Source organism: Chelonia mydas, chromosome 6 (genome assembly GCF_015237465.2).
Source record: "Chelonia mydas isolate rCheMyd1 chromosome 6, rCheMyd1.pri.v2, whole genome shotgun sequence".
NCBI lineage: Eukaryota > Metazoa > Chordata > Testudines > Cheloniidae > Chelonia > Chelonia mydas.
In genome coordinates this window covers 67,196,288-67,322,540 of record NC_051246.2, presented here as the reverse complement: position 1 = coordinate 67,322,540, position 126,253 = coordinate 67,196,288, and the positions used below count along the sequence as shown (strand labels likewise).

The 126,253-nt window shown below is 43.7% G+C and overlaps 1 protein-coding gene and 1 long non-coding RNA gene across 7 annotated transcripts; one reads left to right on the top strand and one right to left on the bottom strand.

The window, feature by feature from the left end:
- Positions 1 to 10,411: 10,411 nt before the first annotated feature.
- Positions 10,412 to 34,562, bottom strand: LOC119566430. Of its 3 annotated transcripts, none has more exons than XR_005225494.2 (5): positions 34,497 to 34,562; positions 23,969 to 24,184; positions 18,160 to 18,353; positions 14,455 to 15,286; positions 10,412 to 12,215 (listed from the first exon to the last, which is right to left on the bottom strand). It is a non-coding gene; the product is annotated as an uncharacterized LOC119566430 (long non-coding RNA). The 3 variants fall into 3 exon arrangements; XR_005225492.1 differs by lacking the exon at positions 34,497 to 34,562 and adding an exon at positions 17,106 to 17,142 and having other exon boundaries at positions 23,969 to 26,673; XR_005225491.1 differs by lacking the exon at positions 34,497 to 34,562 and having other exon boundaries at positions 23,969 to 26,673.
- A 174-nt stretch (positions 34,563 to 34,736) lies between these two features.
- Positions 34,737 to 123,291, top strand: MAP3K9 (mitogen-activated protein kinase kinase kinase 9). 4 transcript variants are annotated; one of them, XM_043548033.1, is made up of 12 exons: positions 34,737 to 34,816; positions 42,217 to 42,630; positions 71,836 to 72,016; positions 72,499 to 72,597; positions 82,030 to 82,178; positions 92,179 to 92,354; positions 100,048 to 100,288; positions 101,568 to 101,690; positions 102,717 to 102,870; positions 110,307 to 110,419; positions 111,511 to 112,308; positions 114,021 to 123,291. In XM_043548033.1, exons 2-12 carry the CDS (start codon positions 42,399 to 42,401, stop codon positions 114,500 to 114,502), a joined length of 2,748 nt encoding a protein of 915 aa, XP_043403968.1. In that variant the 5' UTR covers positions 34,737 to 34,816; positions 42,217 to 42,398; the 3' UTR covers positions 114,503 to 123,291. The 4 variants fall into 4 exon arrangements, with proteins under 4 accessions (XP_043403968.1, XP_043403965.1, XP_043403967.1 ...); XM_043548030.1 differs by lacking the exon at positions 34,737 to 34,816 and adding an exon at positions 34,959 to 35,571; XM_043548032.1 differs by lacking the exon at positions 34,737 to 34,816 and adding an exon at positions 34,971 to 35,399.
- Positions 123,292 to 126,253: the final 2,962 nt, after the last annotated feature.

Genomic DNA, 126,253 nt, shown 5'->3' with positions numbered 1-126,253 from the left:
ATCTTAGGGGTACACAAGACAAATCAGACTCCTGAAAGGGGTACAGTAGTCTGGAAGGGTTGTGAGTCACTGGACTAGATGACCTCTCAAGGTCCCTTCCAGTCATACGCTTCAATGATCATACAAAAATACTAATCAATATGGGTTTTACTGTAGAAAAAAATCCCTACAGCCTTCTAATAACACTTGTAAAGAGTTTTCAGCTGTTTAGCTTGAGTTTTAAGTGGCCTCTATAGCCTTGTAGTGGTCCCTCGCTCTCAAGTAGGGAGGGAGGCCAGTCCACCTCACTGCGTCAGGCAGCAGCACTCAGGCTCCGTCACTCTGGCAGGGCTAAGTGGAAAGCAGCCTATAGCTCGTAGCCTCCTAGCAGAGGCAAATAACCATTAACAGTCTGGAGTTCTAGCCCAGAGTCTCATGGTCTGGGGCTACTGCCAATCAAGAGTCTAGGCCTCTGGCCCTCTGGGCGTGGCAGAGAAAGGAGCAGTTCTCAGCCTAAGCCTCCAGGCTAAAGCAGACAGCACCCAACAATCTACAGGGGAAGCTCTGTCCCTCCGGGCAGGGCAGAGCAGAGCAGGCTTTCGCCTAAGCCTCCTGGCTGAGGCATCCAGCAAGCACACAGACTGGGACTCTGGCCCTCTGGGTGGGGCAGAGCAGGGAGCAAGCAGGCTTTTGCCTAAGCCTCCTGGCTAAGTCAGTGAGCAAATACACTATCTGATCCCACAGCCTCCTGAATGGGGCAAGACACAAACAACACACAGGCCTGCTGGCCTAGTGGTGAATAGGCTGCCACGCTAGGGTTGGGGTTGGCAGCAGGGGGTCCTGGGCCCACCCCACTCCACTGGGCCCCAGCCCAGGGCCCTAACAATGGCAAATGGTTCTGCCACTAGGTCAGCAGGGATCCCACCGAAACATGCTGATCCCTCTCCAACAACAAAACTGGACTGAAGTCTGGTTTCCCTGGGCTACTTCCTGCCATAGTCTGGATGGTGGAATTCTGTAGTCCAAGGGTCCTCTGTCTCCTTGAGATATGCTGCGGATGGCAGTCCTGGCAACTCTGCTCCAGGGTCGATCTCCTCCGAGGGCACAGTACTTCACAGCACAGGCTCAGCTCCAACGCAAGCTTTTCCTGGGGTCGCTTTCATTGACGTCATGTCTCCACTGCTATTGTTACCTGCACTAGCTAGTCAATGGTGCATGATTCCACTTCTATTAAAAAGTAGCAATACTAGATTTCTCTTTTTTAAAGAAACTACTACAAATTAAAAAGACTACTACGATAGGCCAAAAATACTGAAGTAAATGTAAGGTGTGGCATTTTGGACAACTATGGTAGTGCAACAACAGCTGCTCAATCAAGCCTGCTATATTTAGAACAGTCAGGAATTTCACGTTGCTTTGAATTTCTGAAAAGTTTTCATTTTGGGATGAAACTGCCCATGCTTTTTTTCAATCCAAAAATATGGTATTTAGGAAAGTTTGAGCAAGATCCCTTGATTTAAGTTTGATGGCAGGGGAAAGGAGGCTATAAAACGGTTTCCTACCTTTTGTAACTGTTGTTCTTTGAGATGTGTTGCTCATGTCCATTCCATTCTAGGTGTGTGCACACCCACGTGCACAGTTGTCGGAGACTTTTGCCTTAGCAGTATCCGGAGGGCTGTCTGTGGTGCCCTCTGGAGTGCCGCGCTCATACCACAGTATATCAGGCGCCGCAGGCCCTATGCCTTCTCAGTTCCTTCTTGCCAATTACTCCAACAGAGGAGCAGGAGGGTGGGTAATGGAATGGACATGAGCAAAACATCTCAAAGAACAACAGTTACGAAAGGTAGGTAACCTGTTTTTAATTTGAGTGCTTGCGCATATATCTTTTCAATTCTAGGTGACTCACAAGCAGTATCTATGGAGGTGGGCTTGGAGTTCAGCGCTTGGTGGCTTGCAGTTCTGCTCTACCAAAGCCAGCATCGTCCTGGGCCTGCTAGGTAAGTGCACAGTGAGACGTAAAGGTATGGACCAACAACCAGGTGGGCCTCTTACAGATGTCCTAGGTAGGCACTTGGGCCAAAAAGGCCGCTGAAGAGGCCTGCGCCCTGGTAGAGCAGGTGGTGATGACTGCCGGGGGCGGCACCTTTGCTTGATCATAGCAAAAGCAAATGCAGGCAGTGATCCAGGAGGAAATTCTGAGCAGAAGCAGGTTGACCTTTCATCCTGTCAGCCACAGCGACGAATAATTGCGTCCACTTATGGAACGGCTTGGTCCTTTCAGTGTAGAAGGCCAGAGCCTTCCTGACATCCAGGGCATGTAGCCTGCACTCCTCCTCTGACTTATGTGGCTTCAGAAAGAAGACTGGTACGTAAATGTCTTGGCTTGAATGAAACTGAGAGACCACCTTAGGAAGGAAGGCCGGGTACGGTCTTAGCTGGACCTTGTCCTTGTAAAAGGCCGTGTAAGTCGGCTCTGAGGTGAGCACTCGAATCTCGGATACCCAGCGGGCCGATGTGACTGTGACCAGGAACGCAACCTTCCAGGAGAGGAGAAGGAGACAGCAGGAAGCCAAAGGCTCGAAGGGGATCCCATGAGCTGTGACAGCATCAGATTCAAGTCCCGATGGAGGAAAAGGGTCCCTGACATGCAGGCAGAGGTGCTCCAGGCCGTTGAGGAATCTGGCTGTGATATTCTGAGAGAAAAACAGACCTGCCTTCAAGCGGTGGGTGGAAGGCCACTAGATGGACCTTGATGGATGAAAGTGACAAGCCCTGAAGCTTGAGGTGCAGGAGGTAGTTTAGAATGATCTGCAATGGGGCTCACTCAGGTCAGAACCCCTTATTTGCCATACAGCAGGTGAATCACTTCCATTTGGCAGGTAGGTGGCCCTGGTGGAGGGCCTTCTACTGCCAAACAGGACTTGCTGGACTTCGGATGAGCACTGCTGTTCTTGCAGCATTTAGCCACACAGCAGCCAAGCTGTCAGAACGCCACCAGGTTCAGCTGCAGGAGACTGCCGTGGTTCTGGGACAACAGGTCCGCCCTGAGTGGCATCTGGAACGGGGTCGCCACCGAGGGGTCCAGCAGCGTGCTGAACCAGTGTTGGCATGGCCACGCCGACGCTATGAGGATGACCTTCGCCCTGTCCTGCTTGATCTTCAGGACGACTCTGGGCAGCAATGGAACAGGAGGGAAAGCATACAACAGAGCCTCTGACCATTGGAGCAGGAAGACATCCAACAGGGATCCTGTCCCTGCCCTGGAACGAGCAGAAGACATGGCATTTTCTTGATAGGCACTTAGGCGAACAGGTCCACCTGGGGAGTTCCCCATCTGCAGAAGATAGAACCGACCACCTCCGGGTGAAGGGACCACTCATAACAACACGAGAATGTCTTGCTGAGGCGTTCCGCCCAAGCGTTCCCTGCCCCTGGGAGGTGAGCGTCCACAAGATGGATGTCGTGGTGCAGGCAGAAATCCCAGAGACAGAGCACTTCCTGACATAGGGCAGACAACCTGGCTGCCCCCTGCTTGTTGATATAAAGACCATGGCCGTGTTGTCCATTAGGACCTGAACCGCCTTGCCTTGTACGTGAGGCTGAAAGGCTTGGCAGGCTAGGCGAACCGTCCCGAGCTCCCTGATGTTAATGTGCAGGGACCAATCGCGATTGGACCAACAGCCTTGAGTACTGAAATCGCCCAGGTGGGCTTCCCCAATCCAGGTGGGAAGTGTTGGAGACAAGAGTCACCGACAAGACTGGGTCTGCGAAGGGACTCCCTCCAGCACTGACGCAGGATCTTGCCATCAAGTAAGAGACGACAGTATGCTGTCTGGAATCCTGATCACCCGGTCCATACTGTGCTGGTTGAGGATAGACTGACGCCAGCCATGCCTGTAGGGGCCTGAGGCTGTCGCATTTGCTGGACCACGTAAGTACATGATGCCATGTGACCCAATGGTTTAGGCACATGTGGGAGGTGGTGAGTGGTTGGGCACACAGAGATGAGATGAGGTCCACCATGGCTTGGAACAGAGTCTAGGGGAGGAAGGCACTGGCTAGAGTGGAGTCGCATTCTATACATTGCACTGGGGTGAGGGTTGACTTTTTGTCGTTTATTATTAGGCCCAGGTAGCAGCAGGTGGAACAGACCAGCATAGGTGCCAACTTTTCCCAGTGCCAGTGCGTGCTCGCCCCAACCCCGACTCCAACCCCTTCCCCAAAGTCCTCGCCCCAACTCTGCCCCCTCCATGCCCCTATTGGACCCCTTTCCAAAATCCCCACCCCAGCCCCGCCTCTTCCCCAAGCATGCCACGTTCTCCCTCCTCCTCCTCCCCCCAGCGTTTGCAGCCATGAAACAGCTGTTTTGCGGTGGGAAGCGCTGGGAGCTAGGGGGAGAAGCGGGGACATGGCGTGCTCGGGGAGGAGGCGAAGGCACAAGTGAGCTGGGGCATGGGGGGTGGGGAGCTGCCAGTGGATGCAGAGCACCCACCAAATTTTTCCCTCTGCGTGCTTCAGCCTCGGAGCACCCACAGAGTCGGCGCCTATGCAGACCGGATTGAGATGCTTCCGCACCTGATCCAAGAACTGGCCCCTTATAAACCAGTCATCAAGGTAGGGGTAGATTTGGACTCCCCAATGCCACAGGTAAGCGGCCACTGGCGCTATACACTTTGTGAACACTCTTGGGGCCGACGAGAGACTAAAGGGCATCGCCATGAACTGGAAATGGCGCTGGCCCAACATGAAACGCCGGTGCCCCGGGAATATGGAAGTATGTGTCCTTTAAATCGAGGGCAGCATACCAGTCTCCTGGATCCAGGGAGGGAATGATGGATGCCAGGGAGACCATATGAAACTTCAGCTTTTTGAGAGACTTGTTGGAGCGGCGCTGGTCTAGGATAGGTCTGAGGCCCCCTTTTGCCTTTGGAATGAGGAAGTAACGGAAGAAAAATCCTCTTCTCTCCATGTCGTCCGGAACCTCTTCCTCTGCCCGTAGGCTCAGGAGCTTTTCAACCTCCTGAACAAGGAGTTGCTTGTGAGAAGCGTCCCTGAAGGAGGACAGGGAAGGGGGACGGAAGGGTTCGTCAGCTACAAACTGCAGGGTATAGCCCAATGAGACAGTGTTGAGCACCCAGCGGTCCGAGGTGATATGGGACCAGGCTGACAGGAAAAGGTGGAGGCGGTTGAGGAAGATGGGGAATGGATCCGGTGCAGTGACTGGGCCATTGTCCTTGGATGCACCCTCAGAATGACTGCTTCTGGCTGCCTTGATTCCTGGAAGGACCAGGCTGGGCAGGTGGACAAGATGACGACTGGTTGCATCACTTAAAACCCTGGTCTTTGTCCTTCTTTTTGTAGGAGCTGGAATGAGGGGAACCCCTAGACCTCAATGATGGTGGAGGGCAGAATGGCTTTCTGGCCTGCTGAGGAGTAAGTACGCCTAAGGAGCGGAAGGTAGCCCAGGAGTCTTTAAGACCATGGAGCCTAGCATCAGTCAGCTCCAAGAAGAGCCCCGTTCCCTCAAATGGGAGGTCCTGGAGGGTGGATTTCATCTCCTGGGATAGCCTGGAGGTCTGTAACCAGGAGCTATGCCTCATGGCTATTGCAGAGGCAACCACTCTGGATGCCAAGCCCATGGCATTACAGGCTATCTGGAGGACACCCCTGGTTACCGCCCTACCCTCTTCTATGAGAGTGGCGAACTCCTGCGCCATTGGTCCTGGGGGAGGCTCTCTTTGAACTTGCCAACGGAGTCCCACAGGTTGAAATTGTATCTGCCAAGTAGGGCCTGATGGTTAGAGACCCTAAATTGGAGGCTTGCTGTGGAATAAATTTTTCTGCCAAATAAATCTAGCCTCTTGGTATCTTTATTTTTGGGGGTGCCACTTGCCTAGCCCTTTTGTTGATGGCAGACACGACCAAGGACCCTGCAGGAGGGTGCGTGTATAGGTATTCAAACCCCTTTGCAGGGACATAGTACTTCTTTTCCGCCTTCTTGGATGTGAGCAGAATGGAAAATGGGGTCTGCCACACCGACTTGGCAATCTCTAGGACCCCTGCATGAACAGGCAATACAACCTGGGATGGGGCAGAGGAGGGAATGACATTGAAGAGGTCATTGGGCTCCTCAGCTAGCTCCTTGACCTCCAAGTTGAGGTTGGCCACCACCCTTCTAAGTAGGGCTTGGTGCTCCCTGAACTCATCGGGGGGGCGGGGGGTGGCGGCTACCAGTTTGCGAGGGCCTCGCCACCACCTCATCCGGGGCGATGAGGATGACTGCACTGTCGGAGTTTGGGGGGTGTCCTCTTGCTGCGTCGGGGACCACTCCATGGTCGCCGGGACCTCCCTCGGGGTCACTGCTTCAGATTGGACCCCTTGCTCTGACACCAGTGCCAGCTGTGCTGCAAGTAGCTTGTCTGATGCTGTCTGGGAGGAGAGGTCGGAGTATGGTGCCGGCATCATAGGTACTTCCCACGGGTTCCAGCACTGCCACTGGGCGGGCCATTGCTCTTGATCTCATGCCGGTGCCGCATGTGGGCTCCTGGCTGGGAGACGATTTGCCCCATACAGGGGAAGGGCTAAACTGTACCTCTGACCCGGACCACTGTCCTTCTGGTGACCAGGGTGGGGCCATGGAAACCTGAGTCTGTCAACTGACTCTTGTCAGCGATCGGTACAGGGAAGGTGAGGGCCGGTGCCTGCCCAAAGAACAGTACCAGGGCCCTGGCAATTGGTACCGCGACCAGGAATGGTCTCATATTGGAGGGGACCGACACCTAGGAGACCTGCAAGGTGATGGTGACCGGCGCCTTGGCGATCTCTGGTGGGAGGATTGTTGGTACCAAGAATACAGGCATTGGCATCATGATTCCAAAGTTCTGTGTCTTGTAAGCAGAGACCGTGGTGTTGGAGATCTGGGCCTCCTGGCTGGAGACTGGGGTTGCAGTACCGGAGTCCTTGGCTGTGGCGAAGGGGAAGGATAGCTGCGGTCCAGGGATGTTCCACTGCCTTTAGGATGGTCCCATCACCAGCTTGGTCATCTGAGCTGGTGGTTTGGTGGGATCTGCCTTGCAGCCAGGCACCTGCAGTGCTGGTTGGCCTAACTGTTCTTTGGCTGCCAGGCCCATCTCAGGTACAGATGGCCCTGCGATGGGCTGGGACCCCCTACCACTCCCCACAGTTGGAGGTGGGTCCCTGGCTGGGTTAGGGGGTCCGACCACAGTGGTATCCCTGAGAGCCTCCATTGCAGACCTGAGGCCTAGCTCAGGTTTTTTGCCCTTGTGAGGTGCCTGTGGATCAGATGACTTAGACCGATTCTTTGGTACTGGCAAGGGGGAACAGTGCCAGGTGGATCCCAGCTCCGGTAGTGCACTGCCTGCTGATGCCGAAGTACCAGGCGTGGAGTCCGAGGGCTCTGATGCTGGGCGCTGAGCAGCCCCCATGAGGAGGGCCCTTAATTGAATGTCCCACTCTTTTTGAGTTCGGGGACAAACATTTTTGCAGATCCGGCACTTGTCTTTTCAATGGGAAACCCCCAGGCACTTCAGATAACTCTCGTGAGGGTTACTGATGGGCATTGGCCGGCTGCACTCAGAACACGTCTTAAAGCCTGGGGAGCGGACAAAGTCCCAACCTGGACTCTAACTACTAAACTACTACTAAAACACTTAACAGGTAACTAATCACTGACTAAATAATAAAGGAGAATGATCTGAACATTGAAGAACTGCTCATGCTCTTGCTAAGCAAGACCAGGTGCTCCAAACAACTGTCACGGGCAGTAAGAAGGAACAGAGAGGGTGTAGGCCCGGCAGCACCTGATATACTGCCGCCTGAGCACAGCACTCCAGAAAGCCCCACAGCCAGCCTTATGGATACCATAAGGCAAAAGTCTCTGACAACTGTGCATGTGGGCACGCACACACCTAAAATGGAATCGACATGAGCAAGCATTCGAAGAAGAACAAGCACCTTCTTGACTTGTTTTTTTTCTCCTTTTTTTTGCTGAAATTAATATATGGTATCAGATTCTCACTATATATAGCAGGACTTTGATGTTATGAACATAGGCCCCAATTCTGCAATCAGATCCAGTGGGCAGAGCCTTGCATCTGTATGGAGCCCCACTGAAGTTAGCGTGGCTCAGATATTTAACTGATAAGAACAGATATAACTTAGATAATTTTTTCACTTCAAGGTCCAAGAGACACAGACAAGGTTTTCATCTCGAGGCCAAAAGACCAAAAACATCAAGACACTTGATCACAGCCTTGGATAGACCAAGACACTACTTACACTTGATCTTAGCCAAACTGGATCTTAGCCAAAAGGCCGAGAAGCATAGGCAAAGGTGGCTGCCTACAAACATCCAATTGCAGGACTGGATTCAGAGGAAATAGAAAACAAGAAATAGTCTATTTCATGTCACTGAACCTAGCCAAGGATTCCAGATCTTTTGCAAAGCTTTATTATTTCTCCATCAAATAATCTGGTTCTTTACTGATGGGAGACTAAGTTTTCTGAAATTAATTTAATGGCCTTTTCTTATTTCCACTGCCTAGTACTCCTAACCAGTAGAAGAAAAATCACTATGAAGAAAGGAAAACTTAAGAGAACAAATGGAGGTATACATTTAAAAATTGCGAAGTTCAATAAACAAAAAAGGTAAGGCTCTCCTAATTACAAAAATCTAGTTACATTTTGTATGCCATAGATTCTACTTTTAACCACAAAAAATACAAGATGTGATAGGCAGTTAGGTTCACATTATTATGAAAATCTTACCGTTTTTGTTTTCTGACTTTGCAGTTTAAGTGTCCCTTAATGCTACATTAAAAAACAAAAAACTGTTGTAAAAGGATGGAGTCTCACCATTTGATCCAACGGTAGTGACAAAACAGGTGGAGTAGCTCATGCAGTTCATTAGAGGGGATTTGCAAAGGAAGAAAAGGCCTGAAAGTTTTTTTTCAATTGGAGTTCTTTTCCTGCTTCCATGTCTCCTACTCTTGCCCCAGACATTAGAGATTCAGGTCTTGTCTACCCATTTTTTCCCCCTTGGAAGTCTCTATGGCTCATTAAAGCACTAATAAATTTGGGCCCTTAGAAAAACCAAGCAAGGGAGATTTCATTAATTAATTGAGAGGGAAAGTAATTTTTATTTAGGGTGTTCCTTTGGGGATTTTTATTAATACCTATTTAATTCAAACACTTGGAAGAACAGATCTGTGTTACAGACTGAATCACTCCTCTGGCCATTCAGTTAAAGTCTAGGACCCTGATCCTGCAGTCAAATCTATGCAAGCATGAACTTCGTGCCTATACAGAACTTCTTTGAATACACATTGGAATCATCTAGTTAAAACCAGGAATGTCAAGTTTTCTCCTTTTTTCTCTTTTAAGCCTTTATAAATCATAGGGGGAGGAAGAAAGGAGAGAACGCAGGTGGCAGATCACCTTCAAATTCCACTGAAGGTTCATTAACCGCACTGGGGCACACAGACAAAGCAAGATATTCCATTTCATAATAGACAAGTTAACTGGAATTTACACATTTATTCCTTTTAATTGTAAGGTCTTCTCGGAAAAGACCTCATTATTTTGTTTATTTCCTATCATCTATGTTTCTCCTTCTATAGAGCCACATAGTACTTCAAAGTGCTACTCCAGCGATCTTTCAATTAAGTTAGCATAAGATGGTGATTACTCAAACTCATTATACCTATGACCTGCACAAACAGCTTGTCAACGAAACACACTCATGTTACTCTTACCTTGCCTTCCCTTTCTCCATTAGTTTGTTACAGCCAGCAGTTGCATCACATTTAACTTCCAGAAAGCTCTAAATGAAGACATTTCAAATGACAAACATTTTTACACAGAAAAGAGTCACCAGTAGGCTAAAAAATAATCTTTCCAATCAGATGTTGGAAAGACTCCCAAATTAAATGTTAGCTGGGTCCCCTCTATTACCTAGTAAGAATTGGTTCCATCAAGCTTCTTGAGGTAAACCCTTAGCACCTCGCTGAACCCTCAGTCTTATTACCCAAACCTTTCCCAGTTGTTTGGGTATGGCAGCAGGCAACTTTAGCAGGGAGTTAATTCTCTCACTACCAGTGCTACAGTAGAGCCTCTGTAGCCCATTATAGGAATTTTTACAGTGAACTTCCTTCCCTCTTACACCTCAGACCATTAGTAGAGGATTTTTTCACAGGAAACTTCTCACGCTGTATTTTTAACCAGTCATTTTCACATCTTAGGACCGAGTTCTGCAATTGCCTCCATACGGGCAGACTCTTGCACCCACGAAAAGACCCAATAACCAATGAAACTCCAGGCAATCAACAGGCATCTGCTTGCATGCAGCAAGTGTCAGGATTGGGGTTTGGGTATCCACTGATGGCATGAGAATTTCTTAAAAAGACCACAGAGATAAAACATCACAAACAGGTTTAATATCATAATATATAAACACTGAGCTGAAAGTATTTTAACAGCATTTACATAACGTGCTTTAAACTAAGGCACATTAGTGTCTCAATACATGCACATTTCTACCAAAAATGATTAATGATCCTATTAGGAAAAATTCTTCATTAAAACTACCATTCAACATCATAGTTTCATACGTGCAAAGCAATAGGATGAGCTATTTTAGTGAATCTATAAAACCTCATCCCACATTTTCAAGGGTTTTATCTCAAATATCTCTGTCTTATGCGTGGTTAGGTTTTGAGTTTTTTGTAAGTGTTTCAGTTCCATTCAGCCTCCAGCCCCTGTCATTTCAATTAGCTCTCTTTACCACAGCCCTGTAAACTGATCCAGGTGAGCATATGTTGGATTCAAGTGAGGGTTTGTGCAAGCACAAGCACCTGCCCAGGCAGATCAGCCTGCAGGATTGGCACCTGATTTTAGGTCTTGCTCAGACTTCTGAAAGAATTCTGAGAGAACAGTAACCTTACATTTCCATGGTGCCTTTCTTCTTATTGAAAACACTTTATTAATTGTGTATATAGGGCCCATCCAGGGGCATGTGCAGGAAAGTAAATTTGACTGCTTTTGGAGGGGCATGTTAAACACACGCTATGTTAAACACACATGTTATGAGAAAATACAGTACACCCTTTCTATAATGAACCCCTGGGGATCCAAGCCATTTGGCCATTATAGCCAGGGATTCATTATACCAAAAGAGAGGGGGAAGGACAGCTCCTCCAGCCCTGGGGCCATGGAAGGGGCAGAGAGATCCCCTGGCCCTGAGGCTGCATCGGAGGTGCAGAACTCCTCTGGCTCGGAGGCCACAGCAGGGAGAGTGAGTTTCTCTGGCCCCAGAGCTGCAGCGCGAAGAGCTTTCAATAGCATAGGGCCAAGAACCGATCCCTGTGGACTCCATTAGAAACATACCGGTTCAATGATTATTCCCCATTTACAATTACATTTTGAGAACTATCAGTTAGCCAGCTTTTAATTAATTTAATGTGTACCATGTATTGTTCTAGTTTTTTAATCAAAATATCATGCAGCACTAAGTCAAATGCCTTACAAAAGTCTAAGTATGTTATATAAACACTATGCAGTTATCAGCCAAACTTGTAATCTCATAAAGAAGATATCAAGATAGTTTGACAGGATCTCTTTTCCATAAGCCAATGTCAATAGGCATTAATTATATTAACCTCATTTAATTTTTTATTGAGTCCCATATCAGATGCTCCATTATCTTGCCCAGGATTGATGTCAGACAGGCAGGCCAAAAATTACCTGGGTTGTCCTGTTTACTTTTTTAAATGTTGCCAGGACATTAGCTTTTTTTCAGTCTTCTGGAACATCCCTAGTGTTTCACGACTTATTGAAAATCAACATTAATGGTCCAATGAGCTTCCCAGACAGCTCTTTTAAAATTCTTGGATGCCAGTTATCTGGATCTGCTGATTTAAAATGGCTAGCTTTAGTAGCTGCTGCTTAACATCTTCCTGAGATATTAGTGGAACAGAAAGAATGTTATCATCTGATAGGACTACAACCTTTCTGTGGCCAGGAGCACATTCATGCCTTTAGAAGAGTGTGACGGGCAGTGACACTTCTCGGCGGCATTTCAGTGGCAACGCTTCTCCGCTGGAAGCGCTCCTCTCCTCTTCGTTCCTTGGCGCCAGCCCTGATGGCGGGTGCACATAAATACCCTGGCGGGCATCATGGCACCCACGGGCACCACATTGGTGACCACTGGACTACACCATCTGTTTTTTCCCCAAATACACAACAGAAATTTTTATGAGGATGAGGCGTAAAGAAGGATTTCTGCATTTGAAACTATTGAGGGAATATAGGGAGTCAGAATGTAATTTGTTCCCTTGAGATGGAAAGTGTTTATGGCACCAAGGTTAATAAATCTGCACTTGAGAAAAGACTACAAGATTTTTCATGAACTCAGTTTCATGTTTTTCTGAGAGACAGCACCTCCAGTCACACAATGATCCAGCTGATTTAGTTTTGACTCTGAGGGAAGAGTTCCACCTGCTACACCACTCAGGGCCAGATCAAGCAATATACTATCTCTTTCAACTCATATGTGCAAGAAGTACCCACCAGCTCACAAGATCTGACCCTACTGTACCTTTCTATATCACTTCTGTCTGTTCCCTGGAGCTAAGCGCTGACGAGTCCAAAATAGCTTTGCTTGGAAAATCTTATGAAATCAAACCCCAAGGTGTCTGGCTACTATTTTTATATTTGCTTGAATTGGCAATGCCTGGAAGTGCAGTTGACAGATTTCATAAAGTAAAAATTAACACATGATTAACCCAGGGGAAGTGCCCTGAGAACACTTTATGTTACAGTAACTTGGATTCCAGTAGCCAGTTTTAAGTATTTTTAAAAATTCCATAAAAATTACAATATGAAAGCAATATTCGATTGATCATAACAGCAATCCAAACTGTTCTGCACAACCTTTCCTTTTTCTCTTTGTAATGGAGAAGTGCTTACTTAAATAAATCATAGTCCTACATCTGTACCACTGCCTGGACTAAATGAAATCAAGAATAAATACACGGCAGCTTGGGGGAGGCATGAAGTCTGCTTTATTAGGTAGAACATATGGATCTTAAAGAAAGGGTCTTTGATGTTCAATTGGAAGTGGCACAGTTAGTCTTTAGGAAAAGAATGGCAACTGCATAGCTCTTCTGTCACCCTTACTGGTTGAATATGGGGGAATTTTGTGCCATAGTGCAATGCAGAATTTTGCAGAAATTAATATTGCGTGCACAGAATTTCCTTTCCCAAACAGAAATGGGCTGCAGTGCTTCTGGCTGCCACTGGACCCAGCAGAGCCCAGCTCACACATAGAAGACACTGCCGGTGGAAGGGGATGGAGCTAGAGGGTTCCCGGCAGCTGCAGCTCCCTGCATGCCCTGAGGGAAGGAGACAGTGGCATGCAGGAAACTCCACACTAGACCAAGCATCTGGCTGTTTCTCCCTCTGGATCCTTGGGCTCTGAGGGGTAGGGAGCGGGTGTCTGGCCTGGGGGCAGGGGGCATAGCTGGGCTCAGTGTGGTAGAGGGGCGTGGGTATCTGGGCAAGGTGGGGCATGCAGCTGGACTCTGGGGGGAAAGGTGGGGTGGGTATCTGGGCTGGGAGACCCCATGGCTGGGCTCTGGGGGGAGGGGGTGCAGTTATCTAGGTTCTGGTGGGGAGGGGATACGGTTATCTGGGCTAGGGGGATCCTGCAGCTGGGCTCGGGGGGGGGGGAAGGGGTTTGGGTGTATTGGCTGGGGGGGCCATGGCTGGGTTCTGGGGGGTCGGGTTGTGGGTGTCTGGCCCCCTGGTTGGGATCTGGGTGGGGAAAAGGGCAGAGAAACAGGAACTGGGTTGTCATATGGGTTACTTTAACTCTCTACTCCTGGGGGAATTTTTGTGTGTGTCTGTATTGTTACAGACATACTTGCTGACAGGTATTTTGAAATAAATTACCAAAATAATTGTTGTTTTGACCAATAAAATTTGCAGAATTTTTAATTTTTTGGTGCAGAATGCCTCCAGGAGTAATATGTTTGACATTATCTTTCAAGGGGCATCTTCTTGGTAATAATTTTGGTATATCTTACCTCTAGTCATCATGTTGGTGGGTGTACTACACGTAGATGAATCAAGATATACTCACAGAGAGTACTACAGTGAGACAACAAAAATAATCTTCCCGGAGTATCAGCATGTGGCTAGTTAACTTGTTCACTGAACCAAATTCTGTTTTGCCCTATACTTACACCCATGCACACATGCTACCTGCCATCACAACTCTTTTCCTTCATCTGGGATAGTGAGATGTGATGTTCTTCACTAAACTCTGGTGTACTGTGAATCAGCACACAGGCCTGAAAAACTCTGGGCATTGAACAAAAATTAAACTAATAACAGATTTGAAAACTCAAAGGCAATGCAGCCTAGTAAATGACACTAATAATAAACAGTAATACCTACCTCTGATACAGTAGTTTTTATCCACAGATCTCAAAGAACTTCATGATCCCCATTTTACCCAATTGGGGAAACCGAGGCACAGGAAGGCGAAGTGATTTGCCCAAGGTCACCCAGCAAACCAGTGGCAGGGCTGGGACTAGAATGGAGCCCAGGTCTCTTGAGTGCCAGTCCAGTGCTCTAGCCACTAGGACATACTGCCTTCAACACTAGAACGTATCTGCATACTGCCACAATTTCTGAGGGGTCAGAACATATATGGACTCTAGGAGCGGGGTTTTCTTCATTTGAGAGAGAAGTCAGTGGACCCAGGATCAGATTATTCCTTCCTACTCTATATTTATTTACAATATGACATAGTTCGTGGTATTGTTTGACCAGGAACAGATATTGAATAAAACAGTAGCAAAGCTCATAGAACGGCAGAAAACAGCTGCATTTCAACCTTCAGCGAACCAGCAGGCTCTCCCATAATGACTGTCTGGGCTGTAGGATCATCCCAATGTATGGAAAAACTCCATCAACATCTTCTGGCAGATTTCCTCCCTGATCATTTTGTTTTGAGTTAGGGTTTGCCCCTCATGGAATTGGCTGCAAACCCTGCCTTCAAACTTAGCAGATCCTCAGAGATCTGTAAGGATCCTGGGGAATCTGCAGGAGTTCAGGGCCATATATATATGGAGGCCTTGTGCCTTTGCAGCTGCTTTGCTTTCACCCTTGATGTGTCCCCCTCCCCATATTAAAAATATGAATGTATTTATTTTGTAAGTGCGTGCTTTAGTATTTGTCAGAATGCTGAGATTTAGCCAGTTCCTTGGGAAATCCTTGATGGAATCTGCAATACAAATGAACAAGCAAAACATTGTTCCACAACAATGACATTGGATAAATGAATCTGACAGTGATGTGAGCTGCATATATTTGTGGTTATATCTGAATGTGAAATGTAAGACCTTTTTCATTGTTATTGTGGGAAGGTCTGTCCAATGACTGCAGATTGGTCTGGAAACACCTTCCTGGAGATAAACAATGGAAATGATCTAACATTTAAAATATAACTCCAAAAGCACAAAACACAAATGGCATCAAAACAAAGAAGAAGTGGTGTAGGCAGCCCCTTCGGAGAAAATTATGCTTCACTTCATTATGTTTATAGACCCCAGCCTTTCCAGTGATGGTTGCATCAGAAATTCATTGACAGACTATAAATATAAAATGTATTGCAAGTCTTTGTAGAAATCCTAAATCTAGATATCACAAATCAATTTACCTGTCCTAATGTTTATGGCAGCTAAAAAGTTAGATTCTGAGTGCTTTTATTTTATTGGCCAATATTTGGGCAAGTGACATGACAAGAATAGTTTTTTGTTACAAGCAACCTTGAAACACACAAAGCTGTTTTGCAATAGAAAATGTACTTCCAAGATTTAATTTGATACTGTATGCTATACAAATTATGTGAAAAACAATCTTTATGTGGCAACAGCACGGCATGTCCTAAATATTTTGTCACTTGGACTTATTTTTGGACCTGGCACATGCTGCCACTTCATCTTTTTGTCAATGTCAACACAGCTAAATATTGGCTCTTAAATCTTCCTTAAATGGTCATGTCACATAATGCCAAACAAGACATTTTAAATAAAAGACCCAAGGTTGGGGCCCAATCTTGCAAGCCTTCCACACAAGGGTATCTTTCTGCATGGCCATATTCCTACTGGCATTAGGGGAACTACTCACATGAATAAAGTTACTCTATTGAAAGGGTTTGTAGGATCTGGGTCTTAGCTGGTAACATTTCAAACCTTTCCATAATTTAACCTTCCCTTCTGAACCCAGAGGTTAAAGTAGTATCCTGGGATTTTAGAGGTTCAATTCCTAGCTCTCCTACAGACTAGTTATGTCTTATGCAACTCAGTCTCTCAGTTCCCAATCTGTAAAATGGGATAGTATCATTGCCATCACTTAGCGGCATTGTGTGAAGATAAATACATATCCTCCCTTCTGCCTGACTTCCTGCTACAGATTTAAACAAACAGCATACATGTTCTCAGAGACTACTTTGTGATCTGCAGATCAATTAGGGGCATAATGACACTATTCTCACTGGCTAATTGCATCCTGATTTTACAAAGATGCTTTTTTAACTCACAGACCCATAAACTCTGAAATAGGTAGTCAGCACTGTCAGATTTAGCTCATGGATATGATAAGTAAATCCCCTCCCACCACAGAATGGTTTTAATAATAAAATAACAAGAAGTCACGTTTTACCCTTTTGGGGGAAGAGCAAGTCAAGGGTGAAAGAGATTAACTAATGGGAATGGGACAGAAGCCCCAGGAATCTCCATTAAATTAATTTAGCAGAGCTTCTGACTGATGCTAATTGGAGGGGAATTTTGATGGTGGCAGTGTTGGTAGGTTGTGTGGTGTATAAACCCCACAGAAAAAGGAGGCAGAGCTGTATTGAAGGATTATCTTTCCATGGTGATGTTTGGCTTCCCCTTCCTCACTGGCAATACAGCATGCTCAGAAGCCACGCATCTATTTGCTTCTCCACTTCCACAATAACCTCCTTCCTGAGAAAGGAATACAATCATAGAGCAGGAATTATTGCTACTGGCTATGGTATTATTTCCGGTGTGGATATATACCTTGTCATCTGGAATCCACTGTGAGTCAGTGGCAGAGCTGTAAATAGAACCCAAGAGTCCTAATCGTACACCATGTCCAAATAAGATTAATTCAGATTTCAGGCAAAAGTACAACATGAACTAAAAACCTCTCCCATCCCAACATTTTGGCTTTAGAAAATAAGAAACAAACTAACATTCCAGAAACATATGTATTGTCATTCACCAGCACTCTTTCCGCCCCATTCTTTCAGCATTATGTAATTTATTTTTCTCTGCAACTAAGGTTTTACTACAGATTCTCTCTATTGTTTCTTTCCTTCAGTAACAGTGCCTGCTTTGGCCATGCTTTCATCAGATACATGCAGGAAATTAAATAATGTAACATGGCAGAGTTTCAAAGGTCCTTTTTCTTAAGGGGAAACCTGAAAGGGTACTAATGGTTTGAGGAACTGGGAAAAAAATAAGTCTTATGTAGACTGCAGCTATTTCATGTAACTGACAAAAAACAATAAGCCTGGAGCCCTAAGGAAACAACGCGTACTCCAGCAGGTTCAAAAATAGCCGGTGAAAGAATTTCTTCATAGTTACGACACAATGGAAAAACAAACTACATATGTAAAAGGCAATATCTAAGTAATGGGAATGAATACCTGATCTGATGCAGACATAAAGTAATGTGCAGCCCACTCCATGAATGCATGGTGTTATGAGTCACAGAGGCGGAACTCAAGACCTTTCACTCATAAAATCGTGGCCCCTACAATCTGAACTAAAGGAGAATCTATATTAGCTGAAGTAGCCTTAGTGTTTGTAGAATTTGAGGGCCAGTGGTATATAACACACCAACAAAATTATCACACACACAGTCACATAGATGAAGCTCTTTCTAAGTGCCCAGGATTCATGGGAGTCAAAATCACACAGTTGTGCTAATTTTAAGACATCTGTGGTCACGAGGACTTCCTGGCTTTCATTTTCTAAATCCCAAACCCCTGTTACATGAGTTAAAGAAGCATCCCCATTACAGGTAATAGCAGCCACCAGTATCTGCCATGATCACACAGGGACACACCTGAACAGGCCTGATATTCCATCCAGGAGCTTCCAGTGGTTCTGGCCAAGATTTAGGGAGACTTCATGTGGTGACTGTAGGCACTGCAGGCTATTTCAGCAAATCAGGGAAATAAGGAAGAACCAGTGTCCAGAAGACTGAATAAAGTTTCCCTTTGGATTCACTGCATCAGAGTCATGTCCCCTCTCTCCACCCTACATGGGCATTAGAACAGATTTTAGTAAAACAAATAGAAACAGAGGACAATCTGGGCCTGGAAGAAAAGAACATTGTATGTGTATTCAGGAAGTTTCCCATACAACTCTTGATGAGTCCTGATCATGCTTAGTTTCTGAGAACTGACCCCATCATAGCCTAAGGTGGTATGGCTGAAGATTAATTGAAATGCAGCAGTAGAAAATGGATGCCTACCACAAGGCTTGGATCCCAATGTTGCACTTAAGTTTGTTATAATTAAATAAATGTAAGACCTCTAGCAGGATCTATTGAATAATGTTTCTATAAAGATACACATTTGCTTTAATTTTTAAAAAGTTTTACATACAATAGTATAATTTAGAATTTCTGTGATGTCCTCCATCTGAGAATCTCATTGTGTTTAAGGCAAGCTAATTAAATAAGTCTTAAAACACTCCTGGGAGGCGACAGATCATATTGTTATCCCCCTTTTTACAGACAAGTTAACTGAGTCCCAAAGAGGTTAAGTGTCTCTCACAAAGTCACACAAGAAATCTGTGGCAGAGCTGAAATAAAACTCAGGGCTCCTGAGTTCCAGTATTGTCCTTTTCCTCTTCCTTCAAACAAGGTAATAGAAAAAAAATCTTCCAGAAAGAGAAATTACAGCATAAGAAAATATAGCATGAGGGGAAGGTGCCACTGGTAACACACCAGCTACCTGAACATCAGGGCAAGACCTAAAGGGATTTGTTTATAAGTTATTAGAAATGTCATATTATATGTGATCATAACACTCACTGAGTGAACTTCACTGCAAGATTTACATACTGTGCAGCTGCCATTGTAACAATACAAAGCAGTAGGTTTAGATGATATTCCCCAGTTCACTGAGTCCAGAGTTCTGAATCATTTTGTCCTACCATCTGAACAAAGGAAATATGTATTCAGCTGATTTGCACAAGGAAAATAAGGCAAACTGGCCAAACTCACTGCAAGGTTGGGCAAATCCACTCATAAATGCCTGGTGTTAGGCTGGACATGAGGTAAAGAACTAGCTCTTTCCTCAGCTTCTTGTCAGTGACTTTCTTCCCCTCATCAAGCAAAAGGCTTCAGTCTTTTGCTGTGTTAATTAGGACTTGTGAGAATACCAATGCCAATTAGTTAAAACTCCTGCTGGTTAGGCGATCTGAAATTCTGCTTCACTAATAACAATGACCAAAATAAGCGCTAGAAGGTTACTGTAAATGTCATGCTGTGTATTGTATTTCCAGAGCTGACTTGACGCAAAGGCTACATGTCCAAAGACAGACACTGCAGCTCCTCAGTGTGTGTGACATTAATGAGTCCTACCTGATTACAGATCCTCCACCCAAGGGACAGCTCAAACATTTTTTTAAAACTTTCTATAACTTTTTATTACCTATTCTTGAAAACAAAGTACAATTTGTCCACTGCCTTGACAATACGATGACATACGCCCTCTGCTGGGAATACTACAGACAATAATATTCTACAAATAGGAGATGCATTTATTACCAGTTTACTTCAGTTCTCGCGTGGCTCCACTATAAAGTATGAGAGATCAGGTGCCCCTCATAATGCAGGGAAATAACAACACAAAAAGCCTTGAAAAATAGATGAAATGGTCTTATCTATAACATTTTTACACATTTATTCAACACAGCATAGTCCAGCATCAGGATTTTAACAATATCAATATAGTCTAGGTTTTCCCAAATTTTGTTAAAAAGCTATGAATTGAATGCGGTGTTTTAGCCCCATAGGTGACCTGCCTACAGTACCAGTTAGCTGCTCACTTCTGATCAAGACTTTGATCCTGCACCACTGAAATCAGTGGAAGTTTTGCCATTGTCCTCATGGGAGCAGGATGAAGTCTATAGTGAGTATATGCTGGTGTGAAGGTTTTATTGGCATGAGGTTGAGATGAGTGCATTACTTATGGGCATTGAGGCCAGGAGTGAATTATACAGGTCATCCAAAATGAGTGGTGATAAAACCTTTACACCACCAGCACAAACTGTATTTGCCACACAAGTTACAAATGTTTTAAAAAGTTTCAAAAGTATGTATTGTGGTTATTTTTCAGATCCCTCCTCCTGTAAAGCTACATGCCTTAGTTACCATGACTCCAATTGTGCAGGGCTCAGAGGGAGCAATAAAAACCTCTACAGATTACCTAAAATAGCTTTTTGAAACATAAAAGTGCCACAGTTTTAAACTCTATTATCAGAGAACTTCCATGTAGATGCTGGGAATCTCCTCTTCCCCAGTGAATAAAACTCAAATTTCTAGCACTAATGGACAAGGAGAATCAGACTTTAAATCTCAGACATTTATATATAGAAAATCTGTCACTGGCACATCACTGAAACTTGCACATCTGGGGCCTCTGGTCAGTGTAATCTGGCAGCAACATTCCTTATGTTGGGAAAGAAAGAGAAACATTTCTTTGATAGGTTGATTTTTTAAAATGATAGCTTTTTGAAGCTGTTCAGGGGATTGGAATGTAAGAAATCTTGGGGAGATGGATTAATGGGTATAGAACAGGTCAAAATTGCCTGATTAGTTCATGTATATGTTTGTATGACCCCATCACACACGCACATATATGTAAAGGGTCAAATTTCCTTACTTACTTCCATGCTACTTTAAACCACAGGAAATAATAGGGATGCATAGATGTAAATGTAAGAATTGGGCCTATGGTTCTTCGTCCCTTACCATAAAATATCATCACACTAGCACATTGTACTGAATGTGTGATGCATGAGTTTGTCCCATCAGACAATCACATGCAGCAAAACATGCAATGCAACATGGTGGTGGCAGTGACCCTGGTGTAAAAATTAAGAAAGTTATCTTCATTTTAAAAAGAATATATTTCTTTTCATAAAACCTGCACAACAGTATACATGAGAATAAAAAACAGTGCAAGTTCTCCTGCTGTGTATTCACCAAAGAATGCAAATAAAGTAATCTGTCATTTTAAAGCCTTCATTCTTATTGTCTGTTGCCTTTATTTTGACATCCAGCCTAGGTCAAAAGTAATGACCACAGTGAACATACTTGACAGACATTCCATCAGGACATGACATATGCCCCTCCAGGGCCTTTGATTTCCTTTCATTTGCTTGGTCTGTCCCCACTTTATTCTGTGAGGGCTAAATCCTGATAGGTGTTAAAATACCTGCTACTCCCACTGCAATGTTGCACTCCCTATGTTTATGGCAATATGCTTATGAGTGTAAATATAATGTAACTGGAATATGCTTTATGCAAAAGGTCTCTTGAAAGGTATCATTACATAGTTTATAATCCACTGAGTGTTTTCATCCTATTTGTATGAATGTATCATTCTTGTATCTGAAGCTAAAATATGAAGTATTACTCTGAAGTCCTATTGTAACTATGCAAAGTGTGGGCCATTAATGGTGTCTTGGAATCTTGATGGCTCTGATTAACTCGACAATTGGTTGTGAATGGCTCTGTTTACTCGAAAACCTTCCTGAGTACATGCAGGCCAGCCCTGAAAGAATGGAGAATGAGGTCTTACAGTGACATGTGATCATGTCACCTGGTACTGGAATCCATCTTAAACCTGGTGCTTTTCCATTTACTATGGTGGGTGGGGACCCAGAGAGACAAAAGAATCTCCACCTTGTGCCAAAGCTATAAAAGGGAGTGGAAGAGAACAAAGGGGGTTGCCAGTCATGAAAAATCCCCTAGTTACCTCCTGAGCTGGAACTAACAAGAACTGTACCAGGGGAAAGGATTGGGCCCAGACTAGGAAGGAGTCTAGTCTGTGAAAGAAGCTTATTGGAACATCTCAGAGGGTGAGATTTACCTGTATTCAGTTTCTTAATCTATTAGGCTTAGACTTGCGTGTTTTGTTTTATTTTGCTTGGTAACTTACTTTGTTCTGTCTGTTATTACTTGAAACCACTTGAATCCTACTTTTTATACTTAATAAAAGCACTTTTGTTTATTAACAAACCCAGAGTAAGTGATTAACACCTGGGGGAGCAAACAGCTGTGCATATCTCTCTATCAGTGTTATAGAGGGCGGACAATTGATGAGTTTACCCTGTATACGCTTTATACAGAGTAAAACAGATTTATTTGGGGTTTGGCTCCCACTGGGAACTGGGTACTGGAGATAAGTAACGTGCTGAGTGGTTTTCAGTTAAAGCCTGAAAATTTGGGGGCATGGTTCAGACCTGGGTCTGTGTTGCAGCAGGCTAGTGTGTCTGGCTCAACAAGGCAGGGTCCTGTAGTCCCAAGCTGGCAAAGAAAACGGGCTCAGAGGTAATTTCAGCACATCAGGTGACAATCCCAAGGGGGTCTCTGTGACTGAACCCGTCACAGACCTAATCCTGAAAGAGGTGCTAAACATCCTCATTTCTGGAGGTCAGATCTTCAGCAGGTGAAAACTGTTATAGCTCAGAAGATCTGCCTCTGGGAATTTTGCCACTGACTGAAATGGGAACAGGACTGGATTCAGTTAGAGTTGAGGGCACTCAGCACTTTGCAAGATTGGGCCCCATCTATGCAGACTAAGCGCAGGTGTCATACTTGTTTCAGAGCTCATAAAAGCTTTAACAATATAGCTCACTGTATACTCCAGTATATATGGGGGGATTCTGTGCCAAAAATTAAAAATTCTGTGCACAATACTTTAAAATGCTGCAAAATTCGGCATATTTTATTTGTCAAAACAACACAATATAACCACACCAGTTTCAATTATTTTTGGTCATTTATTTCAAAATAAATAAATAAAATAAAATTTCAGCAAGTATGTCTGTACCAATACAGACAACAAAAAAGATTCAGGAAATGTTTTTTGACAAATAGATTCCTTACTAGGCATACTAATACAGAATTCTGAGTAATAATTCATTTAAACTACAATACAGAACCGTATTTCCCACACCCCTCAGAAGCAGTGCAAAGGCTTGGGGGAGTCAGGGGTAACTGAGTAGCTGAGGGACAGGGAAGTAAATAGTTGGGAAGGAGCCTGGATGTGAACTTGGAGGGTTGTTGGGTATGGGTGGGAAAGTATGGAATAGGTTTTTTGGGGGGTGGGGAAGGATTGTTAGGGAGCTTCCCCCGTGCAGACCCTGTCTAACCCTAGCCTCTCCCATTCGGTCAGGTGCATCTGCCCCGTCCCCATGTGTTCCTGCATCCCCATGTGTCCCTGTACCCTCTGTCCACATGTCCCTCCACCCCAACTCAGACATCCACTCAGCCCATCCCATGTGGCCCTACACCCCTCCCCATGTTCCCATGTGGCTCTGTATCCCCTCCCCATCCCCATGTGTCTCAGTGCCCCCACCCAGGCACTCCCTTGTCCCTATGTGTCCCTGTACCCTCTCCCCCATCCCCATGTGTCTCTGTGCCCCCACCCACCCACTCCCCTGTCCGTGTGTAGCTCTGCACCCCCTCCCCCATCACAATGTGGCCCTGCACCTCCTTCCCCCCATGGCCCTGTGCCTCAATTACCATTCAGCCCCTGTCCCAGTTTGTCCTCCCCCACTACCCCTTTTGAGCCCCTGTCTGACCCCCCAGCAGCCCCACCCTGTTTATCTCCCCATATCCCCTATTTCCTGACCTGGCCTGACAGACGCTGGGAAGAAGGCAAGCTCTTTTTCTTCCCTCGCTGGCCAGGAGCTGCTGCTGTGTTCTATTGCCACAGCACCCTCTGCTGGGCAAAAGGCAGAACTGCAGAAGTTATTTTCTGCTGGGAGCTGCTGCTGTTCTTGCGCCACAGTGCTCTCTGGTGGACAAAAGGTGGAACTACAACAACATATTGGCAGAAGTTTTTTTTCTGCACAAAAAAATAAAAATATGTGCGTCTCATTAATTATGCATGCGCACAGTAACAGAGAATTCCCCCAGGAGTTCAGACTGTAGTACCAGATATACAGAACCATAGTTCACCTGCAAACCACTTAGGGAAACAAAGTAGGGAAAACCAAGCAGCAAATATGAAACTTCTGGAATGTAAAGGGCAAACTCCTCAAATCACATTTGCATGTTGCTTAATGGATTGATGCCTCTTGATGTCTATGATAGTGGGGCTGCCACTGCTAACAACTGCCACCACAACAAGGACATTACATCATTTTCTGCCCATGAACACTGAGAGTTTTGCTGTGTCCTGCCAAAGGTGAAACCAGGCAAGACAAAACAGATGCTAGTGAAGCATAAGGGGTTTGGCCTATTATTATTAACAATAAATATTAGACTGCAGGCACAAAAGGCAACCTCTCCTCCGATATATAAGTTCATAGCAGTTAGAAACAGAAAAGACAGAAATATAATTGATTCCATCTCCCTGCAGATGTAGAACAGAGTCCCCTGACAGAGGTTGTATCAAATAGTAAATGGATACAGTACCATATTTGATTTCAGTCGTCAGGCAAAGATAAAGCATCCCTACATAGGAATATCAGGTTTTAAAATTTTCCAGTAAAGATTTATACATTTTTTTCAGACTCCTCTAATTAATGTTGCTATGGATTTCAACTGTGATTGCAAATAAAAGAAGACAGCAGGCAAATGCTGCCTGTTCCCTCAAGACAGCTGGAAAAAATAATTAGAACTGCACTGACTTATTTGATTTTATTTTTGCTTGAGGTTTTACTGTATAGTAAGTTAACCCATCGGGGACATTTTAGAAAAAAAAGACTATCAGAATCAATCATCAAAAAGTGTCTGGTTCCAAAGGAGAAACTACTTCTATTCTTTTCATAACTTTGTCTGTATTTCTGATAAGAGATTAGCCTGAACGTTGATTTCGATCCAAACTTTTTCAGAGTACAACACTGGCAGGTTCTGGTGTTCCAGTTAGACACCATCTTATGGGTACTAAGTACAGCTCTGAACTGCCCCTAACTTCAAGGGGCTTTGCAGTCAGGGTTACAGTTTGGATCAACTTTATAAAAGTGGTTCTGAGATAAAATTTTGGGTTCAGATCCAGTGTTCTTCTGGTCTGTGCTGATCTGTGTTTCTGAGGTAGGTAGGTAACAGGGATGTGTAAACAGGTTTGAGCAAGCTGAATACTGTCCCAAACATTTTTCCAAATCACAAATCAAATTGCTTGACAAACTTTAAAACAAAATAAAATCAAGCAGTTTTTCACTTCATGCCTTCAGATGGGCCAAGATCTCATCAGCTCTCACGAGCAAATCATGGTTGGGCTTGATTAGTACTTGGATATGAGACCTCCAAGGAAAACCCAGGTGGCGCTAGATGCTATGTTTTACTCTGAGATGGTGCTGAATCAAGGCCTCAGCATTCTGTTAAAGGATATGTGCTGCTGGACGAAACATAAAAGTGAGATGATACTGACCACTTATAGACATTAAAGATCCTAGGGCTCTTTTCCCAAGAGTAGCTCCAGTGTCTGAGGCAAATTCCAGTGGGGGTGATTGTATTCTGCTGCCCTAAGTTCCTCTTTCTGTTTTAACTATTCTGTTGTTCTTCACATCCTATGCTAAACTGCTATGTAGTGTTGATTGTGTTTCTGTATTCCTCTCCAAAGGTGGCTACACTCCAGTACCAGGTGAAACAATACCTATAAATATGGTCTGTATTGCACTTTGGAGAATAGAGTGCGTATGTAAATGGAAGTTATTACAATTACCCACAGAACACAGGACAAAGCAACACTTCTGCTAGATGCATCACAGCTAGTCTATAAAAAAATTGTGTTTAAAAGTCCTGTTTCATTTTATTTTTTTAATGGATCCTGCTACATTTATCAGACCTTTGTGTTATGTGGCCCATGTGAAACTGTATTGAGACCTGTAATAATGCTCTTAAAATCATTGCTATGTTTTATTATCAAAACAAATACAAACTAAATTTAAAAGTAAAGTCCCTCTGTGAAATCTGCTTAAGGCTCCCAGATTCTACTAGTTCCAGGATTCCTACTATCCAGAGGGTTTACAATCTTGTTGTGTTTTCCAGATCCTCTGTTTTGTGAAGAAAGAGGATTTATTTTCCTTAAGAACATAAGAATGGCTGCACTGGGTCAGACCAATGGTCCGTCTAGCCCAATATCCTGTCTTCCGACAGCGGCCAATGCCAGATGCTTCAAAGGGAATAAACAGAACAGGGGCAATTATCAAGTGATCCATCTCCTGTGATCGAGTCCCAGCATCTAGCAATCAGAGGCTTACAGACATCCAAAGCATGGGATTACGTCCCTGACATCCTGGCTAATAGCCATTGATGGATCTGTCCTCCATGAACTTATCTAATTCTTTTTTGAACCCAATTATAGTTTTGGCCTTCACCATATACCCAGGCAATGAGTTCCACAGGTTGACTGAGGGTTCTGTGAAGAAGTACTTCCTTATGTTTGTTTTAAACCTGCTACCTATTAATTTCATTGGGCGACCCCTGGTTCTTGTGTTATGTGAAAGCTTCCTTATTATTTTCTCCACACCGTTCATGACTTTATAGACCTCTATCATACCACTCCCTCTTAGTCATCTCTTTTCCAAGCTGAACTGTCCCAGTATTTGTAATATCTCCTCAGGTGGAAGCTGTTCCATACCCTTAACCATTTTTGTTGTCCTTCTCTGTACCTTTTCCATTCCTAATATAACTTTTTTGAGATGGGGTGACCAGAACGGCACACAGTATTCAAGGTGTAGGAGTACCATGAATTTATATAGTGGCATTATGATATTTACTGCCTTATCCATCTCTTTCTTAATGGTTTCTAACATTGTTAGCTTTTTTAATTGCTGCTGCACACTGAGCAGATGTTTTCAGTGAACTTATCCACAATGACTCCAAGATCTTTCTTTAGTGGTAACAGCTAATTTAGACACCATCAGTTTGTAGGTATAACTGGGATGTTTTCCAATATGCATTACTTTGCATTTACCAACACTGAATTTCATCTGCCATTTTGTTGTCCAGTCACTCAGTTTGTGAGATCCCTTTGTAACACTTCACAGTCTGCTTTGGACTTAATTATCTTGAGTAATTTTGTATCATCTGCAATCTTTGCCACCTCACTGTGTACCCCTTTCTCCAGATAGTTTGTGAATATGTTGAACAGCACAATCCCTGGACTGATCCCTGGGGGACTACTACTATTTACCTCTCTCCCTTCTGAAAACTGACAATTTATTCCTACTCTTTGTATCCTGTATTTTAATCAGTTACTGATCCTTCAGAGTACCTTCCCTCTTATCCCATCACTGCCTACTTTCCTTAAAAGTCTTTAGTGAGGGACCTTGCCAAAGGCTTTCTGAAAGTCCAAGTACACTACATCCACTGAATCACCCTTGTCCACATGCTTGTTGACACCCTCAAAGAATTCTAGTAGATTGGTTTCGTATGATTTCCCTTTACAAAAGCTGCGTTGACTCTTCCCCAACAAATTACGTTAATTTACGTACCTGATCATTCTGTTCTTTACCATAGTTTCACCCACATTGCCTGGTACTGAAGTTAGGCTTATTGGCCTGTACTTGCCAGGATTGCTTCTGGAGTTTTCTTTAGAACATTAGCTATCATCCAGCCATCTGGTATAGAAGCTGATTTAAGTGATAGGTTATGTACCACACTTAGTAGTTCTGCAATTTCATATTTGAGTTCCTTCAAAAAACTCTTGGGTGAATACTATCGGGTCCTGGTGACTTATTCCTGATTAATTTATCAATTTGTTCCAAAACCTCTTCTATTGACATCTCAGTCTGGCACAGTTCCTTAGATCAGTGGTTTTCAAACTTTTTTCCTGGGGATCCAGTTGAAGAAAATTGTTGATGCCCGCAACCCAATGGAGCTAGGGATGAGGGGTTTGGGAGGGGCTCAGGGCTGGGGCAGAGGGTTGGGGTGCAGGCTGCAGGCAGGAATGAGAGGTTCAGGGTATGGAAGGGGGCTCAGGGCTGGGGTGCAGGAGGGGCTCAGGGCTCTGGACTGGGGGTGTAGGCTCTGGGGTGGGGCCAGGGATGAGAGGTTTGGGGTGCAGGAGGGGCTCTGGGTTTGGGGGGGTTCAGGGCTGGGGCAGCAGTGTGGGCGGTGGGAGAGGGGTCAGAGCTCTAGGCTGGGTCCGGGGATGAGGGGTTTGGTTGCAGGAGGGACTCCAGGTTTGTGGGGCACGGGGTGCAGGCTTCCTAGCATCATGGACTACACTGTGCCTGAAGCAGCCAGTCTGGCTCCTAGGTGGAGGTGCACAAGGGGCTCTGCGCGGTTCTTGCCTGCAGGCACTGCCCTGCCCCCCACCCAGCTTCCATTGGCCAGGAACTCATTGGCTAATCTGAGTTTTACTCTGACTGAAATATTATTTCCAAGAACCTTTTTATTTTATTTATCTAGTTACCAAGCAACCAATGAACTATGAAAAAAGGGGCAACATCTTTTTTTTAAACCTGCAGTTGAAAGTCTTTTACAGTATCAAGCAATTCCACAAGGTTGCAGAGTTGTCTATTGTTTTTCAGTCTACTGCAGTTAGATATAGTAAATGACTAAGTAAACCTGGGTCATCTTTCTTTCATCTGTATCATACCTCTGAATCTTCAAACCTTCCAATGTGTAACATTAGCAGTCAAAATATATGAAGAATGACAGAAGGGTGGAAGATCAGTACTTAGTTCATCACATAATTTACTGATTTTTTTTAATTACAAAACCTGCTTTGAAGGATGTTTTTTTATTGTATGATTTAAACAAAACAATTTTTTTCTAAAAAGAAAAAACTGTAAAATACCACTTCTCCAAGGAACATCAGCAGAATGGGTGGCTGGCCCTTTAGAGCCCCAGCTAATGCCTCTACCACTTGAGCTACAAGAGTAATTACTAGTCCCTTTTAATACAAGCCACTCAAGGAGGATTTGACACACACTTTGCCTGTGGGTCAGACAGCAGAACATTGGAGAGCAGGTAGCCTGGGTTCTATCCTTGGCTCTGGCAGTGGAATGTGTCACCTATTTACAGAATAGCTTTGTCTATCCTATTTGGCATATTTAGTATGAAAGGCAGTACGGCTACATGCCCCACCTAGGTCTGTCATATTAAAAATATAGGTTCTATTTCTAACTCTGCTTGAAGTAACCTCATTAACTTATTTGTAAAATCTAAGGTCTGGGAGGTGTTGGTCAGTTTCATTACTACAGGGTGAACTGTGTAGACTCTTTTATTCCTCTTGAGTGAACCCCCACCGATGACATGCCTGACTTCCCGGACCTTGCTCTGGGTAGAACCCAGAACATAGTTCAACCACTCATCCTGGATCTCTGGGCAGTAGCGCCCCAATTCCCAACTGTCTTAATGACACAGTCATGACTTGGTTTTGGCATCTGTAATAGTTTCCCTTAGAAGCCTGTATCTGTATAAAGTTTGCAGTGACACAGAAAGTGTCTTCAAAACAAAGCATTTATTTATTTATTCCTGAAAGGTACAAAGCACTTAGAGCATTGGTAAAATATTTGTGTGTTTAGGTAAAAGCACTAAAAGGCTTACATGCATGGGACTTACTTACACCTTAAAAACTTTCCTTGCCAGCTTTTGTAAATTTTCCTAATTCCATCTCTGGCAGGGAAAAGGAGCCTGTCCTGCTGCAACAGGCTCCCTGTCTCTGTGTGTCTCAGTCCCTCTCTCAGCATTCAGTGACACTCTGGGTAGCCTCTGACTACTCATTCAACCAATCTCTCCTTTTTCCCCCCTAGCATCTTTGAGGTTTAGGATCCCCTTTGATCCTAGGGTCAGCATTGGGAAGAGCAAGCCATTCTAGCATGGATAGAGCCAGACAAGGGGGTATTCCTTAACTGATAGGTCTACCTATTGTTTCCACAAGGATACTTATCTTTGCCACTGTGTTTTCCTGTTAGTTTTCCCCTTTACAGCCTTCTTTGACTCAGTTCTTATCTATTTGCTATTAACCTGCCAGAGAGCTAAATGTCATATGCCCCTCAGTTTATAAAAAGAATGCTACACAACTCCCTCATTTTCCAAGGTCAGTAGTAAGAGCTCTGAAGATTGTGGAAAAGCAGTGAAAATGTTTTGGTCACCTCTGGTTCTTTTTGAAATAGTTATAATGAAGCTCTAACTGGTTGTTTTTCCTAAAAAATACCCTAGAAAATTCAAGCACTTCCCAATCTACAATAAACATTTTGAACTAATTCTCTAACTCAAAACACAGTTAAAATAGAAATCCTGGTGCATCTGAACTGTAGTGATACTGCCATGATGTTATAATGATAATGTAAAAGAGAAACACGGCTCTTTGGTTGACTCACCCATTAGCAGGTGGTAGGGTACATAAAGCAGTTGGTCTGCTGACTCACCAGGCCAAAGTGACTCCACTTTGGACGGAAGGGAAGCAGGGAGCAGTCCTTTAGATAGGAGGTCACTGAAGGAAACCCAGGTTCAGAGGGAAGGCAAATCTTATTTTATATTAATGTTTTTGAGTTAGGTATCAAGTCAAACCCAAAGGAGGTAAATTTGGATCCTAACTCAGGGTCTATGTACTCTCTTGAGGATGAAGTAAGTGATTAATTTAATCAGCCTTTACCACTGACGTCAATATAGCCACTGTGTGGGAGTAAAAAGGGACACAAGGAATAATATGATTTTTCCTTCTATTTAAGCAAAGCACTTTGGCTGGTGCTTCTTTATCAGCAGCAGACTCAAAGTTTTAAAGACAATTGGATTTGGCATGAGAGTTGTGAACTGCATTAGACACTGTCATAAATATAAGGGGAAGGGTAACAACCTTTATGTATGCAGTAATATAAAATCCCTCTTGGCCAGAGGTACAGAATCCCCTTACTTGTAAGGGGTTAATCGGTTCAATGAACCTAACTGGCACCTGACCAGAAGGACCAATGGTGAAAGATACTTTCAAATCGGAGGCAGCTTTGTTTTTGTGCTCTGTGTGTGTTATCTCAGGAGACAAAGAGAAAGACCACGCAAGTAATCCAGCTCCTACTGAATGATACATCTAAATTACAGGAACAGTAAGTAATAGCAAGGAAATGCTTTAGAGTATGTTTTGTTTTAGCTTGTGAATTTTCCCTATGGTTAGAGCGAGGCGTATCCCTGTTTTTTGTAACTTTAAAGTTTTGCCTAGAGGGGAATCCTCTGTGTTTTGAATCTGATTACCTTGTAAAATTACCTTCCATGCTGATTTTACAGAGGTGCTTTTTATTTATTTTTTTTTTAATAATCTGATTGGTTTTAGTGTCCTAAAAACCCAGGGATTTGGTCTGTGCTCACCTGTACCAATTGGTGAGGATATTATTCTCAAGCCACCCCAGGAAATGGGGTGAAGAAGCTTGGGAAGAATATTTTGGGGAACAGAAACTCCACGTGGTTCTTTTCCTTGAATCTTTGGATAACTCACTTGGTGGTGGTAGTGAATACCGTCCAAGGACAAGAAGGGATTTGTGCCCTTGGGGAAGTTTTAACCTAAATTGGTAGAAATAAGCTTAAGGGGGGGTCTTTCATGTGGGTCCCCACAACTGTTCCCCAGAGTTCAAAGTGGGGAGGGAACCCTGACAGATACTAAGATCATGGTAGCTTTAGAAATACCTCAGACAGATGGATTTGGGCATTTTGAAGAGCCAGTCAGAAACAGTTGGCTTTGGGCAAGTAGAAGGAAGCAAGTTTAGGAAAAAAAAAAAAAAAAGCATATTTATAGGATCAAGATGCCCCCAGGAGAGAGATTGGGAACCAGTCAGACAGGAAACATTATGAGGCAGCTCGGTAAAGTGAGCAAGAACACAAGAAGATAATGACATTAAGCTGAAAAAAAAAAAAAAAAAAAAAGAATGGAACAAGAAGAAACCACCACAACCAGGGACAAAGTAAGAGCAAAGAAAAAATAAATAAAAATGGAGAAGTGCCCTTAAAGTCAAGTGAGCTCCTGCTTATCCTATGGTAGCACTGAAGTTGTATAAAGGGTTTAAATTAAGGCTGTTGATTAATCGCAGTTAACTCACATGATTAACTCAAAATTAATCGTGATTAATCACAGGTTTAATCACACTGTTAAACAATAGAATATATTGAAATTTAATATTTTGTATGTTTTTCTACATTTTCAAATATGATTCTACTACTAGACAGAATACAAAGTGCACACTGCTCACTTATTTTTGATTAATATTTGCATTGTGAAAATGATAAACAAAAGAAACAGTATTTTTCAATTCACCTCATACAAGTACTGTAGTGCAATCTTTGTTGTGAAAGTGCAACTTATAAATGAAGATTGTTACACAACTACACTCAAAAACAAAACAATGAAACTTTAGAGCCTACAAGTCCACTCAGTCCTATTTCTTGTTCAGCCAATCGCTCAGACAGACAAGTTTGTTTACATTTACTGGAGATAATGCTGCCCGCTTCTTATTTACAATGTCACATGAAAGTGAGAACAGGTGTTCGTATGGCACTTTTGTAGCTGGCAGTGCAAGGTATTGAGGTGCCAGATATGTAAAAATTCTTATACCTCTTCGTGCTTCAGCCTCCATTCCAGAGGACATGGTCCATACTGATGACAGGTTCTGCTGGATAAGGATCTAAAGCAATACGGACCAATGCATTCATTATCATTGGAGTCAGATGCCACTAGCAGAAGGTTGATTTTCTTTTTTGATGGTTTGGGTTCTGTAGGTTCTGCATCAGAGCATTGCTCTATTAAGACTACTGAAAACAAGCTCCACACCTCATCCGTCTCAGATTTTGGAAGGCACTTCAGATTCTTAAACCTTGGGTGGAGTGCTGTAGCTATCTTTAGAAATCTCACATTGGTACCTTCTTTGGATTTTGTCAAATCCACAGCAAAAGTATTCTTAAAATGAACAATGTGCTGAGTCATCATCCAAGACTGCTATAATATGAAATATATGGCAGAATGCAGGTAAACTGAGCTGGAGACGTACACTTCTCCCCCAAGGAGTCACAAATTTAATGCTTTTTTTTTTTTAAAACGAGTATCAGCAGCATGTTCTCTGGAATGGTGACCAAAGCACGAAGGGGCATACAAATGTTTAGCATATCTGGCACCTCAATACCTTGCAATGCTGGCTACAAAAGTGCCATGTGAACACCTGTTCTCACTATCAGGTGACATTGTAAATAAGAAGCAGGCAGCATTATCTCCCGTAAATGTAAACAAACTTGTCTGTCTTAACAATTGGCTAAACAAGTGCAGGCTCTAAAGTTTAGATTATTTTATTTTTGAATGCTTTTTTTGGTACATAATTCTACATTTCTAAGTTCAGCTAGCACTATAGTACATGTATTAGGGGAGTCAAAAAATACTATTTCTTTTGTTTTTTTACAGTGCAAATATTTGCAATAAAAAGTATAAAGCAAGCACTATACATTTTATATTCTGTTGTAATTGAAATCAATATATTTGAAACATTGAAAACATCCAAATTTTAAAATAAATGGTATTATATTATTGCTTAACAATACAATTGCACCATTAATAAAATTTTTGAATTACATAATTTTATTCGTTTCACAGCCCCAGTTTAAATTGCTGCTTGACTTGTTTTTTAAAGGAACCAATTTTCTCTTTGTAGAAATACTCTGCTACTCTCCACTATAACCATCACAATTCTTAGGCGTTAATAACGAAGTGGGGGGGAGGGGCCGCGGGGAGCCCACCCCGACCGCTACTCGAACCCTGCTCGTCTATTATTACAAGTCCCCTACATCGCTAACCAATTCTTTTTAAACTCGCCTGGTGGAGGCCTGCACTCCCAGAGCTCTGCCCAGCTGCTGCTATGGGAAAGTCCCAGTGGCTGTGACCCAGTCACTGCCGTGAAGCTCTCGGCGGCTGTGGCTGGATGCCCTAAGTCTGTAGGACCCACGGGCCCCTACTCCCGCGAGGCTGCCGCGGCGGGGGTGGTGTAGGGCAGCGGGCTCATACAGCACAGCAGCAGCTCCCGAGCCGTGAGACCGTGCTGCACCCCACGGAAGCCGCAGCGGCAGGGAGGGAGAAGGCCTGTGACCGCTCTAAGGGGACGAGAGCTCGCACCCCTGCGGTGTCCTTTATGGGTTCGCTAGTGACTCACGCCGCCCCCAAGAGCGGTACATAGGGGCAGCCCCGCGGTAAGCCAGCCAGACGCCACTTGCCGCGGCTACTGCTGGTACGCTACCTCTCCGACGCAGCGCGCCAGGCGACGTGATATCGACTAAATCTGCTGTTGGCCGGCGGTGTCTTACTTTAACCCCCCTCCCAACCAATGGCAAACAAACAAATGTTCTCCGCGGGGCCAATTGCCCAATCCAAATGAAGCGTTTAATTTCATGGTACACGCCCACATCCTCCGAGCCAATGAAAAGAGTAACACAGAGAATAGACTCCTCCACCGCAAAGAAGCAGAAGGGGCGGTGCTCTGGCGGTTTAACTGACGTAGGCCATCAGGCCAATGAAAAACCACCACTGATGGGGCGTGGGGCCAACTGTCCCCTGCCGGTAAGCGCGAGACATCAGGAACCGGTGGGTGGGGATTTCCCTGAGAGGGGCGTGGCTGAGTATCTTCAATCAGGTAGGGAGGTCCTGATGGACAACCTCATCAGCCAATAGAGATGATATCTGGGAGAGGAGGGCCGGGCCCGCGCTCCCGAGCAGAAGCTGCGGGAGAGGAGAGTCAGGTGGCTGAGGATGCACGGCAGGCAGAGGCGGGGGATGCGGCGGCGGCTCAGGAGTGCCCGGCGCTTGCCTGTGCCTGTCCCTAGACTGGGCTAAGGAAGCCCCCGCTGACCGCCGCCCGTACCTGATGCGCTGCCTGGAGGCGCCCCTGGGTCCAGCTGCATGAGCAGTGGACGCGGCGGCGCCCGGCTTCTGCGGGCGCCTCCCCCTATGGAGCAGCCGCTCCATGGAGCCCTTCACAGCGCGCAGCACCAGTCCGCAGCCGGAGGCGGGGGCCGACGGCGCCGGCAGCAGCAGCAGCCCCGGAGAGGAGCCCTCTCCGGGCGGGCCGCTCTGGACCGCAGTGTTCGAGTACGAGGCGTGCGGCGACGACGAGTTGAGCCTGCGGCCGGGGGACGTGGTGCAGGTGCTGTCCCGGGACGCGCTCGTGTCTGGGGACGAGGGCTGGTGGACGGGGCGGATCGACCAACGTGTCGGCATCTTCCCCAGCAACTACGTGAGCAGCAGCGCGCACAGCCGCCGCCAGGGGGGCGCCCAGGAGCTGCGACCCCACTACCCGCCGCCCCCGGCCATACACCGTAAGGGAGCAGCGGGCCATTGGCGGGGGGCGGGATGGGTATTATTGACGGGCTGGAGACCCCCATCGGTGGGCCCAGGTCCGGTCGCACTGGGGCGGAAAGGGGTGGGGACGACCCATTGGCGGCCTAGCCTGTCACCATTTCTTGTCTCTTAATTTAGCCAGTAAGTGACATCAAGGAGTTGCTTCCTCTGTGCTGAGGAGCCTGCAAGGGGTGGGTTGGGAGGCAGCTCTTCAGCCGCGGTAGGGCTGCTTGGTCAGGCAGTGCCAGGCTCCTGCTGCTCAAGTGTATGATTTATAATGACCTTGTCCTTAAAGTGTCTACACTGACTCCTCACCCACCCCATGGATTTTGGTATTGGTGTGGAATTATCTAGGCCAAGTGGGGCACAGTGTCAATCTGGTACAGGGTTTGAGGTCACAGACACAGCTTTTTCGTCCTATTTATCCTGTCACTTGCAGCAGGGAGCTTGCAAGCTAGAAGTTAAGGTTCTAGGATCCTTACTTAGCAATAGCTCATGAAAGGATTTGATGCAGATGAAGTACTGTATACAATCCATCATGTCCTGTCTGAGAGGTGCAGAGATCCCTGTAAAAAAAATTCAGTTTCTTTACTAGTACATTACATATCCTGTTCCACCAAATGTCACTGTTCTCCTTATCCTAACACAGATTTCTTCCTTTTCCACATCCTTCTCTAATTTCCAGAGGACTACACCTCCTATATTATAGGTGTAGGTCATCACATTGTTGTTTCATTAACCTGAATATCTATCACTTTTTGCTAAACTAACCTGTTTTCAAGATGGTATGGTCATGCATGATGATAAAAATTTCAGGGTTAAAGCTCCCAAGATTGTTTATGTAGTTTGGTGTTTCTTCCAATACACTTAGGGAAGGGTTGTTTGGAAAGAGACCAGTTAATTCTTAATTAGACATGTCAGTGTACTGCTGCTACTTATCCCATATATTCCAGCTACAGTTGTGGAAAGCAAAACATTCTAGAATGTCTGCATCTAGAATATGTTTCTGTCTTCTCTGTTAATATCTTTTTCCATTAATGCTGGGAATTCAAACCCAAAATTAAGATTTTATTTTTTGAATAAGCTTATTTTGTTTAAAGCAGTGATAGAGTATACAAAAATGCTCATATAGGACAGTAAACTCCTTCAAGGAAGATCAGTGAAATGTCACTTAATGTCTTTCTCTCTGGCTCCCTGTATGCTCAGAAGTATGTAACTGGGATTAAATAGTAAATCATGTTGCCTATGGGAGAATCCTGGTTTATGAGCACCAAGAAACAGACACTATTCAGATCGTTAAAGCTGAGTGTTGGAGCAATGATTCTGCACTCCTCTGCTTAGCAGTTGTATGGTCCAATCTTTCCATTCAGGGAACAGCCCAAATATTTAGTGGTATGCTAGATAGCTCTGAGGGAGGCATGGAAAGGAATCCCTCCATCACAGAGCCATTTCTGCTTCCCTGAGACTGCCCAAGATCCTGTGGCCCTAACTTTTTATTGGGAGTGCAGGGGAAATGTACATAGCAATGGATTCTCCAATCCTGTTCCATTCCCTGTGCATTGGTGCTCAGAGAGCTGCTGTAGAGTACACCCCTTCTAGCAGCCCCAAATCCTGCTGCTCCACATGTACAGCAGAACTGTAGTGCCTCTGCTGTATAAGGCCTCTTTGCACTTCCTGCTGATAGGATTTGCCTCTGTGCATTAGGGGTTTTGTGTGCCCTAGTGTCTTGCTACTAAGAAGTGATGGAATTTGATCAAGCTGTACACCCATCTGTTGTGTGTGTGGCTGCTGTTGAATTGGGTTTTTACCTCAATGCTTGCGAAAGGTGCTGGACTGAAAGTCCTGTCAACTTCATTCATGCAGATAGATGGAATAACTTGGGCAGTAGCAGGACATTCTCTTCCACCACTCAGCGAATGTGCCTCAGTCCTAACTTGGACAGATTACCTCAAGAGGTGAAAGGCTAGGTCAGGGTTCCATGCTCTGTTAATCCGTGGCCTCTTTTTTGAGGCTGCCAGCAGGGGTGCTGAAGGACTGTGAATGCCAATATGTATTGTGGATTCTTGTCCACTAGTAAGTGAAATAATCATTGATGAAATGGTAATTATGCTCACGTTCAACTTAGTTTGGGTGTGAACCAGTGATCTACAGGCTCTGCATCTTATTACCAGTTTTTTGATTGAGGAATCCGTATACCTTTAATCTACTTCAGTTTATTTGATTTCTCTGTTAATTCTTAGTAATGTTACTGTCTTGGGATTTAAGTATTGTTAAAATATTCTTTCTCTTAATTTTTACAGTTCAGGAGAACACTGCTTTTTACACATTACATTTGAAATTAGAAAGTGAGTTAGTACTTCCAGCAAGGTGAAGAAAAATGAGGATTTGTAACACAAGTAGTTTTTTGTGCACATCTACATCCTTGCACTACATTAGACCAACTCATACATCTCACTCAGTGGATTTTTGTAACTATCTTTATGAAGAATGAGAATCTAGTCAGTCATAATACTTAGTCCTGCTTTGAGTGCAGGGGACTGGACTAGATGACCTCTCGAGGTCCCTTCCAGTTCTGTGATTCTGTGATTGTCTTTTATTTTGTTGATTTCTCCAAAGGTAAACTCCTAGTTATTCCCTTAGATTTTCTTGATTAGACTGTCCGTGGGTGAAGGAAGATTGTGAGGTTGCTATCCCAATTTACCTGAAAGCAACATACAAACGGAAAATGAAACCAAAAACAAACTTTTAAGTTCACAAGTACTTTCTTATTCTAACTACAAACGAAGTTTTGCTGTGAGACGCAAGCTTATGTGTGGAGGAACAAAGACTCAAATAATCACTGGGCATAAAACCACATTCTGTTTCCAGCATGACAGTCTAACTTGCAAATCAGGATGGAATTACAAGATACAAACATGGCAGTTCTGTCTCTCCCCTTCCTTGTGGAGAATCTGTCATGCTTTGGCTTTCTTTTTAATAACCCATTTCTTCCTTCCACCCCCAGCACTGCCTTCTACATTTTCTGTGTTTCCTTTGTATGTCAGTTTTTAAGGTAAGCTTTTGTAATGGAGCAGAGCGTCTGGAAGAATTTTATTACTACATCCAGAGCCACTTCTGTTCCTTCCCCAGCTTTTGAGCCATTAACTAAACAAGATGCATTGCTAGAGGAACTGTCCATTCAGCACCCCTGGGGTCACTGGACTCTTTTCACTGGAGTGTGTAGGTTGATATCAAATCTGGGTGTAAAGATTTTGCTATATGTCTCAAGTTTCTCTAACTAATTAACATCAGGCCAGCACTGATTCATCACTTTTCTGCACTCCTTTCCTCTACCTTTTTAGCTTATTAGCTAAAGTACATATGGGAAAATCCTATGATCAACAGCCTCTCTAAAGCATTTTCAGAGGGTAGATTGTTGGATCCATAAAGCTAGTTTTGTAGTTGTGTATCTGCACATAAAGTACATTTTAACTTCCCTTTTTCTCTCTAGAAGCAGGCTATAGGGAAACTGTGCAACTGCTGGAATTCAGCTGAAAGATTAAAAAAGTAGAAGAGGGGCACTGTTTCCTGTTTTGAATCTTCTTCTAGCAAGAGGTACCAGGGCTAGTCCTTGCACTGGAGGGCCTCAACACAACTGTAATAATGCCTCTTAGATGCTTTCAGTGCCAAAATAATTGGCTCATGTCAGTTATTGCTCTTGTCTTAGAAAGGCTTGATTTAAAATATCACTAATATTTTTGGTCAGAAACTGGTACTGTGACTTCTGCAGTCGTGTAGATAACCAGTGTTAGAACACCAAAGTGCCATTACTGTAGGAGTGACACTGTCTTCTTGTGTAGGAGAAAAAGGCTGTATACCGTTAGCTTTCCAGCTCTGTTCAACAGGGTGATTACATGAAGAAAAATAGATCTTCGGAATGATTGACAAGTGTAACCTGGGCTCCCCTGTTTTAGGCTTTCTTTTTTCTTTCTTTTTTTTTTTTTTTTGGTCTTTTGGACTACAAAAGACTTTTCCCTCTTGTATTGAAAGAGTCACAGGAGTCAAGAAAGCTGTATGGGTTGAAAGCTCCTGGTGCTGAAGGAAGGCAGTGTAATGCTAGATGAAATAGTTGAGGTGTTGAAGGTGAGAATTCTGTTGCGCTGGTGCTATTGTGTGAGGAAGCTTTATAGCTAGCCTTGGCAGAATTTGATTTTTAGTAACAATTTTGATGCATATTGATCTTTTAAAGCATTCTTTTCAGTTTAAATTTTCAGTTGTGGGAAATTTGGGTGTGGGTCAGACCATTATTTAATGAAATGTTGAGATTCAAAAAGTTAAGTTTATGATTATTAAAACACATTATCAACAGCACATGAAAATATACGAAGCAAATACCCTTAAATCAGTCTCTAAATTCTCAAGCAGCATTTTTCTTACTTTGCCTATCTGTAAAGTTTGAGTATTATTGATGGAATTATTTTCTTGTGGATTTGTGTGTGTTTGGTGAAATTGATGTTTACTGACATTCGCTGATTAAAAATCTAATCCTTCCAAGCCTAATTATAGCATCTCAGTCTTGCTTGTGTCTAATCCATGTTTTCTTGATCTTGGTCAGAAACAAGTCAACCAAAATTACAAACAAACTTAATTTTGTGCAATCACCAATCTGATGAGCCAGTACATACAGTTCAAGATTCTGTTGTGTTGTGTTTGGGTGTGTTTAAATAAATCTTTAAAATGATGACCCTCTGGTTTTCCGTATTAAATATTTCCTTATCAAAGACACATTGTGTTGGTCTAAAGATGACTTCTCTTATTATCAGTTCTGCAACCTCAGTGTGAAGTCTGAAAATCCAGCTGTGCTGTCTGTCGAATAATGTCAGTGACATCAGAACTCTGCTGACAATTCTGTTGACCTGTTGGGCAGACAGCCCTGCAGCCTATACAGCCAAACAGTAGTGAAAACATGTTTTGTAGCAGTTGAATAAGCATAGACACAGAAGGAGCAAATGCAATTTTTGTTTGTTTTTGACTAAGTCTGTAGCAGTGGCTACTATGTGAATAGAGTGTAATCCTGACACATCATGTGATGGGGTCAGGAAATAAAAAAAATAGTATTTTAGCAGCATTTATTTGTGTCAAACTGTGGATGTTTTAATAAAGGTGTATCACAAACTAAACACACAGCCTGAAGATCAAGTTCAATGAACTTATGTGCGGATGAAGAACATTTTGTACTCCTGAGGGCATTCTGCGCCAAAAAATTAAAAATTCTGCGCACAATATCTTAAAATTCTGCAAATTTAATTTGTCAAATAAATGTGGAGGCTCCAGCATGGCATTGGGGAGCACAGGCCACTGGCTGCACAGAGGTGGGAGATCACTCTGCAAATCGCGCCCTGGGACATGGACTCAGTGGTGAGGCTGCACCCAACCCTGACACAGCACAAGTACTGGACCTGCCCCAGAAACACCCCAGGGCCTTGCCCTTCCATGCCAGGTGCACTAGATGTGGGCAGGCAGGCTCAGCCCAGCAGGATCCAAGTATGGAAGGGCTTAGTGTGGGGGGGATCCAGATGTGAGTCGAGAGGTTTCTGTGTGGGGCAATCTGGGTGTGGGCGGCTCAGTGGGGGATCCGAGTGCAGGGAGGATCTGGATGCACAGGGGCTTGTTGGGTGGTTCTGGGTGCAACTGTAATGGGACTCAGCAGGGTGTGGGGGGGATAGAGCTCAGCAGGGGGGTATGGGGGTTTACTGGGGGGGTTGCTGGGGGAGTGGGGCTTGGTGGGGATCGGGTTGCAGGTGGCTTGGTGGTCTGGGTGCAGAGGGGTTCATTGGGGGGGTCAAGGTTCAGAGTGCAGTGGGGGGTGGCTCAGTGGGTATGAGGGGGTCTGGATGCATGGGGGTTGAACGGATGGGGGAGCAGTTCCCCATACAGTGATCCCTCCCCCTGCAGCTGAGGAGTGATGTGCGCAGGAAGCGGGGCAGGGGTAGTTTGCAGAGCTTCCTGCAGCCTGGGGAAAAATCTGGGGGTGGGTCTGATCCAGCCCCGGATGCTGTGCAGGGGAAGAGGAAGTCCTGTCTTCCCCAGCCCAGCCAGGACTAGCAGCTGAGCCTGTCGCAAGGTAGGAGCCACCAGTTTGGTCTTCCCCAGTCCTGGCCCCTTCCCCACAGTGATTTAAGTCTCTGCTGGCTGCCCTGGGCACCCAAAACATACTGCTGAGGCGGGGGGGTCGCGTGACTGCTTTTGTGGCTTCCCTTTGCTTCCCCATCAGAAAGTTTTTTTTTTTTTTTTTTTTTTTTGTGGCAGGGAAGCAAAGAAATCTGCAGGGGGACATGAATTCTGCACACGCGCAGCAATGCAGAATTCCCCCAGGAGTAATTTTCACCATGGGTTTTACAAAGTATTTATAAAAATTTGCCCGCCCCCAGAAGATCTCTCAGATCACAGTAAAGAGGCACAGAGCTGTCTTTTTCATTCCTACTGTTTAAGGGGGAGTCTAGTAAGTAGTTCACTTATGGCTTCTATTAGAGGTTGACTTATTTTGTAAGGATGGCATTGGGCATCACAGACTTTTCCACGTATGAACTAGTGGTTGGGTAATTCTTAAGAACAGTTTAACATTTATTTTTCTCTCTCCATAGTACTGGAGATTGACTTCTCAGAGCTGTCTCTGGAGGAAATCATTGGCATAGGAGGCTTTGGAAAAGTCTATCGAGCTGTTTGGGAAGGAGACGAAGTTGCTGTCAAGGCAGCTCGTTATGACCCTGATGAGGATATCAGCCAGACCATTGAGAATGTCCGCCAAGAGGCCAAGCTCTTTGCTATGTTAAAGCATCCCAACATCATTGCCCTCAGGGGAGTGTGTCTGAAGGAACCTACCCTCTGCCTGATCATGGAGTTTGCCCGTGGTGGGTCGCTAAATAGGGTGCTGTCAGGTAAAAGGATCCCCCCAGACATACTAGTCAACTGGGCTGTCCAGATTGTCAGGGGAATGAATTACCTGCATGATGAAGCGATTGTTCCTATTATCCACCGTGACCTCAAGTCCAGCAACAGTAAGTACTATGCGTTGTGTGGCCGGGGTTGGGACTGGGTTTTGAAAGGGAGTGGTAAAGAAGGAGGAATATTGCTAATTTAAATCCTGTGTTGTGAACCACTGTATCTTCTAATGCAATCCATTGGAGGTAAGAAAACTGAGTGTTGCAAGGAAGCTAAATTCTCAGCAACATGGTGGTAAGCATCTTATAAACAAAGAGTTAGAGCAAGTGTTAATTTCACAGTGTCAGTCGTGTACTTTGCAGAGGTAACCAAGTTGTTTGCATGCAGTAAAAGACAATATTTCCCCAATAGGAAGCATATTTGTACAGTGAGCTAATATACATACTTATTTAAAAACAACCAATACTCCTGAGATCTCAAAAGAAGTTGAATTGAGTCACTTCAACATATATCAGTATGTAGGAAAGTACCACTGAACTTAAAATGCAAATTTGCATTATCCTTTGGTAGGATAATGAGCGTCGTTAAACCTGAGGTAAATGTAAGTAATACTTAATATTAGGAACATAGGAATTGCCATACTGGATCAGGCCAGTGGTCCAGATGTGGGTGAGTTTGCTGTTTCTAACAGTGGCCAGTACCAGATGCTGCAGAAAAAAAGTACAAGAAACCTTACATTTGGCAGATGTGGAATGACCTACTCTCATTATTAGGTCTCCCCCTAATCCCTTATAATTAGAGATTGGGATTAAGATCTGAAGCATAATGTTGCTTTCAAATTTGTTAGCATTAACTGTTATAACTTTAGATATCCTCATCCCTGTAAATGTTCAATCCCTTTTTGAATCTTAAGTTTTTGACCTCAGGGAAATTCTGTGGCTATAAATTTCATAATTGAATTATGAGTTGTATGGAAAAAGTGTTTAGTCTTTGTTACGTTTTTAATCAATTGAATGTCCCTCTGGTCTTGTGTTTCAAGACAGGGAGCACAGAAGTTCTCAACCAACTTTCTCTATAACATTAATTCTTACATGCTGCTGTCATTGCTCCTTTTATTCATCTCTTTTCTAAAGTAAATAATCCCGGTTTTTAAATGTCTTCATAGGAGAGTTTTTCCCAGAATCCTAAACATTTTCATTTCCCTTCTGTGTTGTGGATGTGTTAAAGGCATATTAGTAAATGCGCTGAAGTGAAGAGTTGACCAGAGTAGGTCCTAGCTCTGACGCTGACCTATTCGTGAATTGTTGTGCCTGTTTTCTCCATCTGTAAGAAAACATTTATTTGCCTATTTCATAAGGAGGCTGTGAGACTTCATTCATTAACACTCTCAGAACATTTTGAATTATTCAGTGAAAGGTACCATAAAACATAAAACTTATTTTTAAAACTCCTTTTGTCTGTACATTTCATTTTGAATTCGTTGAGTCTTAAAAATGGAGAGCATTGCAAGCTGCATGATAAGTTAAGTACCTCAGCAAAGCACAGAGTTTTGGTCAACATCAGAGAGGGATAGAGAAGCAAAATGTTATAGCTTATCCGTACCATCTGTTCTGTGAAGAGCAACAGTAAATGTTGACAAAGTAAATTGGTGGTGCCTGCTCCACTGCAGATGAAGTCAGGCCAACTGAGATGTGAGATAATTTTTCAAAAATCCCATCCAACCTGATTTGGGAGGAAACAGTACGTTAAGTATTAAGGGAAGGGGGGCGGGGGGAGAATGAGTGAGTGCCTGGATGAGGTAAAGGCAAAGAGAATATGAGAATTATTTTTCAAGTATAGAGGCCTCTCCTGTTGAGAGGGAAAAGGCTAAGAATATATTGCATCAATGCTGTGCAGCTGTGCCATTTAGGCCTGCCCAGCAGCACTCCATCGAGGACTGTGAGTTAAAGATGTTATCAGAAAAAAAACAAAAAACAACAACATTGGAAGGGGAAAAGTTTCTGCTCTAACCCAGCAAGATCTGCAGAAAGCAGCAGGACAGTAAACAAGCTAAATACCAAGGTTGGTAGTAGAGGAAGGGGTGTTAAAATAATGGAATCTTATTACAGATAATTTGTCTCCCACAGTTTGCAAATATGGAAGCAATCTAGTTGGTACTACAACTATGGACTCAGCATAGTATAGATGCTTGATTGCTCAGTTTTTTAAAGTTTATCTGTCAAACTATATAACTGCAATGAGTGACTTTGTTTTTATTGTTTTACATCCAGAAGAGAGTGTACATATCTATGAAATATTTAAATTCCCAGATTATTTTGGCACTGAGGACACAAATCAAGATGTAAACTTTATTTTCCTGTGGTGCATGGTGTATGACCTTCAGAGCCTCAGAGTTTAGAAAGAGTTCATGTTTGAATGTATACTCTATAAATATTAACAAACAAGAGTTTTGAAAAAAAATATGGAATATTTTTGAGGGACTGAATGGTTTAATTGGCAGGTACTGGAGAAGCTGTGTCTTTCAGAGTAGAATCCTATTTCTATACCTTCCAAAGGTTTTGAAAATAATGGGCTTGGACTTCTTCTTTGGGAAGATGTCACAGGTTGGCTGACCCTCTTCTAAGGGGTATTGGGCCCAGCCTTGCCTGTGACAGATCAGCTACCCTCCCAGCTGATTCTGATAGGGCCATCTGATAACTAGCCTAATTATTAGACCTAACTAAGAAGGGGGTCATGGGCTGCCTACAAAAGAGCTGTGAGAGCTCAGTTGGGAGAGGAAACTGCAGAAGGACAGTTGGCGCCTATGGTAGGCCCTGTAGAAGGGTAACTCCCAGATAAATTGCCTGGAGGAGGATTGAGCAGTGTTGCAGGAGGGAGGCTGGCTCCTGTGATTGGGAGCTCTGAGGATCTGATATGAGTGGTTTGGTTGCTTCGTGGACAGTGTCAGAAAACAAATGTAATCCTTAAAGATGGCTGACCCTGCACTCATGACTTTTGAGAGGTCTGTGCCGTACTTTAGGGTACATAATGATATTTTGCTGCAAAGTGACTTCCAACAAGGACAACACTTAGGACAGAAGAATCCCATGCACTGCTACGGACGAGGGACCGAATGGCTAGGCTGCAGTTCTGCAGAAAAGGACCTAGGGATTACAGTGGATGAGAAGCTGGATATGAGTCAACAGTGTGCCCTTGTTGCCAAGAAGGCGAACGGCATTTTGGGCTGTAAAGTAGGGGCATTGCCAGCAGATTGAGGGACAAGATCGTTCCTCTCTATTCGACATTGGTGAGGCCTCATCTGGAATACTGTGTCCAGTTTTGGGCCCCACGCTACAAGAATAATGTGGAAAAATTGGAAAGAGTCCAGCGGAGGGTAACAAAAATGATTGGGGGCTGGAGCACGTGACTTACAAGGGAACTGGGATTGTTTTGTCTGCAGAAGAGAATAATGAGGGGGGATTTGATGGCTGCTTTCAACTACCTGAAGGGGGGTTCCAAAGAGGATGGATCTAGACTGTTCTCAGTGGTACTAGATGACAGAACAAGGAGTAATGGTCTCAAGTTGCAGTGGGGGAGGTTTAAGTTGGATGTTAGGAAAAAAAATTTCACTAGGAGGGTGGTGAAGCGCTAGAATGGGTTACCTAGGGAGGTGGTGGAATCTCCTTCCTTAGAGGTTTTCAAGGTCAGGCTTGATAAAGCCCTGGCTGGGATGATTTAGTTGGGGATTGGTCCTGTTTTGAGTAGGGGGTTGGACTAGATGACCTCCTGAGGTCCCTTCCAACCCTGATATTCTATGATTCTATGAATTGTATTGTAATGGACAGACTTGGAATCTGTTAGGCAAGCTTTCTAATGGTTCCTTCAATGGGGTGTATAATTCCAATTATGTGACTGTGTAAGTACAGCAGCTGTTTTGGGATTTATCCCCCGCACAATGCCTTTTCTCCTTTTAAAAAAAAAAAAAAGTGGAGAAAGGTGTTTTTTTTCCCTCTAGTATGTTATTAATATGGTTTCCCTTTGTATTGCATAGTGTTTGAGAGGCTCAGAATTTATCCATCATAAGGAATTAAACAAATTGGCCAAGGCTTTCAGATACTGAGCACTCCCCATCTCTGACTTCTACCCCTTTTGTGTTTCTAGTGGGAGAAAGGAAGTAACATAGCTTTTCTTGTTTACTTCTCTCATGCATCAGCCTTAGAGATGGCCGCACAGGAATAATGCCAATTAACTGATGCTGCAAGGAGCCAGCCAGCAAGGGATACTTGGTTGGTTCAGTAAAATATGGTTATTTTTTGCCATATATTGTGGGGTTATTTTTCAGATATTACTCATCCAAGATCTTAAAAGCACTTTACAAAAGTCAGTCTCTATTTTAGAAAAAGTGAAACTGAAGCGCAGGGCGATTAAGTGACATGGTCAAGGTGATATAGTGTGGTAAGGGCAGAGCTGAGAATAAAACCCAGGAGTTCTGATTCCAATCTTGTGTTTTTAATAGATCCTTCCTTTCTAACACATTGAATCTAAAAGGTATTGCAGTTTTTGGTGTATCGTGTAAAGTACAAAATATCCATATCGATACTTCAAAGCTGCTGCTTTCTAATGACTTCCCATCACTGCCATGCTTTTGGCTCCCCATTCTATAAAACTGTGAAACAAACCTCCTTTCCAACAGCTCCCAAATACAACTAACTTCAGCATGAATCTGAACAGCTGACCCAGCAATTCAAAATATTAATTGATTTTAAAAAAATAGGTGTAGCGCATTTAACCTTTATTTCCAGGTAAGTATCTTAAATCCAGCTCAAGGGTAATAGTGACTGAAATTTGTTACTGTTTGATAGGTCTGTATGAAATGGTGGCCTCAATTAATTTTCTAGGTATAGCATAGCCCAGTTACAACTGACCCTCTTCCTGACAGTCTCATCAGAGGGAAAAACTGAGTGGACATGAAACCACTGCCTTTCTCTCCTCTCTTCCCACCCCCAACCGCCACAATCCCAGAGTTGGATCCATTCAGGGCAAGGTTAAGGTGCACTGGCAGGGCAGCATGGAAGTCTGCAGAGTGTGTGTGTGTGTGTGTGTGTGTGTGTAAACCGCTGACTAAACTCTCCCGGACTTTCAATCTGGCATCTTCCATCAGAATTGAACTTGCTCACCAACACTACTTTCTTTAAAAAGGTAAGATTTCTATATAAGGTGAGGGAGGCTGTTTTATGAGGTAATCAGAGTTATTTGTTCTTGGGCATAGAGATTGGTGCCTCCCCACCAATACGAGGGTGAGAGATGGGAGCATTGTCACTTTCTAGCCGATAAACTGGTATGATAATTTTACACACATACATGTAGGTTCAGTGGGGAGTGCAGGGAGCACTAATTAGTTCTGTATTTTTTTAAGATCATAAAGGTGAGTAAGAATATATACTTCTGGAGACCTGTGACCAACTTGAGGAATATTGTAGACTGACCTTTTGAGGTTCTGTCCTTTGTCAGTTTGCCAGTCTTTGTGGATATATTTTACAATGCTACTAGAAATCTACAGGATGTGGTGAGCTCTCTACTCCTGCATTATTCTCTGCCAAAAAGAAGTCTCTCACTTACTGCCCACTCATCAGTCACAACATTGGTTATTGGGCCTGAGGAGTTATTTCCCTGTTTGCATGCAATTATATGCTGGTGCTAACTTTTTATTTTTGCTACTGATATATTGGAAAATCCATTCATTAAGACTTTCAAGAGAGTGGGAAAGTTTTAGTTAGGGCCCCTACCTTGGTTCTTTGTTTTTCTTAACTGGTCTAAATTAATGGCACTTCTTTTTTCTTAAGGAGATTATACAGATACTTTCTTGTTTTCAATTACACAACTTTGAAGGCAGTTGTTACTCTAATTCTGTGATCTAAGGGGGGACTGTTACTTTCATTTTGAAAAGTCTTTTGGTTCAGTATTTTAATAAATATTCTATTATACCAATTCTAAGTCACATGCTCAAAATGCAGAGACCATATGGGGTATTTTATACCCATGAGACCAGTCTGAATAAAACCACCAAATATTAGGACAAAACTGAACAAACAGAAGTTCTTATTTCTTTGGGCAGAAATAGAATTACCTACTGGAAGAGTCAAAATTCCGTTCATATTAAACAAGGTTGTATTTTTAAACCTAGTTAATAACTGATTGCTGCAGGGTCTGAGATTCTGCTGTATAATAACTGTTGATATCATTAAGTCCTAATCTAATTGCTGTGTAGTGAGACCACATGAGATATAGATATAATATTGATTGGGGTGGGGGAACTAGGTGATTCACCTTACCACCTCTTCTGTATTACAGGGCTTCCTATTGGCTCTCTTTATTGAGTGTGCTTGTGGTATGAAAGGGAGGAGACAGACTAACCTTTAAGGGGGAACTGACTGCATTGTGGCAGGAAGCCTTTTACCTTCCAGAACCCTCATTTGTTTCCTGGTAATAGGTAGGATCAACTCTGTGCACTCCCATCAGGTTGCTGCCTCTCCTGTCTTGGGATTTAAGTGTTTTTTTTGTTTTAATGGAAGCACAAAGTCGGGTGGTGATGCTAATAGTACCGTCAGCTGTAGTTTGCAATCCATCATGGATCTGTGAGCCTCTCTGTAGCCACTGTTTAGAAGCATGGAGTTAGTTCCATTTTCTGTTAAAATCGAAGTTAGATTTAGATATTAAACATCAACTTCTAGGGTACTGCACTTATACTGATACCTAGGGCCCAACGAAATTCATGGTCCATTTTGGTCAATTTCACGGTCATGGGATTTTAAAAATCATAAATTTCGTGACTTCAGCTATTTAAATCTGAAATTTCATGGTGTTGTAGCTGTAGGGGTCCTGACCTAAAAGGAGTTGTGGGGAGGTCGCAAGGTTATTGTAGGGAGAGTTGCGGTACTACTACCCATACTTCTGCACAGCTGCTGGTGGTGGCACTGCCTTCAGAGCTGGGCAGCTGGAGAGCGGCAGCTGCTGGCTGGGAGCACAGTTCTGAAGGCAGAGCCACCACGAGCAACTGCACAGAAGTAAGGATGGCATGACATGGTATTGCCACCCTTATTTCTGTGCTGCTGATTGCAGAGCTGGGTCCTCACTCAGCAGCCGCCACTCTTAGCAGCACAGAAGTAAAAGGCAGCAGCACAGAAGTAAAAGTGGCATTGTATGCTATTGCCACCCTTAATTCTGCGCTACTGCTGGTGGGGTGCTGACTTCGGAGTGGGTGTCTGGCCAACAGCCGCCGTTCTCCGCCCGCCCAACTCTGAAGGCAGCACAGACGTAAGGGCCACAATACCGTGACCCTCCTAAAATAACCTTGTGACCCCCCCAGCAACTCCCTTTTGGGTCAGGATCCCCAATTTGAGAAACACTGGTCTCTGCTGGTGAAATCTGTGTAGTATAGAGTAAAAGCACACAAAAGACCAGATTTCACGGTCCATGACGTGTTTTTCATGGCCATGAATTTGGTAGAGCCCTACTCAGAGCTGTGGGGATATACTGCCCCCCAGTTACTGTGCTGTGCTGCGGTGAGGGAAGGAGGATAAGGAGAGAGATCTCACGCTGCATATAACTAAAAGAAAACTGCACAAAGTGGAAACGTGATGGCAAATGTAGCAACAAATCTATTCCACTTTACCTTTATATTTCCAGCTGGAGATGGCTCCTGCTGAAGCTTTGTCAAATATATTGTAATAAATATATATAGACACTATTATAATAGACCTATACTTTCAAAAATCTTAGTGGACCTAATTCAGAAAATGTCGTTAATGTGATTCCTGCCTGATACTCCCATGACATTGCTGATGTTTCTTGATTTTGCTGTCTTGATTCCAGGAAGTCCCTTTATCCCCAAACTTTCAAGTTGATGTGATTTGAGAAAGAACTGAGCTGGCTTCTAGACTTAATTATTTCCCATGGAACACTTAAATGATTATAAAGTGCAGGCTAATTCAAGCCTAAAAAAGAAAGGTGCTCTAAACAAAGCAATTGGCAGGAATTGAATCTCAATCCACAAAGGAGAAACTACACTTTTTTCCAGGGTTCTCTTCCCCCCCCCCCCCCAAACATTCAAGATGTTTTTACACTAAAACAAAAAAACTTACTTCACCCTAGCTGAGTGAAATATATCAGTTCTAAATTTATCATGGCTCTGGAGGCCTTCCCCTTCCCCCATTAAGCATTAGCTCTTTAGTGTTACTGTACAGTACATCTTAAACTCCAGGAAGCTGTAACATTCATCACATCCTCCAGATTGATAGACTGGGACAGCTGGCGAGCTTTGCTGGACTCACACACATCTGATAATTAAAATGCTTTTGCTTCCACGATGTAGGCAAATATGTTCCCCCTTTTAATATAGCTGATGCTGGATAGGGTTGGGTGTGGGAGAATATCTGCTTGTTAGCAGAATCAGCATTCACATCGTGTTTTTTCTTTCCAAATTGTGGAATTTCGAGGGTGGCCAATGAAGTCCTTGCTACAGAATCTTTTAAAATGCTTAACTTGTGGGGCTAAATTCACACCTGGTGTAAGAAGACACAGTCCCCCTGAACTAGTGGCAAAGTATCCAGCACAGCAGGTGGTGACAGGGCCTATAATGATGTAATGAGGGGGAGTATGCATATAGTGTATAGGGAAGCCCAAACCTAGTCCATATGCAAGTCTGTTACTCACTTAAAGTACAGTAGTTGAAAGAATTTCTTTCCTAAATGCAGGATCACCAAGAACAAATTGCACAAGGAAGTGACTCAGTCATTCATGAAGCAGAATTATGTAGGCTGAGTACTTGAAAATTGGAGTAGGGATGAAGTTTATTTCCGTAAACCAGTGAAACGTGTTTTGATGAGAAGTTTATGTATACAAAACATTGAAGGTTGTTTTCTTTAATAAAAATACATTTTATATGCTGTTTAAATTCCAGTTACCATCCTATGCAGCTTGACACAAATCATGAACAAAAAGTTACTTATCTAGTAAATAGTGATATATTCACTATTTTCTAATATACTAAAGGTGTTACAATTAATAAGAATCTGAAAATATTAAGCTATATAATGCTTAAATAAAGGTGTGTATACATGGTGTACCATTTTAGGCCTGGTCTTCACTACATGGTTAAGTTGACATAAACTGCTTTGTGTCAACCTAGCTGTGGAAGTGTTTTCACTTTAATTTTGGCTCCTGCTAAAATAAGTGCCTCTCCACACTGCTTTAGTAACACCACCGCCCTAAACGGCGTAGAGTCATGGTCACTGTAATGAAATTGACAGTGTCTGTGTAGATGCTGCATTGCTTATGTTGACTGTTACTGGCCTCCAGGAGCTGTCCCACAGTGCCCCACACTGACAATACAATCAATACAAGCGCTCTTGGTGAAGATGCATACCACTGACACAAGGAGCCAAGTGTGCACACACAAGTGATTTAATAACTGCAGTGGCTGTATGCTGACATAATCTAGGTCGACAAAGTTTTGTAATGTAGATACAGCCTTACATTTGGAAGGTTTTTCTTGCTGTGCTGCAGATAACAGCTCTGAGGCCATCTCCTACTCTTCAGCATCTATTAGACTTCATATTGATTCCCTTTAAGAAAGAGGGTTCTTTTAAGCTATACAGCTCCATAAAAATGTCTGAGGCAGCATGGTCTAATGCAGGGGTCTCAAACTCCCAGCCTGCGGTCCATCTGTGGCCCGCAAACGTCCCCATTTTATATGCCGCAGGACTCCAGCAGTTTTGAGGCCTGATCCCTTGGCCTCACCTGCTGCCCCCGGGTGCTCCCCCCAGGGGCCCCGGCAGCACAGCGGAGCTGAGCAGCATCTGCTTGCTTGCTCCAGTGGCTGCCGGCCCTGCCCTGGGGCGGGGCAGGGCTGTGCCTCTGCGCGCTGCCCCCCGTCCCGAGCACCCCTGCGGCCAATGGGGAAGCTGCAGGGGCAGTGCTTGGGGGCAGCAGCACACTGAAGCCCCCCGGCTTGCCCTGCCTAGGAGCCCCAGGTAAGCGCCACACCCCCGACCTCCTCCCAGAGCCTGCACCCCCACCCCTTTCCCACACCCCACCTCCTGCCCCCAAACTCCCTCCCAGAGCCTGCACCCCCTGCCCCAGCCCAGAGCCTGCACCCAGGATCCAAACTCCCTCCCACAGCCTGCACCCCAATCCCCTACCCCAGACCTCCTCCCCTGACCCAAACGCCCTCCCAGAGCCTTAGGCAGTTGGGGGGCGGGTTCTGGGTGGCATGAGTGACATTACTGGCCCACTGGGAGGATTTGAGGACTGGTACTGGCCCGAAGGTAAATTGAGTTTGAGACCCCTGGTCTAATGGCTAGGAGTGGTGATTGGATTCTGATTCTCACTCCAGCAATGACTTATTTTGGGCAAGTAACTTAACCCCCGTTTCCTTATCTCTAAAATGGTAGTAATACAATAATTAGTAAGCCCAGTCCTGTACAGTGCTTTGAGTTCCTACTATAGAAGGTGCTATGTAAATTCTAACGGTTTCCGGGGCCCATAGCTTAATCACATCTCACTAGTGTTTGGTGAAGGTCAGCTTCTTCAAGCTCATGCCTATTGTACTGATTTTCATACCCTGGCCAGCAGTTAACACACACCAAGTAGAATACACTTTTGTCAGGGGTAGGGATTAGGAACCCATCCCGTAGCCCCAGAAGCATTGGCAGCAACCCAAAAGGGAATGCTAAAAGAGGAATAGGCAAGTCCACGTGTGAAACTATTATTTGCTCTCCTGTACCTTGCAGTTTCCCATCCTTTTTAGTGCATTCCCTCTGCTGACATCACAATGCACACTGTGCCGTTATTTGATGCTTGCCAACTAGTCCCAGATGAATGCATGTTTGAACTGCATTAGCAAATAGGTTTCCGGTCCTCATGTGCCAGACTCATTTAGCAGCATCCTGCATAGGCTGATGAGGTGTGGTGAAGTGTAAGCTGGAGAGTGCTAGAAACTAACCGTCTTGCAGGATTTTCTGCCATCTCTCGCCTGCTTGTGAGAGAATGTACATTCCAGGCAGAGAGGATAGGGAACGCTGATCTAGCTGCTGGCATGAAGGTGCGGAGGAGTTGCTAAGCAATGTGGTGATCCTATGAAGTAACGGCTATCCTTGCTATTCGGGTGTATATGAAAATGTTGGTCCATAGTTCTTAGTATGAATGTAGGACTATACATTTGAAATATAGGGCTGTTGAAGATAATTTTGTTTCTTTCCAGCCTCTTCACCTCCCTCCAAAATGCAATGAGCTCGTGGGATAGGTATAGAAACTGCTTAGGGGAGCCAAGGGCTTGTATTTGTAAAACAGTGCTCAGATGGTACAGGAGCCAAATGCTAACGCTGTCAGTGACATAAAAGTTTGAGATTTATCTTGAATAAGAACATTCTGAAAAGATTTAAGGCATGAACTAAAACAGGAGAGAAATTTATCTGAGTATCTGATCCAGACCTCTTTTATAGGGCTGGCTTGCTTACTTTCTCAACTTTTACCAGCCCTGACTTGTGTTGCAGCATCACATTTCCCCTTGCTTTACACATATCCCCACTGTGGTCTGTTTCCCCCGTTCCCACAAGTGTTGCTGCATTATAGGAACCTCCATTTTTCCAATCTCTTTCCCTCACCAATTCAGGCTTGCACTGCTGGTGTTCACATATGTTTGTGTGTTCTACTTTTCCTGTTCTTTTCTTTTCCCTTTAGACATTGTTAGAAATGTTCCATCCTGAAACGCAAGCCATTTAATTAAAACAGCTTTTGTCAATTAAATATTCTCATTCCTGAAAGAAAGCCCAAACACTTCTTGAATGGGTTGTGGAAAGTTGGACTGCCTTCTACTGGTGTGCATCTATGGGAAATTACCTGACTAAGGAGATAAGGGGTCAAGGAGAAAAAAGCCTATATTGAAACATTCTCTAGGAATAACCTCAGACAGATGTATAAGCTCTGATTTAATAAAATGAGGTATACTTCTTGAGGAAGTCTGGGAAATTAAACACTGAACCCTGGCATTGGTGATGGCAGTGTGGTGTCAGTGGAATTCTTAGCTGGCTACTTCCCTCTGGAAAGGGGCTATTTTGCTCTCAGGTGACAGATGGCATCTGATAGGGTTAATGCTCTGCAAAGTGTTGCAGATCTTCAATGGTTAGTAAATTTAGCAGTAGTGCGATGTACTCGGAAACAGAGTGACCCTGGGTGAAAACAAGGGTGCTTACAATCAGATTAGCTGTTTTGATAAGGTGCTTTGTCAGTCAGCTTTTCCACCTCAAAGTCGGAAAATATAATTTAGTCTTCAGTTATTTTATAAAAAGAACAAGGAGTACTTGAGGGACCTTAGAGACTAACAAATTTATTGGGTATAAATTTTATAGTGCACTATGAATTAATTCAGAGCTGCCAACTATAAGGCCACTGGAAGGAGCTGAAGCCACCCAAACCAGGAGGTGCTACCATGACCGGCAGTTAGTTCTGTATTTTGTGGGATGGAAACTGCACATAAGGGTGGGGAAGATGCTAATGACAAGGTGTTTTACTCTGAATAATCAATTTGGGATGCTCCCTCCTTTCCTCACTCTGTCTTTGCAAGAAGCTATGCACAGCTTTCAGCATGGACAAGGCAAGGGGCTGCTTTGAGGTCCCATTCGGGATTCTTGCTCACAGGAAGACTCCGTGTCTTCCTTAAGCAGTGGGACTAGAAAAAGAGGCAGCACTTCACCACGTTATGCTGCCTTCCAGCATTGCTCTGGCAATCAGATGAGGAACAATCTTCTACCTTTCTGCTGGCCTTTTCCTTCTTACTGGCAGTAGGTCAGTGTGGTTTGAACCCTTTCCTGCTGTGCCCATTTCCCTGCCTGGTCAAGGCAGTGAGATTGTTGTGAAGTGGAGATGCAATTTTCTATCTGATCTTCCTCTCCAAAGACTTTTGGCTTTGCAAGTGATGAGGCTGGCCTTGTGACTGATAGTAGAAAGTCTGCCTCATGCTTCTAGCGTGTGTTTTAAATGCCCAGTGGTGGTGGCTGAAATATCAGGTTTCTATCTCTAGTAGAAGTGTATGAAGAGGATATAGGAGCAAAGAAAAGTGGTTTTTTCCTTAAAAGCCTTTTTCTTCTCCCTGCACCTGGACTAATAACTTTTCTTTTGAGACTTCCCTGCTATTACAGGAGTTCATCCAGCTGTTGAGGTCCCTTTCCACTTGCCGTGATCCCCCATCCACCAAACCTACTCTGAACACATCTAACATCCAATAAACCTTTATGCATAGTGGCTAGGAGGGGAGGGAGTCTCTCCCTCCCCACCACTCTCCATATGGAACAGCCACACTTCCAAGTCTGGATGCCTCCTGCTCTGTCCAGTAATGCCCTGTGTTACCTTGAGTAGCTGGTAAGGCCTGAATGGCTATGCCCAAATTGAAGTGTCCCTGTGTTCAATCTCAAAGTGTTACCAGTGTTTCTGATCCATGAACAACTTGTAAGTACTCTGCATTGCAATTCAGAGCATGATGGGAAGAAGACTAGAAGGCCAAAAAAAGAGGGAAACCTTTCTAAAGCTACCAGTTAATATGGAATGATGAAGAGCAGGTATTACTTCCTTCTCTGTCTGCAGCAGATGTAACACTTTCCATAGCAGAATGCACATATTGCCACCTGCTCCTCTGCATTCACTCCTGTACATGTATAACCCCTCCAGAGTGTCAGTTTAGTTTTTTATAATGGCCTGCATTACCATAGTAACAGAGTTCCTCATGCACAACTCATTGCTCTTCCTGTCACTTTGGCTGCCACTAACACACACACACACACACACACACACACCACCCCCCCCCCACAATTATTGTAGAAATAAGGATATTTCCAAACCAAATTCTTATTCTGGTAATCTTATTCCTTGTTTATCAACATAGCTGTGAAAGAGTGTTATAATTGCAAGGGTTAAACACAGTTTGGAAATTATTAGTGAAGGCTGTTGGTGAACGTGCTCCTTAACAACTTTGTACTATTAAAAATGGAACTTAGTCCTTCTGTAGCTCTTATATTGCTATTTTATGCATACTAGAATATAAATTTCATAGATTATACTTCAGTGAATGTTAGTTTCTTCTCCATCAGTCTCACAGTGCCTTCTTACATTTGAACAATCTTCCACACCATGAATGTCGTTATATTCTTATATGTTGTGTACATGTGCAATCTGGCTGCATTAAGGGCCTGCTTTCTGAAAAAGTAAGCATGGAGTTGTACATATAAATGTATGCACAGTTGTGTAAATTTACATTCATACAAAAGTCCAAGTATGGCTATAATTTACTAGTTGTGCATGTAAGTATTTAGCATGTACATTCAGAGTAATTGTTCGCAAATAGCAAAAATGATGTTGCTTAATTGCTGAGAACTAGGCCTTCTGCTGTAATTGTTTTTTTGTTTTGTTTGTTTTTGCATTAATTTATTTTAAAGTTATCACATACAGTTTGAATTAGTTTACATCAGTAAGGTGAATGGGCTGTGAAGCAATGACTTCCAACCTCCAGCCACTATTGTGGGCCTGGACATAACTTTCTGCACAGCTCAGGTAACAGTTGGCTTCCATTTTGGTAGCTTCCCTTGGAATGGCAAAAATGATTAACTTACACTTTAAAAAAAATAGCTTAAAATTTACAGGATAGTGAGAGGATGTGGCAAAAGTTGAACAATTAAACTCTTCAAACAACTTACTTCCATTATTTTTACCTATCCGTAAATTAATGGGATTTTTCTACTTGTAAGATTGTTTTGTGTGGCAAATACTTACTTGCAATCTCCCTTGTGTATCAGCAACCTGAAACCTGGTCATGCAGAAAGAATGTGCACTGTGGTGATAGTGCTGGAGAATTTCTGATGTCCAAGCTGTCTCTTCCTGCAGATCTGTTTCCACCCATCCCATCCCATCCCATTTGCTTTAATGGGTGTGGAAGAAGTCTATTATCCTGCATTATCTTGGAAGGCAGAAGGTTAAAAGCAAAAGTTGTCAAACTGAGTCCACTACTTCTAAAGTGGGAGTTTTCAAATACTCTGCAAAGTATCTATTCATCAGCTGAAAACCCTATACTCAAAATGTACAGAAGATCTTTTGGGTTTCCCGGGTAAAGGAGTATTAACTCTAAATCAGTTATTGAGTCTGTAAGGCCCAGGGCTGTGCTCTGTGAGGCCCTGTACGCTGTTGGGTGCCCTCAGCTCCTGTTGACTTCACTGGGAGTTCAGTGCTTGGCACTTGGCAGGATCAGGCCTTTAAATAAGGAAGTCTAAATTCAGAGGGAATTTTCTTGGTTGTGATCAATATGGGTAAGAAAAGGTGGAATTAGAATTACCTTTTTAAATAACCAGGAATGATGCGGGGAAGACTGATACTTTGTGAATAGAAAATTAACAATTTATTGTTCAGTAACTTGGACAACTGTTACTTCCTACCACCATTTAGCACTGACTCACTGACACTGAACCAAGATATTTTTGTAATAGTTGATGTTTCCATTTGTCCCCAAACCTCAAAGCACTCTACACCCATCTTTCTGTTTTTATAGATGGAAGGCTAAGATACCAAGAAGGTAAGCAAGTTGATCAGGGACATACAGGAAATTTTTGACAGAACCACAATTTCCTGACTCCCCACCCTGTGCTCCAGTTCTTGCTTGATATATTTTTTAAAAATTATTTTTGGATTGTGTAATGACAGAATGAGAATCAAGAGCCAAGAACCAATTTTTCTCCTGTTCCTTTTTGGTAGTCAATATTTGTGTGCTGGTAGGCTACAGGAATGTTGTTTGTAGAATGTGGAGTTGGGCAGCGAAATTCTCTGAGGACTACATCTCCACTCCAGGCCCTCAGTTCCTTTGTGCTGTCTGAACTGTGCAGATGCCAGTCCCACAGAGCCACTGTGCTTGCTCCATCCAGGGATAAGAAGGACTTTGCCTGACTTGAACTCAGAGGTGATGAGCTGGACTAGGGTCTGGGGGGAGGGGATGGGGAATAGATTGGGACAAAGAGCTGGGGGAGGGGTGGGAAGAATGAAATTGAGGACCCAGGAGGAGGAAACTGGACCTAATGATTATGAGGAGGGGCGGTAGACTGACTGGGATGAGGAGCCTCGCAGGCTGGAGACTGGGACTGCCTTGGTGTGGAGTTTGTGAATAGGACAAGGAGATGGGAATTGTGGGTGGCAGACAAGGAGACGGGTGAGAGAGTAAACAAGATTAAAATGGAGATGGGATAGGGACAGGGACTGATGGTGTCAGGTTTGCAGGGAACGTGAGCAAAAGGATCTTGTCACTGGAACGCCCTCCTTCAGAACCCAGAATGGAACTCAAGATCCCAGTGTCGGCAAATAACTGTGAAACCCACTACCAAAGCATTCGCAAAAAGAAAAGGCGTACTTGTGGCACCTTAGAGACTAACAAATTCGATGAAGTGAGCTGTAGCTCACGAAAGCTTATGCTCAAATAAATTTGTTAGTCTCTAAGGTGCCACAAGTACTCCTTTTCTTTTTGCAAATACAGACTAACATGGCTGCTACTCTGAAACCTACCAAAGCATTGTTGTCCTCCTCTAGTGGCTGGCTCACAGAGGATGACAAACCTACTATCAAATACTCTGCTCAAGTGGAAGAGCGATGGGCTGTGGATAGAAAGATTCGAACTCTGCTCATGACTCATGTGGGTGTCCATATATTTCACATGATATTTTCTGGGGGCTTTTCAGTTTGCTTTTGTAAAAACCTAACAAATTACATCCAAAAAATCTTACTCTGTGACCTTAATGTTCTTTTCATGTATTTTTATTTGTAATTAATATTTAATCCATTTCACCATCCATATTTGCATGTCTACAGTTTATCTTTTCCACTGTGCAGGGCGGGGAGGGATAGGGAAGTGGTACTGTCTGTACGCACAGGAATAGATTTTTGCATAGACCAGGTTGGATCAGGCTAGCAGTGATTGATGACTAACAAGCTCACAGACTGGATGTTCCTGCTGAATCAGCCCTCCTTGTGCGCAGTGTAGTTGAAGACCAGGCCCTGCATCTTGGCTGCCAACCAGTTCCTTTTTTAAAGATGGGAGTGACACTTCAAAAGACGTTTACACCTTGACCCCGCCCTCATTTTTCTTTTTCATCCTGCTGAATTAATAGACCTGCAGGAGGTAAATTTTCCTGTTAACGGATGGGTTTGGGGGAGGATGGGTTGTATGGGTGCCCTCTTCCTATACTTCCCCCATAGTTTTATTAGACAACACTTAAGAAAATAAAGCTTCCCCTGTGCAGGCAAAGCAGTTTCTTCTGGATCTCACTTCAGCTGGCTCGCTTCCTTGCTATAGGTTCTATCTTGAGCATACCGACTAGTGCTATTAAGAGATGGATGGACCCATGACACCGCTCTGTGAAATGTGACTAGCTATTATAAGAAGGGGGGGATGCATGGTAAAAATCAATGATTCAAGATTGGGCTGCAGTAGCATGAAGCACAGCAGTTCTAGTGAGGAAAGAGTGTAGTCCAATGACTTAAATATATAAATGGGGAATTTATAATGTCCGCTTTTACATGGTCTTCCTCTGTGGACTTTGTGATGGGACTGTGTCTCATTGGCTTAGTCTGTATGTAAACAAGGACTTAAATAAATATAAGTCAGCACAAATTCTTTTGTTAGACCTTACTACAAAGAAAGGTAGCTTTCTGAACACACTGTAAACTAAGCAACCAGATTTAGATGATCTCTTGCCCAGGATGGGCCGTGGACCCTAAAAATGTCTCTTACCTTTCCCTTGCTGCGATGTGGTGAACCAGACCTGTTAATCACAGACACAGGGATATGATCCTCCTTCCAAAGAGCCTGACAGTTGTTCTGCTTCCAGCAGCTGCAAGGGAGAGTCATACCTTTCTGCAGAGCTTTGCAACAGCACTTGCCAAATCAATTTGATTTTCCTCTTCAGAAATCCACTTCAGTTCTATTTTGAGACCCAGGTATAACTGGTTTCACATTTTAAGTTCAGTTTGATTGTTCTGGGTTGAGCTTTTACGAGGGAGCTAGAAATGGTATATGCCATAAAAAGGAACCAGATAGAAGATGCACTCCAGGAGTTCATAAGGGATCTATGTATTTATTCTCTGGGAACTTTCTTCCACTTGGTGGTGATTATCCAGCTGGTAGGGCTCCTGTCCCTCAGCTTAGGTCAGCCGGGAGCTGGGCACTGCTCAGGGGCACCCAGGATAAGCCTCTCTGAGAATGCCTCAGTTGCCGTGCTGCAGATTGTGGCTCCAGCAACATGTATTTCCATTCTCAGGGAGATGGATTGTACGTTCTTAGCTCCACACCAGGGAGTAGCTTTGCTCTACTCCCATACGCAGCAGAGATAAGAGAGGGATGTTTTAGTCCTGTTCAGCTGCGTGTTAGCTAGTGCTCCTGCAATGAAGCTCGGTGGGAGGGAGCCAGGCAGTACTTTATTAAGGCTCCAGCCTTTCCTTTCTCTCCTCTTCAGAATATAATCATGGAGGAAATGGGGCATTCAGCGGCATTAGTGTGACATTACTGACATAACCTGGGACCTTATAAATCATTATTGCAACCACTGTTATATATTTGCAGCAAATATTGTACAAAGGTTGTTGTGTAAGGTATCTATGGAAAGGTTATGATTTGCTAATTATGATTATGCTATCTGTGTGTATACCATTTTTGTAGTTGAATTTATGAATATTGGTTATGTACTTGTATCTCAATGTGTTTTGATTCTAAGTAGCCTTAAAAAGAAAAGGAGTACTTGTGGCACCTTAGAGACTAACAAATTTATTTGAGCATAAGCTTTTGTGAGCTACAGCTCACTTCATTGGATGCCTTAGTAAAGCATTTGGTCAGCTTCTTGAGAAAGGAATTTGCAAGTTAAGTGCCCAATCAAGAAACACTTAACTGACAATAGACCTTGGGAGACTCCAATCCACAAGTCTTTCTGGGGACGTTCAAGATGGCATGCAGGCAATGGCTGCCACCTGTAAAGAACTAAGTCATGCATGGACATGTGACTCACCCATGTGACTCCAGACTCCATTTTGTGGTAATTTTCCATAGTAAGAACAAGGAGGTGTTCTTACACCTGGAAGAGACTATGAAAGGCAGCTGCCTGATCTCCATCTTGTCTTCAGTCCTGCTTCTGACCTCTGGAGGGACTTTGCTACAAACTGAAGCTTTGAACAAAGGACTGAATGACCCATCCCAGCTGTGGATTACTCCAGGTACTTTTATTTGAACTTGCAGTTTATTCTATCACTGCTACAAGCCGGAACCAAGAACTTTGCCATTACTGTATTCGCAAAAAGAAAAGGAGTACTTGTGGCACCTTAGCCCTGGTCTACACTAGGACTTTAGGTCGAATTTAGCAGCGTTAAATCGATGTAAACCTGCACCTGTCCACACGATGAAGCCGTTTATTTCGACTTAAAGGGCTCTTAAAATCGATTTCCTTACTCCACCCCTGACAAGTGGATTAGCGCTTAAATCGGCCTTGCCGGGTCGAATTTGGGGTACTGTGGACACAATTCGACGGTATTGGCCTCCGGGAGCTATCCCAGAGTGCTCCATTTTGACCGCTCTGGACAGCACTCTCAACTCAGATGCACTGGCCAGGTAGACAGGAAAAGAACCGCGAACTTTTGAATCTCATTTCCTTTTTGGCCAGCGTGGCAAGCTGCAGGTGACCATGCAGAGCTCATCAGCAGAGGTGACCATGATGGAGTCTCAGAATCGCAAAAGAGCTCCAGCATGGACCAAACGGGAGGTACAGGATCTGATCACTGTATGGGGAGAGGAATCCGTGCTATCAGAACTCCGTTCCAGTTTTCGAAATGCCAAAACCTTTGTCAAAATCTCCCAGGGCATGAAGGACAGAGGCCATAACAGGGACCCGAAGCAGTGCCGCGTGAAACTGAAGGAGCTGAGGCAAGCCTACCAGAAAACCAGAGGGGCGAACGGCCGCTCCGGGTCAGAGCCCCAAACATGCCGCTTCTATGATGAGCTGCATGCCATTTTAGGGGGTTCAGCCACCACTACCCCAGCCGTGTTGTTTGACTCCTTCAATGGAGATGGAGGCAATACAGAAGCAGGTTTTGGGGACGAAGAAGATGATAGCTCACAGCAAGCAAGCGGAGAAACCGGTTTTCCCGACAGCCAGGAACTGTTTCTCACCCTGGACCTGGAGCCAGTACCCCCCAAACCCACCCAAGGCTGCCTCCTGGACCCAGCAGGCGGAGAAGGGACCTCCGGTGAGTGTACCTTTTAAAATACTATACATGGTTTAAAAGCAAGCATGTGAAAGGATTACTTTGCCCTGGCATTCGCGGCTCTCCTGTATATACTCCCAAAGCCTTTGCAAAAGGTTTCTGGGGAGGGCAGACTTATTGCGTCCTTCATGGTAGGACACTTTACCACTCCAGGCCAGTAACACGTACTCGGGAATCATTGTACAACAAAACATTGCAGTGTATGTTTGCTGGCGTTCAAGCAACATCCGTTCTTTATCTCTCTGTGTTATCCTCAGGAGAGTGAGATATAATCCATGGTCACCTGGTTGAAATAGGGTGCTTTTCTTCAGGGGACACTCAGAGGAGCCCATTCCTGCTGGGCTGTTTGCCTGTGGCTGAACAGAAATGTTCCCCGCTGTTAGCCACAGGGAGGGGGGAGGGTTGAGGGGGTAGCCACGCGGTGGGGGGGAGGCAAAATGCGACCTTGTAACGAAAGCACATGTGCTATGTATGTAATGTTAACAGCAAGGTTTACCCTGAAAGAGTGTAGCCAGTGTTTTATAAAATGTGTCTTTTTAAATACCGCTGTCCCTTTTTTTTTTCTCCACCAGCTGCATGTGTTTCAATGATCACAGGATCTTCTCCTTCCCAGAGGCTAGTGAAGATTAGAAAGAAAAAAAAACGCACTCGAGATGAAATGTTCTCCGAGCTGATGCTGTCCTCCCACACTGACAGAGCACAGACGAATGCGTGGAGGCAAATAATGTCAGACTGCAGGAAAGCACAAAATGACCGGGAGGAGAGGTGGCGGGCTGAAGAGAGGGCTGAAGCTCGAATGTGGCGGCAGCGTGATGAGAGGAGGCAGGATTCAATGCTGAGGCTGCTGGAGGACCAAACCAGTATGCTCCAGTGTATGGTTGAGCTGCAGCAAAGGCAGCTGGAGAACAGACTGCCACTACAGCCCCTGTGTAACCAACCGCCCTCCTCCCCAAGTTCCATAGCCTCCACACCCAGACGCCCAAGAACGCGGTGGGGGGGCCTCCGGCCAACCAGCCACTCCACCACAGAGGATTGCCCAAAAAAAAGAAGGCTGTCATTCAATAAATTTTAAAGTTGTAAACTTTTAAAGTGCTGTGTGGCATTTTCCTTCCCTCCTCCACCACCCCTCCTGGGCTACCTTGGTAGTCATCCCCCTGTTTGTGTGATGAATGAATGAAGAATGCATGAATGTGAAGCAACAATGACTTTATTGCCTCTGCAAGCGGTGATCGAAGGGAGAAGGAGAGGGTGGTTAGCTTACAGGGAAGTAGAGTGAACCAAGGGGCAGGGGGTTTCATCAAGGAGAAACAAACAGAACTTTCACACCGTAGCCTGGCCAGTCATGAAACTGGTTTTCAAAGCCTCTCTGATGCGTACCGCGCCCTCCTGTGCTCTTCTAACCGCCCTGGTGTCTGGCTGCGCGTAACCAGCAGCCAGGCGATTTGCTTCAACCTCCCACCCCGCCATAAACGTCTCCCCCTTACTCTCACAGATATTGTGGAGCACACAGCAAGCAGTAATAACAGTGGGAATATTGGTTTCGCTGAGATCTAAGCGAGTCAGTAAACTGCGCCAGCGCGCCTTTAAATGTCCAAATGCACATTCTACCACCATTCTGCACTTGCTCAGCCTGTAGTTGAACAGCTCCTGACTACTGTCCCGGCTGCCTGTGTATGGCTTCATGAGCCATGGCATTAAGGGGTAGGCTGGGTTCCCAAGGATAACTATAGGCATTTCAACATCCCCAACGGTTATTTTCTGGTCTGGGAATAAAGTCCCCTCCTGCAGCTTTTGAAACAGACCAGAGTTCCTGAAGATGCGAGCGTCATGTACCTTTCCCGGCCATCCCACGTTGATGTTGGTGAAACGTCCCTTGTGATCCACCAGAGCTTGCAGCACTATTGAAAAGTACCCCTTGCGGTTTATGTACTCGCCGGCTTGGTGCTCCGGTGCCAAGATAGGGATATGGGTTCCGTCTATGGCCCCACCACAGTTAGGGAATCCCATTGCAGCAAAGCCATCCACTATGACCTGCACATTTCCCAGGGTCACTACCCTTGATATCAGCAGATCTTTGATTGCGTGGGCTACTTGCATCACAGCAGCCCCAACACTAGATTTGCCCACTCCAAATTGATTCCCAACTGACCGGTAGCTGTCTGGCGTTGCAAGCTTCCACAGGGCTATCGCCACTCGCTTCTCAACTGTGACGGCTGCTCTCATCTTGGTATTCATGCGCTTCAGGGCAGGGGAAAGCAAGTCACAGAGTTCCATGAAAGTGCCCTTACGCATGCGAAAGTTTCGCAGCCACTGGGAATCGTCCCAGACCTGCAACACTATGCGGTCCCACCAGTCTGTGCTTGTTTCCCGAGCCCAGAATCGGCGTTCCACAGCATGAACCTGCCCCATTAGCACCATGATGCATGCATTGGCAGGGCCCATGCTTTCAGAGAAATCTGTGTCCATGTCCTGATCACTCACGTGACCGCGCTGACGTTGCCTCCTCGCCCGGTAGCGCTTTGCCAGGTTCTGGTGCTGCATATACTGCTGGATAATGCGTGTGGTGTTTAATGTGCTCCTAATTGCCAAAGTGAGCAGAGCGGACTCCATGCTTGCCTTGGTATGGCGTCCGCACAGAAAAAAGGCGCGGAATGATTGTCTGCCGTTGCTCTGACGGAGGGAGGGGCGACTGACGACACGGCTTACAGGGTTGGCTTCAGGGAGCTAAAATCCACAAAGGGGGTGGCTTTAAATCAAGGAGTAGTTCAGGCAGGAGTTCATGGAGGGTTCCAATAAGAAATGGTGCACCTAAGTTACTGTTCTTATTGGAACAAGGAGGTTAGCCTGGCCTCTGATTGATACATGGCTAGATTTACCTCGCTGCACCTTCTCTGTGAGTGACTGCAGTGTGACCTAGAGGACAGGGGAAGAGGCAAATGAGTACAAAACAAATCTGGTCTATTTCTTGTTTTGATCCACTCCATCTATCTTTTACATCTTTGGCTGGCAGCAGACGGTGCAGAAGGACTGCATGCCATCCACATCTCATGGCTGCTCGGCAGAAGATGGTGCAATATGACTGCTAGCCATCGTCATCTCTTGCCTGCCCGGCAGAAGATGGTACAATACGATTGCTAGCCATCGTCATCTCTTGCTTGCCCGGCAGAAGACGGTACAATACGACTGCTAGCAATCCGTATTGCCTGCCTGATCACCATAAGACGGTTCAATAGGACTGACTGCAGGACTAAAGAGAATGACCTGGTCAAGTCACCAAAAATTTAGTCCCTGCGCCCATGTCTGCCCAGGCACTCCCAGCCGACGTGGCCAGGAGCACCTCGGACATGACGAGGACGGCTACCAGTCGTATTGTACTGTCTGCTGCCACAAGGCAAGGGGTTGCTGCGACTGTGTAGCAATGCAGAACCGCGTCTGCCAGCACCCAGGAGACATACGGTGACGGTTACCTGAGCGGGCTCCATGCTTGCGGTGGTATGGCGTCCGCACAGGTAACTCAGGAAAAAAGGCGCGAAACGATTGTCTGCCCTTGCTTTCACGGAGGGAGGGAGGGAGGGAGGGAAGGGGGGACTGACGATATGTACCCAGAACCACCCGCGACAATGTTTCAGCCCCATCAGGCATTGGGATCTCAACCCAGAATTCCAATGGGCAGCGGAGACTGCGGGAACTGTGGGATAGCTACCCACAGTGCAACGCTCCGGAAGTCGACTCTAGCCTCGGTACTGTGGAAGCACTCCGCTGAGTTAATGCACTTAATGCACTTCTGTGGGGACACACACACTCGAATATATAAAACCGATTTCTAAAAAACCGACTTCTATAAATTCGACCTTATTCCGTAGTGTAGACATACCCTTAGAGACTAACCGATGAAGTGAGCTGTAGCTCACGAAAGCTTATGCTCAAATAAATTGGTTAGTCTCTAAAGTGCCACAAGTACTCCTTTTCTTTTTGCTAATACAGACTAACACGGCTGTTACTCTGAAACCTGCCATTACTGTATGTAATTGATTCCATTTAACCAATTCTAGCTCTCATCTGTATCTTTTTCCTTTTATGAATAAATCTTTAGATTTTAGATTCTAAAGGATTGGCAACAGCATGATTTGTGGGCAAGATCTGATTTGTATATTGACCTGCGTCTGGGGCTTGGTCCTTTGGGGTTGAGAGAACCTCTTTTCTTTTACTGGGGTATTGGTTTTTGTAACCATTTGTCCCCATAACGAGTGGAAGTGGTGGTGATACTGGGAAACTGGAGTGTCTAAGGGAATTGCTTGTATGACTTATGGGTTAGCCAGTGGTAAAACGGAAGTCTTCTCTGTTTGGCTGGGTTGGTTTGCCTTGGTGTGCATAGAAACCCCAGCCTTGGGCTGTAACTGCCCTGCTTTAAGCAATTTGTCCTGAATTGGCACTCTCAGTTGGGTCCCACCAGAACCAGCATCATTACAATTAGTAAGGCGACTTTATGGAGGGAATTTCAAGTTCATCGCCTCCCACCCTGTCCCGTTATTTTTATTGATTCAAGAACTTTCTAAAGTACCAAAAACGAGGTGGTCATCCTCTGGCTCCCATTACCCACAACCAGAGCTGGTCAAAAAAACTTGAACTGAACAGCATTCTGTAGAAAAATGCACTTTTGTCAAAACTGAAATGTTTCACATAAATATCAATCTTTGACACAAATTTGGGGGGGAGTCAATGTTTTGCTTTGACTTTTATATTATATTAACTATAAGATGCATAAAAATCTAATATATCATCTGACAAATATTATAAAAGTCTAAACAAAATGAATCAAATTGGAAAAAGTTGAAATGAGAGTTTTGATGGTCCTGAATCAGAAGTCTGAGGGGGTGTGTGTGTGTGTGTGTGTGTGTGTTTAAATCTCAAAATTTTGGCTTTTTTGTTCAGTTGGAACAGTGTTTTGGTTTTTTTTAAAAAATGTCAGAATTTCCTGCAAAATGGAAATTTTGATTCCTGACTAGCTGTCCTCAAAACCTTTTTACAGTTCAGTTAGGATCTCTTCCTTGCTCCGAGTCACTGAATTGAGCAGAGAAGCAATGGAAGATAGCTAGGCAGCAGGCAAAATTCCATCTCCAAGCTGCCTTCCTCCATCAAAAAGAAAAGGAGTACTAGTGGCACCTTAGAGACTAACCAATTTATTTGAGCATAAGCTTTCGTGAGCTACAGCTCGAAAGCTTATGCTCAAATAAATTGGTTAGTCTCTAAGGTGCCACCAGTACTCCTTTTCTTTTTGCGAATACAGACTAACTCGGCTGTTCCTCCATCAGTGTCTTTTTTTGGTAGCAGTTAGCCAGGATTGGGTACTTTTGGGAACCGGAGGAAAGTGCCACAAATAAAATCAACCAAAAAACTCCCAAACAAATCTGAAGATTTCTTAAATGGTGAAGGGGCGCCTGTGGCTTAGGGTGCTTGAAAAGCTACTTTTAGCTGAATTGCTTTTGCTGGAATTTCTATTGTATTCATATGGGAGAAAGTCAATGAGGTTAAGCACCCCCGTTAAATTTAAACTTTCGAATAATTGAAGGCCTTCTCCACCCAACCCAAGCACTTGATACTTAACACACTATTTTCCCAAACGAATATCAACCTAGAAGTTGAGACTTCTTGTATCTCTGTGGAATATGAAAGGAAGTTTTTCCTGTCTTCAGAAAAGAGCTGTGTTTTTAGGCTGAGGTCTGAAAAGTCTCTTTGATTACTAGGATTGCCTTGATCTCTGCTCTGGAGCTGGACCAGTTTGTGGAGAATGCACTATTAATTGATGAATCTATGCTTGATTGGAGTAATGAGTAGCTCCAAAGAGCCAGAGTGTTGATGCTCTACCTCTAACCATGCTGTCTGCTAATAATACAGAAGCAGTTTGTAGGGGGTTTTAGCCTGTTTTTGTGCTAATGCCATGACTTTCAATGCACTTGGAGGGAGCTTATTCCTGGTGCTTGATTGGCAGTAAGTATGCCTCCCCCCAGTTGCAGATGGCCTTGTAAGCTGCCTTTACTGTTGGACTGGGAGAGCAGGATAAACTGAACACACAGTTCCCCACCCATAGTGATTTATAGACTGGCTGCTGTGTGCAGCCCTCAAGCCTGGAGAACCACACTAGTCCCACTTGGTGGTGGTGTGGAAATCTTAAATTCTCCCGAGTATGGTTTTCCTAGGCTTCAGTCATAATACAGATGCCCTGTGACTATACATTTAAAAGTCTGATTCACCCCCTCCCCCCCCCCACACACAGTAAATGTGGCTTCTGTTGATCTGGCTGTTGGAGGAAATGGCCGTCATATTATTTTCCCCAGCTGACAAGTTACACCGCACAAGTTACTGTTGCCTTCATAAGGTTTAGAAATTCTGCTTTCCATGCTGTCTGGCCACTATGTCTCAACCCTGAACTAATGCCCCCACCCTAACCCCCTCCCTGAGAAGCCATTCTTCATGGCTCTTAGTCTGCCATTCTGGGATTGTGTGCAAAGACTTTTTGTGTGGACACCTATCTACTGGAATTAGATTGAGAGCTCCAATTTATTTGTCCTACATAAATGAAAAGCTGTCTGATTGGTTCTGACTGAAAAGTAATCACAACCTCATTCTGTATAAACCTGTAGTCTACAGGAGCCATATAAGGCACAATATCCCATTATTAACTTCTTGAGCCAACCAACCCCACACAGGTGAAGGGATTCTAAAGCGTGCAGAAAAAATGGCAGGACAAAAATGTGCCCTTTTTTGGGCTGATAAAGTTGTATAAATGAATACTTGTTCTGGGTCAAGAACAAAAATCTCATATGCAGTGAATCCTAACTAATACAAACCCAGCACTCCTCCTATGCATCATTCCATTGAATATAGCTATTGTTAATGATACTGCTGCTCATGTGCTATAGTTACAGGTAGGTCATTTGGTGGTTGTGCTCCTTGTTTTACAGGGTTTGCATTTGGATGTAAAGTTACTGTATATGCCTGCCTATTTCCTTGAATCTTATTCTAGCCTCTCTCCTATCTTTTTCTATAACACAGACTTAAGTGTTACATATTTAGCTACTAAGAAAACTTGGACATTTAACATTAAAGTGTTACTAAAGCTGAATGGTAGTGTTTTAAATCCACTTTGCATTCACTTTGTAGTGATGTAAATGACAGCACAAGATGCAAGGCAATGGAGAAACAGGCATCATGCTTATAGACAAGGATTCTTGTACTCTATGGTAAACTCACATTAATTCTGTGGCAAAGACTCCTTTTATTGCTGTATCATGTTGCAACAGACTAGGAACAGTGGCAGCTTTATTAAAAATAAAAAAGGAGGTGCTGTAAAGTTAAATAAGAAAATGATTAATAAAATTAGTAAAATAGCCCCTGTGGTGCTCATTTTTTATATTAAATCCAATGTAGTTTTTGCTGTTCGTACCATTTGTTTTAAATATGTTACAGATTTTTGTGCAGACAATGCATAATTACATCTTAAAAGTTGCTAGAATAGAAGATGAAGGTTTTGGCACATGAGAAAGTGTCCAGTTGACACCTAGGAAGCTGTTGAAGGGGGTCTTGAATTGTAGAATAATCACACTAGCTGGATTTTTGTGCTAAAATTATCAGCAATGTCAACATTAACTGTTTCACTTAAACTGTCATCTTTAAATTTCAGTGTTAACTCATTAAGATGAATGAAGTGGTTCAGACATCCGTTTAAGCTATTTCAGGCTGTCTGCAGACTCAGAAAGACATTATGTTGGTTTACATTTGGTTGGCTTTAAGTTTTTTGTTGCTACCATAAGAACTAGACTTGTAAATTTTTAAAAAGTTAAGAATCTAGGGTGTATTTCCATGTCTGGATTCTGCATTAGATTCTGCACACTCTGAGCCCTGTCCATAGATAATGGCCAAGGCGGATTTCAATTTGATTTCATACTGGAGTAGAACTGTAATACCATTAACACATTTCATCTGTTTGCTCAGTTTAACTGGTAGCAGTCTTGTTACTACTTATGTTTCTCTCTTTGCTCCTGCCTCAACCCTCTTCCCTCCCTGCACTCCACTGTGACACATCACATGCAACTTACTCACTTGGCCAAGATTTACAAAAGTGCCTAGTGATTTTTTGGGTGCCTCAATTTTGGTGTTCCCAACTGAGGCAGTTTAAAGGAGCCTGATTTTCAGGAAGTGCTGAGCATCGATTCCTTGAAAATCAAGCCCTTTTAAGGTGGGTCAAATCGGGCACACAAAATCACTGCGACTTTTGAAAATCCTGACCTGAAGATGAGTTTATCGAATGGCCATTTCCATTTTAATGTATTTTTAAATATAAGTGTACATCCACCCTTATGGGGTTGTTCTCCTTCTAAGCAGTGTGTGAGAAAGATGTGATAGTTGCTTTGCTTAGAAAGGAATAATTAGGAAATTATATACAAGGCAGCTCCCCTTTTTTGGATTTCTAGAAGTTACAGTGGTTCACTTCCCTTTACCAGAGGATTGTTTATATAGAATAACAGTACACAGTACACCAAATGGTTCTTATGTCCTATTTACCTATACCTTGGATATCCTGATGCATTAAAAACCAAAGGCCACATATCTCCAGCATCCTAGAAGTGCATATATGATGCTATAACCTTATATCCTGAATTGTGTTCTAGTAAGGACTGATTAAAAACTGAGCAAGGATTTCAGGATTTGGCCAATTCTGCTTCTGAAATCCTTGTTTCATGTCTTGGCTGCAATTAATGTTTATTAATTGTGGGAATGGATTCATTAATTAGACAGTTTGTTTTTCGTCAGATTGAGGGAGCAGTTTGAGACCTCTTTTACAAGGCAAGATAACGTGTAAAGCATTCAGAAGCAGAGATTAGCTAAAAGTCAAGGCAAGACTTAAATTTGGGAAATGGCTTCTCTTGGGGGGGGTGAGAGGGGATCTTTGTGGATAAATCCTAGCCTCACTGTGCATGCGTTTCATTTCCCCCTTCTCCCCTTTCCTCCAGTATTGATACTCGAGAAGGTGGAAAATGGAGACCTGAGCAACAAGATATTGAAGATCACAGATTTCGGCTTGGCCAGAGAATGGCATAAAACCACCAAAATGAGTGCAGCTGGAACATATGCCTGGATGGCTCCTGAGGTCATCCGCTCCTCCATGTTCTCCAAAGGCAGCGATGTGTGGAGGTATTGATTTGGCACTGAGTACTTGGATACTAAACGTTTAAGTGCTGGGGACTGCCAGGCAACCTACTGTATGCTTAATACAATACGAATCCTGGTTAATCAAATCCCCAAACTCCTGTTTAACTAAAGCTCTGTGTCCCCTAGCTTTCCATCCTGCTGTATCATCACCCTCCTTTGAGGGTTAGGAATCCAGAACACAGGCTTTTCAAAGTGGCCAGCCAACTTTTGCAGCCCTCCAAATCCCTGTTGCTTTATGGGTTTGGACATGTGCTTTTCCAATCTCTATTACCCTCACTCCTCTGCAGTATATAAAACAAAATCTGTGCACTTATTTTAACAATTGTCTTTTGAATAAGACACAAAACCAAGGTCCTATCCACTTGTGATTATTAAAGAGTTAATTTTTGAAAGTGTAAGGGATTCAGCTGATGTTCTGGCAGTATTCCAGCTCTGGTATTACATTCTGTCTATCTAAACTGCAGGGGGAGTTTTACCTGGACATGGTATTCCTTATTTTCATTCCTAAATTGGTGTGATACAGTGTCTTTTCCAGTATTCCAGGAGGTGGATACATTTCGATGGTAGGTGAAATATTGGCTGTGAGATATGCAAACTCTAGGTAATGCTGTACACTTACTTGACACTTTTATAAATCACTGGGATTCTTCTGAATGGAAGCTGATATGGAAAAGTAAATGATTACGATAATGCCAAATGGCCAATATTTTGTGTGTGTTTGTATGTGTGCTTTTCTTGTGATACAATCAGTAAATTCAGTGTCCAGGAGATAGTCCCAGGATGATGGGGTGTGTATTTGGGAAATTACATAGTCAGTGCTTTGGGATAGCAAATGAGATTTTCTCATGTCTGTACAAAGGTGAATGTCCCCCACTTGGTTCATTAGACTAAAGCAGCTTGCTATTGTTTTGTATTCACAGCTGGCCTTATGCTGAATTGCAGCTGGAGTGATTTGAATGAGCAGAGGTGTTTCTCTTCATGCATTACTGTATTTGAGGGCAGGTTTTAGACATACTGTGTTTGGATTTATTTTTTCTGTGGAAAGAAGGTTCCTGAAATCCTAACACTGCTGTAACTGGACCTTATTATTATAAAGTCCTGTTATTCACAATTAGTTGGCAGCCCCCCTCTTCACATGTGGTGAATTAATGTGATTATTTTTGTGAAGTAATTCAGAAAAATGAAGGGGTAAAACTCTGCTCTGTACATGAGAGGAAGAATGGTCTAGCTGTTAGAGCAGACATGTTGGGAGGATTCTTGATTTTCCTTACGTGTGTGCCAAAGACTTGCTGGGTGGCCATGGGTAATGGATTTGGGTTTCATGCATATAGTCACTCTTGTAGATAGTGTTGAAAACCAGGACCTTTTATCACCAAATCCCAAAACTACTGCCACCTGAGCTAAAGGAGTAACTCTGTTTGCTGTAAATAAACAGCAGGCTCTTATCATTGATGCAGAACAAGCAATGAAGGAACATGATTACATGCACTTTGCCAGTTTTCAGTGTTGCATATTTAATGTAAATCACTTCAACTTTTTGTTCCTCAGTTTCCTCATCTATATAATGTTGTTATGAAGCTTTGTACTGATAAGTTCTAAGACTTTTTGATGTTGGTGCACCGGTGCATGCCTTTTAGAATACATGTGTTGCACCAATGTAAAAAGTGACTTGCAGCAGTGTGGCTGCACCAGTTCAGCATACTCATTACCTTGGTGTAGCAAATCTGTACTAGGGGTTTTACACCAAACCCCACTAAACCTGTGCAAAAAATACTCTTGAGGGAAGTCTGCGCCTAAAAATCCTGCAAAATTCTGAATGTTTATTTCTCTAAATAACACAATATAATCACACCCCTTTCAATTATTTTGGTAATTTATTTCAAAATAGACATACTTGCTGACAGGTAACAATACGGAAAACAAAAAAGATTCAGGACATGTTTTTTGACCAGTAGATTTTCCTACTCCACAGAGCAGATAGCAATACTAATATTTCCTTGTATGTCAAGCACAGAAGACTTTAATGATATGTCTACTCATCCAACTTGGCCTCGCAGGGCTCAGGCTGCAGGGCTGTTTTCATTGCTATGCAGACATCTGGGCTCAGACTAGAGCCGGAGCTCTAGGATCCCACTAAACCCCTGTCCTAGAGCCTCTGCTCCAACCCTAGTCTGGAAGTCTACACAGCAATGAAACAGCTCCGCACTGCAAGGCCTGCGAGCCCAAGGTGGCTCGCACAGGCCAGCCATGGGCTTTTCTTTGCTGTGTAAACATATCCTAAAGGGCAGTACATGCTTAGGAGTGAAGTTAGGCCATGATCTGACACAGCACTTAAATATGTGCATAAAGTATCCCCATTGAAACTAATGCTTTGCCAGATTGGGACCTTACTGAATGGCATAGCTAAGCAATACTCAACGTGTCACCGTACAGTCACTGGTCTAGAACTGAAATTGCTGCAGACAATAGATTAGAAGGGCAATGGGAGTGGAGGCTCCAGCACAGCAGTGCAGAGTGCAGGCCACTGGCTGCATGGAGGTGTGGGATCATCCTGCAGCCCGCGCCCCCTCCCTGGGACGTGGATGCGGCAGTAATGCTGCGCCTCACCCTGACACAGCACAAGGGACAGGCCTGTCCCAGAAACACCCCAGGGCCATACCTATCAACTCTGGGCACACTGCGATAGTGAGCAAGAGGGAGGGGCTCAGTATGGTGGTCCACGTGTGGGGTGTGGCTGGGTGGGGATTCAGATGTGGGAGACTCAGCAGGGGTACGGTCTGGATCCAGGGAGGTGGTCTGCGTGCAGGAGTGGTGTCTGGATACAGGGGGTAGGGCTTGGCGAGAAGAGGTCTGTGTGTGTGTGTGAGGGTGGCAGATGCACAGGGGTTGGGCGGATGGTGTGGTAGCTCCTTATTTAATTATCCCTCCCCTGCGGCTAGGAAGCAATGGGTGCTGGAAGCAGCAGGGGTGTGTGCAGAGCTTCCTGCAGCTGAGGGAGGTTCCTGGGGGTGGGTGTGACCCATGCAGCAGAAGAGGAAGTCCTGTCCCCTTACCCAGCCCAGCCGGTGCACCATGGGAGCCACTGGCCAAGACATCCCCAGTCCTGCCCCTCCCTGACTCTAGGCGCACTGCGAGAGGATGCAAGCGGGACAGAGTCTTGCATGCCCAGCCACAGCCCCTGAGGTGGTGATTCATGTCTCCCAATGCTGCTCCTGATGTCTGAACTAGACCTTGTTCAGGAGTGTTTCCTGGGAGGAGTGCATGAATCAATTATTCTGCGGGGAGGCATTAATTCTGCACTTGCACAGTGTTGCAGAATTCCCCCAGGAGTAAAAAAAGCTCAGTGTAGACAAGGCTTTAATGAATGTGTATAGCATGTTGAGAACCTATAATATCTATGCACAGTATTATAATCCTCCTGTGAGTCCCCTCCCCATTTTCCTTGTTTCACATCTCTCAACTACAAAGTCCTGTCTTCTGGCTACCAGCCTTCTCCCAGAGAGCAGAATGAATCTCCCTTTGAAGCCATCTGTGGTGTTCTTTAGTTGGAGAGATTTGCTGGTGAGAGAGCCACGATGTTCTGCCTCTCCCCAGGTCTGAAATATTTGTTGCTTCTGTGGTATTCTTAGCCCTGGCAACAAGATACTGGTACTTGAAGGATCACAACTGAGGTGTGTTGGACAGAGCATAGTCCAGTTAGTCATTGGGCCCTGCCTACATGGTGTCTGAGATACACGTATAGAGGAGCAAATATTGCCACATAGGCAATATTATTATTTGAGAGCATTAGCCTCTTCACAAACAGACACAATTAAAGACTCCTACTCCCACCTAAGCATGCAGTTCAAATCCTTGACTGGATAGACTTTTTTTTTTTTATCTTCTTAGACCTGTCTCTCCCCCACACCACTCTCTTGGCTAATCACAGCCAGACTGGAATTTGGCTGATAAGCATCCTTACAATTAATCTCTATAAGAACAATAACAATTAGCTGTCTCCCTTCCTGAGGTATGCAAACTCTTTTATCCCAACACCTTTCCCAAAAAGTCTCTCAATTTATTGGAAGAGCTCCTGTCTGAATGGGGGTCCTAGCCTTTTGACAGAGGTCTTATCTAGCTCATCTCCTTGATGCACAAATGCACAGGTAGCTGTTGGAGAAGATGCTTATTATAGGCCACAGCAATATTCTGAGGAGTGGTTTCTGCCACCAGTGCCCTAGTTAGGCTTGCTGGTAAACAATAATTTGCACTTATCTAGAATGCATGCCTTACTATTCTCACTTTATTTTTTTATGTTGCAGTAGTACCTAGGAGCCCCAGTCATAGACAATGCTGTACAAATACATAACGAACAGTCTCTCCAGCTGAGGCTTTCAATGTACTTTATAGACACTTAATTCTTACAACAGCCCTGTCAGGTAAAATAGATATTTATTTCCACTTTGCAAAGGGTGAAAATGAAGTGCAGAGATTGCAACTTGTACATGGTCACACAGTAAGTCGATATCAGCTGGGTCCTGTAACTACTTAACTGTGATTCCTGTCTGTTGTTTGCCACCCACCAAACATCACTACTCCTAAAAACTTTAAAAATGGATGTCCATACCTTTCTATTTGTAGATGTGGTTTCTGCTGATATCTAGAATACCTTGCTCTTGTATAGCACCTTTCATCCATGGATGTAGCTCACCTGGGAAGGGGCATGCCCAGCAAACTACTTCAATATTCAAATCTTGTTTTATAGGACATTACCCCTATTTATTCCTCTGTACATTTTCCTTTCTCCCAGCTTCTGGAATGCTCAGTTGTTTTTTGGAAACATCCAAAAATGGGTTTTGGTGGGGGAAGGGAGGAATCTCAAAGTAAACGCATCCTAGAGAGCCATTTTATTAGTGAGGAGAAGTGCAAGACCAGGAGGCCATATGGGGGTGTAACAAGGTTTTTTCCATTTTTCTCATGGAAACTTCTAACCTCTGTGTGTACTTTACTTTGATACATTTACACTTTTTACAATAAATTTTTTCTTTATCTGTGTCAGTGATACTAGCATAATGCAGGAAGTGATGTCACAATATCACCTAGCCTCTTTAATTAAATATGTACAAGATGCACCTTCAGACCAATTATCTGCCCAGAATTTTAAAATTTTCACCTGTGGAAATAGAGTACTGGAACCATTTAGATGTGTCTGACTAACAGCTTGAGAGGATTCAGAGTCTGGTATTGGATATAGATTATTCTTCTTCTTACCTTTTAGAATACTAATTTGAATCCAGCTGAGTCTGTTGTGACTGAAACAGACCATGCAATGATCTAGGTGAAATGAGTTCGTGGTAGGCAGTTCCTATCCCAATTGATAGGTACTTATCTCATGAACACTGTCCAGCTACTGTCTCAAAATCACTAATTATCCTCTGTTTGCATTCTTAACAGAAAAGCCAAGAATTCAGTAGTGAAGTTAAACTCCCCTTTCAGCCTCAGTGGTGGTCCCTCCAGGTCAGCATAGGGTGGGGAGGGGGAAGCTAGCACTTCATGCTATACCTGTTCTGAGGATAAACAGTCTCCCGGGCTCAGTCCAGTACTATTTGTCAGCATTAAATTATAATCAGTACTTTTTAAAAATGAAGTAAGATTTCATTCTTGATAGAAATGATCTGTTTTCCAGGTGGGTTTTACATTAGGAAGGTGAAGGAACTTGGCTGTGGGGTTCCATCCTTTGGATCCCCTGTCTGACTTTGCTGCTACTCGTGGGGGGGGGGGGGCGGGATTCCTTTTTCATGTTAAGTGCAGACCCTTGAGGGAGGCAGAGAAGGAAAACAGAGCACTACTGACATTTAAAAATAAAAACCAGAGAGGGAATTAAGACCTTTGAATAAGTTCAGAGACATCAGGGAAGGTGGCAGTATCACATAGCCCCTCCAACTCTCTGAAAATCCACTGAGTAGGATTGAACTTGATGTTGAATGTCTTAAAGGATTACTGGATTACTAGGAGATGATTAATTATTCATACAAATGTTGGTTCACTTGGGTGTACAGTCAGTATCATGTGGTTCCTCTTGTAATTAAAGTCCAAACAACACTCCAGAATGCTGTAAAAAGATCTGGGCCTCATCTCCTTCTCTATCTCCTTAATGGGGATAGAGAGTCTCTCCTGCTGTTTTTCCTTTCAGTGTGTTAACCTCTCCCCCCCTCCGGTTTCTGTTTTGTGACCACCAACCTTCTGCATGAGAGGGGCTGAAAGACACTGTGTGTTCAATATCTGCCAATATCGCTTCTTAATTGGTTGGAAAAGTGCAGCTTTCCCTTACCATTTGGGGCTGAGAACATTATCTCCAGAGAATTCTGAGCACCCTACAGAAGAAATGGTGACAGGATTGGGAGCAGGAATCAAAATCATGTCTCCTGCAAGCATTTAAACTCAGCATCAGATTGCTGGAATCCCATATTTGCCCATCCCCTCTGCTTTTTGAAACTTCCCTGCAGAGGGAGTATCATGTTCATAATGCTTGCCCAGCAGCACTCATAGAAGCAGCATCTGTAGAGTGAGACTGTTGAGGGAACTGGTAAATTTCATTCTGCTGCTACTCCTGGATGAGGAAAAAAGACCAATGTATGATCTGTTGCTGGAGCTGCTCCTTCAGAGAAACAAGAGAGACAGACTACTTCTTAGACAATATCCTGTTGAGCCTCTTGATACTATTTCCTTAAACCTCTGCATCTGTCTCATAAGACTGAATGACATGACAGAGCAGTGTATGGTATGTTGGGTTCATATTGCCTTCTAATGTATTATGTCACATCAGTTGCTAAATAAAAAGCAGGACATGATTCATATTCCAACTTCACATCACTTAAAAATTTCCCTTATGGCTTAAATCGGATTTGGTGCTTCCTTCCCTTCTTTTGTGTTGCTGTCAGCGATAAATGGCTGCCCTCTTTCATTCCAGAGTTATTTCAGTAGTAGGTGAAGTAATAGCTATAATTTGAAAAGTGCTGTGGGATGTTTCTGAATGAATGTTAAATAAACAGTAAATTGTGAATGGTACATCAGTTCATGTACAGTAGGACCTAGTTGTATGACATGCTCTTTAGTGTCAATAGTTGTCCAGTACAGACACATCTACTTGGTTCAATACACTTCAGGTTTTTCCAAACATGGGTGCCAGCTTGCCTGGGGATAAGGTCTGGGATGGTGTTTCACTGCCAAGCCTTTCCTTAACCACAGCATGGGGAAAAACATCTAAAAGCTGAACTTCCATAAATAAAGTTGCAGCATCAAACACTGGTTAGCTGATATGTCACCACTGCTGGCAGAAGTGCCTCTTGTGGGAGTACTCTTTCTTGTGGTAACATCATAGATAATGGTTAATGTTCAAAACCCAGTACAGCTGCTGCTAAGTCAGATTTTTCAGACCCCCTGTGACAAGGTCCACTGACTACAGTGGTGCCTCCTGCTGACCATCATGGGGATTAGTTCTGCCAGCCAGTGCACCCTCTCCAGGTGATTGCCTCTCCCATCATCTTCTCTGCCTGCAGACCTGCCTCAGTCTAAGTCCTCTTCATGACTCGGCCATCTGTATTTCCTCCTTCCAGGATGGGTACTACTGTTCAGTAGTCAAGCCATTTCCCCAGTGGAATGAGGTGAATTAGGGGACCTGGGCCCACCTAATACGCTGGGTCCGGACCCAGGGACCCTGCAGATAGCAGCCCCCAACTGGGTCTCCTTAACTTCCTTCAATGGTGCTTCATTTCCATGGGCCACTTCCCCTTGGCCCCAGCACCTTCTCCCTCTTCTCAGGGCATTCACCCAGTAAGTCTCAGCAGCCAGCCAGAATCTCCTTGTTCCCCTGGTCCCTGCCAGCAACTGTTCTGTCCAAGGTGCTACCTTTGTTGCATCTTGCTGGGAGCACAGTTCTCGCTCCTTGGGCTCCCCTCAGTAACTGGCTCTTCTCTGCCCTGTATTCCTTTGGTACTAGCTGTCTGGGCCCTGATTGGCTGCTCCATGCAGTCTCCCCCCAATTGGCTGCTTCCTGTGCAGCTTCCCTAGGCTGCTAGGAGGACTCACCTCCCCTGCTCCTTTCTGGGAGGAGGTGTGACAGGCCCCCAAGGCCTCTATTAATCACTAGGGTGTATGATGAACACTCCCTCACACCCCTACAGACCTGCCAAGTCTATTTTCCCCTCTTTCCACTGCCATATTGCCCTTTCTACTACTAGACCTGCTTCCCCGCCCCCCCGATACCTGTTTCAAGGTTTATTGCAGAAGGATTTCATAGGAAATCAGAAAATCATTTGTATTTAAAACAACAAAAAAGGCAGGGCCCGATAGTGTTTTTAAAGTCCTCCTCTTCTGTTTCCCTAACTTCTCTCATAATTTAAAGGATCCAGATATAGATTACCCAGACTCTCTCACAAGACTTAATTCAAAGAAAATATTTTTCTCCCCTTTTTCTGAAAACCCCCTCACATTTCTGAGCTATCCACATTGCATTCTGAGATTTGTTAGGCCGACTACTAGGGACCATGCTGGAATTTTTGTCAGAAAACAAACACTTCTTAGCAGGAGTAAATGGTAATGGCTTTTTTTTTTTTTTTTTTTAAATTCCAGACTCAAGTCTAAGATCTTAAGATGTAATTACTGGTGTCTAAGAACACAGTATTGTTGAAAACTGCTTGACTTTCTGCATTTCTTATGGACATTTTCAGGGTTAATGAAATCCTTAAACTAGGGTAGTACTAATGGGCATTCCTCCTTCCCATTTCATGGGGCTTATTGTCATGGAAAAAGAGAACAGGACTAATACTGAAAGTATCGCATGTCAATGTACATACTTATTTTTAGATTTATATACATGACACCTAGCTAGCCCTCTGCTCCCCATAAACACAATCAGCTCTCCACATTGCATTTTTGTAACAGCATAATTTTAAAATGGAGTGGCATCTGGTTTTGAAGTTTTGTACCTGAGTGTATGCAGTTATATGAAATTTATGCAAAAATATAATTTGGCAGGCTTATTACCCCCTCCGCCCAGTTAGGTTGTTGGGTGGATTATGTCACTACACATCCTTCTTTAAGGTTCAGTAGCATATTACAGGAAAGAGCTAGCATCCCTCCCACTCATTCCCCAAATAATCAGTACAAGTATTTTACAGAAGTGGTATAACAAAATACTTATTTCTGGAGCACCACATTTAATCATAGATCAGTCCATATCGTTAAATTGCCACAGAAGTTACTTCTACAGGCTTGTGAACCAGAATGATCAGAAAGACCACAAATTGCTCTGCCTTCAGAGCAAAAAGTATAGCCTAGCCACTTCTTTGACCTAGCCATCCCAAATCAATACAAGCATATAAAAGCTATTTCCATTTGGGAGATGGAGAGGTGCAGAAATCCATCAAGGTGTGATTTGGAATTTAAGTACTTGAAAACTACAGTAATGAGCACAGTAAAAATACTTGGAAGACTAAATTCAGTCTAAAGAAAAAATGTCCAGTCTTTGTACAGATCCACATAAAATAGAGCATGTAGCAAAATAGTCTTAGAAAGTTTAGATGGTGGAATTAAGAAACCTTTGCACAATTAAAAAAAATATTTACTGCTCAAAATGAAAAGGGTAAACTGTTTATTTAAAAAGAGTGAAACCCAAATTGTTGCTAGATTGACTGTGCTTCTGTAAACTTTGACAAATCAGGAGCCCTGTCACATCCTCAGAGGAAAGGGAGGATGCCAAAACAGGACCGCTAAATTCAGGAAGAGGGGGCTGCACAGATTAATTCTGGCCAAACATCCCACAAAATCAGGTAGTCTGTCTACAGATGTGTACTAGTCCATTTAAATTTTTTTCTTTGTTTGTAAATGTATTTATTTAGTATCCTTTATGTGTGGGGCAGTCTTGATAAATGAGAGCCATATGCCCTGTTTTTGCTTGAGGTTTATTAAAGTGTTTGTTATAGCCAAACACACACTTTCTGTCTCTCTTCCAATAGTTATGGTGTGCTCCTTTGGGAACTGCTAACTGGGGAGGTACCATTCCGAGGAATTGATGGTCTAGCAGTAGCATACGGAGTTGCCATGAATAAACTTGCCCTTCCGATCCCATCCACGTGCCCGGAACCTTTTGCCAAACTCATGGAAGGTAAGAGCCAATTGCAGTGGGAGAGAGAATGTTAATATATTTTTCTCGAGTGCTTTTGATGAGTGCCCGTTTTTGTAAGTTTCAGTAGCTCAGACCACAGAATTAGATGGTTTTACTCAGTGGACCATGTTATTACAGAAGTCAGACTGTCTGCTCTGACTGTTACTGTATCAGAAGACCTCTAGGCTACAGAAATAAAAGCCTTTGTGAAGAGGGGAAGGGGATGTTCGTGTCTTGATTGTGGGTGATGAGCTTCCACCAAACCCCCAGATCCAAATACCACCACATTGAGAAAAAAGAAAAGGAGTGCTTGTGGCACCTTAGAGACTAACAAATTTATTTGAGCCTAAGCTTTCGTGAGCTACAGCTCACTTCATTGGATGCATTCAGTGGAAAATACAGTGGGGAGATTTATATACATAGAGAACATGAAACAATGGGTGTTACCATACACACTGTAACAAGAGTTATCACTTATGGTAAGCTATTACCAGCAGGAGAGCGGAGGGTGAGGGGACCTTTCGTAGTGATAATCAAGGTGGGCCATTTCCAGCAGTTGACAAGAATGTCTGAGGAACAGTGCGGGGTGGGTGGGTGGGTGGGTGGGGGGCGGAATAAACAAGGGGAAATAGTTTTACTTTGTGTAATGACCCATCCCCTCCTAGTCTCTATTCAAGCCTAAGTTAATTGTATCCAGTTTGCAAATTAATTCCAATTCAGCAGTCTCTCCTTGGAGTCTGTTTTTGAAGATTTTTTGTTGAAGAATTGCCATTTCTAGGTCTGTAATCGAGTGACCAAAGAGATTGAAGTGTTTGCCAACTGGTTTTTGAATGTTATAATTCTTGATGTCTGATTTGTGTCCATTTATTCTTTTACATAGAGACTGTCCAGTTTGACCAATGTAAATAGCAAGGGGCATTGCTGGCACATGATGGATATCACATTGGTAGATGTGCAGGTGAACGAGCCTCTGATAGTCAGGCTGATGTGATGAGGCCCTATGATGGTGTCTCCTGAATAGATATGTGGACACAGTTGGCAACGGGCTTTGTTGCAAGGATAGGTTCCTGGGTTAGTGGTTCTGTTGTGTGGTTGCTGGTGAGTATTTGCTTCAGGTTGGGGGGCTGCCTGTAGGCAAGGACTGGCCTGTCTCTCAAGATCTGTGAGAGTGATGGGTCGTCCTTCAGGATAGGTTGTAGGTCCTTGATGATGCGGTGGAGAGGTTTTAGTTGGGGGCTGAAGGTGATTGCTAGTGGCGTTCTGTTATTTTCTTTGTTGGCCTGTCCTGTAGTAGGTGACTTCTGGGTACTCTTCTGGCTCTGTCAATCTGTTTCTTCACTTCAGCAGGTGGGTATTGTAGTTGTAAGAATGCTTGATAGAGATCTTGTAGGTGTCTGTTTGGAACCCTGACCTGGGGTATTGTATCTGCTACCCAAGATCCATAAACCTGGAAATCCTGGACACCTCATCACCTCAGGCATTGGCACCCTGACAGCAGGATTGTCTGGCTATGTAGACTCCGTCCTCAGGCCCTACGCTACCAGCACTCCCAGAAATCTTCGAGACACCACTGACTTCCTGAGGAAACTACAATCCATCGGTGATCTTCCTGAAAACACCATCCTGGCCACTATGGATGTAGAAGCCCTCTACACCAACATTCCACACACAGATGGACTACAAGCCATCAGGAACAGTATCCCCGATAATGTCACGGCAAACTTGGTGGCTGAACTTTGTGACTTTGTCCTCACCCACAACTATTTCACATTTGGGGACAATGTATACCTTCAAATCAGCGGCACTGCCATGGGTACCCGCATGGCCCCACAGTATGCCAACATTTTTATGGCTGACTTAGAACAACGCTTCCTCAGCTCTCGCCCCCTAATGCCCCAACTCTACTTGTGCTACATTGATGACATCTTCATCATCTGGACCCATGGCAAAGAAGCCCTTGAGGAATTCCACCATGATTTCAACAATTTCCATCCCACCATCAACCTCAGCCTAGACCAGTCCACACAAGAGATCCACTTCCTGGACACTATAGTGCTAATAAGCGATGGTCACATAAACACCACCCGATACCGGAAACCTACTGACCGCTATTCCTACCTACATGCCTCCAGCTTTCATCCAGACCACACCACACGATCCATTGTCTACAGCCAGGCTCTACGATACAACCGCATTTGCTCCAACCCCTCAGACAGAGACAAACACCTACAAGATCTCTATCAAGCATTCTTACAACTACAATACCCACCTGCTGAAGTGAAGAAACAGATTGACAGAGCCAGAAGAGTACCCAGAAGTCACCTACTACAGGACAGGCCCAACAAAGAAAATAACAGAACGCCACTAGCAATCACCTTCAGCCCCCAACTAAAACCTCTCCACCGCAGCATCAAGGACCTACAACCTATCCTGAAGGACGACCCATCACTCTCACAGGTCTTGGGAGACAGGCCAGTCCTTGCCTACAGGCAGCCCCCCAACCTGAAGCAAATACTCACCAGCAACCACACACCACACAACAGAACCACTAACCCAGGAACCTATCCTTGCAACAAAGCCCGTTGCCAACTGTGTCCACATATCTATTCAGGAGACACCATCATAGGGCCTAATCACATCAGCCTGACTATCAGAGGCTCGTTCACCTGCACATCTACCAATGTGATGTATGCCATCATGTGCCAGCAATGCCCCTCTGCTGTGTACATTGGTCAAACTGGACAGTCTCTATGTAAAAGAATAAATGGACACAAATCAGATGTCAAGAATTATAACATTCAAAAACCAGTTGGCAAACACTTCAATCTCTTTGGTCACTCGATTACAGACCTAAAAGTGACAATTCTTCAACAAAAAAAATCTTCAAAAACAGACTCCAAGGAGAGACTGCTGAATTGGAATTAATTTGCAAACTGGATACAATTAACTTAGGCTTGAATAGAGACTAGGAGGGGATGGGTCATTACACAAAGTAAAACTATTTCCCCTTGTTCATTCCGCCCCGCACTGTTCCTCAGACATTCTTGTCAACTGCTGGAAATGGCCCACCTTGATTATCACTACAAAAGGTTCTCCCCCCCTCCCCCCTGCTCTCCTGCTGGTAATAGCTCACCTTACCTGATCACTCTCATTGCAGTGTGTATGGTAACACCCATTGTTTCATGTTCTCTGTGTATATCAGTCTCCCCACTGTATTTTCCATTGAATGCATCTGATGAAGTGAGCTGTAGCTCACAAAAGCTTATGCTCAAATAAATGTTAGTCTGTAAGGTGCCACAAGTACTCCTTTTCTTTTTGCGAATACAGACTAACACGGCTGCTACTTTGAAACCACATTTAGAGTATTTGAAATCTAAGTCTACTTCCAAATTTTGCAGCTTGAGCCTATTGCTAGCTAATACTATTATCACTATTCTATAATCAGAATGGTCTAGTGCAGAGGTCTTAAATCTCTGGGGTGCACTGCCCTAGAGGGGCACGGCTGGGGCCCTCACCAACCCCCACAGGGAGCAGGGAGGGAGTGACTCCCTGGCCACACGCCCAGGGATTTGCCGCCAGCCACAGCTGCCAGCCTTCCCAGCTCAAGGTCCTGGGGCTCTACACCCAGCCACAGCTGTAAGCCTCTGCCCCTGGCCAAGGGTCCGCTCCTGACCCCAGATGCAGCCCCAGCCTCTGTCCCCTTGCCCCTGTCAGTGTCTCTCCCACCCCTCACTCCCCCCGCCCCGGAACCACAGCCCCACTCCCAGCTCCATGGGGTTGGGGGCACAGATAGGAGTGAGGGGGGGTGCGAGGTAAAAAGTTTGCGGACCACTGGTCTAGTGGATTGAACTCTTGGCTGGGGATCAGAAGGTCAGAGTTCTTTTCCTGCTGTGCTGTTGACTTGGTGGCCCACATTAATGTATTTTGTAATCAATGGAATAGTACCTGCTTACAGTATTGACACAATAATTGAAATGAATGCATACTTGTAGTACACCAGTTGTGAAATGGGTCTGGTATGTGACTTTTGATGGGTCACTTATCTCACAAAGGAGGGTTGTGAGGCTTAATGTGTATATAGTTCTCGTGCTAAACATCATCTGTGTCCCCCTCGATCTGGTAATGTCATACTCAAATTTTGGGGGGGATTTAAGCATGACTGACACGCTGAAAAGCCCCAGGTGGTTGAAGGTTTGTTTAAAAAAAAAAAAAACAGTTTCCAGAGGTGAGTTATAGTATGAATATAGTACCAAAGGAAGGAATAAAATCTTTTGTAGGGTGCAATTCAGGTGATGGCTCCAATGGGTTCTCTGGCTATTTTAACTCTGCAAATGTCCCCTGAGCCATCCACTCCAGACCAATTCTTAATTTTTATCAAAATATGTATATAGAAGTCTAGAAGAATGCTTAGAACTTCTATATTGTGCTTTACAGCTGAGGCTCTCATAGCACTTTACAACCGTTACAGAATTAAACCTCACAACCCTCCTGTGAGTCTGGTAGTATTACCCCCACTTTACAGATGGGGGGAAAACAGAGGCATAGAGAGGTGAAGTGACTTGTTTAGTGTCACCCAATGAGTTAGTGGCAGGGCTGGAGATAAACCCAGAGTATCTGACTCCCCCTGTTAGTGGGATAGACTTGCCTTTGACTTAAGTAGGTGTCACTGAGAGGTCTGTCTGCTTCTGGAATACTTTTGTCTCTCTCTGTCCTTTGATACAGATTACAAACACAGTTCAATTAAAAATCTAGAATTCTGTGTAATGTTTTGCTAAAACAATGAGCCATAGGATTACAAACAATGGAAGTGCAGCTACAGTACATATATCTGCATTACTACAACTATGACCTTAAGTGACAGTCCGGTTACGAAATTGGGTAACCAACTTGTCGGGTGGATGTGATTACCAAGAAACTACTGTAAATGCACACTTGAAAGTATAGTAGCCACTAAGGATGGAAACAATGTAACTTGTTCACTGAGATTCCCCTGGTCAGATACACAGGACATGCTATGGGATCAATGGGAATCCGATAGTATGCCAGTGAATTTAAGTACATCACAAAGAATGCAGTGCAGCAAGCTCTGTCTAAAAAAAGCTAATGACAGCATCGAGCAGTCATAGTTTCAGTGCATTTTATACTGACAGTGTTTCTTAGGAGAAGGATTCAGAGTTTCTTAAAATCAAACGTGCGTGTTGGTGGGGTGGAAAATATTGGGAGGTGTGAAATATTTGAACCCAATACCATAGAATAAGGGAATAAGAAAGCAATCACTTTCCTCCCTCTTCTTCAAAATTGTTTGTCAAAAACACCATTTCCCTTCTTGGTGAACTCTGGTTCCCCTAATGCTGATTTTGCTTTTGAGTTACTGCCCTGGTGGTCTTTACTGAGATGACAAACCTGAACTTGCCCTCTTCAGAGAAAAGATTTGTAAGTTACAACTGTCCTCATTAGTGCAGATAATGACAGTTCTAGGGCTGGGAAAATAAAAGCCATAGACCACCTGCATAGTTATCAAGCTCACTCACTCATGCACTTGGCTGGTTGCAGTGCTTTGTTTTACACTGGGTCATGTTTGCTTTGCTATGCTTAAAAAGTGGGATAGAGGGGCAGGGATTATGCCCTTGACAATTTTTCTGTATTACCCATCATCACTAATTGGTCAGCATCAGGGAAGCTACGAAGCAGTTTTGGACATCCCTGGTTCTGCACATAGATATAAGAGGCATCTTGTGAGCCATAAAAACAAAAATTTTCATTCTGTGTTGCTTTTGGGACCCAGATGTCTAAAGAACAGCGTCCTGATGCACAAAATCTCAGTACAATAACTCCTCACTTAGTCGTCCCAGTTAATGTTGTTTTGTTACATTGCTGATCAATTAAAGAACATACTCGTTTAAAGTTGTGCAATTCTCCCTTATAAAGTTGTTTGGCAGCCGCCTGCTTTGTCCACTGCTTGCAGGAAGAGGAGCCCGTTGCAGCTAGCTCGTGGGGGCTTGGAACCAGGGTGAACCGGCAGACCCCCATCAGCTCCCCGTTCCCCTAAGTTCCCTGTGCAGCAGCCGCCCAGCAGGCTATCAATTGCTGGCAGTTCAGCTGTCCCTCCCCAACTGCCATGTGTTGCTCCTGCGCTCTGCCTTGGAGCTGCTCCCCCAGACTCCTGCTTGCTGTGCCGGGGGGGGGCCCTAATGTCAGGGTATCCCCCTCCCCCCTGCTCCTGCACCCCACTTACCCCCATCTTCCACAGAGCAGGGGGATGCACGACAGGGCTCAGGACGGCGGGGGGGAAGAGCTTCCTGGCAGCAGCTGCCATCTCATCTTGCTGATTAACTTAAAAGGGCAGTGTACTTAAGAGTCAGCTTACTTAAAGGAGCAATGCGTGTGTCTCTCACACACACACACACACACACACACGGTGTGTGTCTCTGTCTCCCATGCTATCTCCCCTCCCTCCATTTGTGCTGCCTTGTAGAGTGTGAGGCTACATTAACAATGAGTTAACCCTTGAGGGCTCAGCCAATTGCTAGTTCATCATTTAGCAGTAAGGCATCCTCTGGGGAAATATCCCACCCTCTGACTTCACCACCTCAACCAAGCATCAATCATCATCGCTGTGTACCAGTATTAAGTTTTAAACAAAATTTATACTGTGTGTATGCGTTGTGGCAGAGCTCCGACCTTGTCCCCATGGGTCCCATGCTTCCAGGCGGTTTATGCTAGCTTCAGAGGCTCACTGCAACCCTCCACATAGCCCTTCTCTCTCTAGTGCCAGGGGATACAGTCTACTGAGCCCTTTTCATCATAAGCCAGCAAGGAGGCTGGTGAGAGAATTCCCACAGTTTCTGTTGCTCCTACGGCCTTATACCAAAACAGTTTAGCCTCCTCTCCTGACAGGGGCCTGTTTTCCCCTCCCAGGAGGTGTTTCTGTAATGGCCTGTTGGGGGGGAACCCGGGCCCGCCCTCTACGGCCCAGGGGCCCTAATTGTAGTAGCTGTTGGCAGCCAATCTTTCACTGCCAGAGTTGCTACATTTCCCTGGGCCACTTCCCCACAGCTCTCCTACTTTTCCCTTACCAGTGACTTGAGGGTGTCTTCATTAACCAGCCCTTCAGCTGCACTTGCTCTCCTCTGCCTGACTGGAGTGAGCCCTTTTACAGTATCAGAGGGGCCTTAATTAGAATCAGGTGGTCACATTAGCCTAATGGCCTCACCTGACTCTTTGCAGGTTAATTGGAGTCAGGTGTTCTTATTAGCCTGGAGCAGCCCCTGCTCTGGTCAGTCAGGGAACAGAAAACTGTTAATCCAGTGGCCAGTATATCTGCCTTCTGCTACTTTGCTGTAGTGCGCGCTGTCCGGGGTCCTCTGCTCGGTGTCCCCGTCCGGTTCCCTTCGTTTGACCCTTTGACCACACTCCTGTCCCTGTTGTTCATTAGTTGTCCCCCGTAATTACTTGGTTTCCCAGGTCCTGTGGGTCTCCCCCTTAGGCTGGGGGGGGATCCTTTAGCAGTGGGCGAGCTTCGCCCGCCCACTTCCTGGATCCCAATAAGGCTACTTTGCTGTACCCAACTGGCCTGGGTCTATCAAAGTGTGTGTGTATATATATAGTCTTTTGTCCTAACCCCCCATTTACATTAATTCTTATGGGGAAATTGGATACATTACAATTGCTTAACGTCGTTTTGCTTAAAGTCACATTTTTTCAGGAACATAACTACAATGTTAAGCAAGGAGTTACTGTATCAAAATTCCCAAATGGAGAATTGCAATAATTTCAAAATAAAAAAAATGCAAAATCAAGATCCCAGCAGAGTCAAAAGGGATAAGAAATAGGAGTTCAGACTAATCCCTGGTGTAACTGTTAAATGAATAGAATTATTGCAGGGATGAATTTGGCTCATGATGTCTTCTAATCTAACTGGCAATTTTAAAATTATAGAGCATCAGTAGAATGTTAATGTTCTTAGAATGTTCTAAACTTCCCTTTTTATGGGGGAGGGGAAAAAAAGCAGGCAATATCCCACTTTCTTGCACAACTTCTCTTGGTCATGTGGGAAGCCTGTGCTTCAGCCCCTCCAGGTACTGGTTAGAAGGGATGGTTACATTTACACATTGGGAAGGCCCTCTGCATTACAGCATCTGTATCTGCAACTGGGGGGTTGAGGTTGTTGTACTCTGCCACCTCTGGGACTATGGTCATGTGATAGGCCTTTCCTATCTGACTTCTTGTTGGGGCTTGGCATGAAGGAGTTCTCTAGCATTAAAGGGAATAAGTGTATGACTCAGGCAGGAATCTATGGAGACTGCACTAGGAGACAAAATGTAGAATGAGCAACTAACATTTGCTGAGGAAGGGGGCCTACATTTGAGGTGAGGGGGTGGAATGATTGGGATTTTCCTCATCATGAGAGTTTCAGATCCTCCACTTAACATGATGGTATCTTTAAAAGCAGGATCTTGGTAATTTAAGAGTTTGGGATTTTATTATACCCCATTCTCTATTTAATCTCTCTGGCCCACATTGCTATAGTACCTGAGCATCTTTTTTATACTGTTGCCTGTTAGGAGCTGCTAAGAATTGTACATGTTGTGGTAAGATGGTGCCTTAAATTCTGTATTTTGGGAGCTATATAATAGAACAAGTTACTGCATTTTGAGTTCACGTTTTGAAACATGGCAGCTCAAATCTGGTTTAGATTAAGTGGGAAAAGTTGCTTGTTCTTTGCTCATGTAAAACAAACAAACACAACACAACTTGTCATGTATATTGCAGATGAGAATTGAAGATCTATAGGATATATTTTTCACTGCAAGGTTAGCTCAGGATCTTACTCAGTTGTTGCCCCTCACCTCCCTTTCATCCACACACTCAGCCCTCTTAGCTGAGTTAAGTGGTTCTTTCAACCTCAACTAGCTGGCGTGTCTGGGAGTATAGGTTAGAGCCCAGCTTTGCTTTCACTCAAACTGGTAACCTGCTCACTTTGCAGTGAGGTTGCAGGCTAAATCACAAGAGTGCTGATAGTCCTTCAAGCCTTCTCACAATTCCGTCTGTGTGCAGGAGGACAGATGAGTTCTCCTACAATTCACTTGAAAAGAATCTGTGCTCTGCTAACTGCAGCAAAAAGATCTGAGACATGCTCACAGAAGTCACAGAGAGGCTGGGGACAGATATTAATACCTGGTGGTAGGGGCCCCCCTGGTGAGGGCCTTACATGCTAATTGCATTTCTTGGGGGGAAGGATAGCTCAGTGGTTTGAGCTTTGGCCTGCTAAACCCAGGATTGTGAGTTCAATCCTTGAGGGGGCCATTTAGGGATATGGGGCAAAAATTGGGGATTGGTCCTGTTTTGAGCAGGGGGTTGGACTAGATGACCTCCTGAGGTCCCTTCCAACCCTGATATTCTATGATTCTAAGTCCTAGCAGCACAAATGGGGGAGCACAGCACCAATGAGGACACAGTAACTTGGGTATGGCTTTGTATTGTGGCTGCTCACAACCAATCTAGGCTAATTTAAGTACCATTCACCCAATTAACTCTGCAGTAAAGTGCAGAAGAAGCTTGTACTAACCCTTGCTTCTCTATGCCGAGCTGTGCTCTCAACAGCAAAATCAGTCTCTGTTCCATAACCACTTAGAGTTTTAAGCAAAGTATTTGGGGAAAATATTTATGCTGTGTGGTTTTTAACAAGCTTGGTAGTGTAGTTATCTATAAACTGAGTCAGTCTCTAACAATATTTTATTTATTTAATATTTATATTTCAGTAGCATTTAGAAGCCACCAAATCAGGACATATTTAAAATGACAGTCCCTGCCCAAAGAGCGTAGTCTACAAGAGAAGACATGAGGATGAGGTTGGGGGATGGGAGAGGCAGGGTAACAAAAATGTGATAGTGCACAATTCTTAGCCAGTCAGAAGGAGTAAACACAACTTGCCACCTGCTTAGTCTCTAACCTCCTTATTCTGATGTTTAACAACTTGCTTGCTTTTGTCCTGTTTTAGACTGTTGGAATTCTGACCCACACTCACGACCATCTTTCGCCAATATACTAGACCAGCTCACTACCATAGAGGAGTCTGGCTTCTTTGAAATGCCCAAAGATTCCTTCCACTCCTTGCAGGAAGACTGGAAACATGAGATCCAGGAGATGTTTGATCAGCTCAGGGCCAAAGAAAAGGTAAACAGGGAAAAACATTCCACTCTCATGTGATCTTGGACTGTGATCTTGTCTAGTTTCACAGCCTAAACAGTATCATCTTTGTGTGTTGGTTTCTTTTACTGGCATTTTTAATATGTACATAAAGGGGTTGGAATGGGAACAAAATAGGTTGTAGTACTCTTCCATGCTGTGTCCACACCTAAACCTTGTCCGCTTGTGACATCAAAATGAGAGTCCAGTCACAAATACTGAAGATTTTCCATAATATGGTAGTTCCTCTCCATTTTTCCATGTGTCACCTGGCAGTGAAATTGTTCACAATCACGACAAATACATTATCATTAGGCTTATATGTCAACACCCAAATAATATGGAAGAGGCAGTTCACATTCTCAGAGCTATTGTTTCAGGCTGCCTGAAAATTCAAGCAAACATCAGTATTGGTTACACGATGGTCATCGTTTCAAGGTTTTGGTCACAACCACAAGGGCTAGAGACTTACATTTTTTAAAAAAATTATATTTCAGATACTGGAGCACAAGGTACATCTGTTAACCCAATTTGACTCTTTGTAGGGAATTAGCTCAGCTCATCATGTAATCGGGAAGCTTTTAGAAATGTCAGTATGCCTGTGTTTTTAGGGGTCTCTTGACATAATCATGCTAGTAATGGTATTGACCTCTTTCTATCACCAATCATACAAGTTTCCCACTTGATTGATTTAGTTGGTATGGCACTAAATTTTTCAGTGCTGTTCTAGGTGTCAGTTACACACGTACACTTAAAATGTACTGGATTTGGCCTGCACCATATGGCCTGCAGTATCAGTGACCAGATTGTGACACATGGAGCCTCTAATCTCTGTCCTCCCCAGGCTCTGATCTTGAGACCATAGGGATTGTCAACAGGCAAGAGCAACAGTAAAGACAAAATGGAAATAGCTTCAGAGGATGGATCAGTGAGAAGAGAAGCTCAAGTAGATAGAGCTGTTGTACCCTGATTTGCCCCCTCCCCATTGCAGGAGTTCTCAATGTGTCTGGAACTGATGCAAGGCCAGGGGAAAAGAAACACAGCTGGTGGCTGGCTCACTTAAAAGCTATCTGCCTTCCATATACTTTATGGTCTCTGCTACAAATAGTCATTGGAGTCACTGAAGCAGCTATCGCCCGGCTACTCCCTACCCCGTTTCCTCTGTTTTCCTGGAATTCACCAGCAGGTCCCTTTGCCTTCCCTTTTCCTCCTTCCCCTTCTCCATAGTAGCATTGAGCTCTCTAGTAAGTGTAAGAGAAACGCTGGGTGATTGAGTGTGGCAGCAGACTAAGTGGAGACAGCATTAGAGGATAGTAAGGACAAGGGGATGTCCGCCACCAAAAATAAAGGATGCTCAGTGAATGGGGGTGGAGTTCTCATGTACTGTCGGAAAAGTGAACATAAACTGCAGCAGCTCTGTTACTGCCCTCGTAGAACATCTGCTTACTATGGTCAGTATAAAAAGGGGGGATGAAGTCTCCATCAGTGTATTACAATGGAGTGACTTAATATGTCCACCAGTTGGGCTGGTGGATATATGCCTAACCAAAGTTAAGGGAACGATGAGCTTATCTATAATGAAAATGTTAACGGTCAATTTGCTTTAGGCTCAAATGTTGATTTACGGGTTGAGTGAGAAGGGGCTCTCTGTTGTTTTGTGTTTTTTTTTAAACCAGCCAAAAAAAAACAAATCTTTATGTAACTAGGAATGTGTTAAGAACTTCTTTTAAATTACATGTGGTGGTGGTGTCCGTTGGTACACGTGGTACAACAGGATTATGTTAGTGCTTTAGAGGCAGAAAATGAAACCGCTCTAATTAGTCCAAGTTCAGTGTCCAGTCTTAGTGATGTGCAAACAGTAAACAAAACCATCAATAGTGAGAATTAAATTTTAAAATTATTTAAATGTGTAGTTTTTCTTAAATTTTTCAGATCAGGAACTGTCTGTTTGTACAGTGCATAGCACAGTGGGTCCCCAATCCCAATTGGAGCTTCTGGTGCTACTATTATAGAAGGAAAAATGTGAATCATCTATAGCATTCAGAAAAGGACATTTTGAAGAATACTTACTTTGACAATGAGTGTTTTTTTTTTTTTAATAAAGCTTATTACCAAGCTTGTAGGACAGTATTACAGATATCAGTGAGTGAGGTTACCAAAAAAAAAGACAGAAGGAAAGAAAGAGAAGGAAAGAGAGAGAGAGAGAGAGAGAGAGAGAAAATCAGTTTAAAAGTGTGTTTAAAATTTAACAGTATGCTTCCAAACCAAAAGGAATTAAAATTGAACTCTTCAACTTTTACCTCTGCAGTGAAATTGACCAACTGGAGATAATTATTCTGTGATTTTCTGAAACCTTTTGTCCTTGTGGTGAGAAGGAAGGAATGTAATGGGGAGAGCAAAGGATTTAGAGATCTCAGGAACAATTAATTCCAGTTGATCCATTTCATCAACAAAGGGCAAGGTGAAAAGTTAACTTTAAAGTCCTCCATGTTCACAGGGATGCTGCACTGTACCATGAATTGATAGGAACGACCTCTATAGAATGAACATTTAAAAGGAAACAAATAAACCTCACTTCATCTCTCTTGATAATGTTATTGTATAGATTTGTGTTAGAGCTCATAGACTCAGTCTTTAAGGCCAGAAGAAACCATCGTGATCATCTAATCTGATGTCCTGCACATTACAGGCCGCAGAACCTCACTCACCCATTCCTGCAATAAACCCATAATCTCAGCTGAGTTACTGAAGTCCTCAAATAATGATTTAAAGACTTCAAGTTACAGAGAATTCACCATTTACTCTAATTCAAAGAGCAAGTGACCCAAGCATCAGAGAATGGCAGAGACCGTGGGGCTCTATTGCCTACTTGACCTGGGGGAAAATTCCTTCCCAACTTCAAATATGGCAGTCAGTTATACCCTGAGTGTATCAATGAGACCCACCAACCAGATATCTGGGAAATAATTTACTGTAGTAATTCAGAGCCCTCCCTATCTATTGTCTCATCTCTGGCCATTGGAGATATTTATTTCTAGCAGTTGCAGATTGTCTACGATGGCATGTGGCCTATCTCATCATACCATCCCCTCGACAGACTTACCAACCTCAGTCTTGAAACCAGTTGGGTTTTTTGTCCCTGCTGTTCCCCTTGAAAGACTGTTCCAGATCTTCACTCCACTGATGATTAGAAACCTTCATCTAATTTCAAGCCTAAACTTGTTGATTGCCAGTTTATATCCATTTGTTCTGGTGCCAACATTGGCCCTTAACTTCAATAACTCCTCTCTTTTGTGTTTATCCCTCCTAATGTATCTATAGCGAGCAACCATATCTCCCCTCAGCCTTTGTTTTGTTAGGCTAAACAAACCAAGCTCCTTGAGTCTCCTCTCATAAGATAAGTTTTCCATTCCTCTGATCATTCTAGTAGCCCTTCTCTGTACCAGTTCCAATTTGAATTCATCTATCTCAACCATGGGAGACTAGAACTGTGCACAGAGTATTCCAGATGACGTCTCACCAGTGTTTTGTACAATGATACTAACACTTCCCTGTCTCTATTGGAAATACCTCGCCTGATGCATCCTAGGATTGCATTAGCCTTTTTCACAGCCACATCACATTGGTGACTCTTACTCATCTTGTGATCGACCAGTAGACCCACGTCTTCCTCTTCCTCTGTCACTTCCAACTGATAGATCCCCCGCTAATAGCAAAAATTCTTGCAGTTAGTCCATAAAGGCATGTCCTTGCACTCTGCACTATTAAATTTCATCCCATTTCTATTATTCCAGTTTTCAGGGTCATCTTGTAGGATATTCCGGTTCTCCTCCACAGTGGCGGATTAGCCACTGGGCCGACGGGCCCCAGGGCCCTGGCCAATTGGGGGACTCTGGAAAAATGGGTGCCCCTGCACCCTGACCCTGCTCCCCGGCATGTTTCAGCTCACAGGGAGTGGACGGAGCAGCTTTTCCCTTACGCTCTGGGTCCTACTGCTAGCCTGTTTCCTCTACAACCGTGAGTGCCTGCGGAGAGGTAGGAGGCGTGCAGAGCAAGGGAGGTGGGGTGAGGGGAAGGGAAGGGAAGGGGAGAGGAAGGAGATGGTGAAGAGAAGAGGATACATGAATGGGTGGGGGGAAGTAGGAGCCCAGCATGTGGCATTCCCTGGGCCACCAGCAGCCCCAGCAGGGAGGCAACCACAGCAACACCAGAGCAGGGACATTGCTGCAGCAGCTGATGCAGGAGTGATTGCCAGCAGCAGCTGGGGCCTCCCCTGTTATGCCATCCTGTCCCCCCCAGCACCAGCAGCCCAGGTAGCACTGTAGGCGGAAAGCGAGAGCCAGTGAACCAAGGGGACTGGCTTCAGCGTGCACGTGTGCGTGTGTATGGGTGCGCTTTACCCTCCTAACCCCCTTTCCCCCCCCCCCCCCAAATATAGCAGTCAAACTACAACTATAGCCCTGGGACTGGAGGATCTCCAGCTCCCTGCTGCGGCCTCAGGGCCAGGGGAGCTCTCACTCCCAGGTGTGGTCTGGGGCCATGGCAGGGGGGAAGGGCACAGAGCTTCTCTGGTCTTGGGGCTACAGTGGGGGGATTGAGGGGCAGAAAGGAACAAGGTTGTTGAGCTGCTGGGGGATGGGAGCAGAATAGGGCTGACTGTGTGTGGAACACAGCAGAGCGGTGCAGGGAGGGGCAGATTGGGTGGGACTGTGGGTGGAAGGAGGTGTGAAGAGGGGCCCCCACTTGGTCTGGCCCAGGGCCCCACGAAACCTTAACCCGCCTCTACTCCTCCATATTGACAACACCTCCCAACTTTGAGTTATCTGCAAATTTTATTAGTCCACTTTATTGGCCACTTTTGTGCCAAGGTGATGAATGAAAATGTTAAATAAGATTAGTCCCAAGCCGGATACCTGAGGAACTCCACTAGTATCATTTCTCCACCTGACAGTTCACCTTTCAATATGACCCAGTATAGTCTCCCTTTTAACCAGTTCCTTATCCACCTTTCAATTCTCGTATTAATCCCCATATTCTCAAATTTAACTAATAATTTCCCATGTAGAACTGTATCAAATGCCTTACTGAAATCCAGGTAGATTAGATCTACTGCATTTCCTTTGTCAAGAAAATTTGTGATCTGCTCAAAGAAAGAGATCATGTTGGTCTGCCACAATCTACCTTTTGTAAAACAATGTTGTATTTTATACCAGTTACCATTTACCTCTGTCCTTAACTACTTCATTTTTCAAAATTTGTTCCAAGACCTTGCATACAACTGAGGCCAAACTAATGGGCCTGTGGCTTCCTTTCTTAAAAATAGGTGCTATATTGGCAATATTCCAGTCACAGTGTGCAACCACCAAGTTTATGGATTCATTAAAAATCCTTTGCTATAGGGTTGGCAATTTCATGTGCCAGTTCCATTAATATTCTTGGATGGAGATCATCCAGGCCCGCCAATTTGGTCCTATAAACTTTTGGTCCTATAAGCTTCCACCTCATATGATTTCTACTTCCGTAACCTTGTTATCATTAGCCACCCTGCCACTACCCCCTAAGATCCTCGTTACCTTTATTAAAACCGAGGCAAGGTATTCATTTAGGTGTTGGACTATGCCTAGATTATCTTTAATCTCCACTCCACCCTCAGTGCTTAGTGGTCCCCCTTCTTTCCATATTTCCTTTTTATTTAAATGGCTAAATAATCTTTTATGATTGTTTTTAATTTCCTTTGGAAGGTCCAACTCTGCTTAGCTTTCGGCAGTTCTCACTTTTCTCCTATACTTTGGGACATACAAGAGGTAGCTTTCCTTGTTGATCCATTCCTTGTAGGCTTTCTGCTTTCTCTTAATAAGATGACTGGGATGCTTGTTCATCCAGTTTGGTCTGCAACCCTTCCCTATGAATTTTTTCCCCTTGCTTGGGATGCAGGCTTCAGACAGCTTCTGCAACTTCGACTTAAAGTAATTCCACGCCTCCTTCACATTCAGATCCTTAAGTTCTTCAGTCCAGTCCACTTCCCTAACTACTTCCCTTAATTTTTTTTTTTAAAGTTTACCCTTTTGAAATCAAAGATCCTACTTGCAGACCTATTTTTGTTTATCCTTCCATTTAGTGTCAACTAAATTAGTTTATGATCACTTGATCCAAAGTTGTCCTTTACAGCCAGTTCTTCTGTGAGGTACTTGTTGCTTACCAATACCAAATTTAAAATGGCATCATCTCTTGTTGGTTTGGTGACTATTTGGTGGAGAAAACTTTCAGCCATCACATCGAGCAATATCTGGGCCCAACTGTTATTAGTAGCACTTATCCTTCGATCTATATCATAGAAATTAAAGCCTCCCATAACCACACAATTCCTACTAGTACTTATTTCATTAAAGATATTAGTTGTCTCTATCCATATCCAAATAGGATCCTTTGGGTCTGCAGCATATCCCAAGCACTATCTCATTGGAGCCTCTGTTACTTTTCTTCCCCAAAGTGATTTTGGTCCCCAACAAATTCTGTCTTTCCATTCCATCTCTTCTAATTTCTTTATAGTCTGCCTTGTGATTAATATGCAATGCTACTCCACTGCCTATACCTTTTATTTCTGTCTTTCCTCAACAGCACATACCCTTCAGTACCTGTACTCCAGTCATGACTACTATTCCACCATGTTTCTGTTATCCCTATTATATCTTGTTTCACTTCCTGCACCAGTAATTCTAGTTGCTCCATTTGGTTGCCTTATGTTGGAGCTAGGTTTTTTGTTTTGTTTTCTGTCTTATGATGCACTAGATGGGAACATTTAATTTTTATACTGCTTTGAAGTCAATTTAAACAAATTAATGTAGATGCTGATTTAGGCAGGAAAACAAGGGGGAGTTAACAGTTGGAAATTCTGAACAAATCCTGCAAAAATAAGCTGCCGTGTCCCATGTCTTCCCCCTTCCCACTCTCTCAAATACCTGGAAAACAAGCTTCCAGGTTCCACTGTTGTCATCATCTTGCTGGAAAGGTGGAAAGTCTGAAGTTGCTGTGTTCATTGATGTGGACGTACCATGCTACTTACTCCCCGGCTCCACTGTGATAATGGCAATACCCAGACCTGAACAAGTCAGCCTATGTGAAAGTTCTGGCTGAGCCTCCAGTCAACTCTGTGCTTATCGAGAGTTCTGATGCAGAGCAGAATCTTTTGATGCACATTTCTAGTGTTCAATCTTTTATCTTGAAACATTTTTCTCCAAGTTAAATATCTAATTGTAAGTATTAGGGAAAGCACCTACATCTGAAATATTTGACACTAGTTAAAGGGAACAACTTCTAACATGCTGGAGTTGGAAATGTTTATTTTATTTTTACAGTCAGTATAGTGTTTGAAAGGTGCCTGGCTTACCTCTGTAGAGACTGAATAACAGATCAGACACATCATGACCAGCAGCAGAATAAGCTTCTCCCACTTTGCCCTGTCAAAGCGCCTCAACCCTGAGCTGCAGGGACAGCTTTGCAGGGGGAGAGTGGAGTTCAGTCTCTGTCACTTCACTCCTTGGCCTCCCTGCTGAGCGTGTGAACCAGGCCAGTACTGAACTCCAGCCATCTTTGGATTTGCTCCTCTAGTAGATAGAATAATTTCAGAACTCATATGTCATACTTGTAATCTATAGAATTCTCCTCTCTTTCCTCCCTGCAGGAGCTGCGCACGTGGGAGGAGGAGCTGACCCGTGCTGCACTCCAGCAGAAGAACCATGAGGAGCTGCTGCGGCGGCGGGAGCAGGAGTTGGCAGAACGTGAGATTGACATCCTGGAAAGGGAGCTCAACATCATTATCCACCAGCTGTGCCAGGAGAAGCCTCAGGTGAAGAAGCGCATGGGCAAGTTCAAGAAAAACCGTCTTAAGTTGAAAGATGGCAATCGCATCAGCCTCCCTTCAGGTCAGTGATGGTGCAGTGCCGGGTTGTAGGGGGGTCTTCCTGTGCCAGATGAGTTTCTGTTAAATGTTGCTGCTTTGTGCCTGCAATCATAGAATGGTCACAAGATGTGCCTTAAGAAATCCCAACCTCTTTGGCATCAAGAAATTAAAGGTCAGTGGTTATAGGGAAAAACACAGGAAATGGTAACAATAGGGTGCACTGTGACTAACATTGTCCAAAGGGTAAGGATATGGGTAAAGAGGAATGTTGAATGTTTGAGTGTTTGTAGCATGCATTACTAGTCTGCAGCTGGTATCAGGAAGATCACTTTTAAAACAAAATCTTAATTTTAACTATCAATGCAACATTTAGTTCAACAATACCCCAAATGCACACTTTCATTGAAGGTATTACCTGAAAATGGTGGAAGTGTCTACTCTGGAGTCGTCTTATTGTTAAATAAAGCTGATGTGGGTATGTTTGATATCAGAACAGCAACCATAGCCCATTGCACTGCTGGTGTGGGAAATGACCTTGGGACTCTTGAGTCATGTTGGGTAGCTAAGGGAAGATTATGAAGACTACAGCACTCAACTTCTCAGCATGACTATTTAGCAAATAAATACAGAATTAGACTGCTGCTTCATTCCCTCAAGACTGGATGGAAAATGTCACTTGGTTGGTCAACAATTGGGAAAGTGGGTGGGAAAATGAGGGTGTCTGTCGATGGAAGTGAGTCCATTGTGATAAGAGAGGGTACCGAATGTGCAAATTGCTTGGAGTTCCAAACTGGCAAGAAACAGAAAGCTGCATGTGTTTGATTATATAATTCACCCAGAGTTGGCAGCTATGTTATAGATGGCTCTTAACATGTACTGCACTGTTAACTCTGTCTGTCTCTCAAGGGAGACTGAGAGTTGGGGAGAGTGGTGGTGGTAGAGTATATTTTTAATAATAACCATCTTGTAAACATTTGTTTCATGAATTTTTGCTTGCCCCAGAAGTCTCTTTGGGAAATGAGATGAAAAGGTTTTTACCTAAAAAATTATGCAGGTACATATGGGTAGGAATGTCAGTCCCCAACTAGACACATTTATATGCTGCTCCTTTGCAGCTGTATGTCCAGATGCAAAGCACCAATCTTCAGGCTGCATTAGGGGTGTGTGCAAATTGGGGGTTTATGTGCCTGCAAAAATGCACTGAAACACTGGTGCCATTCTGCAAAGGTACCAGAAAGAATTAATAATCTTTGTTGTGTTTTATGAATGAGTATTTTAATTGTGACTGTTTTTTTTAACAGATTTCCAGCACAAGTTCACTGTGCAGGCATCTCCAACCATGGACAAAAGGAAAAGTTTGATCAGTAGTTGTTCCAGTCCTCCTGCAAGTCCTACCATCATTCCCAGACTCAGGGCCATACAGTGTAAGGAGCTTGCTATAGCATTGAACATGGGAAGAATATAATATGCCTAGCAGGCGCTGCAGTGGGGATTTTTGGGTCTTGTTTAGGAAAGGACGGTGAAACTTCCTGAATGAAGCGTAACTGTGGGGAGTGGTGGTGGGGAATGTTCCTTCTCCCAGAAATTGAGCCTCACTTGTTTGTGTTTCTGGGCACTTGCTGATTGATTGTATTGGAAGTATATTTCTCAGGGATACAGCCTGCTTGCTATAACTGAATTTATGGAATTTATATTTGCAAGTTCAGAATGTATTCTTGAGGTGGATCAGATGGATAGGCTGAAAGAGAAGTGTGTGGCAAAGGAATGGAAATTGTTTGGTAAAAACATTTCAAGAAAAATGAAAGCAATTGGTGTGGGAATGTGGCCCTGTCATAACAAGCAGCTGGGAAGTGGAGACCTTACAGGGGACACAAGTACATTTTGAAGAGCAATATGAAGGTAGTGTTGTCTAATAATTAGTGTGGGTCTCAGCATCTTGAGAGTTGGATTTCTATTCTCTTGTTGGCAGTTTTAGAAGAGAACCCAAGGATTAAATAGGCTATAAAGGCCTCTCTGGGTGCTTTTTCCGGCTCAGGGTTGAGGCATGATGAGGGAGGATTACATAGCCTTTGCCTTTGCCATACCCCTTTTGGATTTGTGTTTTATTCCCTGCTTTGCCACAGATTTCCTGTGTGACCCCTAGGCAAGCTACTTAACCTCTGTGCCAGTTTCTCCATCTCTAAAATAAGGATTAAAACAAATCTATCTGTATCATGTGAGTGCTGTGTGGCTAAATCGTTTGATGTTGGTGAGCACTTCACGCTCTTCAGGTGGTTGGTTAAGTGGTGTTAATACATTTCCTTCAGGGTCTGTAGCATTGTGCCTTACTTCTCTTTTCACCAGTGCTGAAGAGTGGTACATTGCCACTCAGGAGGTGCAGGCAGCATTTTGTGTTTTTCCTGCCCCACATGCCCATCCTTTCCCTCCCTCCCCCTTATTGATTTCCATAGTGACACCTGGAGAAAGCAGCAAAGCATGGGGATGCAACTCAGTTCTACAGAAGGAGGAAGAAGAGGAGGAAGAGAAGAGAAGCCAGAAGAAGAAAGGGCGTACCTGGGGACCAAGTTCTCTTTGTCATAAGGAGATAGCTGTAGGAGAAGATGGGTAAGAACAAACAGGACTGGGTCCAGGGGGAAGTGTGAATGGCCAAAGTTTTCTGAACTTTAAAGCTGCTTATGAGCACTCGGTTCTCAGAAGGGCTGCCTGGTAAAACTCCAGCTCTGTCCTACAGAGCTGCCACGCTTTTCGGCTGAAATAATTGTTTATCCATAGTCTCATAGACATTAGAGATAGAAGAAACAGGTAAAGTCACATCTAATCCATCCTCAGAGGTCCAGTGCAGGATTGTTATTTTCAGTGTGCTTTCCAGAACTTTATCCAGTGTAGTTTTAAAGTGGTGGGACTTCTTCGATTTTGCTTCGGAGACTATTGCACAGCTAATAACTCTCAGATATTAGGTGTCTTTTCCTGATATTCAGTCTAAATTTTCTGTAACTCCATATCTTCCAGCTTCTAATTATACCCCCTTTGGACTACTTTGAAATATTCTTCTCCATCCTTCATATTTACACCCTTCAAATACATATTTTCCTTCTCATGTGTAATATTATTTAACTGGGACTAGAGAAGCCAGATAGATATTTTTTTCAACCTTTTTAAAAAGTATGTGTATACTTGTAGAGATGTTGTGCCAAGTCTGCTGCTGTTGATTTCTACTCTGTGGTTCCAGTCTTACCTGAAGACAGTAGACCAGGATTCAAACCTCAGCATTTTTGTGATGCTGCTTAAAAGATTAGTATTTATTTTTAATGATATGATTAAAAAAAATTTGAGGTGACTGGATGCCTCATAGGTTTGAAGGTTGGATAAAGAACCTTTCACCCCTAGGTTGCTAGTCTGATAGCTGGTCAATAGCCTATCTGAAATGAGTCTGGTGTCTGTCAGTTTGCCAAATTCCTGGAAGACAAGTGTACATATAATAAACCTGCCCACCAAAATTGGCATTGGTTGCCCACATCAGAAAAGCCAAGGATTAAATGGTCCATGGAAATTACATTACAATCTCCCTTAAACGGTGGTCTTTCTAGCCCAGGCTTTTGAGGCATATTAGCAGGACAGTGTGGAGAGAGCTTGCATGGCCACTGCTCAGGCTGTATCTGTTCTGTAGATAACTCTTGAGAATTAATTCCTTTATTTATCACAAAGTCCCATGCCTTTCACCAGCATTAAATTTAAAAGGGGGAGGAAAAAATGTTGATGGTAGAAAAATACTTCTGCCTTGAAGTCCAGAAGCCTTTTGTTGGAACTCTGAGAGAAAACCTCTTCATCTCTTCCACTTCTTCCCCTGCAAAACAACAGCTGGAAAGGGTGAAGCATCTATTGTGCACAGGGAGCTAGGAGGATGGGATTTACCAGTTTGCTAAGAGTGGCTGAAATTAACTTAATCCTGTTCGCTGCAAAACTGAGATGCTATCTCTGTGACTGACTATTCGTCTCTTACAGATGAACTCAGTAAGGTCACAGCATCATACAGAGCAGCATCTGGAACATGGCGACTATTTTGCTGAATGGGCAATGCAGTGAATATATGATGAGCCCTTGCTGCTCATTTAAATCATGCCAGACTGAGAGGCTGTTCAATGCAAACAGAGCTGCAATAAGCTGCGATCACTCTGAGGCACACTACCCATTTTTATTTTCTTTTTGGTTAGTTAAAGGTAAATTTTAAGGCTCACTCACTTAAGTGTCAGACGTAGGTGAAAAATCCCCTTGCAAGCTTTTCCCACAGAGCTGTGCCAGTGCTCTTTAATCCTGGCTAGCAACATTCTTGTCATTTTAGTTGCCTACATAGCTCTCTGCCAAGTCATCTTGAATCCTTATCTCCTTTATCCTTTGCTATGTCTTTTCCAACAGGGATTTAAAAAAACAACCACACAAGTTACAGTAAGTTGGTAAATTGGAGAGGGTTCAGGGAAGAGCCACGAGAATGATTAAAGGATTAAAAGACTTGTATTATAGTGATGGACTTGAGGAGCTCAATCTGTTTAGCTTAACAAAGAGAAGGTTATGGGATGACTTGAGTTCAATATAAGTACTTACGTGGTGAACAAATATTTGATAACGAGCTCTTCAATTTATATATATAACACAATCCAATGGCTGGAAGTTGAAACTAGACAAATTCAGAGTGTGTGGGGGGAAGCATAAATTTTTAACAGTGAGAGTGGTTAACCATTGGAAAAATTTACTAAGGGTTGTGGTGGATTCTCAGTCACTGGCAACTTTTAAATCAAGATTGGATGGTTTTCTAAGATATCCTCTAGGAATTTTTTCAAACAAGTTCTGTGGGCTTTGTTATACCAAAGATCAGACTAGATCAGTGGTTCTTAAACTTATTTGATTGGGCCCCCGTTTTGTGTATCTGTAATCCTTTATACTCTTCCCTCCCCCCCCCACACACATACATATACTGCCACCCAGCTCTGAAGACAGAGTGGAGAGCAGCGGCTGCTCACTGGTGCTCAGCTCTGAAGGCAGCACTACGCAAGCAGCAGCAGAGAAGTAAGGATGGCAATGTAAAAAGTGATATTCGTCAGTATCACTTTTCACAGCAAACTTAATGCATCATTGCCACCCTTACTTCTGTGCTGCTGCTGCCACCCCTGGGCTGACAGCTGGAGTCCCGGTGCCTCCAGGTGAGGGATTGGGTGTGGGGAGGAAGGAGAGCCCAGGCTGCCTCCCCGTGAGAGATTGGTGGGGGGAGAGCCCAAGGCTGGGCTGCTTCCCAGTCAGAGATTGAGGGAGGGGGAAGGAGAGCCTGAGCCTGGGTGGTCGGGCTCTGGTTGTACCTTTTATCCCCACCTCCTGGGTGTGCACATCCCTTTTGCACGAGCCTCAGCTACGTGGGGCTGATAGCCAGAGCTCTTAAAAAAAACAAAAACAAACAAAAAAAACCTGCATTCTAAATTCAGGTTTATATAAAGCCAGTCACTGAAAAATGACAGTGATTATTTTTATCCTTTTTAAAGTTTGTCAATGAACTGCAGAGATATGGATATCTGATAACAGGCTGATATGCTGAACTGGCAGAGACTGATTAAGGCTGAACATAACTTGGAACAGTGCCATGACATTTACATTGTGACTTTGTGATATTTACTTTAGGGTGTCTGATGGAAACCCTTAGACTCCTAATTCTGAGCTCCACTACCCCTAGTAATGCTCAAGTCAGCTGATAGAGTGACCTGGCCTCAGCCTGCTGTTGTGACATGGGAGATTTTTGTTCTGCCTAGGGATAGACACTTTCAGCTTTTCACACCAGCAGTTGGGTTGTCAGTGTTTGTGTGATTTTAATGTTCTGTTGGACTGAAGGTGACATTTATGGATTTATGGTAGCTTGTCATAAATATAAAGGGAAGGGTAAACCCCTTTAAAATCGCTCCTGGCCAGAGGAAAAATCCTCTCACCTGTAAAGGGTTAAGAAGCTAGGATAACCTCGCTGGCACCTGACCAAAATGACCAATGAGGAGACAAGATACTTTCAAAAGCTGGGGGGAGGAAAAAACAAAGGGTCGGTCTGTATGATGCTTTTTCCGGGGACAGAACAGGAATGGAGTCTTAGAACTTAGTAAGTAATCTAGCTAGATATGCATTAGATTATGATTTCTTTAAATGGCTGAGAAATTAAGCTGTGCTGAATAGAATGGATATTCCTGTCTGTGTGTCTTTTTGTAACTTAAGGTTTTGCGTAGAGGGATTCTCTGTGTTTTGAATCTAATTACCCTGTAAGGTATTTACCATCCTGATTTTACAGAGGTGATTCTTTTTTACTTTTTACTTCTATTAAAATCCTTCTTTTCAGAAACTGAATGCTTTTTCATTGTTCTTAAGATCCAAGGGTTTGGGTCTGTGGTCACCTGGCAAATTGGTGAGGATTTTTACCAAACCTTCCCCAGGAAGTGGGGTGCAAGGGTTGGGAGGATTTTGGGGGGAAAGATGTTTCCAAACAACGCTTTCCTAATAAACCCAGATAAACATTCGGTGGTGGCAGTGGAAGTCCAAGGGCAAAGGGTAAAATAGTTTGTACCTTGGGGAAGTTTTAACCTAAGCTGGTAAAAGTAAGCTTAGGAGGTTTTCATGCAGGTCCCCACATCTGTACCCTAGAGTTCAGAGTGGGGAAGGAACCTTGACATAGCTATTGGTCCTTGAGCTGTGATCCCTTTCAGATCTCGCCAGCTAAGCAGGACATAACCTGATCAATACATAGATGAGGGACTTTCAAAGAAAACCCATTTGCTGCAAAAAGTGGTGTTTGAAATTCAGTAGCAGACACACTTTCCTCTGAGTCAGTACTGTACCAATGCCCCATCATGGTGTTTAAAGAACAGTGTATTGCTGAAGACTCTCTCTTTCAGATTAGACATTATTAAGGATCCCATTACACATTTGGCAATATCCTGACCAAATGACATCTAATCAACACTCAGGCTAAAGAAGGAGCTTGTAGGAATTCCCAAGGAGAGGGATAATGGGTTTTCTAGTGGGAAGGGAAGACAAATGTAGTTACTACTTTCTCATAACATAAATATATGAATACCCGATCAACTTTCCCACCCAAATAGGCTACTGAAAAAATCTAAACCTAGCCAAAAAAAAATAAAATAAAATAAAAAAAGGATGCCAAGGTGGGGGCAGGGGAGAAGTAGGTAGTTTAGCTGCTAGTGCTGTCAGCTAGTACTGTTCCAGAGATGATGTGCTTTAGCAAGTGGAATTTATATGTTGAACTGCTTTCAAACGCACCCTAGTGGCATGTATGTTGTGCAGCAGTCTCCTTGTCATGCCTGCATGGCCTGTGGGTAGCAATGTGTGTAATTTGGATGGGAGTGATATGTAAGAATGAGGTGAAAATAATAATTAGTCAACTTCAGCAAAGTCTTGGAATTATTCTGATCACTCCTAGTCTTCATATTCAAAGTAAGGCTCACTTTCAGTGCCAATGAATCTTCGACCTCTGCTTTTTTATGAAGGAAGCTGTGTCTAGAAGGAGGCATAGAGAAGCAGAAGAAGTTGATGTGTCGTGCTGTGCCACAAAGGGCAGCCCAGAACACCCCTGTAATCTTCAGGGATATCAGGACAAAGGTGAAGGCTAGACTGACAATAGTTGTGCATTATTCACTGTTTTGCTGTTTACTGTCTGTATACACTGAGAACCTAGTACATACCCTTCCAACTCCATGGAGAAAGACTCCATACTAATCGTCTTATCAAAGGCCTTGGCATTTACCCTTGAGGTGAGCACATTGCCCCCTCCTTTTTGCTTGCATTCACCATCTATACATTCCTTAATGTCTCCTTCTCTGTGTTTATTTGTCCAGGTATATATAGGTGGGATGCTTAAATATAACTAAAGCTACCAGGTTGTTTTATCACATAGTTACAGCACATCTTGGGATGAATAAATTATGGCATAGAATTTTGTCCTTGTAAAGGTCACCCCATCAATCACACTCTTGTTGCTAAGTCACATGGACGCCTTCCATTGGGGCATAAGATCAATATTGCGCTGACTGGATTCAAACACATGGCAGGATATTGCACAAACTTTAGTGGGAGTGATTAATGTGGAAGAATGATAATATCTCAAGACAGATGAGAACAGAACGCTTTTAATGTAATCTAAAATTATGCCCCTAAGTTGGAAATAATATTTGTGGTTCCAGGGTAATACAAATATAACAGTCATCAGCCAACTGATCATGTGCAAAATCAAGTGTAGACTTTGCAACCTTGATGCAAAAAGATAGTCCTCTGTCCAGTGAGCTATAGGAGCACCTTAATTAAAGAGTAAAGGAAATCCATACCCACACAGTGAAATCTGTAATAATAATACTCTGAGATCCAGATCGTAGGTGAAAGGCACTAAAAAGTGCAGAGTGCCTCCAGTAATGAATTAAACTTCATGAGAACCCTGGGAGGAGGTCAGTATCATTCACATTTTATAGATTTGTGAAACAAAGCACAGGAGAATTTTATGACTTCCCCAAGATCACACAAGTCAACAACACAGCTAGGAATATAAACCAGATCTCCTGATTTGCACTCTCATTCTCTGACCACTAAACATGCTCTTTCCCAGCCCGTTGAGGTAATTTGTACACATCCATAGTACAGTGAGATTGCTGACATTGACTTATTGGCATGGTTAGATCTGCTCTCTCTCAGCTTCTGACTCTCTTAGCTGGGTCTTACACTTCACAGCTTAGGTGAAGAGCTATAACTTTAGGAGTTTGAAGGAAGTAATTTCAAATCTGCCAGATATTACAAGACAATGAATGGGTGCTGATATCCTTGCTGATCGCTGATGTGCCAAAAAGTTGCACCACTGAAAGTTCTGACATTCGCAGTGGCTTGACAGTGGCCCCAGGAAGTAAACAATGTGATGGTAACACGCTTGTGTGGATGGAAAGTAAGGATCCATCTGGGCCACAAAAAGTTCAGCTGCAGATCCTAACTCCTCTAAAGTTTGAGTTTGGATTAGAGCTTTTAGTTCTGGCCCATATTTAGAAGAAAATTAATGATACAATGATATGGCTGCATTGACTGTTGTGTCTAAAATAAAGTCATTCCAAGGTGCACTGGTGTTACACGTTTGACTATTACCACTGTTAACTGGTTGCTCTAAAATTGTTTTTTGGACAGGGTTAAATATACAAGGCATGACCTTGGCACATCCCATTCCCTGCAGTGATTTTTAGCTTTCATTATTGCTTGTGTTTTATGCTGAAATATTCTTGGAGATTAATTTTCTTTGCTCACTATATATTGTTGCACCTGCCTTAAGGTGGGAGTTGCAACATTTTGGTAAAAGAACTGAGTTTTGCTTAGTTTCTGTACCTTCTATAATTGCCTCTGCATGTTCTGCTAAAATGGTATTTTGTAAAGTCCTGGACCCACACACATCATTGACTCTCAGCAGACATCCCTGTGCTTGCCACATTATAGTCCAGTAGGAGAGATGCTTTTTTGTTTTTTTTCTTTAGTGGTGGAAACATGTCATTGTTGCAAAATGTCTTACTGGGTGGGTGAGATTCTGTGGCCTGCGTTGTGCAGGAGGTCAGACTAGATGGTCATAATGGTCCCTTCTGACCTTAGTCTATGAGTCTATGAGATGAATTGGCCCAGGCTTGCAGTCCTAAACACAATAGTACTATCTGGAAATGTAGGGGGGAAGAGTCATAAGAATGGCCATACTGGGTCAGACCAATGGTCCATCTAGCTTAGTATCCTGTCTTCTGACAGTGACTGGTGGCAGATGCTTCAGAGGGAGTGTACAGAACAGAACCAATTCATCAAGTTGCCCAGTCTCAGGTTCTAGCAGTCAGAGGTTCAGGGATGCCCAGAGCATGAGGATGCATCCCTGATTATCTTCGGTTCATCAATGGCTATTAGCCATCCTCTATTAACTTATTTAATTCTTTTTTGAACTCAGTTATATTAGTCTTGTGTAATACATATTTTTCCCTTGTCTTTTCCTCCTCCAGCCTGAAGTCTCTGGTAGATGGATATAAACAATGGTCATCTAGTACTCCAAACCTAGGGAGGGTCCAGAGAACTACTCCTGCCTTGCCGGGATTCACCAGCCTAGCAGAGATGGGTAAGGGCAGACCACATACTTCATTTCACACACGTGCACGCATCCCTGAGTGAGCAATTCTATTCATCCAAGGCATCTTACTCCAATGTCTTCACTTTGGTGGCTCACTATATTTCACCTTAATTTCCCCAAGGAATGCCCTCTTTCTCATCTCTCCTTTTGGATTTTCTCTGTGTGTTCATTCCCCTCCCATCTCTCCACACTCAGTCTGTCTCACTCCGCAGCTCGCCAGTTCTCACCTCTCAAAACCACTGTCCAGCTCTCTGTGGTAGCTCTGCACTCCTTAGAAACTTTGTGATCTTTCTTGTTAATAATGCTGTTGGGAAAGGATATTTGGGGAGTGGTTCTTGTTTCCTTCCCTATCTTTCTATTCATGCCCTTATCATGTGTAAATCTGCTGCAACTGGGAGGGCTGTCAAGAGCTCTTTTCAGAAATGCTACTCTTGGTCAGCCAGTAGGGGTCACAGCTGAACATGTGATTTATCTTTTCTTCACCTTTTCAGTGCTCCCAGCCTGCATCAGCTTTGAGTGCTGGATTCATACCCAAGGGCCAGCTTTTTTTTTTTTTTCCCTAGATACTAAGGTCAGAAGGGACCATTATGATCATCTAGTCTGACCTCCTGCACAAGGCAGGCCACAGAATCTCACCCACCCACTCCTGCGAAAAACCTCTCACCTATGCCTGAGCTATTGAAGTCCTCAAATCGTGGTTTAAAGACTTCAAGGAGTAGAGAATCCTCCATGCTACAGAGGAAGGCGAAAAACCTCCAGGGCCTCTTCCAATCTGCCCTGGAGGAAAATTCCTTCCCGACCCCAAATATAGCGATCAGCTAAACCCTGAGCATATGTGCAAGATTCACCAGCCAGTCTTTTGTGCAGTCTTGAATTGCCTAGCTTGGACAGAAGAGCCTATTCACATTTGACTATGGTTAAACAGTTAGTGCTTAGATGAAGGCATTTCCTCATTTGCATGCTTTGTGAAGCTTAATCCATTCATATTTGTAAGGCATATTTGTAATCCATTCATATTTGTTGTGATTCTCTGGTGAAAATGTTATGCCAATGCAAAGTATGTTTCATTTGCTTTACAGAGGATGAAGACAGCGAGTGTCTTAATGGAGACAAAGTGCACCCTTCACCTGGGCGCACCCCATCGTACCTCTGCATCCCATTTCAGAAGAGCGGAGACTTGGATGGCCCACCCTGTAATGCCAATGAGGAGTCCACCCCCATGAATTCTGCTACAAGCACCCCTCAGCTCACGCCCACCAATAGCCTTAAGCGGGGTGGCTCCCAGCATAAGCGGTGGGAGGTTGCCTTGCTCGGTTGCGGGGCAGTGCTGGCTGCTGCAGGCCTGGGCTTTGATCTGTTGGAGGCAGGCAAGTGCCAGTTGCTGACCCAGGATGAGCTGGAACCACCCAAGGAGGAGAAGAAGAAGCGCGACAGTATTTTCCAGCGGGCTGGGCGACCACGCAGAAGCACTAGCCCACCTTCCCGGAAGCTCTTCAAGAAAGAGGACCCCTTGTTGCTGCTGGGCGAGCCATCCACCTCACTGACCCTCCTTTCCCTGTCTTCCATTTCTGAATGTAACTCCACCCGCTCCCTGCTGCGCTCAGACAGTGATGAGATTGTGGTGTATGAGATGCCCGTCAGCCCTGTGACAGTCAAGGCTCCCTTGCCAGTAGTTACCAACCCGCTGGTCAATGTACGCATTGAGAGGTTCAAGCAGGATCCCAACCAATCCCTGACTCCCACACATGTGACTCTCTCTTCCCATGCCCAGCAAAGGGGGCACAGGCGAACTCCTTCTGATGGAGCCATCAAAGTGGCTGAACTGGTTGCTAATGGGTGCTCTCCCAGTAACTGTTTAACTGGTGCACTGGGCACAGGTAAGTTTCCCCTCCTCCTCTTTCTCAGCCTTCAGAATGAAGGCCAGACAATTGGTGCAGTGGTTCTCCTATTCCTCCCTCTTGTGCCTTTGTTCATTAAGAGAGTAAGTACTCTGTGTTTATATAGTGCCTAGCACAATGGTCTGTGGCAAAGGCTCTGAGGCATTACCTTTATACTAATAATAAATAAAATAATACTCTAATCCAGCGGTTCTCAAACTGTGGGTCGGGACCCCATTTTAATGGGGTCGCCAGGGCTGGCTTAGACTTGCTGGGGCACAGGGCTGAAGCCAAAGCCCCACTGCCCAGGGCCAAAGCTGAAACCCGAGGGCTTCAGCCCTGGGTGCCGGGGCTCAGGTTACAGGCTCCTTGTCTAGGGCTGAACCCCTGGGGCTTTGGCTTTGGCCCCCCACCTGGGGCAGCGGAGCTCAGGTGGACTCAGGCTTTGGTTCCCCCTCCTGGAGTTGTGTGTTATTTTTTGTTGTCAGAAGGGGGTTGAAGTGCAATGAAGTTTGAGAACCCCTGCTCTAATCAGTTGAGGCCTGGTATCACCACTGAGTCACTGTGCAACTTCGGGCAACTCACATAACCTCTCTGTCTCTGTTTCCTCATCAAGGGGTGTTGTGAGGCTTACTACATTAGTTTCTTAGACAGAAGGCACTATCCAAGTATAATGTCATTTCTGTTGTTCATTCCTGAGGATTCCACCTTCAGCCTTTGCCCTTCCTTAAGTCCCTCTTATGCTTTCAAGGCAACTTCTAGTCTGAAAGCCAACAAAAAAAGGACGTGAGCTCTTTTGGACTGAGCCAGTGCCACTTTTTGTTCATTGGCCAGAGAGTTCCTGTTGGGGAGTACAAGGTGTTCTCTGCCTCCAAACATTTACCTGGGACTGAGTCTCCACAACATCCCAAATTCCTTACCAATATGGGGGGGAACACTGTAATTGTTCTCTGATCTAAGTGGCTGTAGCTATTTAGGCCACTATCCTGTCAGGCTGCAGTTGTTCTATTGTATCAGGGTCTGTAGTGAGATACAAGTTAACATAGTCATTTATGCTCATAAAAATAGCGTCAGTGAAAACTTAAAACTTCATTTATTGAACAATAAATTCTGCTTTGGAATTCTTCGTCACATACAAATTCCTATGATGAGATATTATGCTTATTATGTATATTCTATTAAAATACATTTAATGAACATTAAGATGATAGAGTGAAGCATCCCAGAGCCACTGAGTGAGAAGATTAAGGTTTCCCACATGAGCTTTAAGTGGTCTGATTTTATAGCATTGGAGCAGCTGTATCTCACTAGTGTGTCCAGAACAGCCCAGGAGCCAGTGGACAGTCCCTCATCTCAAATCAGTAAAACGGGGGCATAGACTTCTTTGTTGTTTGGAGAACTATATTTGTCCCTTTTTAATAATTTGTCCACACAGGAACTTCTATTCTGAACTCAGTGTTTCCTGTATTTATTAATGCAATACAAAAATTTTCTGGCGGAAAGGGTCAAAACTCCCAGTGGTCTACCTCACATATAGTGTTTCAGATGAAAACTAGGGGGGTTCTGAATTTTGAATATATAATTTTATTTTTGCACATGCCTTTAGTGTATCTGGGCAGTAAGGTCAGATGCCTTAAATAGCTCCGACTTAATTGATAGATCTTTTCTCTCTCTCTCTCTCTCTCTCTCCTTCTTCTCTTTTTTTTGGATAGGTGTATTAAAAACTCCCAGCCCAAGTCGAGATCCAAATGAGGTCCCTCGCCTGCCAGACCCCAACCTTGTCTTTCCTCCAACTCCAAGACGCTGGAATGCACAGCAGGACTCCACACTGGAAAGACCCAAGACCTTGGAGTTTTTGCCGAGGCCACGCCCTTCAGCCAACCGGCAGCGGCTTGATCCCTGGTGGTTTGTGTCGCCCAGCCAAGCCAGGGGTGAATCCTCTGCCAACAGTTCAAGTACTGACACCCCAAGCAATCTGGACTCCTGCTTTGCTAGTAGCAGCAGCACTGTAGAGGAGAGGCCAGGACTTTCTGCTCTGCTTCCTTTCCAGGTGGGTGTTCCTGTAGTGGAGCAGATGCTATTGGACATAGATGTTGAGGGTCAGAGCCAGGACAGCACGGTTCCGCTATGCAGAACTGAACTTAAAACAACCAAACCTGCAGCGTATGAACTGAAACAAGAGTTCTGGTCTTAGCATGAAATCCGTTAGGGGGCGGTAAGCCCCTTTAGAGTCAATCATACTACTTGCACTGAGAATGCACTTTGAAGACGGATAAAATGGAGGGATGCTACTGAGATCATATAATGGTGCTGCCTCTATTGAAAATGTGTTGTCTGACTGCCTGATTTTTGTCTGCAGTTGGATGTAACTGCGCGACTGAAAGCTGCTGACTTTTGCTGTGGGGATTTTAGGTAGTCTTCCTTATCTTGTCTTTGCAGTTTGAAACTGCAATAAGCAAAAATGATCATATCAAAGTCTCTGTTTTTGACCTCACAGAGCTTGACAAATGTTGTATATTGGTATATATCCCAGTATTAACCTGGATCCTGAGATCCCAAGTATTACACTATATCAGGTACCGGTGTTTGGTATTTTCCCAAGGCTGTCCAAGTGGGAGAAATGGCAAATATTTGGAGATTTGCTCCACTGAATGCCATTCTTATGGCAGGGTTGGTCTGGTATCTACCCGCTACCCTGGCAGAAGCACCTGGCCCACATATGTTTGGATTTTATGGGCTCTAATAAATTTCTTTGTTAAATGCTCCTCAGATGCAGTTTTCATCTGGAATTCTGACACATTCCATCTAATCAAATCTATCTTATATATAGATATATAATATAATGTAGTCCCTTTGTGTGAGTGGACCTGTAGCTAGAACAGTAATTCACTCTTTCTGTTGAGTTCTATGTGACCTCAAATGCAAGCTCTCCACACTGATGTTGTATAACAAAGCCAACAGCATTAGGAATCAGACAGGTATATTTGTCTTGCAGAAAGAACTCAATGTATTCAGTAGTGAGGTTCTTACTCACCCTGTCGATGCTCGGAAAATCAGGCATATAATACTAATGGCCTGCTTCCATTGAAATCAGTGGGAGCCAGATCTGGCACTGAGGCCTCATATCATGGAGAAAACATGTATCTGGATTAAGCTAAGGTCCTAACCACTTCCATTCTTTATCTTATCCTATTCCTACTCCTACATCTTTTATCCTGGGTTAATGTCTTTCCTACTTTAATCTCTTTTCGTCTGTCCTGTTGTCAGTAGCTGGGATGCTCCAAATCTCCAATAGAATTCTTAGAGACAATTCACTAGGAGCTAGGAAGCTGAGAGCCAATTGAAAGAGCACAAATCCCCATTGCTACTTTTGACCACATGTTGCCAAATGGAGAAGTCTCAGATCAGTCCCAGTATTCAATGTAATAATTAATGTGTTGCTCTAACCAAACATTCTTGAGGAGGGGAAGGTGGGCAGTGTAAATTCATTATGGGAAAACCACCATTCAGGTAAATATATTAGTTCTTTGGTATCTGAATAATTCATGTGCCATTTGCCAAGCAAGGAAGGGAAAGCGCGTGACTGGAGTTTCACTTGAGTTGACCAAGAAATAATGGCAAAAGACTGGGGTAAAAGGTGTTAAAGTTTAAAAATAGTTTCCAAGAAGAGGGGGGGAATGGCAAATGTTGGTATCTGCTATAACAGCAGCAAATAGAGTGGTGCTAAGATATTTACATCTGAGAAACTCCATTCTTTTTAAAAACTGCTATCTAGGAATTGAATTGAATAAATAACATTTTCAAAGTAACTCCCACATTTGTCTTTGTGGATCTTTTCTTCTTTTGTTTCTGTTCTTACCCAGTCCCATCAGTTCATTCTATTTTCTGTTACTTTAATTTACAAAGTGAGATGCTGAATTGGGAAATCGAAAAACTCCCTCAGGCCCTTATAATATGAAGCCTTGAAGATTTTGGTTCTCCTTTGTTCTCCTTGTTCATCCTGTACAACCAGAACAACCAAAACCGAAGAACCACAGGTCTCTTTTGCTTAATCTCTGGTAGACTGAAAAACTTTATTGGAGAGATGACCTTTATGTAAGAAACCAGAATGGCAGTAGCTGCAGCCTCTTCCCAGACCAGTTAAATGATCCTGCTCTGCCATCAGAGATCCCATCCCATCTCCCTGAGTTCCACATCAATAGTACAATATTATTTTTCTTAGGGTTTTTTTTTTCAGTGTACTATTGTTGCCTCAGGTGGTTGCTGTGTATGGGACAGGGAGTCTCAGTGTATAGTTTCTTTTGAGAGTAGCTGCCCATGCAGGTTAGCACTTTTAAGAGATTAATCTATTGGCATCAGTGTGGGGAAAAAAGTGTTATGATTTAGCAAAACTTAGTGAAGGTAATATCCTTTCATTGCTATAGATGTAGAAGTATAGGAGTAGTTGCCTCCTCCCCCAGGGTACAGTTGTTGCGGGATCTTCTTGTGATCAATAGGGGCAGTATAGCCTTCATAGTGGAGATCTCAGTCTGATGTTAAGACCCATAAAGAGCATATAGAGAAACTGGATAACCTCTCACTCTGTCCAGGTGTTTGCTGTTTGACATCTTAAGGTAGTTGAAAGAATAAACATTGAACTCAAAAGTTTATTGCTATTCAGAGCATTTTATTTAAAAAAAAAAAAAGTCCTTTTGAAAACTTATTTACATTACCTAGCTTCCATTTGTAGTGTGATTCTCCACCCCCCGTGTTAGTATTTATATTTGTAGTCAAAGGCAACATTAGATACATGACAAAGATTCAGGAATCAAGCCTAGTATTGCATCCCAAGGTTCACGTGACATCCTGCCACTTTCTTGAATAATCAAGACCAGCTCTGAAATCTTGATGTTTCCTGGGTTTTTCAGAGCTTCTTTTTCCAGAAAAAGATGCTCACTACCTGCTCATAAATGTTGGAGATAATCTAAAAACGCATACCTTTTTTAGGAAATATAATGACCAGCAGTAAAATATTGCACAGTGATGCAAATCTGCTGCAACCATGATGTGCATTTAGGTTCTGCTTTATCTTGTGATTGTCTGTTTTTAGCCTTCTTGCCATTCCTTTGAGAGATGAATATAGCTTTTTAGAAAATGAACTACATTGGGTTTTTGTTTTAAATAATCCCTCCCAGTCTGAAAACATGTATATGAAGTTTCAAGGTAAATTTTTGCCACTGATCGGGTGGGGCGGCTGCAGCCACCTGAAAACCATACTGCTTCCTTAGAATAAAGAATAAGATTCCTTCTTTTCCCTTCTGGGGAAGCTTCTCTGCCACAGCAGCTCTCTACATGGAGAAGAGAAGTTCAGCTCCTGCCAAGAATGAGGAAGAGATTTCTCACTCTTTCGGTTCCAAATGCCTGGGAGCATCATTGTCCTACTGAATGTGGGTTCCTTGGATTGATTTGTGAGCTGTATAGAACAAATGCTATGTATTTTAGGTACAAAGAATCAGAGAAATGTAGGGACCTCGAGGTCATCTAGTCCAGCTCGTGCTCTGCGGCAGGACCAAGTATATCTGGATCATCCCTGACTGTCTCACCTGTCCTTAAAAACCTCCAGTGATGGGGATTGCACAACCCCCTTTGGAAGCCTAGTCCAGAGTTTAACTACCTTAATAATTAGGTGGGTTTTTTTTGGCATCCTAGGTTCCTTTATATTTCATGTCTGCTCTCTGGGGTTTTGTTTCTTTTGAAAGGACCACACTGTGGCTTTCAGTACTGTAGTATGCTTCATAGCATGTCAGATCCAACACCTGACTTATAGAGTTTATACCTTTCCATTAACTGAAACATTCACAGAATCTTCTCTGTTACTGGGGTAAAAATAAGCAAGCAGTTACCTTCTCTCAGTTATTGTTCTAAATCTCTACTTTCAATGACTTGCTCCGTCCCCGCGATCTTCATCAGTTTATTATTCATTATTTATTTATTTATTTTAATTGTGGTAGTGCCTTAGGGTCCAAATTAGGATCAGGAAATTGCACACACATAATAGGTAGTGCCAGCTCCTAAAGAAGCTTATAATTTAGGCATAAAAAAGAGTCAACAAATGGAGAAAAACAAAGATGGAGGCTGGGGGGGATGGACCAGGCAATAGTGAAATGATTTGTGTTTAGTACAGTAAGAAGCAGTCACAAGATATCATGTGCCTAATCATTGTTGAGAGGTTTGTGAGTATCACAGCAAAGGTGAGTATAAAAGAAGGAATTTGAAGGAGATCAGTGTAGCGGCTTTGTGCTCTTTTACAGGAAGCTCCACCCATTCATAGGGATCAGAATGTGGGGAAGGCACAAAGATTTTTTGAGTGAACACTGCACTAGTGAGCTATGAGCTGGCACAGCAACGGTAGAAATCAGCTTGATAACACTTATTGTGTTGGATCTCAGATATTCAAATATATGATGTAAAATAAGATAGAATGTATGTGCTTTATTTAAAAGATTCTGCTTATTTTTCCATTGCTGGAGTCTCAAAATAATCAGCATGTTTCTTGGCAGTTTATGACCTGCGTAGTTGTTTGCCCTCAGTCCAACCAGTCATTAGCTGCAGGACGTATTGGCTTTTACTACTGTTAACAATACAGATACATAAACATGCAGATTAAAAAAATGCCATCTCATGTATTTTAAAGTAGAACTGCACATTACCATGATGCACTTCTCTAGTTACAATACTGGTCCTTTAATCTATCTATATCTAATGCACTCATCACCTTAACATCTGAGTGTTAGTATCTAGCAGTTAGTCCAGGGCAGCAACTATTAGGAAAGCATGATGTATTCTTAGTGCCCAAAGCAGTGGATATTATTAAAAGCTTCACCTCTCCACCAAAAATATAAAGAAATGCTGGATGGTTGAGTAATACATGAGGAGTTGAGGGGATGTTATATTGTCCAGGAATGCAGGGAGTAGGGATCGTTGAAAATTTTCTGTTTCACAGTTTTTGGATGGAAAATTGAGTTTCATCTAAAATTGAAACAAAATTCTAAATCAGTTCAGATAAAAGAAATTTTTTACAACAAGACTTCTTATGGAAACTTGTGATGTTTTTCATCAAAAATTTGAATGCCCAAACCCCAAAATATTTCCATTTTGAAATGCTGCCACAGTGCCTCATGGGAATTATAATGTTGGCTAGATGTGGACTCTTGCTTAATTACACTGTTAGCTCTGGAGTTGATGATTCAGCTGGACAAACAAATAGCAAATGAGGACCTGACGTAAGTTTGAGGATAACCCAGTGGGGCATGCTTATTTTGATTCTTTGCAAGATAGTCTCATGTTGGGACAAATACCCCATCACCATCTAGTGGGCTTTTGTGAGGCCTTGCCCACTTTGGGATTTTAGCCACCACTGTAGCTGCACTACTTCAAACTCCTAGCGTACACAATATATACCAGTGCAACACAATTTGCACTGGTGCAGCTTTGTGCCAGTTTTAAAGGGATATATTTACACTGATGGCCAAAATGCCAGCATAGACCAGGTTAAGTGTTTTGTGTATCCCATTTGGGAGTAGTTGAAACCTCTCCTCCCTTTGTGCAGCTTGCTTACCTGCAGATGTCCTAATCTTCTCGTTGGGACTTTCCCAAGAACAGATTAAGAAGTCTGGGAAGATTTAACTGCTTCCCATTTTAAGGCAGGAAGAGGGAGAGCTGGAGTGGGGGTATAGGCCTGCCCCGACCATATCCTTTTCCCTTCCAAAGTCTGCATCTTTGCAGTAAAGGAAGAAAATGGGGTTGGGAGTGAAGTGGCAGAACTATTCCAAACTCCACTCAAATGAAATGCCACTCATACCAGATGATCAGAATATGATCACATCTGTTCCCTGGGATTCCTGGGCTTGGCTGCTCCTCACTGAGGTCCCAAAACACCCATGTCTTTGTTCTTGACTTCTCCTCAATAAGGCTCATATCCCTACTAGGCTTCTTGAATTTCTTTGATTCTCCATTTAGGGGATCTTAGATGCTCTAGTGAGCATCTTGGGTTTGGCTTCTTGATGGAAATGGGAAAGCATGGCAGTAGCTCTCAAGTCCAGTCATTCGTAGCACAAGAATGAACTGTCACAGAGTAAATTGTGGAGATCTTCATAATATGGTTCCCCCCCCTTTCCTACATGCTTTGAGACATGAAATAGACTGTGTTTTAAGCACTGTTACCACTGAGTATTTGCATGGGATAGTTAATACCTCCCAGAACTGTTGTTCTGGGCTCTTAAACACTAGCAGACGTTGCTGCATCAGTAATGCTCTGGTCACATTTTCAAGGCTATCTCAGCAACCATGACAGGTAGACATTTCCCCTTTTTAAATCTTGGACTCTGGAGAATAAAACAGCAGCATGACAGAGGTGCCAGTATTGCATACTGCCATGTACCAGTTGAATTTGAGCTCTGCTTTGCAGAGATTGAAAGGTGTTCCTTTTTAAAATGGATCCATCTGGGGGAGAGGTTAGGTTGCTGAGTGGAAAAAGGATGTTGAGCACCTACAGCTCCCACTGAAGTCAATAGATGTCTCTGCATCTCAGGATTGAGCACCTTATTCAGAAGTTGAAAATACACTAAAGGTCTATTTAATCCGAACACTAAAATGTTTTAAATCTTGGGGTTGGATGATTTTTCTAATGCAAGAGTTATTTTGGCTGAGCATCTGGAACTCCAAAGCAGATTCACCAGTGGATCAGTTTAGTTTAGGGTGAGAGTAGGCCATTGTTTAATTCAGAGAGGAACCGTCCCAATGGCAAATGATTTTAAGTGGGGAGCATCTAGGTAGAAAAGATGTGGTTCCTCTGGTTCTGCTACCTATTGGCTATACACACACTAAGGAAATGAATGGACCCTTTTAGACCCTGTTCCTGCAAAACACTTGAGCACATACATCCATTCCCATTCAGCAAACCACTTAAGCACACGTTTAAGTTGAAGTAAAGTCAATGGAACTGAAGTGCTTTGCTGAAATGGTGCCTTAGAGCTCTTCTCTGCTAAAGTGAAGGGTTGTGCTCCTATATGTTCTAACCAGGCTGTTCTTAGGATACGTCTAAACTGCAATTCGATACCTGTGGCTGGCCCGTGCCAGCTGACTCGGGCTCAGAGGGCTCAGGCTGTGGAGCTGTTTAATTGTGATGTAGATGCTCCAGCTGCATCCTGAGCTGAGTTTTCGGACCCTCCCACCTTGCAGGGTTCTAGAGTCCGCACCCCAGCCTGAGCCTGGATGTCTACACTGCAGTTAAACAACCCTTTAGCCTCAGTCAGCTGGCATGGGCCAGCCGTGGGTTTTGAATTGCAGTGTAGACATAACCTTAGAGGAATGGCAGTGTATGACTGTCACTTGACAGGTGACTCCTTCCTCCAGTTCTTCAACAAGGCTTTAAGAAAATGCCAGCTTGTGTGTGCTTGTATCTGCTGACTGCTGTTGTGATGTTAGCTCTTATACTTTGAATAGGCACTTTCAGAAGTTTGGAAGTTTCTCTTGCCAAAAGTGGAGGCACTGTTTCCATGTGGACTGGTTGTGAGCTGTGAAGGGGCGTGGGTGGGTGAGGGGACAGAAGTGTCAGTAACCCTGATGCCTTTTCTCCAATTTATTTCCCCCAGCCCCTTGCAGAATACACACTCAGGATAGTGTTCTGTCTTGGCTACAATTGCCAAGCCCAGCAACAGTCTCTTGTGCCACCTTCAGCTACTTGTTGCTGGTCCAGCACGGTATTTGCTGATATGTATAATTTGTTCACTGTAAATGTGGGGATGTTTCTGGTGCATCTGAGATGTTTGGTCTGAGCTACGTGTTGAGTGGTTTATATCTAAGGAGTAGGTCAGGGAAATCACTGTCCTTTTTAAATACTAACTGTTCTGTGTATCTGAAAGGTCATTATCATCTCAGCCAGGGATGTATTTTCTGCTCTTTTTATGCAGTATATTTCTCCTCTGTTTGCCTTATCTACTAACTGTGAAGCTGATCTTGCTCTCATTAAAGTCAATGGCAAAAATCCCATTGACCTAATTCTGCTGTATTACAACGCTGTAATTATGGATTCACACCATTAAACTGGCGTAACTGGAACAGAATCAGGCAAACAGATTTCAGTGTTGTTTGACTGTGCCCTTATGCTCAGTCTTCTGAGGTGCAGAACTCTTTCTGCTCCTGTTGAAGTCAGTTAGGAGTAAAGGGTGCTGGACACCTCATAAGCACCATGCATTCTGCAGGAGTGGGCCTTTATTTATGACCTGCTAATTACCTCAGTTTGCAGTGTGGCTTCTCTCTCCTGTCTAGGGTCTTCACAAATTTGTCATGATAGGAAGCATTACTGGAAGGTGACAGTATATTTGTCAGCAGCAAAGTGGTCAAAACTGCAAATGCTAATTTCCTCCTGTAAGTTAAATAAAATAATTGAGGCCACTCTTTCCTTATTTGTGTGTGTGATGACTTATTGTTAAATGAAGTGATTCGTTGGAGCCTTCCTTTAGCTTCTGCTCAGCAGCAAGCCTATGGGGAAAATAAGACTGAATTCATTTTTTAAAAAGCTTTATTTGTGACACAGCTGTTGCCTCTGACCCATTAGGGCTTAAAAAAGTAGTTAAATTATATCAGTCTGGTTTGTTTCACTGTAGCTAACACATCAGCTGATTACTCTTGTGTATAATCTACTGTATCTCTTTCCTCAGTTCTGTGTCAATGTACTGTGTGTATCTTGGATTTCAGTTATTTTTTGTATTAAGTTCTTTTGTTATAGAATAATATTTAAATGAAGCAAAGAGCTAATTAATGTTGTCAGGTTTTTTGTTCATTTCTCTGCCTTTTTTTGGATGTCCTGTAAATTGTAAACCAAGGATGCCAAGCAGGCTTGGTTCAATGGCTAAAATTATTATTGTATTACAGTGTAATGCTGATCTAGGCCTTGTCTCAACACAGACAACAGAGACTTGAATAAAACTGTTGAGTCATCTACTTTAAGTTTTGAGTTTTTGTTCCATTTTTCAAGTATTTTTGAGCAGGCTTTGATAATTGTGACAATGACTGCAGAAAACTGATGGTCTTTGCTAAAGCCGAGCATGCATCTACAATCTCGCCCTATGTAGCTCTGCCAGTGCACCTCAATTCAGACCTGCAGCATCCCTGCTGTTCCAGCCTTGGACCTCCACATAGTTCTGCAAATCCGCCTCCGTGCTGACAAGTAGCACCACAGCTGTTCCATTCCTGGTACTTAGTACAGCTTTGCCTTTGCCTCTCAATTCTGACCTTCAAGACCATCTGCTAACCTAGTCCTGGACCGCCTTTGAACAGGCTGTTTAATTGTATATTGGTTTTTATTAAGGGTAATGTTCATATAGGAATTAGCTAAGACTATCCTTCTCCTTATTCTACATATGACGAAGCGAAAATGTGACAACAGCTGTCCAGAGTCGAAAGGCTAATGCAGTAACCCACTTGGCTCATGAATCATGACATTTAGCAGATGACTTTTTAAATTTTAATGACAACTTTCTTTGGTCTTCCTACCATTTCACTGAACCTGTCAGACTGCTGTGTGGCAGAGGCCTTTTCAGAATCTTTAAGCTGCTCTTGTGATGGCAGATGGAAATGTGTAGGGATCTGAGTTTCAATCCTGGGTTTATCTCCAGATTGGCAGCATACTCTTCTCCTAGTGGAAGGAGGGACCTCATACACCTGTCAGGCAGCCTCCTCTACTAAATTAGGGGAGCTGCACTGATGGCCCTATGGGCAGGCAAGTTATCCAGCCCCCTTTGAGAAGGAGGATTTTATAACATTAGGGTGTGCCGGAAAGGGGATGAAATTGGGTGGATCTCTCCACCAAAAGTAAAATGAAATGCTGGGTGGTTGAGTAATGCATGAGGAGTAGAGGGGATGTTATATAGCCCAGGAATGAATGGAGTAAGGCTAGTTGAAAGTTTTCTGTTGCAACAGTTTTTAGATGGAAAATTGAATTTCGTCTAAAATTAAAACAAAATTCTGATTCAGTTTAGATAAATGAAAATGTTCACAAAAAGCCATCCTGTGGAAACTTTTGATGTTTTTCATCAAAAATGTGAATGCCCAAACCCCAAAATATTTCCATTTTGAAATGCTGCTACGGGGTGCCTCATGGGAGTTGTAGCTCGGGTACCTTATGCTCCCATTCCCCTCAGAGTCCATCTGGGCAGCCTGCTCCATAATCTCCCATGATGCACAATGGCAATTCGACTGCCAGGAAGCACCGCTTCCCCTCACCAAGAGGCCAGGCCATGGTGTAGCATAGCAGAAGCATTCGGACTAGGGAAAACAGCCTATAGAGAAGAATGGGAGTATATGGCATAGCAGCAGCAAAAACTCAAAATTCCTCGGTGTTGGCGTCCATTTTCTGATCAGCTCTAGTAGACAAAGGGTCCTTGAGGGGATGATCTGTTACTGAGTATGCATCTCAGATTAAGAGGCAGCATGAGTGGGGGCACTAAGGCTGAATTATACACAGAAAGAGGAACCTAGGGAGTTACTTTGTGGCTGAGTAATATAATTATTTTTCTGCCTATAAAAGGAAGGTGGACACATTCTGGAGTACAGCTTCTTATGCGGTCTCTGTGCTTTATACAAGATCAGGTATAGAGGTGAACATGTACTATGTTTACCTAGTTCCCTTGGAAGCTTTGGTTTACTAAAGCATCGGAGCAGCCGGCAGATGGCACATGCTAGAACAGCTCATTTAATTATCTTTTTTTTTATCAGAAGAATATATTTCTTTGAGGAAACTCCTAGCAGCTTTCTAGGCAGATTAAGGAGAAAGAGCCCAGACTTCTCCATCTGATCCAGCTTCAGCTAATAAAATAACATTAATCTCCTGCCTTTGTAAGTAAATGTTTACTTGCTTAGCTCTTCTTAAACATAAGGGAAGTGGAGAAACGCAATCTCAGTAAAGCACCCACTGTGCTTAGCAGGAATCTGATTGATTGCATAATGATAGGTTTGCTTGGAAGTTCTTGCTGCTGGCTAGTAAATTGACATAGTCGTTTTAGGGAGTTTGCAGACTTTAGTGAAAGCGCTGGAGTGAATGTGCAGCTGAACAAATGTTACTGTAGTTTAAGCAGGGCTCACTGCCACACTGACACAACTGAAAGTGTGATTATCTGGTGATAGGCTTAGCTATGGCAGTAGGGAAAATGTGAGACAGAGGTAAGATTGTAGCTAGTGGTAGATAAAACTGCAAATGGTTCAGTTAAGCATTCAGAAGTTTGGAAATTTATCTGAACCCCATCTTGACTTCCTGATAAATTGGCCTGGGCTGGAAATTGAGAATGGGCCCTCTTGTGTGTGATATGCTGATACTTCAGATTTCCATCTGGGAGGGAAACACTGGGTGGAATAGCCTTTGTCATTGAACGTAGACACTTTTGGTCCTGGCTGGCACCCAGAACTGTGGCAGTGTCTGAAAATTGGAGATAATCCTGAGCTGGAAAGTTAGAATCCTGATCTGAATTGCCACAAATTTCTCAGGGTTGTTTGCATCGCAGGTTTTGGTTTGGGGACAAAAAGTTACCTTAATTTTTCCAAACCTGTAAGAATTTTGGGTTTGTTTTGGACAGGTTTGGGTTGTTGTTTTATTACAATCAGTTTGTTCCCTCTCTGGTGTGGACCCCCTTCATCTGCCAGAGCAGAAAGTATTGCAGTCTCAAAGGAAACTACAGTTCAGCTGGCTGGTGGGTTGAAGCTGTAACCAGCTTACAGAGAGAAGAATGGGTAGTTGGTTATATTTTTGACTCACAGGATTCTACATATTCCATGGAGACTTTCTATGAGATTCTGGCATACAGACTACCTCTTAAAACGGCTTAATCTGGAGCTTTACTATATCACATATGATTAGTGCATTTAAATCCTCCTTAATTAACAAAGAACAAATCCTTCAACAAAATATCCA

Coding starts and splice junctions, on each gene's coding strand:
- MAP3K9 (XM_043548030.1), top strand. CDS start 35,220: ATGGAGCCCTTCACAGCGCGCAGCACCAGTCCGCAGCCGGAGGCGGGG. Junction 102,871..110,306: donor ATAGCTGTAGGAGAAGATGG/GTAAGAACAAAC, acceptor TTCCTCCTCCAG/CCTGAAGTCTCTGGTAGATG. Junction 112,309..114,020: donor AACTGGTGCACTGGGCACAG/GTAAGTTTCCCC, acceptor TTTTTTGGATAG/GTGTATTAAAAACTCCCAGC.